We start from the raw sequence: 144,179 nt of genomic DNA on the forward strand, positions 1-144,179 counted from the left end.
GGGAGTCTCATACACACAAGGGGAGCTCATTATTTGAGCCTCTCCCCCTTAATTCATATTTATAGATGAGGGTTAGAAACCCCGGTACAAGTTAAAGAAAAGAGGGAATTATAAGTCCTATAAAATTAAAAGTAGTGTAGCATATGTACATAGTTATAAGATATGCTAATAATGCTTCTTAATGGGGAAGTACCAAAGGCTGGTAGAAAAATTGATATATCTGATTGTAACTAGATCTGGCATTTCTTTTTTAGTAAGTGTTGTTGGCCAGTACATGATTGCCTCTTTGTCGGAAAAAAATGTACAAGCTAGTGACTTAAGCCTTGAATATGTTCCTTCTCAAGGTCAAATGATAGATATATTCGCAATGCCTAATGAATTAAAGACACTGAATGCTACATGTTCCATGCTGGGTTATGATTTTTTCACCAGCTTGATGGGGAGTACTAAAAGACAAGAAGAAGGTTGGCAATATTTCATTTTATGCTTCAATCTTTATTTCCTACCCTTATGCTAAAGGGTATTTATGTAAAGATTCAACCTTAAGTGATTATATAAAGCTTGAGGGGGAGGATTAGGGTTTCACTTCGAAATCCTATCCATTCCAACTGTTTCTTCTCACTCGAGCCTCACATCACCTCTCCTCTCCTTCGAACTCTCTTTCTATCTCTTTTTTTCTTACCTCCTCACTCAAAAGCTTATTAAAGATCGTGATAATAGAATCATAAGATTTGACAATAACATGAAAGCATCAATTTTTTCTTGCCACCTTTCGTTCTTATGTTAGACCATAAAATGATTTTACTAACTTACAAACTTTATTTTCATTGCTCTAAAAAAATCCATTTGATTATTCCATATGTACTTCTTCATCAAGATCACCATTTAAAAATGCAATTTTAACATACACTTGATGAAATATATAAATTACGTATGGAGGACAAAGAAAAAAAATCAAATAGAAGTAATTGTTGTTACAGGAGCATAAGTATCAAAATAATCAATTCCTTCTTTTTACTTAAAACCTTTGGTAATATATATGCCTTAAAAGTTAGCGAGGTCCCATTAGGATTATTTTTTTCCTACATATCGACATACGACCCATGAGGTAAATCTGTCAACACCCCATTTCTTGTTTGATATCATAGAATCTTTTTCATCATTAATGGCTTCTCACGAAAAAGCCAAACCTTTAGACCTCATTGTCTCACTATAAGTCATGGGAATATCATCTATGTTCAAGACTATAAGTATTTTATTGAGTATTTTTCTCTATCTTTTATGAGGAAAACTATAGATTGAGTGTAGATATAATATCAATCCTAGTTTTTTCTCCTACTCTTTAACTTTTTTTCTAGATTCCATAAATTTATTATTATTATCTTGCATTTCTATAAAGTATCCCTAGTAGATTTACTAGATTTACCATCATTGACATATGATATAAATTTGTTTTGTAGAATCTCAATATCACTAGGTTCAACAATTCGAACTCGATTCTTATAACCTATAGCTTTTATCATATTTAGCATATCTTTGAATATATCTTTCATTGCTCTAGGACCTAACTTAGTTATTTTAGGGTTAGGTACACAACCCCATGCTCATAAGTATGATAAATTTGGTTTTCTACCTTTCCACACCTAATAATGACTAGTTTTTCTCTTTCTAAAAGGAAATATATTATAAATATGATAAGCTGAAAGTAATGTTTCTCCCCATAAGATTAAAGGGAAACTCACATTAATTATCGTAGAATTCACCATTTTAACTAAGATACAGTTTCTCCTTCCATGGAGAATATAGAGTTGTCATTTGATGTACAAAACCATGCTACTCACAAAAGTTATGAAACTCAAATGAAGAAGGTATCAATGTAGAGAATCTTGATTTTCTTTTCCTTTTGATTGTCTATTTCAGCTTTAAAAGCTTTAAATATTGTCAAAATTACATCTTTTATTTTCATATTGGACTTATAGTGATATTTCTATTGGACTAGTTGTAGAAATATCTAAAGCACTCATATGGTTTAATAGTCTCAATCTCATCATATTGATCAAATATAGGTTGATCATCTACCATCTTAAATTCTAATCACTTAGAGATTAGGTATTTGTTTGTATCTTGTTCTTCCACCTTGTATTTGTATTCCTAAGTATCTCATATTCCCTTTTTTGACTTCATTTTTTAGTAAGGATCAAAGAGTTAGATCTAAAATTGCTTATAAGATGTGGCCTCTACACAATAAGACATCTTCTTCCCTCGTCTTCCATTCTTCCTTTCATATTTTTTGAATCAATTGTTATAGTTCTAGATGTGGTTCAAGGTCGGGATCTAGTATTATGAGATCTTCAAGGCAAAGAGGAAAAACTTCATCTTGTCAACACATTATGGAACACCCCCAATCCTCAATGGAGCAATATCTTCAAGATGGTTAGAATTCTAAAGATAATTTGATATAGTTTTATGCTAAAAAAGACTGGTTTATGAGAAGCTTGGATGAGTTAAAAATATAGGCAATCACAAACACCTATTTATACTTGGTGAGGTAACTCTTGTTTCTCTTCAATGGATCCTGCGGTTTTTAAAGAGACAACAGAAATAAACTAAAAAGGAAATCATTTCAAAGGAAAACACAGCCATTTATTTAGAAGAGTTTATTAAATTATTTTAATGACTTAAACCAAGAAAAGTAAGACTACTGCTTCAAAAAGGCAGTTTCTGCCTTCTACCACAGGAGAAGAGTTAGCTTTGCCAGTGCTGGTGTTGAGGCTCTAACACATGATGAAGGGAAAAAGCAATGGAAAACCAAGAGGCTATTGCCTGACGATTCTGATGAAGGTGCTGAGATAGAAATTTCCCAGCAAGATGCTCCTGCATCTATATTTGACTAGCTGGACAGGAAAGTAGAAAAAGTAGCAAGAGGGAGAGAAGGATAAGAGTCATCTTGGTGCTTGCTTCAAAACTGTAATTCAAGTTATTAATTAGAGTCCTGTGTCGGAAGCTGACAAAAGGCTGTCTCGATTAGCATTTGGAACCAGACAAATATTACGGATATGTTTGGAACTACATGGCAAAAAAAGAAAAGAAAAGAAAATAAAATTTTGACTATTATTATTCTAAAAAATTGTTAGTGAAAATAAGAATTTGATCATTATCTCATGGTCAAATTTTCATATTCTTTTCTTAGGGTTTCAAACAGACCCTACAAGACTGTAAGCATGGACTCAACCCACCTTTTACTGCCAAGTAACTTGTCACGGATATGCATTTGTCATGGATAAGGGTCATGCTGAGAATGAGACTGATCGCAGCTTTCTTCTAGTTGTACACCTGCCATGTTCATTATGAGTCATCGGGAGCAGATCAACTCTTATAAAGATTTTGAGCTTCTCTAGCTTGGTTTTCAGATCACCGGCCAGTTTGTGGGTGATGTTGCAGTACTCAGTAGCAGATCAATGGCGGGGTTACCCAGCTCAAACATGAAAACCAAGGTGGAAGAACACTTGCCTTTCAAGCAGCCATATCGAAGAATTCACTGGTTTTATTTGTATAAGAACAGGCGGTTCGATAGTAGGAACGAATCTTCATGAGCTTCAAATATATGTTCTCAGAGTTATTATGCATTATGAAAGCTCATAAATTCATACACCAAATACAGGATAAATATGAAAGAGAGCTTCATAAGACCCTGTGGAGTTTGAACCTCAGGATGTGCAATGAAGCCTTGTCTCAAGATTCTGGGTATTGAAGACCTTGGAGGTGGTGGAAAATGATCATTTGTGCAGGCGTCTGAAATGAGGATACAATTCCAGGATGTGCTCAGACATGAAATCATGCCTCGTGAGAATTCCTGCAACTGGAGGCCTCTGCAAGATAAAAAGATCATTGGCAGTTAATGCATGTCATAAGTTCACAATATCATCACTAACAAAGTTTGAATGTGAGGTTTATTCATGCAATAATGGGATTTATCCATATATCTAATAATTGGACGCTTATGGGGAGCAGAAACTAAGGCCACATGAAAGGTATTGAATACCCAACTTCGGCTACACTTTCCTAAAAGAAAAATAGGAAGATCTCCATCCCATCCATCAAAACTTAAAGAAAATATATTTTTACTTTCTGGGTAAAGATCATCACAGCATAATGAAAACCTATGATTGCACTAAATATCAGGTCAAATATCTTGTCTGTGAAAAGTAATTCTCATTCCATTATCTTGAACAACAAATGCATGTATGTGTGTGTGTGTGTGTGTGTGTGTGAGAGAGAGAGAGAGAGAGAGAGACAGAGAGAGAGAGAGAGAGAGAGAAAGATAGAGAGAGTGTGAGAGAGAGAAAGAGAGTACCCCAGTGGTCTTCGGTACCACCAGAAGGTGTCTAAGCCCAAGTGCCCGGAAAAGCAAAGCAGCCTTAGCAAGAGACATAGTCTCCACCACTGTGTAAGGCGAAGCATTTAAGATTGGATGAAGATCCACATACATCTCCATCTCATCTTCCTTAATATCCAAATCCTCCAACTTCGGCCCCTTACCTGAACCTGCCTTTGCAAAATCAAAAGTGCCAAATTTCTTCAGGATCTCCCGCTCAGAGCATGCTCTATCTTTTGAGAACAACTTTCCTTTGAGCAAAACCAAAAGATGAGACCTCAAGACCAGTCCACAAAGCTCTGGTTCATCTGAAAAAGGTGGCTCGTCTACCACAGGAAACCCATTATGACCTGTCGTCCTTAGTGCTTGCAATATGTTAGCCACCTTTTCAACACCTGAGAAATGAACTACAGGACCTGTCACCACATCCCTCACTATCAACTGCCTCATGTAAGGTTCAGCGTGAGCCTCCATGTAAGGCAAGCCCTTCATTTTCACAATCTGATCATAAACTCCTCTGTTGAAACAGTCAGCTACTGTCTTTGATATGAGGAGAACTAGCATAACCAAGGGAAGCATCAAAAGGTCATTTGTGAGTTCAAGAAGTATCACACAAACAGAAACAGTCATCCTCATGGTTCCCCCAAGGAAAGATGCTGAACCCAGGAGAGCAAAGAGACCAACATCAAGATGAGAGATAGGACTCAGAAGCCTCCCCACAATGCGACCATACGAGGCTCCAGCAAGGATGACAGGGATGAAGAGTCCAGAGGGAACAGCAATACCATAAGTAACAATTCCGAGGCAGAACACAGCAATAAAGAATATTAGAAGTGAGGACAAATAAAATTCAGAAGCAGTTCCTGAGCTGAATAGGTTTCGAATAGCATCATCATTAGTATTGAGAAACAGAGAGGCAAGGTCATTGTAGTGGCCTTTGGGGCACTGGAAGTTTTTGAAGTTCCCTGAGCGCCCTATGGTAGGGCACTGATCTTTCAAGCCTTCAGGACAAGGGGTGCAGTTGACCAGCCAGGGTAGACCAAAGAAGCAACAAGAGGTGAGAAGGGATATGCTGACTGTGAGAAGAATCTTGAATGGTGCTCCTTTCCTGCAAAAGTTAAGCTTCAGGATCTTAAACCATGCATGCTTGGACAAAAAGTATAAAAAATCGTATCCCATGTTGGGTTTCTTCCTCAAAACAAGTATGCAGAAAAACAAGCCAAGCAGCTACAACCTAAATTTTAAGGAGTTCGGTAATGAATACCCAGGTAGCCATTACCTATGACAAATTGAGAAATAAATAAGCACAGAAAAAAATATCCACAGGATAAAGATGTGTGATTTACTCATTGATAATGCTGTAAGTGCGAAGGGTCTTCTCTATGAGGAAGTTGTAGAGCCCACCAAAAACTCCTCCAATAACCCCAATGAGTATGACAGCTACAAGATCAGGTGTGCCATATGTGGAGATAGCAGAACTCACATCAAACATAATTAGACCTCCCTCTCCAAATAGCCCACATTTTCCGCTTCGGCAATACTCTATGAAACCTCTTAATACAACAGCAACTACAGCAGTTGTAAAAAATGTTCTCCAAAGAAGAGCACTTCGCCACCTAGAAAAAAAAGTATATAAATTGGTGATTTAAACCAAGAAGTTGAGTAGTACTGAGTAATGTATGGATCAGATTGGTCTCTGGAGTACTAAGATACCAATCCACAACGTTCAGAATGGATCCTGGTCTAGATAGATTTGAATGGAAATCCCTTTAGTGAGATCATAACTGAGGATGCATCAAACATAAATCAATACACCTCCATACACAAGAGATGTTATGTTACATTAGTTATCAAAGATGCATGTATACATGCAGGAGGCAGACAAACAACCAACCCTTCATTCGAGACAGACGGTTTAGAAACCCATCTTTTTTTTTTTTTTTTTTGCATCTTTAGGTGTGTGAAAGTATACTAAATTATATATACTCCGCTTAGGTATTGTGAAATCACCTCTGAACTGGTAGCATTGGAAATAAATGCATAGGTAAAAAAAAAACACAGAAGACTCACCAAGAAGCAACTTCTTCCAGAGCCATGAGGACACCACCAACTGGTGCCCGGAAAGCAGCGGCAACACCAGCTGCAGCTCCACAAGTAATTAAATCTCGACGATCTCTATCATTTTTAAAGTATCTGAGCCATGTCCACGTAAAATGGTATTTGCGAGACCCACCTTGCCCAAGTAAAGAGGCAATGCATGCTCCTGTGTGTAGCATGGGTCCTTCCTTTCCCAAAACAAATCCAGCTGAAACTCCCAAAACAGAGCCAAAAATCTGTGCATTGTACATCATATGTAATCAACATACTTGGGTAATCCAGCCACTAGACAATTACATAGCTTTGGTAGCTCCCTGTTTATGTTTCTTTACTTTCACAGTGATCAAAGCCTAGAGCTTAACAATGCTTGAAAGCATTACCTTGAATTTAATTAACTATGTCTGAATTAGGTAAAGTGACCTACAACTCAGCAATAAAGTTTCTGAGTGTTAGTTCCTGAGTTAGAACAACATGAAGGTCAGGTAAATACTCACTATTTCAGACATGGAAATGCAGGTGCATGCTTGTACACTTAGTAATCCTTATTTTCAATTTGAGGATTCCAGGCTTGAGGATTGTTGTCTCTATTAGCAACATGAAATAGAAAATGACAGGCCAATGATGATACCATTTTTCTCATACAATCTAATTTTCAACTTGAACATATAACTAGCAACTACTGCCCAACAAATTTATTCGATAATATATTAGGAGTAAAGGACCAACTCAATATACATTTCTGTTTCTTGAAAAGTAGTAAGTAATAATTTAAACTTCTAGACATTTAGAGTCCAGTCAACTATTCTCTATCCAACAAACACAACCTAGACATTTTCCTAATCAACAAAAAGTACTCCTTTTCACCATCTCTAAAAAGAGTATAAGTACCCACCTTAACAAAGAGGGTGCTAGGAGCCAGTATGGAATGAGAATCTACACCATTTAGGTATGCTTTCACTTCAGGTATACCAGATCCAGCAGCTGCAGGAGCAATATAAGCACAAAGTGCTGCAGCACAAGCCGCCAAAAGGACATTGCAACCAGCATATGTTATGAATGCCTCATAGTACCTGCACTGGAGACAAACATCGCAAACATCACTTCTAACACGAAACTTCTCTCTGTCCAAGTGTTTATGCACATGTATATTTTGTAAGGTATTATCTGGAGCAGTTGATACCAAAGTTTTATCTCTACTGTCTCACTGCACACCAAATGGCACAAACAAGGATATAAGAGTAGAAATCCAATAGGTACAATGTCCCAGATCCTCATAAACAATACAAACATATCCAAAACACTAAAAGCAATTATTTTTTTGAGAAATGCTGTGGCCAAATACAAACAAAATCTTCAGAGAAATCTTGAATTTCAAAAAAACACTCTCATAGTGGCCAAGGGCTCCCCTGTTGCCCATGCACCAGCCAATGACATTTCTAGAATCGCCTTCAACATGAAGCCTTCAAGAAAAAACAATCTCTAAAAATTCTTAATTCATGCCTTAAAGCTTGACGCTCCACGATGGAAGAATCAGAAATGCCAAGAGGACCAGCCAAAGAGGCGTGAAAAGCACCATTAGCACTAGAACCTGAAAGCCCAAGATTCTCAGGATGATCCATCAAAATTAAGCTTGATAAGGTCACTTTGAGGCGGACTCCACTCAACCAGGACCAGGCACTTAGAATGGGAAAGACTGGCAACTTGACACCCACTGTTTTTTATTAACCTACCCTTAAGTTCCTCAAAGACATTAAGGAGCACATCCTAGAAATTAGATAGGATAAAGTCTTCTCAGTAACAATAGTCCAAGGCGAGGAGAATTATCTAAAGCATCTTTGATTTCTCTGCCCCCCAAACCCCCCACAGGACAAGGCAAGGCACACTTTGAGCATAATAAAACCCAGCAATGGAAACAGGTTCCTGGAGCAAAGAGAAAAGAATCCATTAGAAGTACATGAAGCACAAAATAGGAGGTTGAAGAGGCAGATGAAGAAGCTCTAAATGTGCCAAGAAAATTTGTAATGAAGGAGCAGGTGCTTAATAGATTCATTAACTTGGCCACACAGTAAACACAAGCTGCTAGGCAAAATTGAACCCCTCTTGATGAGATTGTCCCTAGTCAGAATTTTACCATAGAGAACAGTCCACACAAAAAACTGGAGTTTAGGTGAGCTAGAGAGGGACCAAGCAATAGTGGCAGAGCAATCAGCATGAGGTCTCATGGTTAATTTCTCAAAGCAGGATGCAACCGAAAAGGCACCATCAGCAGAGCAGTGCCATCTCAGCTTATCCTATTGATGACTTTTAAAATGAGCTTCTTCCAAGTCTTTAATTAGACTATTAGACCTCAAAGACTATTAGACCTCAATGGCTTCAGCATCATTGAATTCCCGCCTGATGTAGGAATTCCAATTAATGCTCTGGAGACTACAATTCACCATAATGTGAGAAATGACATTACTTCTCACCAAACAATACAATCGCGGATAAATATTTTTCAGATGTGCATCCTTGATTCAAAGGCCTGACCAGAAGCAGATCTTTCTCCCGTTTCCCGCAGATAAACGAATACAAGGAGAAAAGTGGGTATATGTATGATAAATGTACCTCCACACTGTAGAGAACTTACTTGATCGACCACCACCTAGCCACCAGAGCACAAGTGGTTTATAGTAACAAATGGGACCCAAGGAAAAGAAGAGTGAACATTCATCTTCCAGAACTTATCCGAGTCTCTGATTTTCAGATTCCCAATCCACCATTATTCTTAGGCCTGCAAACATCATCCCACTTAACTAGATAGTGTTTAAACTGATCAGAAGACTCCTTCCATAAGAAACTCGTCATCAATTTTTCAATAAGGTTAGCCACACTAATCGAGCAGTACAGGAAAAAGAGATAATATGTGGGTGTACCCATGAAGCTAAACTGAATATGGGTTGGCCTCCCCGCTTCAGACACAAGTGTACCTTTCCATGTGGAAAGCTGAGTATTTAGCTTCACAAGAATTGGATTCCAGAGATATTTGCCTAATCTTCCCATGAACAGTGGTAAACCCAAGTAGATTACAGGAAGAGCAACCCAGCTGAGCAGCCATAAAGTCAATGGCAGATTGATGGATATAAAAGCCATAGAGAGTGGTCTTGAGCCAGTTAATTTTTAGCCCAGAAACCAATTTGAATATAGAGCATGGCTTAATACAAAAAATAAGCACCATTGAGCCCTCACGTGTCATCAACAAACTGAACTATTAGGTTATTGAGCCTACCATTTGAAAAAAGTGTCTCAAACCAGTTTATGTTCCTCACCAATCGAAAGAGACTTGTAAGACCCTCTACACAATATTAAACAAGCGCAGTGAAATAGGGTCACCCTAATGAAAACCCCTTATGCTATCGAAATAGCCACAGATGCTCCCATTGACTACAACTGATACAGAGCTGATGAGATACAACTCTGAATCCAACTTCTTTCTTCATTTATCTGCAAACCCCATGCCAAGAAGTAGAGAATCAATGTAGCTCCAGGATATCCAATAAAAAGCCTTCTCAAATAGAGCTTCAGCATGATTTGAGGGCAGGTGCTACAATTAAAAAAGTCCACTAGCTCATCAACTTCCATTGCTGCATCCAAGATGAGCCTCCCTTCATAAAAGAACTCTGCTCCTTACTAATAATTTGGGGTAAAGCCAACTTGAGTCTAGGTGCCAATACTCTCTACAAATGATCTTTATGGACCTAAAATTAGGCTGGTAGGCTGAAAATCTGATACCTTCTCAACATTTCCCTCTTTCGACACAAGAGAAATAAAGGATGCTCCAGAATTCCAATAAGTTATGCCATTTCAGCAATAAAACATCATGCAGCTCAAAAAAATTCACCATTGAACCGATTATGTTATAGGCCTTTGTCAAGGGGCATTTGAATCACAACATACTCCATTTCTTTCATCAAGAAACGCAGCTCGAGCCCATCTCTCTGAGTTTTGGTCAATTGCTTCAAGTGAAGATGAGAGAGCATAGGATAGCTATGGCTTTCTTCCTTGTACAGACCTAGATAGAAACTCAAAATTTTGCTAGTGATAGTAGATCCATCAGAAGTTAGCTCTCCTCCAATTTGGAGAGAGTTGATTCTGTAAGACCATGACAAGCTGATGCAATGGACTAAAAGAAATAGGTATTTGAAATCCTTTGTTGGGAATGCCCTTCTTTCAGCCAACGGTATCGGACTAGCTACTTCTATTTAATTCTATCATAATTAATTAAATAATGAAGTCTAGCTGAAGCAGCAATCCTATCTGAAAATTCAAATGAAGAGAGTGATCTAGCTTTCTCGAGGAGTTCCAGAGACTCAACTTGGGGGTGCTGAGCTTCCTTTTGTGTAGAGAGGGATGCATGAGTGGTTTTAGACCATTGCTTGAGCTTACTTTTCAAAATCTTGAGCTTCGTCGCACCAATGCCGCCACTTAAACCTTCTGCTTCGATTTCATTCCACCACGACTCCATGATCCTACAACAATCCTTGTTCTCTAACTAAGCATTTTCAAACTGAAATTGTTTCCTCCCCCACATACTTGACTTGGTATCCAAAAGAACAGGACATCTGAAAAAAAAATACCCAGGACCAAGCTCAATGCTTCGATATAGATTTTGTTAATGACAAGGAAGTAATCAAGTCTGGACAGAACTTGGTTCCGTTGCATATGGCTTCAAGTGTAGGACTTGCCAGATGTGGGAATTTCTTACAGTTCCTAAGCACCAACAACACATGAAAACCTCTCATGGAAAGAGGTGATGCGAGGGGTAGGAGGAGATTTTTCACTACAAAAACGGATTAAATTGAAGTCCCCATCCAAAAGCCAGGGAAAGTGCCAAGCATCAATAGCTTGAGAAAACTCTTCCAAAAATCAGAGCATCATCTACAGCCATACAACCCATAAACTACTCTCAAATACCATATCAAGTCAGCCTCTTTATCCTGAATTTGGTAATGATTGAAAAATCACCCGCTTTATGATCCCACATATCCTGAATAGCCTTGCTGCAAATGACTAAGATGCCACCTACAAATCCACAAGCATCACGAGTCAGCCAACCTGGCTGAGGGATAGAGCACAGATTATGGACAACAAAACCAGTGATTGTTTGAAACTTAATTTCTTGAAGGAATATTAATTTAGCCTTCTTCGATTCCAAGAGAGTCCGAAGAGCTGCCCTCTTTTTGAAATTACCAACTCCTCTGACATTCCAAGAAATAACAATCATTTTTTATCCTTCCTTTTTGCGGCAACTCCTAGACCTTTCTCCTTGTCATTAATCATGGTGTGAAAACACACTGCAAAATCCAACACTCTCCCTAGTCTCCTCAACATTCTGATCTTTTTGACTTTGAATGGATTCAGGAAGTGAATGCAATGAAGCATTCTTGCTTCTCTTAAGCCACTTGCTGGGTGAACCTTTTGTCACCTTTCCTTTCCCTTGCAGCGCTCCACTGGAATTTTGAGGTTGGAGAGGATACAGGTAACTTTTCCATTGTTTTCAAAAAAAAATTATAATAGTAGAAACATAAATTCTCGGATGGAATGCCTTGGTATTACAAAAGACATGTTTCACAGACAGAATGCCATACGTGTTTTCATGTACAGAACCCAAATTCCTAATAATACTACAATAAATAGGCATACAGGAGGCTGCCAGTAGCTGTGGCAACCTTCTGAATACAACCAGCAAAACAATATTAGCAGTCTGGCACTGCATTTCAAGTACAGAACCTAAATTTTGAATAATACTAGAATAAATAGGTATAGCTGATTTTTCCACAACAAAATAAAAATTGGAAAAAAAAAGGAGAAAAATATTTACCCATGCCAACCTATTTCTGTTCAACGAGAAAACATGCGGAGGAAAGAAGAGACAAGCAAATGACTATTCCAACTGGTGGCCAAACCAGGATGGAGATGTACCACACAGAAAAGATCTCTTTGGTGTCGAAACTAGAATTTGACTACTAAAACATCCATGGAGTATCTTTAGAGCGACTATGAAATTAAATTGCCCCAAATATAATATGTGAGGAAGTGAAGCAATGGATTGAAGTTGGTCTAACCTTTCCTTGAGCATGAGACCATTAGTAAGCAGCAACTTAAATCCAGCTATGTTCTCCACCGCGAGGTTATTGAAGAAGCCAACAAGTCCTGTAGCCAATCCTATGAGGAGTGCAAGAGTCCACTTGAGGACAACATACTGATATATCTGAACCTTCTTTCTTGATCTCCAGTCCTGCTTGAATAAATCGTTTTCCACGATCCTATAATATATGATATTAAAAATTAACTAAACTTTAAATAAAGATACATTAATCTCATAACACAATTAGTCATTGACAATTTTTTACAAATACTTACAAATTAAGCTTACACATTTGTCCTGATCTAGTGCAGTAAAACATGATCTTAGAAAAGAGAGCCAAACAGGGGATTCCAGAAGAAGTCATTGTCATCCAGGTTTTTTTTTTTTGAAATGTGGTGTATAATCTATTAAAAGATAGAGTAAAGTACAAACAAACCTAGCTAGACGGGCCTTCCTCCACAACAAGGTGTTGGAGGGAAGTACCCCTCTTAGCCTGAGTGTCTGCCAAATGATTGGCAGAACATGGAATGTGCTTCCAATTGTCATTCAAGTTTTAAAAGAAAATATAGCAAAAAAAGATATGGTGCAGAAAGTAAAGACTTACTCATAATCAAGGCTCTCAATAGGGCAGACATTAGCACCAACAATTGCAATCTGAGAAGAAGTGTTCATTCTCCTCCTCAGTAAAGGCTCCCTTAGTCTTGTACTCTTATCTGAAAATTCTGATACATTGCTTTCAATGTCTTTCGACTCCAATAATACTTCACTATCAATGTCAACCCTATCTCGCTCCATCTTCTCTCTTCTTTGCAGCTTACTTGAGACAAATTAGCACTCTATGTAGTTGGTATCTATTTGGTGCTTTCAACCTGGAAAAAAACATTTCAAGCTCAAACTTGGCCACCTCATATGAGAGAGAGAGCTTTGGCCCCAGCTCAGAGAAAGAAAAGACAACACTTTCAAAAAACAAAAAAAAAAAGAAAGATAAGAACTCGTTTTTAAAATATTTCAAAAAGTAAAGCATCAAAGAACCAAGAAATTGGAACAGAAAAATATAAGTTTTTCTTAAGAAGGCGGAGGAGAGGGCAGAGTACGTGGGGGTGGAAAGAAGAACCGCCATCTGCTGCCCTCCAACGGAAGAGGGGAGAGGGGGGAGGCTCTTTTCCCATCACTGTGCAACCGGGAAGGAGACTTCATCACTCACTTTTCTCCGCCCAACAGGAAGAAATCTGAGGTGGAACCACAAAAATTACATAATGATAGAATTAATATACGAGTATTTAGTATTTTGGTCACTTTCCTTCATAAAATTTATAAAAAAAGAAGAAAAAGCTAAAATTTAAAATCAGCTCTAGGTGAAATGAAGGGTTCAAAGTTATGAGTCATAACCACCAAACATAATAGAGTTAATAAACATGACAGATTTAAGGGCTCTAAACTTAAACCTCTTTGCCCAAACACCTGAGAGAAAGAGATAGAGCTGATAGGTAAAGGATGTGATTCAAAATCTTAAAATTAGGCTCTGAAATTTTAAGTAAAAAATACATGTGTTTCCCTTTAATGTGTGTCATACATCTGAAACAATTGTAAAATAGAAGAAAAAAACATCGTTCCCAACTCCCTCAGATCAGTTGAAACAATATAAGTACACACCGCTACAACAGTAAGAAAAGATATATTAGTAGATCAAGTGAGCTGTTGAGCATGAAGAAATGGTGCACTAAGAATTAGCATCAGAATAGATTCAGCGTCACTAAAATTTAATACACATACCTCAGCTTTGAATTTGGCACAGTTGATTTTGAATTAATGTTGTTGAATTTGAATTCAGAACCACTGATTTCATAACTGAGGTATATGTGTTTTTTCGGCGATCCTGAATTTATTTTTCAACAACACTAATTTCTAGTGTAGTCATTTTTTCACAACCAACAACCCACATAAATCTAATAACATATTTTTTCTTATGTGGCAATTGCCTATTCATTGTTGCATTATTACGCATTTAGCTAATCAGGGTCCTTTGACAGCACATTAACCGTCATGTCATCTTATTACATTAGCACAGCACAGTGTGTTGCCATTGTGGTATATGTGACCCTTGTTGAGCTTGCCATCACAATATATATAGTGTTGCCACCGTGACACATAATTTTACTTTAAATGGTTATTTTCATTCTATTTTAAGTGATTTTCACATTTAAAATATGCTTGAGTGCACAAACATATGAACAGTTACGTCTCAATATTCTATATTTACAGCCCAATTTGTTTTTTTTGAAACACACTTATTCCTGAACCTGATTAACTTAAGGGTAATGTAAATTATTATAGTAATCCTGATGGCAACACTATCAGAAAGTCTGAGGTCGAAACCTTATTAACCTAAAGATAATCTAAATTATTACAAAATAGAAGTCTCCACCTCCTTGTTTATCACACAACCCATAAAATTAGCCTATATCAAGCCCAAAGGGGATGAAAACACCAAAAATGTTTATCCAAAAGCCATTATGCAGAGTAATCTCCAACTATCTACTCCGACCAAGGTCCCCTAATAAAGTCGCTGTTTACGCAGGACCTTCAACCTACCAAACCATGTAAGCAAAGAACGAAAAAAAAAAAAGGTTGACCACCAACCTTACATATGTACCACGAATGCGAATCCCCGCCAGACTGCCTTTGTTACGTGCCACATCTTCCGCGCCACCTGTGAAGAGATAACGGATCCGAATCAATCAAGGAATCAAACACGAAAGTCTACAATAAGACAAAAAAAATCCCACCGCGCACACGAGATTCATCCGGATTCTGCTCGAAGCCCATGTGACATAGAATGAAAGAGCTTCGAGCTGCCGTTCCACAAGATTATAATATCTACCGAAGATCACCATTGCGCGGCCACTATCCGAGGACATGCTTACGGCAACGCAGTTTCCAAAGATAATATTTAAACAGAGAATCATACTATTAATCACCTTTTGCGATGAACCACGAAGGCACACAATCGACCGTGATCAGCCAGCTAGACCGTTAAAATAAGTTTTCAAAAGGTGACGTGTACATATATATTCCATATATATACTGGATAGAAATAGAAAAAGTGCGCGTCACTAGAAAGTGACGGTGGCGTGAATTCCATCAAGTTGCCTCCTTTCTGTTTCAACTGATGGACGGATATTTCACGATCAACCGGAAAGCATAACGGTCCAGATCGCTTAGACAGATTTTGTAAAGCCAAAATCAAAATAAGGCAAGCAGAAGAAAACCCATTATTAGCAATCTGCACCGACAGCTAAGAAAAGATCATTTCACATCCCAACAAAATAGTGCACAAAAAAGGAAGTTTTCGATTTCAACACTTTGTTTCCAGACTGTTCTTCCTACTTTTCGATTGGTTTCCTCTTCCAATCGTCTAGAAGTTGAAGCCGACAACGAATTTGTTACAGATTCACAGAACAAAAAGACATGCGAGGACAGAGTGAATATTTAGGGAAGCTATGCCAGAAACTAGAACTAATTCTCAGAGTCGAATATCTCCATTAATAAGGCTTAGCCACAAAAAGCTTATCAGGAACCTCGAAACAAAACCTATCTCAGTCAATGGAATCAGAACGAAAAAGTATCGGCCAATAGATTAAAAAACAAAAGCACGTCTATGATAAAGAGACGGAAATCGGTTGTCCTACCTAAGCAAGACCAGAAAATGAATGAGAGACCCGGAGATTCCTTCAGATTTCCACTTGTCTACGAAAAACCTCGGCTTTCCTCAAGTATTCTCAGTTTCATCCGTCGAAGCCTTCCAAAACCCAAAACTCCCGATCATAAGAGAAGCCTGTGACGAATCCGGAAGTTTCAAGCGCTATGTAATCGATCAAAACCAAAGAAAACAGACAGTACAAACACGGAGTATTTCCCCAACGATTTCCGTTACAGGTATTGAAATCAAGAGTCCATCAGATGGCAATCCAACCTGTTAATTGCAACTGACGGATCTCCTTTTTATAGTTTCTCTTTTCTGTGTTTTTCTCCGTGATACGAGAAAGCAAGACGGGAGGATGCAAAATGACGCCGCATGGTAAGAAAGACGAATAACTTTGGCCCTATTACCTTCTATGTCCCAAATTCAGTTTGACTAGATCAAACCTTGATTAAGGGTCCTAATGTGCTACACATGTCACATGTTAAATTTAATGTATGACTAATTAATTTAAATAAAAATATTTAAATATGAGCAATTAATAATGATACTACTACTAATACTCCTAATACTATTATTATAAGGAGAGAGAGGTTCTTGGGAAGACCCTTCCACCCTCTCATTGCCAAATCCCCCTCCAATTGGAGGAAGATGAGAAGGGAGATAAGGAAGGCCATGCCCTTGCCTCCAATTGGTATCAGTGCAAGTCTTCCAACATACTAAAAGTTCGACGACTTATTTGCCATCTCAAGAAAAGGCCAACAAAATGTCTTGTTGCCCTGCTCTCTCGGATTTCCAAAACTTCATATAATGGAAAAGGAGGATGCCCCAATTCATCCAAGCTTATGACACGAATATTTGGTATGTAATTGTGAATGCTCCAACAATTCCCACCAAATACCTTAATGGGGAATCTATTCCAAAATTAGCTGATGAGTTGATTCAGAAAGATAAAATGCATCTTCAAGACAACTTTAAGGCAATGTACATGCTATTTTGTGCTCTATCCAAAGCGGTATTCCCTCTAATTCAATTGTGTGGAAGTTCCAAAGCGATATGGGATAGATTGAACTTTATCTTTTATTCATCATCACCTTCACTTATTCAAGTGAAAGTGGATATGGAAATATAATTTCCCTTCCATTCTTCTTCATCAAGTGAAGAAAGTGAAGAAAAAGACCTTTCATCTAACTTAGGAAATAAAGTTGAGAAATAACTAGTATAGGAAGAAATTCAATACCATTAGAAAAAAGGATTAATTGTATTGTTGGAAGATGAGCCCATGCCCACACTACCAAGGAAGGCAAACGTCCAAGTGTGTGGAAGATGGGTGCAAGCCCACAGTCCCACACAGTGGTGGTATGATGGTAAATAAAGTGTCATTTTATAAAGAGGACATTATTATAATTTATTTATGATTTATGTCTCTTATTCACTCTTACTAGGGTGAAAGGTATTTTTGTAATATTAGTATTTTTTATATCTATAAATATAATTTAAGAGGGATTGGACAAGTCCGTCACCCTACTTTTCCTCCTCTTTTCTCCAAATTCGTTACTCTTTCTCTTCTCTTCCTAAAACTTTCTCTCCACAACTCTTCTTCTTCTCACCTCTTAATGCTCTTATATTTGTGATTATACATCATGCAATTTCCTAAGTTTAAACATGGTATCAGAGCGAGCAATGATTTGAGATATAAAAGGAGAATAATATGGAAAAAAATATGGAGAAGGAAGGAAAGAGAAGAAGAAGAAGAAGAAGAAAAATAAAAATAAAAATAAAAATAAAAAGAGGAGTTTCTCGTTTTTCCTTAAGTCTTATTTCTCAATTTCTATAATTTATTGGATGTTTCAGTCTCTTTGCTTAGTTTTTCATCGAGAAAATGAGATACCATTAGAAATATATTTGAGTCTAGTTTCTAACTAAAAAATAACTATTAAAATCCAATTTTTCTAGAAAGAGAAATCAACATCTGAAGCAACAAAGGTAAAGCAGAAGAAAAGTTTGGTAAGCAGAAAAGTTTAGTTACATGGTGTCAAGGTCAAGTGTAGAAGCTGAGTATAGCTCTACGACATGCACAGTAAGTGAACTATTGTGGCTCAACTCCTTCATGACTAAGTTGGGTTTTTATATAACTAAACTCATGCAACTTCATTGTGATAATCAAGCGGATACTCACATTGCAACTAATCCAATATTTTTTGAAAGAATGAAGCATATTGAGATAGATTATCACTTTGTTCGTGAAAAGTTGCAAACCAGTGTGATATCCATGTAGTACATCCCATCCAAGAATCAACTTGCAGACATCTTTATGCAGGCCATCACTAAATATTTTCTATCAAAGATATGTTTCAATCTGAAAATCTTTGAAGTTTTCTTACCAACTTGAGGGGTAGTGTCAAAGAAGATATTAGCATTATATGTAATTAACTGAGTGAGTTTAATGAGATGTAACCATGTAATAACTTCAGATACTTTTATTTGCTCATGTATTAGGATTTTTACCCTTAAAAACTATCAATAAGAGGTGAGAGGGAGAGCTCCATACGTGATCTCATTATTCCCTTTGTACAACCCTAGTTTTGTCACACTCGTCCCCTCTCTTCTCTTCTTCTTGCTTTCTTCTCTCTTCTCCTCCTTAAACCTACACCTTCTAGTGTGAAACCCTAGAATTTAATAGTACCATATACATCAGCACCCGAGGCTTCTCTCTCTCCTACAATAGATCAGTCACATGTGGAGTCTCCTGATGTTCCTAAGGTACACACTCTCCTCCACCTCCTATTGTGTATGGACCTCCTTATGAGATTGGACCTATTGCCCTTCTTAAAAAAAAAAAAAAAAAAAAAACTCATTCATACCCCTCTCACCCTATTGCAAATTTTACATCCACCCACCATTTGTCTTCGAGTTGTGCTTGCTACTTAGCTAACTATCATTATCTATCATGTATTTCCACCTACGAAGAAGCCTCAAAAGATCCAAGGTGGAAAGCTTCTAGGGATGAAGAAATGCAAGCAATGTATAAGAATCATACTTAGCAATTATCCTCTCTTTCCCCACCTAAAAACGCAATTAATTGCAAAAAAGGTGTTTACACTAAAATTTAAACCTAATAGTACATTTTTTAGATACAAGTCAAGTCTGAGTGTTAAAGGATATACACAGTCCTAAAGTGTCAACTATGATTATTGAATTTATGGAAAAGAGAAATACTTTGTTGGAAGATAGGCCCAAGCCCACACGACCAAGGAAGGTCTACATATCTAAGAGTATTATAGGATGGGCCACATGACCAAGGAAGGCCCACAAGATGGGGTCCAAGCACTTAAGAAGTAGGATCCACCATGATTACCACAAGTTGACATCCTTATCACATAAGTTGGAAGATCAAAAAGGACTCAGAAATGCATCCTTATCTTATGGTCACATCCAAGAAGAGTTCTAGTTTGATTTATGTTTATTTTTTTATCTATATTGAGTTATTTAATTATGCTAGGATTTATCTTTAAGTGTTAGAGTTTCGGTGTAATTGGGACAAAGGTAGTTTTATTGTAATTGGACTCTACTACCTTCCTCCATTATAAATAGAGGTTCATGTACTCTGATTATGATAATTTAAGGAAGTCAATGTAGTATTTTTATTTTCCATAAATTCTACATGGTATTAGAGCGGGTTCTGTGAGTTAACTTGGTCAAACCACAAAGATAATGAGATTCTTTTCTCTAAACCCTAGACCCAAAGTCTAGGTTCGTAGTTTTTCTTTTCAGTCTCTATACCTGTAGTTTGCTTTGCGTTTTTTACCTCCATACTGAGATTTTAATATTGAAAATTATATATTGACGAAAAAATATTTGAGTTTAGTTTCCAAGAAAAAATGAGTTTTTCCAATCGGAGTTATCTACAGAGAGATATCGATATTTGAATGAGCGAGGGGCAAATTGAAAAAAGATTCGAGCAGCAACAAAAAGCTTCAGATTCTAAGGTATTTTATGCTATCAAGAACTAGACTTTATATGGAAAAATATATATCCAAAGAAATATCTGTAAGTCTATTCTTTTACCTATTCAACCAGTTTTTTATCTGAGTTATCTACAAAGAGAAATCAATATTGGAAGCAGCAAAGGTCAGATTGAAAAAGAGGTTCAAGCAGCAGCAGATAACTTCAACTTTCGAGGTATTTTTTTCTATCAAGAAAGAGAGTTTATATGGAGAATTATATATTAAAAGAAATATATGTATGCCTATTTTCTTACCTATTCAACAAATTCTATGTATGAGTTTTTTATAATGAGATACTGATCTTGGAATAGTCAATAGTCATTCTGCAAAAAAAGGAGAAACAATACTTAATTCGGCCAGATGACAAAGACCGAAATCTATCAGATTATTTATCTTCTAATAATTATATTTTATGAAGAGAAGTTATACTTGGATGAAAATGATTTAAGTCTAGTTTAATAAGGAGAATATTTCATGTCAATCTGATCTATATTTAAAGATATATTGGCATTGGAAGAATCAAAGGTCATGCTGGTATTTTGTTGTATTGAAAAATCAGAATTTATGCCAATTGTTTTGCGTCAGTTTTTGAGTTGATATATCAGGAAAATATCTCACTTCTCCCTGGTTTGAGGGCTTATTAATACATATATGATATTTGGGCATATTGTTACATCTATGATATTTGGTTCAAGTTGGGATCACTGCCATTACTTCCCAGCTTGAGGGGAAGAAGTAGAAGAAGCACAAGATAAAGGTATTTTATTCATTATGTTGTGGATAAGTTTATGTGGCAAACATATTCAAGAAAGGGGGAGCACAAAAAAATAAGTTTCTGCATTTAATAAAAAATATTTATATCGGATTATGATTATTTCATGGGTCCTTATACGAGGTATATTATTTTGGTTCGTGTTATATGTGTTGGAAGATGGTTGTGTTACATTACAACTCCTGTATTACATCTCTTTGGATGAAACATTATTATTGAAGAAGAGGTGGCCTCAATACCTTTTCTCATACCAAAATTTATTTGACTCTAAAAAATATCACGGTTGGGACACCATGAGAGTCGATGCCCGGATTGGGATACCATGAGAGTCAGTGTCTGGATTGGGACACCATTGTAAATAAATTCACTACCCCCTTGGAATGGCTTTTATTACTCCTACCACTTGAGATTCATTGTCCTGTGGAGGGACACGATGGTGGACTCTTCAGAGCAATGCTGATAGACACACTAGCTACAGAAGACGGAGTGTGCCCTACATCCAACATTACGACTGGAGTATGGAGCAATGTCTTACCGGGTAGGAGTGATTTTTACTTTCACTTATATTATGCCAGTAGGGCCTCATGAAATGACGCAACAACGTGAAGGGGAGTGTTAGAAGATGAAGGCATATTCGAAGATGTGTCATTTTATACAAAAAAAAAAAAAATTATACTTCATTTGCAGCAAGTTGGGAGTTTATGTTGTTCTCTCACCCCCCAACTTGAGGGAGAGTGTTGGAAGATAGGCCCAAGCCCATACGACCAATGAACGCCCACATATCTAAAAGTCTTATACGATGTGCCACATGACCAAGGAAGGCCCACAAGATGGGTCCAAGCACATAAGAAGTAGGATCCACCATGATTACGACAAGTTGGCATCCTTATCACATAAGTTGGAAAATAAAAAAGGACTCAGAAATTCATTTTTATCTTATGGTCATGTCCAAGAAGAGTTCTAGTTTGAGTTATGTTTGTCTTTTATCTATATTGAGTTATTTAATTATGCTAGGACTTTTCTTTAAGTGTTAGAGTTTGGGTGTCATTGGGACAATGATAATTTTATTGTAATTGGACTCTACTACCTTCCTCTATTATTAATAGAGGTTCATGTACTCTGATCATGGTAAGTTAATGAAGTCAATGTAGTATTTTTCTTTTCCATAAATTCAACATACTTCATTAACTTCATTAACTTATTATAATCAGAGTACATAAACCTCTATTTATAATAGAGGATTCCAATTACAATAAAATTACTTTTGTCCCAATTACACCCAAACTCTAACACTTAAAGATAAGTCCTAGCATAATTAAATAACTCAATATAGATAAAAGACAAACATAACTCAAACTAAAACTCTCCTAGGATGTGACCATAAGATAAAGATGTCTTTGTGAGTCCTTCTTGATCTTCCAACTTATGTGATAAGGATGTCAGCTCGTGGTAATCATGGTGGGTCCTACTTCTTATGTACTTGGACCCATCTTGTGGGCCTTCCTTGGTCATGTGGCCCATCTTATAATACTCTTATATATGTGGGCTTTCCTTGGTCATGCGGGCTTGGGCCTTTCTTCCAACACTCCCCCTCAAGCTGGGGGTGAGAGAACAACATGAACTCCCAGCTTGTTGCAAATGATGTATAAAATATTTTTGTATAGAATGACACATCTTCCAATAAGCTTTCATCTTCAACCACTCCCCCACATGTTGTTGTGTCCTTCCATGAGGCCCTGTTGGCATAATATAAGTGAGAGTAAAAATCACTCCTAGCCAGTAAAACATTGCTCAGTCCTAATGTTGGATGTAGGGCACACTTCGTCTTCTGTAGGTAGTGTGTCTACTGGCATTGCTTTGAAGTGTCCACCACCGTGTCCCTCCACAAGACAGCGATTCTCAAGTGGTAGGAGTAATAAAAGCTATTACGGGGGGGGGTGGTAGGAGTAATAAAAGCTATTACGGGGGGGGGGGTGGTAGGAGTAATAAAAGCTATTACGGGGGGGGGGGAGGGGGGGTAAGTGGGTTTATTTATAATGGTGTCCCAATCTGGACACTGACTCTCATGGTATCCCAACCGTGATATTTTTTAGAGTTAGATTTATTATGGTGTCCCAATCCAGGCACTGACTCTCATGGTATCCCAACCGTGATATTTTTGAGAGTCAAATAAAATATGGTATGAGAAAAGGTACTGAAGCCACTTCTTCAATAATAATGTCTCATCCAAAGAGACATAATAGCAACAGTTGTAATGTAACACGGCCATCTTCCAACACATATAACACAAACCATAATAAACCTTGTAGAAAGACCTATGAAATAATCATAACCTGATATAAATAATTTTTCTTAGATGCATAAGCTTCATCTTTTGTGGTCCCCTTTTCTTGAATATTTTGGCAACGTAAAACTTATCCACAACATATGGAATAAAATACCTCTTCCTTGTACTTCTTCTACTTCTCCCCCTCAAGCTGGGAGGTAATGGCAGTGATCCCAGCTTGAACCAAATGTCATATATGTATCAATAAGCCCAAATAAGAGATATGTATAAATAAGCCATCAAACCAAGGAGAAGTGAGATATTTTTCTGATATATCAACTCAAAAAGTGACACAAAATAATAGGCTTAAATTCGGATTTTTCAATGCAATAGAATACCAACATGACCTTTGATTCTTCCAATGCGAATTTATCTTTAAATATAAATCAAATTGACATGAATTGTTTTCGTCTGAAACTACACTTAAATACCTATCCTCCAAGTATAACTTCTCTTCATAAAATATAATTATTAGAAGATAAATAATCTGATAGATTTCGGTCTTTGTCATCTAGTAGAACTAAGCATTGTTTCTCCTTTTTTTCAGCATGACCATTGAATCTTCCAAGATCAATATCTCCTTATAAACAATTCAGATCGAGAATTGGTTGAATACGTAAGAAAATAGACTTACATATATTTCTTTTGATATATAATACCTGGGAAGTTGAAACTTTTTGTTGCTCCTCGAACCTCTTTTGCAATCTCACCTTTGCTCCTTCAAATATCGATATCTCTTTGTAGATAACTCCGATTGGAAAAAATCATTTTTCCTTGGAAAGTAGACTCAAATATACTTCTGTTAATATATAATTTAAAATATGAAAATCTCATTATAGAGGTGAAAAATGCAAATCAAACTACTGGTGAAGGGACTAAAAAAAAAAAACTTCGAACCTAGACTTAGGGTTTAAGGTTTAAAGAAAATAATTTCATTATCTCTGTGGGTTGACCAAGTCAACTCACAGAACCTGCTCTGATACCATGTTTAATTTATGGAAAAGAGAAATACTTTATTGACTTCATTAACTTATTATAATTAAAGTACATGAACCTCTATTTATAATAGAGGAAGGTAATAGAGTCCAATTACAGTAAAACTACTTTTGTCCCTATTACACCCAAACTCTAACACTTAAAGATAAGTCCTAACATAATTAAATAACTCAATATAGATAAAAGACAAACATAACTCAAACTAGAACTCTTCTAGGATGTGACCATAAGATAAAAATACCTTTGTGAATCCTTCTTGATCTTCCAACTTTTGTGATAAGGATTCCAACTCGTGGTAATCATGGTGGGTCCTACTTCTTATGTGCTTGGACCCATCTTGTGGGCCTTCCTTGGTCATGTGGCCCATCTTATAATACTCTTATATATGTGAGCCTTCATTGGTCGTGCAAGCTTGGGTCAATCTTCCAACAATGATGAAACCTTCTCTCGTGTGGCCAAGTTGAATCCTATACATGCTCTTATTTCTCTAGTGACAAATTTTAAATGGTCTATCTATTAGTTAGATGTTAGAAATACTTTTTTGAATGGTGATTTATCAAATGAGGTTTTATATGATTCAACCACCCGGTTATGTGGTTGAGGGGGAGAAATTATGTTATATAAGGGCTTGTTAGTGGACTTAGAAAGTAGATCATCCGGGGAAAGAAAAAGTGAAAGCGAATTCCAAGGTGATCTACTTTCCCTAGAGATTTTTTTTTTTTGTGTGTGTGTGTGTTAGTCAACATAATGGCAAATGCAAAAAAAAGTATTTTTTGTTTAGTGTTCTCAATAGAAAGTGCAGAAGAGATTTATTAATAAAATACTCTAAACTAAGATAGATTATACCTTTCAACTTAATAAATAATAAAAATTTTAACTAAGCTTTTACATTTAGTTACATATATAAAGTAAAATTTTATTATAAAAGTACCAAAATACCCCGATAAGCAAATGTTTACTTTATAATACCTAAATTCGCTCCCTCAAGTTATTAATTAAATAAAATATAGGAAATCATGAAATCATATAAATAAAAATATAAATCATATTCAAATTTACCCAAAAAAGCTTACTAAAATAAACATGTGCTGAAATTCTAATTCTATTATTCTAATTTACCAAAATACCCTCACAAAAATAACCCTATGTTGAAATTCTAATTGAAGTATTCTCTCTTACCAAAACTAACCCTATGTTGACTTACTAACTTTGTAATTTACAAAAATACCTTTACTATCAACATGAATATATTGACTATTTATCTTGAAAACGTAATATAAAGCATATTTCAATCATATGAGTGTGGATAAAATTTATAAAATGTTTTCTCATTATAACAAGGAAACAACACAAGTCTCATTACAAACTAAATGTTCAATTTTATTAAAATATAAGAATCAATATTTTTGCCGCATTTGAATTGCTAAATATGGATTTTTCGCACTAAAAACCCAAGTTAGGCAATGATGACTGGGGTTTCTTCTGCAAAATTTAACATGTCGAAATTCGACGGAACTGGGAATTTTGGATTATGGCAGAGGAGGGTGAAGGACCTGTAAGTGCAGCCAGGGATGTTGAAGGTGCTATACGAAAAACAACCAGTAGGAATGGATGACATGGATTGGAAAAAAATGGAAGTGAAGGTTGTGGCGGCTATTAGGCTTTGTCTGGCTGATGACGTGATGTATCACGTCATGGATGAGGAATCACCTACGGAAGTTTGGTTGAAACTAGAAAGTTGGTATATGTCCAAGTTGTTGAAGAACAAGCTCTATCTTAAGCAGAAACTATATGGTCTTAAGATATCAAAAGGCTCGGATCTGAGCCAGCATATCAACGTTTTCAATTAGCTCATTAGTGATTTGAGGCAGATTGATGTGAAGTTTAAAGACGAAGACAAGGCGTTAATGTTGTTGAATTCCCTACCAAATTCTCCTACGTACAAAAATTTGGTTACGACTTTGATGTGGGGAAAAGAAACACTCGAATTGGAGGATATCACAAGTGCTCTATTAGGCTTCCATCAGAGGAAGAAAACCAATGATGAGACTTCACAAGGTGAAAGACTTGTGGTGAAGGGTAACTAGGAACGTGGAAGAAACAAGTCTCAAAGTGGATCGAGTAACAACAAATCTCGGTCTAAATCCAGGAAGAGGAAGGACATCAAGTGTTTTAAGTGCGGAAAAAAGGGGTACATAAAACGGGATTGTCTAGAGAAAAAGAAAGGGAATTCAGAGAATAAAGAGGGTCCATCAAAATCTGCGAATGTAGTGGAAGAAGAAGACTCAGAGAGTGGTGACAGGGATATGCTTTTTGTTTCATCCAGTTCAGATCATCTCAGAGATTCTTGGATTCTGGATTCGGCATGCTCTTATCACATGACAACAAATAAATATTGGTTTCACACCTATAGGTTAGTAAACTTTGGTTCTGTTCTAATGGATAATTATGTTTCATGCAAAGTTGTTGGAATAGGGAGTATACAAATTAAAATGTTTGATGGTGTGGTTAAAACATTGTGTGATGTTAGACACATACCGGATTTAAGAAAGAATCTGATTTCATTGGGCACTTTAGATTGTAATGGATATAGTTACAAGTATGCAAATGGAATAATGAAAGTGAGTAAAGGTGTCTTAATAGAAATGAAGGGGTAGAAAATATATAAAAATATCTATACACTGCAAGGTACCACAATTGTAGGTGGAGTTGCAGCTGCAGAGTCTGAGTCAGACTGTACACTCTTGTAGCATATACGGTTAGGTCATATGGGAGTGTGTGGGATGATGGAGCTTCATAAGAGAAATCTATTAAAGGGTGTCAAAGCATGCAAGCTTGATTTCTGCAAGTTTTGTGTTCTTGGGAAACCGAATAAGGTGCAGTTCAAGGCAGTCGCACACAAGACAGAGGGAATTATTGACAATGTTCACTCAAATGTTTGGGGACCAGTAAGAGTAGCATCTCGAGGAGGACACATGTATTTTGTGACCTTTATTGATGACTGCTCACGAAAGGTTTGGGTGTACTTCATGCAACACAAGTCAGAAACGTTTGCCAAGTTCAAGTTGTGGAAAGCTAAAGTGCAATACAAGTTAGAAACGTTTGCCAAGTTCAAGTTGTGGAATGCTGAAGTAGAAAACCAGATAGGGAGGAAGATTAAATGTCTCAGGTCAGACAATGGTACTGAGTACACAAACTCAAAGTTCAAGGAGTTGTGTGAGCAGCATGGGATTAAGAGACATTTCACAATACGTAAAACACCACAACAGAACGGTGTGGCAGAAAGGATGAACAAAACTATAGCTGAAAATCTCTATGTCTTAGGTTGAATGTAGGGCTTGCAAAGAACTTCTGGGCAGAAGCAGTGAATATGACATGTTTCTTAATTAACAGATCACCTAGAGCAACACTAGATGGGAAATTATCAGAGGAGGTGTGGACAGGCAGTGAGGTAGACTACTCTGGCTTGAGAGTGTTTGGTTGTCCAGCCTATGTACATTTTTCTAGTGAGGAGAGGTTGAAGCTTGATGCGAAGTCTAGACAGTGTATCTTTCAGGGCTATCAGAAAGGGGTGAAAGGCTTCAAGCTCTGGGATCCGAAGGCAAACAAGACGGTGATTAGTAGAGATGTGATTTTTTATGAAAAAACCATGTTGCAGCGTACTCAGGAAAAAGAGAAACAGGTGCCAAAAATTGCAGCACTAATGAGCATGTGGTACAGGTGGAGCTAGAGAACCATGGTAGAGAAAAGGATGCTCAGTATGCAGAAAGTTCTAGCTCAGGTGGTCAGGAACATTTTCGTATAGCCATAGACAGACCCAAACGCACTATCAAGCCACCTACCAGATATGGTTTTGAAGATTTGGTTTCTTATGCACTTATTATTAGTAGCGGGGATCCTACTACTTTTCAGGAGGCAGTACAAAGCCAAGAGAAAAGTAGATGGATGGGTGCTATGGGGGAGGAGATGGAGTCTCTACATAAAAACCAAACATAGGAGTTGGTGGAGCTTCCCAAGGGGAAGAAAGTGATACGGTGCAAATGGATATGTAAGAAGAAAGAAGCAGTATCAGAAAAAGAGGGAGGACCAAGTGTATCATGCGAGGACCAAGTACATAGATGTGAGGTTTCACAAGATCAGGGAATTGGTTTCATCAGGTGAACTACTACTTGAAAAAGTTCACACTATTGAGAATGCAACAGACATGTTGACAAAGCTTGTTACTACAGATAAGCTCAAGTATTGCTTGGACTTGATAAATATCTCCAGTTGCTAGATCGGAGATGACCCAACCTATTGTGCCAGGTGGAGTCCTAAGTTATGTTTTTTTTATTAAGGGGTGAGTATTCACCAAGGTAGAGATTGTTGAGTATATGGCTCATACATAGGATTGGGGGGTATTTTTGTACAAAGGTATTTATATCTTTTCAACACAAATACATCTATGGTTTAATATAATTACGTATTATGTAACCCTAATTAAAATTAGTGAAAATTACAAGTTGTCACTCCGATGGACGTATGCACACTGCCGAACCACCGTAAAATATTGTCTTCTCCATTGCTCCTTGTTTTCTTCGTTAATAACGTCAAGAAGGGGTTTTCATTCTACACTAACAAATCTAAAAATAAGATGATCTAAAAAATAAGTCATACAAGGAGTTGCCTCCTCATATTGGAAACAACATTGGAAACATGGGATAGCACAACTAATATAAAGCTTCAATACAACAACCTTACCACAGCAAGTTGTGACATTAGTAACTAGATGTCACGTTGTAACTTCATGTCAAAATTAGCATCAATCATTAGGAGAACATATTGAACTAGCTAGCATGTGTTCCGAACTCGGAAGACAAATCCAATCCAATAGATTGCAACTCTAGACAAAATTATATTTGGGCCTACATTCAAATTCTTATTTTCACTAACTATTTTGTAAAATAATAATGGTTAAATTCTTATTTTCTTTTCTTTTATAGGGGTTCCAAATAGACCCCTAAGATCAACATCAATTCAACTGATCGTAAAACCTATTTGAACGTAACCCAACTGAACTATCAGCCCCAAGCACCTCACCGAATCTGAAAAAAAAAGTTAGGTTTAAAAGCATTACTCTTAAATTATGAGAGGAACAACTCTCGTTGTCAGATCCTCTTCACATAATATACATTGTTTGGGTACAAAAATTTCTTATGGCAAATAAGCTGAGTTACAGATAATCCTTGGCATAAGCAGGTCAATTCTAGAGAGCACAAGGAGAAGCATCCCTCCCCCTTCCTTCTCTTCTTTTCTATTTTTTCAATCTGAACCAGTTCCTTACAGATCTCTTTTCATCAAATGGGGATTTGTTGCAGAACAAAATGTGTACCTTAACTGAATGCAGGAGCGAGCATTCTGAAAACCCGATACATATTCGGATTCCCACAATCCGATCTGTATCGGGTGTTGTATTTTATATAATGTATGTAGCACCAGAGGCTGTATGTAGCAATCTTCATACATTATTACTGGAGTCCATATGATATTCACTATCAATGACACTTTGGAGATCATAAGTTTAGACACTAGTAGAAACAACTAACACTGACAAAAGGCCACCTTCCTTTATGCTTCATTTCTTGTTGTGTAGCTTGGAGAGAAGGTTCTCAACGGAACAATTGCAAATTGCCCCACTGATGCAGGAGCCCTACACCAGTTGTCACTTCCAAGACCACCAAAACAAGTACTGCTAGCATGGCAGCCCGACCATTCCAAGTTTCAGCACTTTCCGTCCAACCCCACTCCCAAACTGTCACTAGTGATGGGAGATCTCTGCGTTGCGAATCATATGCTGCTAGTAACTCTTCAACACTGCCCAGTGGAATAAGTGACTGCACCAAATGCCAGTGTTACAAATCATTCAGTTTCAAAATGCACCCAAGCTTAACGACAAAGGGCTAACAAATATAGATGACAGACAAATAACTAGATGTCATTCGGGCAAACCAAGAGCAGAATTTGCTACTGACTCGAAAAACGCATTCACTTTAGGAGAGATATATATGAATTCACATTGGCTAGAGCACGACTCACAAGAACAGCTTGATGTAACCATTCCTTGGATGTTGTAATATCATGTTTGTCATCATTTCTTAATTTCAACAAAAAATATGCAATATTCAGAAAAAAAAATTAGAGACAGGAAGGAGGCTGGGCTCAACCTTGGCTGCAACCATCTTTCTCTTATAAAGAAAAGATACTTTGTTCACAAGAATGTCATTTATTTCATTATATTTAAGAAAATAAATATAACAAAATCTGCTAGATAGATAGATAGATAGATAGAGGGAGAGAGAGAGAGAGAGAGAGAGAGACCTGACGAGCTTCCAGGTTGGAGACAGCCATTGCTCCTACATATGGAAGGCTCTCTATCACCGCATCTGCTAAATCGGAGATGAATGTTGGCTCAGTTCCTAGGGCTGGAACACGGCGCCACTTCTCTATGCCAGATTTTAGAGCCAAGTCTTTGTACTCTACATCAATTTCTTCAAGAGTTTCAATGTGCTCACTCACGAAGCTGCATATTAGAAGTATAAAGCAAAAGTTGTGAATATTCTGCTTTACATGATATAACTATACATGCTTCTCTTTCACACCAGGAATCAGGACAGCCTAGTTCTTTGCGGTACTTGATTTGTGGTACCTTTAATTCCTCTTTTCAGCCTGATTACTGATGAAATTTTCCAAGAACCTCCTGCTCAAATTCTATTAAACCTCTAAGATCATCCTAAAAAATCAAAAGAGTTTGAAAGAGGACTCAGTAGACCTAATCGGAACAGCAAGCATTCTTTTCACTCCCTTCCCGCCAAGCTCAATAATTGTGTCATCAGTGTACGGCTTCAACCATTCAACAGGTCCAACACGGCTCTGCAAAAGTAAGAACACCAATATGCTAAAAATTTGTGGCAAAAGAAGAACAGAGAAAACATAGAGGTGGCCAAGTTGAATTAGATCAAGTAGATATTACGTGAAAGAAGATTGAAAAGATTTTTTTTTTTTAAAAAAATGAAAATTGAAGAGATTGTCAGAAAAAAAACAATATTTCATGTGCATGGCATTAGCAATGCTTCAGTTTTTTCTGACTGCAAGTGGCATAAAGTGCCAGTGTATTGGATTTCATTTCAACACTTTCTCTTTCTTCTATAAGATCCGGGTTCTATATACCATCACTGTTTTGTGCAATCTGCAACAATGGCCAAAATTATTTTTGCTCCAAATGATTGTTGGTTTGGAGTATACTAGAAACAATTTTTTGCAACATCTATTAGGCACTAGGACACCAAAACGTTTTCTTTCTAGCTCTAGATAGATATAAGCAGATTGGAGAACAGATGCAGAATAGATAAGTAGAAATCATCCTTCCATTTATCAGATTCCTTATAAACTGAAGCCTAGACTACCTCTAGCTTATAACAATCACCACAGGCTTTCATATTTCCCCCTGTATCCCACCACAGTATTTATCCCAGATTCTAAATGAGTTCAGGCCAATGTTACTTATGATGCTCCATACTTTAAGAAAATACCACGGGGTAGATATCGGGATTTGTCAAATGCAATCTCAACCTCAAGTGACTTGGACTTATAGGCTGTGCCCACTATAAAACAATTATTTGTTAATATTTTGTGTGCACTTCTTACGAAATATTTATGCACAAGAAATTATAATTAAGAACAAAACGCACCTGATAAGCTAGTGTATATGCATTTGTTATCTTCCGCTTCTCTAATTCTTCTATAATCAAATCTACACACTCCTCCATCTCTGCTTTGTATGGGTCACCAGCTTCTTCCACATATGCAAGTGGAACTCCATGAGCACTAAAAAATATCATAACCTAACACACATTTTCAAGTCAGAAATTAAATAATCTCACTATTGTGGCCTCATAAAACAAAATTGAAAAATATGTGCAAAAGTACATTACTTCTTCAGGCAAATCAAATTTTTGTAATTCTTTCTCAATTAGATCTGCCATTGCCTTGATGTACCCTTCACGTTGGTACCATGAAGGTATTACTGTGTGTTGCATGTTCACGAGATACTCATCTTCCCTAATTATCCAAATATAAAATAATATAAAGTTCTCAAACAGAAATCAAAACAGCACAAAAGATAGTTAGATAGCAAAAAAATTTGCAATATAGTGCATAATTAGTATGAAATATGATTTTTATATCACATGAGTCAGATAGTTGTGAGACTCATTACTTGAATATATTCTCCAACAAACGAAGACTTGACCCACTGGTTGAAATTGAAAACTGAGGATACAATGGAAGCACGACAAGCTTTGTGATCCCATCCTTTTTAATCTGCATGAGCAAGCAACAATAATAAATAAATAAATAATTTAAATGGAAGGAAATTTATACCATTCAAGCTTCAATCTGCAACCTGAAGCATGCACCAAAATAATTAAGAGAATACTCAAGAACTGGTTGAAGACAGGCTGACAGTCACATTGAACTACCACGATCAAAGTATAGAGCATGTATGACAAAGTTTTGCATCCGCCCTTTCTACTTGGTTAATTTTGGGTCATGAAAACTTAAGCCACACCTGAACCTGTGCTTAGTGCAGGTATCCAATTTAAAAATTGACAATAGACCTACATTGACTAAGTAGAACTTGAGGCCATTTGGCAAAAAGTAACAAGATGCCACCTAAAAAGGTTTTTGGCTTTAGCTCAAGGTTGCAATATCATTGGAAATCCCATGGCTTTTATGATAATAATAGAGTAACTTGTTGAGCTAGTAATTGCTTAAATTAGTATAATTGACATAGCCTTCCAGCAATTCTATGACTCAGTCAAAAGAACACAAAAGAATGGAAAACAAAAAGTTGAAAAATTGAGGAGAAATAAGAGAGAAAAAGAAGAAATAAAAAGAAGATGAGGGAAGAGAGGGACTGCAATGTGCAGTCTGCTTGTTAGGAGTCAAGGATCAACCCCTAATTCTTTTTGTTACTCCCTCTTAAGTGAATAATTTCAACTGGATTAAAATGCCCCTCATAAGTGAACTTCTACGCCTTTCTCTCTCTTAACTAAATAATTACAACTGGAGTAAAAATGGCCCCTCGTAGGCAAACTTATACATCACGTACAAAAGGGCCTAAAATAAAAAGGAAAATTACACTTCTGATGACACTAAACATATACTAATTTCTGGGCAGTTTTAACTATTATATTTCTGAACTAACCACCTATGAAATTACTGAAAGAAGCAAAAAGAAAGGAAGAATGGCTGCTGAAAAGAAGACAAGCAAGAGAAACATGACTTCCAAGTGAAGAATTTTTAAATGCATTTGAGACTAGGCATGGTGGTTGTTTCGACTACCTACTAGCTTAATACCCAAGTTTGAGTGAGTCATTGTGGGGCATTTAAATTTAATTTATTGAAAATTTACCAAGTTCTGCAAAAAATAAAAAATAGAAAAATCAGATTTTTACTGAACTAAGATAAAAGCAGCCCAAGCTATGCACAACGCACATCAAACTCAAAAGTGTAAAATGAAGCTGCTCTTTGGTTGCTCTCAAGCAACTCGATGTGCATCATCGAAGTGTTAAGTTGTTCAAACTGTCTGGAAAAGAGAGATTGTGAAGGAAAATGGGCAAACCACTAAAAATTAAGCTCCTATTGCCATAAAACAGCTAGTTGGACCTTGAGCTCTATAAGTAATTTTGTGGGAAAAAACAATCATTTTAGAGCTAAAATTCCCCATTTCTGTCTGCATCTCAGATGTACTACAACTGGCAAATCAATTCTTAGTGCTCCAACAGTATACTCCTTCACATTCTCATTCAAACTCTCTTAGAGATCATAGCTTGTTCCCATTGCACAAAAAAACTATTACTTGAATTGTTTTCCATTGCATTAAGAAACTACTATTTGAATTGTTTTTAAGTAATGTGGCTGAATGATCCCTTGAAACAAGCAGGATTTCCTTTTGAAGATTCTTTAAGAGAAAGAGTTCTTGAAGGTTTAGTGCAAGCAGGATTTCCTTTTGAAGATTCTTTAAGAGAAAGAGTCCTTGGAGGTCTAGTGCTCCGGGGATAAAGCATGTTGTAAGTGTTGTTTGTGGGAACATAAAAATCCCACAGGATTTCTTTTAGCGGAATCTTCAGTTATATACTTGAGCAAGTACTTCAGTTTATCCATTTTCAGAATATTTGAAAATGGCAGGCAACCTGTTACACATGTGATGCATTTAGGATTAGCCATGAGTACCCTTTTATACTGTAGCAAAAAAGGCTGACTGTTGTTAATGGTTGCAGAAACTGTCATGAATATGATATGAATCGTCAGATTGATGGTTACAGATCTGAACTTTTTTCTTATCCCAACCCTTTGACGGTGACAGAACGTGCATTTGCAATATTAAAGGCACTAAACAAAAAAAAAAAAAAAACCACTAGGAAAGAAGAGGACAGAAGATACATAATTGAGAAGAGCTCTCTAGCTCTCTCATAGACTTTCCTCCGAGAGTTTCGTTCAAAGCTGTCATGTTTCCTCATCTCAAGTGACAGAACAATTTTTGAATCCTTCTGAGATCCACAACTGGTTGCAACATCCATTTCTCTGCAAATTTCTGAGTGTAAGGACTCGGTAATGGTCCTCTTGAATTCATGTTTTGTTCTTATCAAAGTGCACTTATAAGAACATGTACAGTTTGATGTATCTTTGGAAGTGATTGTCAAAATCTCCTGCACATAAGGAAGCTTATCTCTTCCAAAGGCAGTGAATTTCATGCACCAGATTGACCTTTAACATCATTTGAAGTACTATTTAACATTATTTAATTTTTGGGGTGAGTAAAGTTCTGACTCGTAAAGAGCTGTCAGCTAACTCTTGATTCAATTTCAATGGAGCTTGATTTTTCTGTTGCTTTGAGTTCATTGAATTTCTGAAAATTTTGAAAAAGATCGTCTTTTTGGAACATTAGAATGAAAAACTTCAAGACTTGATGGACAAAATTGTCAAACCTGACCCATTTGGCAGGAAGAACTTCACTAGGTGACAGAAGAAGATAGAATACAAACTGACTACCCTAAATTTTATTGATTCTAACTAACACACCTGTAAAAGTGTAAAATTAAGAAGAAAGAGAGCAGAGAGACTGAAGAGAATGCATGAGAGAAAGAGAGAGTATGGCAGTTCTGGCATTTGTTGAAATATCTGAAATCGATCTCTCCTGTACTAAATATCACAAAGTGTAAAATAAGGTACATGAACAGAAATACCCCTCTACACTTAACTCCTTATATCTCCCTAATTATAACACAAAAAAAATTGAAGATTGAACCAGATAACTGTCATATGAAGCTCAACACTTTCCTACTCTAAAAAGATAGTAGAGTAAGGCAAAAAGACCTCCTTTTGGTGACTCTCATGATCTTGAACGTGGTAGATCAGGTTCTATTCAAAACTTTTCAGGATGATTATCCATGTCATGGGAAGATCCTAAGTGATCCTAAGTGCTTTGAACAATAATTTATTTTACATTTACTCGGAAATTAAAAATCCTAAATTTTTATGGTAGATTTTCGAGTAAAAAATATGGAAAAAGAAAAACATAAATCAGAAGAAATATACTTCATGAGAAATTATTTTTTATTATAAATTGGCAGATGAAAAGCACGTATAGATCAAGCACATGAGGTGCAAAATATAATGGCTAATCAAATGCACAAGCACTGCCATCGCTTTGGCAAGGCGGAGGACTAACCAAATTACTTCATTATGCATCAATAATGAAGTAACGTCAAATAGAACCTCCATTACTAACGCTCTGATTAGTTTCTATGCCAATTTATATTCGGAGGAATGTCTTGACAGACTAAACTTCAGCGCCTTCGGTTTGCAAAAATCTCCCCTAATCTTGCCTCTCTCCTTGAACTGCCATTCTCCACCAAAGAGATTGAGAATGCTGTTAAGGGTTTCGCAAATGACTGTGCATCCAGCCCTGACGGCTGCAACAGGGAATTGTATAAGAGATGCTGGCCGACAATTAAAGATGATGTGATTGCTATGGATCAGAGCTTCTACCACAGCGGCATAACGTACCAATGTATGAGAGCTTCTTTTAAACGCTTGTGTCCCAAAGAGCACACATGGAACACCCTGGGGACTTCCACTCTATTAGTCTTGTATCCAAATCCCATAAGATCATTGCTAGGTTGCTAGGCCACAGACTCAAGGTCACCCTCCTTGTGGTTATATATCATGGACAAGGCGCTTTTATAAAAAGAAAAAAACATTCTATACTCTACCATGGCTTCTCTCTTTGGTTTGTTTAAGATCACATCTGGACAGAAGATCAATTGGCAAAAAACCACGTTGATGGAATATAATATCAATCAGAGGAGCTTCGGATTATGGCAAATTACTTGGGATGCTCATTAACCTCCCCCCCAACCACCACCACCACCTATCTCAGTCTACCATTGTTTGATTGCCGTCTTCAGAAGAACTTATGGGTTCTGAGGATTGAAAAGCTCGAGAGAAGACTTGGTACTTGGAGGGGAAGGTTGCTCTGTATGGCGAGCAGAATTATCCTCCTTAACTCTTGCATTGTTGGCCTTCCCAATTATTTTCTATCATTCATATCATGCCCAGTGTATTGAAAGCATCAAGAAGTGATTCCAGTGGAGGGGTACCGGATCTGATTTCAAGTACCATCTCGTGGGCTAGAGTGAGGTTTGTCTTCCTAAATCTCGAGGTGGATTGGGGATTCGCCTCATTAGAGAAATGAACTAGGCAATGCTCCTAAAATGGATATGGAAGTTTCACTCCTCCACAAATTTATGCAGAGCAATGGTAGCTACAAAGCTTCATTTGGGGATCCTTGGTGGTCCACTGGTGGAAGAAGACACTGCTTATCTTCGATCTGGAGATCTCTCTACCTTCTCCTCCCAATTTTTGGAACTGCAATCCACTACTATGTTGGAAATGGCTCGAAAATTAAGTTCTGGAATGACTGATGGATTGGAGATGGACCTTCAAAGGATTCATTTGTCAGTCTCCTACAAATTTCCAGCCATTGTAAGTTATCTATTGCTGAAGCATGGGGTACAAACTCATGGAATCTTCAATTTTGGTGGAGCTTAAATGATGTGGAAGCTCTTGATGCTTCCCATCTAATTGATTGCATTGGAGCTACTAGAATTTGAAGTAATAGGAAGGACAAGATGATTTGGATGCCTGATAGGAATGGAGTATTCTCGGCCTCTTCGGCATATAACCATATTAATGGTTGGACTGCCAACTATGTGAAGCATGAGGTTGCTATTGCCTGGCGACTTACCTCCCCTTATAAAACCAAATTCTTCCTGTGGTGAGCCTTTCCTGCAGGAACTCATGCTTTTCTAGCAGGAACACCAACACAGCCCTTGACGTTTCTTCTCCCTCTCCTTTCTCAAACTTCTCTCCCCCTTTCCCTCCCAAATCTCCTTCTGTACATAAGTCATAGCAAATTGTCCTGGTTGAAGATGATAATAAACAAGTCTAAGTAGGGTATAAGGAAGACAAAAAATTAATTGAGACGGATATTGAAGTAAGAAGAGTAAGAGAAAGTGAGAAAAGGTAATGAAGAGAGGTTGATAACAGAGAGGAACATGATCTAAGAAAACTGAAGCAGAGATGCAATTTGATACATGGGTATTTCAATTTGGGACAAAGGGTCGGTATACGAGAAATGCTGATTACTAGAAGGATTCGAAATAACACCTCCGAAGCCAGCAATCCCAGGATTACCAAGAGAAGCGGTCCGTATTTTCAAAGACAGCGGTCCCCATCACATTGAAGGGAACTCGAAGGTGGTCATTGGTTGGTGTGAGTGTGCATCTCCTCCCCCGTGGCGCCATTGGGACATCTTTTAGGAGATTCTAGAAATTGCTTCCATATTTTCTTGTATTTGGTCTCACATTCCGAGATCTGCAAATTCGGTAGCAGATGTGCTTGCTAAGCAGGGAGCAACCCTGCAATCGCTTGTTGTTAGGGATCTACTCCCTCCTCCTTTGTAATTTTTCTCTAGTTAATATAAATACATCTTTATCAAAAAAAAAAAAATATTTATGATACCAATTGAAAGTTAATAAGAACCCAATAAGTAGATAACAAAAGAGAAACATCCCACACCAAATTCGTGTTAATTAAAATAAACTTACTTTATCTGAAAAAAGTTGAAGTTGGTATTTATAAAGTATCACACTATAAAATTACCTTTAAATCAAGCAAAGATAATTTTGTGATCCCATAAGAAAAGTTCTAAAAAAAAATGTAGTAATTACCTGCTCGATTACTTCCTCGGTAAAAGGATGCCAATAACGCATCCCAACATAAACATTTGCAGGGACATCCTTCACCCAAAGTGACTTCCTTAGCTCTTCAGCCTAAAACAGTAAGCAAAAAGTAACAGGTAAAAAATAAACCAATGTATCATTTTTTTTATGAAAAAGGAGTAAAAAACTATAAATGGTAAAAGCTAAGGTGACAATGGAGATTTGTCAAGGGAGGTATAGGGTGATGGAAAGTCAACTCCCATGTTCAGGTTAAGATGTGCACAGTAAACATATAGCTTACACTTTACTTCTTAAAGGGCAAAGATACTGCACGAGTACTCCATGAGTTTTTTCTCGATTATACATATTTTAAGAGGGCATAAATTCCAACTTGCAAGATAGGAGTCATCAATTGATGATGGATGATGCATACGAGTGACAAGAGCAAACTTGCACTCTAATCATTCATCCAATCTGCGGGCAAATTCTTCTTTTTAAGGCAAAATTTCATTGAAAAACCAAATTACGAAAGGGCAATTACCCCACCAACAAATGGTTAAAATAACACCAACCTGGTATAGTTATTCTTTTTTTTTCTCTTTTGATTCTGAGCTAGCTGCTTAGGAAAGGCTTTTTCAAATTGTGGGTATTCCTCACCAATGCAAAGTCACTTAGTGCTAACTTAGGTTTATGTAAATTAATTATCTCCAGTTATGGATGAAGTATTGAGATCACAAAAATTTTCAAAACTAATATCTCCAGTTATGGTGCTAAAGGGATTGACTATGGTGCTAACTTGATCGCAAAATCACAGAGTTGATTGTCCAAAATTAATACTTACAATTATCAAAAGTTAAAATTTTCACCGTTTTGGGAAAACCATCTGATATCTTCCATCCAATTACTCAATAACTGAACATGCTTATAAGGACGATAAAGGCAATGAAATTGTAGGATGGATTTCAGCTTATCAAAGGCTAGAACTTGTAGGAGCTTGGAGAAGAGGGTGAGGCAATGGAGGAAGGATGAGATAGTAATTGAAAGATAAAACAATGACTTTTTGTTCTGCAACTGTTTAATCTTAGGGGGTTAGTCAACATGAATTAGGAGATGAAGTTCATCCCGATTACTTAGGTCAATCAAAGAAGTCGTTAGTGGTGCACCAGAGTTATCTTCATTTGAATGGCATAGGTAATCAGGATGAAGCCACCCCAGGCTTAAACTGTGGAATCAAGAATCCGCCCATTTTTTAGAGTCATCCACTTGAAGCCGTCGGGACGCATCTCTTCCTCCCGAAATTTTTTTTTTCTTCTCCTGTTCTCTTCTCCCTCTCGTCTTCGCACTCTCTTCTCCCTTCTCCCTTCTTGGCTTCTTCGTCTTCGCACTCCCTTCTCCATTCTCGTCTCTCTTCTCCCTCTCACTGCTCTCAGCCTCCCTCTCTCTCTTTCACACTCGGCCTCCCTCTCCCTACTCCTCTCTTCTCCCTCTCGGCCTCCCTCTCCCTTCTCCCTCTCGCTGCTCTCCTCCTCTCGGCCTCCCTGAAAATTTCTTGGTGGGAAGGGAAGGCGATAGCAATCGATCACAGCCGCTTGCGTCTGATTTGACGTTATTGACAAATGATTCAACCGTTGATGCAGCAAATCAGTGGTGTGGCAATGGGAAACCCTTCCTTCTACCAGACATCACTACTCAGTTAAGGGGTTTCCTTCCAAGATCAGTGGAACACACGGGATTGTATGACTGTTGTGAACATTGCACGTGCCTCAATCCCGGGAGTGCAGTTTCCATTTTCCCATTTTAACTGAACCGCCCTTGGTGATATATTCCACTAACGAATAGAGAGTCGAATTCTCTCACTTCAACTTCCAGCTGATTCTCTGCCGAAATGCAATTATTTGCCCAATAAAAACTAGAGTTCTCCCTCTCGGTTGATTTTCCTTTTTATCGTCATTTCGCCCCATGGGTACCTTAGCAGCCAGAGAATTCCGACCGTGGTTTTGGTCTTTCTCTATATCGGAACTTTGCACGGGTGCTTCGTCAATGGCAAAGAATTTACTGTCTGGCTTGACACTACCAAAGTATTTGCCCATACACTCTTCTTTTCTCGATTAGTTTAATCTTCGTTATTTCATCTTCCATCGGATTCTTACTTGGGTTTATGTTTTCATTTAATCCCAAGGAGTATCATAAAGCTAGCTTTGTTGTCGCTTCATAGGCAATGGAATTTCTCATGTTCGAGATGACTGAGTATAGCAGATTTTGATTTTTTTTTTATGCATTAGCATTTATTAAATATTTAGAAGATATTATCCAAAGACATTCAAAAGTTTCTCTCAGAGTTGCTTGTTTTTTTTTTTAAAAAAGGTGTGTATAAACTATTAAAAGAAGAGAGAAGTACAAAAGATACAAAGGGCCTTCCTAGTGAAATGCATGCCTTAGCCTGAATGTCTATCACATGGTTGGCAAAACGAGGAATGTGCTTCCAAGTACAATTCAAAAGGGAAATTAAATTACAAATTTCTGAGTACATGTCCTAGTGACACCACAGAGGTCTGATGGAGTTTGCACACCAGTTAATGACAACATTTGAGTTGTCTTCGATGCAAAGTGGGCCCGTGAACCGGCTAGAAAAAACTTGAATTTCATTCAGCAAGCTCAAAAGTTTTGCTGTTTTGGAGTCGGAGATACCAAGAGGGCCCACAAAAAAGAAGAGGAGATCACCGTTAGCATCATGGATAACTCCTCCATATCCCGCAGGGCCAAGACAACCAAGAGCGCTCCCATCGAAGTTAAGCTTGAAGTGGCCCGATGGTGGGGGGGCCCAGATAGCCATGATCAGGGGGCGAGAGGATTGAGACAACCCAGCAACCAACTGTCAATTTCCTCTAAAGTTTGAACTGCCGAAGTTTCTGATTTCTTTTCGGTTTAGAAGCCAAATAGTTACTTGGCCCATAATGTAATCAGTCAGAATCGAATTTTTATTTCCTCCTATTTTTTTCTTTCCATAGTCCCCATAGGATATGCCCAATGCAACACGAGAGAATCGTCTTTCCTAACTTTGGGAGGCTAGTGTCAATGAGTGAGAGAATAGTGGATGACAGATTTGATGCAGCACAGTACTGGAGCCCGATTTTGTTTAAAAGAGTGGTCTAGATAGAGCTAGCATAATGGCAGAATAGGAGAATGTGATTGGTTGTTTCTGGAGTATTTTGACAGAAAGGGCAAAGGGGGTCCGGGACGAGGGGTTCCCCACCGGATTAAAGAGTCAAAGGTGAGGATTTTGTTTCTACAGGTGATCCAAATGAAATTTTTTGCTTGCGGCGGGGCAAGGAGATTCCAAGCAGTGGTCGCAAGGTGATTTGATTCAGCTGAGCATGTGTTACAGAGGAAGTTGTATGTTGAAGTAGTGGAGGACCCTTTTGAACAAGTTGTCCAAATCAAAGTATCTTGGTTGTTACTAGGATTGGCGTTGAGGGTAGGCTCGGTATGAGATTGGACACCAGAATGGCTTCAAAATCCAAAAGATGTCTTCTAAGGTTTAAATTCCATCCCCCAGTTTCAGACCACATTTCTAAGATAGAGGCATCAGTATTTCTGGCAAGTATTGAGATAGATTCATGGCCAAATTTGAGGCAGGAATGGCCAGTCCACCAATCGGACCAGAATTTTTCCATTGCCAACATAGCATTTGACTGCTTTCTTGAAGTCAGGGAGTAGTAGGATGATTTTTTTCTAGGTAGGGGAAAGACAAGAGTGTTTTCACCCCTCCATCCACCAACCCAATTGCTTGTTAGCTTTTGCAACTACTAAAGCCTACAGATTAGGTCAGGGAAGAGGTTGAATTTCCAGATTCATTTAAGGAGAAGAGCAAAATTAGTAGTGGCAGTATCACGAATACCCAGTCCTCCAAGCAAAATTGAGATGTCTGCATGCACTTATCTGGGGCTCCCCATGACCCCTGGATTACCATCCAAGTTTTCTTGGCACCCGGTCATTGAGAGACTGGAAGGGCGTTTGGCTTCCTAGAGAGGAATTTTGGTTTGCAGACCTCTTCCCATTTTACCAAGTGATAATTTTTTTCACCTTTTGGCCTTCCCCATAGAAATTTTCTTTTAAGTAGCTCAATTTTGTCTTTGATAGAAGAAGGGCATCGGAACATGGACAAATAGTAGCTAGGAATTACATAGAAGCAGGATTTTATTAGAACATGTTTTCTAGCTTTGGAAAGGAATTTTCCTCTCCAGGAAACCAAATGCCCTTCCAGTCTCTCAATGACTGGGTGCCAAGAAAACTTGGATGGTAATCCAAGGGTCAAGGGGGAACCCAAGATAAGTGCATGCAGACATCTCAATTTTGCATCCAAGATAGCTTGCCATGGAGCTCAATAGGTTTGCTTCAATGTTAAATCTAGTAATAGATGATTTTGGCCAACTAACTTTTTGGCCGAATGAGATTTCAAACAGGTTAAGTAGGGTTTTAATGTTGTGAATTTGATTTAAAGAGCCTTCACAGAAGAAGTTGTTGTCATCTGCATATTGAAGAAGGGCTATGCCTTGTGCAGGATCAGGGGAGATGGGGCTGAAACATCCTGATCTTTTAGCCAGTCGAACCATGGCAAACAAATGGAGCCCAATAAGGGTGAAGATGAAAGGAGAGAACGGGTCTCCCTGCCTGATACCCTTAGTACCTTTGAAGTACCCACATGGCTTACCATTGACAAGAACAGAATATGAAGCATTAGAAATGCAGCTTCTCATCTAGAATCTCCAATGAGTGGTGAAGTCCATTTCATCGAAGAGGTGATCAATCAACTTCCAATTGACCTGGTCAAAGGCTTTCTCGAAGTTAAGTTTGATGACAACTCTTGGTTGATTGGATTTTTTGAAAGAGTGAAGTAGTTCATGGGCTGCCATTGCTGAGTCCAGGATATTGTGGCTTTGGATAAAGGCACTTTGGCATGGGCTAATAACACGGGGGAGGATGACCCTTGACGGTTGGAAAGAATTCAGCCTAAAATTTTGTATGAGCTGGTGGTTAGGCTGATAGGTCTGAAGTCTTGAAAGAGGGTTGAGTTGGTTTTTTTTGGGATTAGGGCAATGAAAGAGGCTCCGATGGATTTATGGGTAATGCCGACTTGATGGAAGTTGCTAACAAAGGCATGGACATCATTCTTGATTATTCTTCAAGATTTTTGGTAAAATTCTCCATTGAACCTGTCTGGACCAGGGGCTCGATCCTTTGGCAGACCAAGTGCAGCCGCGTCAATTTCTTCTAGAGAGAAAGGGCGCTCCAGAAGTGCAGCTTCTGAGGTAGAGATACAATTGAACTCGATCTGATCAAGAGTAGGATGGTTGAAACACTCCTCTGTATAGAGATATGAAAAAAACTTGACAAAGACATTAGCAATGGAGACGCTATCCGTAATCTCCTCGTCTTCATGATGAATAGAGGATATACGATTAGCTCTCCGACGAGCTGAGGCAACGGCATGGAAGAATTTTATATTTCCATCCCCGTTGGTCAGCCAACGGAATCTGGCCCACTTCTTCCAGTGAATGGTTTCATTTTTAAGAAAATTTGAAAGATCAAAATTTTAATGGTTTCGAAAAATGAGTTCAAAGGATGAGAGTGACCTTTGCTCTTCAAGGAGATCAAGCTCAAAGAGACGGCGCCGGATAGAATCTTTTCCAGATGCAGCAGCAGCACAGAGACATTGAGCCCATGGCCGGATCTTTAGCTTTGGAGCTTTGAGCTTCAGGGGAAAGGACTATCCAGGATTTGGGTGGTGACTGAAATCTTCCCACCAATCTTTCAGTTGGGGGACAATAAGAAGCCAGGAGTTTTCGAAACGGAATGGAGGGTGTCCCCAGGCTGGGGGATGAGTGTTGATTTGGATTGGCCAGTGGTCTGAGCCAATTTTATTAAGGACTTGACCGGAGGTGTTGGGGAAGAGTTGCAGCCAGTCGTTATTTGCCAAAAAATGATCTAATTTGGAAAGTATAGGGGGGTTTTGTCCATGTTAGTAACAGGAATTTGCCCAAACTCCTCACGTTCGTCAAAGTTTGGAATGAGGAAGAACTTTTTTGAGTCGGGATCTCTTTGAGTTCGGTTCTCTTTGCTTCTCAACTTAAAGTTATTGAAAAGTGTTTGGAAGAAGGCAACTATATCAAAATATGTGTTTTTTGGCTGTTGGAAGTTGCTGATCATGGATTCATATAAATGTTCTTAACTGATGCTTTACTTTGAAAAGCAAAAAGCTAAACTACTGCAAGATTCAAGCATAATGATTACTTGGCTAATGACAAACAGAACTCTGTTATTTTTTACTTTGCATTTATTTATTTTTATAATTAATCAGTGCACAGTTAATTGTCACACGTAATTACTGTGTTAATGTACAATAAACTACAATCATTAATTAATATAATAGATTATTTAATTAATTAGTAAATTAATATATTTAATTCTACATTAAATTACTTATTAGTGTAGTAATCATGTTTGTTTTGGTTAATTTGGTGTTTAGGTATACATGTTCTATTTAAGTATATTATTACTACTCATTCTCTTGTTTTGGTTATATTTCTCATTTTGGGGCACTAACACTGGAAATTGTTTTCCAGTGCACTTGAACTCGTCCACACTAACACCCAACTTGAAGTTAAAGTTGAATTAGATCATTCCAGTGATTTGAAGTTGAAGTTGAAGTAGTTGTAAATGTTGACTAACCCCCCCTTAGTGGAATAGTAAGACAAAAGGTGGGAATAGTCCCTACTCCTTTGCCCCATACGTAGAAAAGAAGAGTGTGGAGCGTAGTCCACCTAACTGGGATGCACCTGATTTTTAATTTAACCAGAGAATTTGAATTGATTGACTTAAAAAAAATTATTATTTTAGATTTATTTTGTATCTCATGCATTCATATTAGTGTTCATTTTAGATGTTTTTTATTATCTTTACTATTTTTATGATAAAATGGATAATGGCATTGTTTTTATTGGAGTATACTATGTGAAATAAGAGTCCTATTGAGATAGAAACTTGTTTGTGTAATTTCTGTTTTAGTTGAATTCTAAAATAAGTGTCCTACCCAAGCTAAGAAACTGTGTAGTTTACCATTATAAGTAAAGTTAAATGGTGGTCAAATAGATTGTCTTCAGCCACCCTTTCTCTTCCCTTACTCCTTTAATGTTCCATCTAACATGGTATTAGAGTGGATACTTTAATGACGGTCTCCACCCAAAATTGTCTACATGGAGAAGTTATTAAAGAATAGTCCTACATGTATCAATGAATAGAAAAATTTTGGGGGGAGTAGGGTCTTCGTGGAAGGGAGCAATAATCTGCCGCCTCCTATCCCAATTCAAGCCTTCTATTGTAGAACTCCAAGTAACTAAATGCCAAAGTCCGGACGACAATCTCGCCCGAGATCTCTAGAGCTGCCCCTCCTTACAATGGTGTTATGGGATGCCTCTCTTCGATGCAATTAGCACCCATCACGGGACCTACTCGGTGGGGGTTCATTTCCGTGATCGTTGCTCTAGCTCTCAGTGGTGCCTCGCTGGAGTTTACGGTCCTAACAGCTATCGTGAGAGAAGGAATTTTTGGGATGAGCTCTCTGACCTCCAACTCCAATGGACCCTGCCATGGATCTTTGCGGGGGATTTCAATGCAATTCATTTCTGCGACGAAAAGCAACCTCCAGCTACCCATATCTCTTCCTCTATGAGAGGCTTTGCTGACTTCATTAGTAGTGGGGAATTGGAAGAGATTACCCTCTCTGGAAAGACCTTCACTTGGTCCAATGGACAACAGCATCCAATTCTCTCTAAGTTGGATCGTTTTCTTGCCGATTCAAATTGGCTTCATCTTGATGATGATGTATCTGGAAGAGCGCTCGACCGGGTAGGATCCGAACATTGGCCCATCCTATTATCACCCCCCCCCCCCCCAACTCAGATTTGAAGACACCTGGCTCACTGATGCTGATTTTGATGTGTTATTGAAGAATTGGTGGACTAGCTCCCAAGCTTGGGGTAGAACAGAATGGTCTCTTCCGATAAAGCTCTAACTCCTTAAAAAGAATCTTAAGGAATGGTTTTTCAGGCGTCGTCAATCAGCTAGAGCTGAGAAATCGTCTCTCCTCAACTGCATCGCCGATCTGGACTCATCAAAAGAGCAAAGATTTATATATAGCTGATTATCTTAATCGGCCGATAATCCAGCAGCTTCACTTTGGCCGCCTCCCATACTCTGCTTCATCTCTTCTTGAAGTTCCCTTCTCCCAGAAGGAAATTGAAAGGGCAATTCTGGGCATGGCTTGCGACCGGGCACCGGGTCCAAATGGATTCAATGGTGAATTCTACCACCGAGTTTGGCCAATTATTAAGGGATATATTTCTCTAATGGTTGAGGGCTTCTTTAAGAATGGCATCTCCTTCCGCAACATGGGTGCCTCTTTCATTTTCTTGATCCCCAAGAAGAGAAAGGTTGAAACCCCTGATAACTTTCATCCAATCAGTCTGATCTCGAGCACTTACAAGATTATGGCCAAACTCCTTGCAAGCCGGCTCAAGACAGTGCTCCCTCTAGTTATCAATCATGGTCAGAGTGCATTGTTGAAAGGTAGAATCATTTTGGACTCCACTATGGCGGCCCATGAGTTGATTGATCGTTTTACCCGTTCGAAGGAACCAATGTTTGCACTAAAGCTGGATTTAGAAAAAGCTTTTGACCAGGTAAATTGGACCCTTTTGGACAACCTCTTGACTCGCATGGGTTTCAGAGATCAATGGAGATACTGGATCAGGAGTTGCCTGTCCTCCGCAACTTATTCTCTTGTCCTAAATGGAACAGCTTGCGGGTGTTTTAAAGGTTCGAGGGGATTGAGACAGGGAGACCCCCTCTCCCCTCTCCTTTTCAACATTGTGGCGGAATTTGTTTATGCTATGTTCTTCTCGGCCAAAGAATGTGGATGGCTAAATACAATCAGCAACTCTTCGGCTTTCAATATCCCTATCTTCCAATATGCGGATGAGACTTTGATATTCGGAGCAAGAACTATGGACAACATTAGAAGAATAAAGGTTGTTCTGGGACTCTTCGAAATTTGCTTAGGTCCAAAAGTAAATTGGGGGAAAACTTCCTTGATTGGGTTCAATATCAACCCAAACTCCCTCTCAGAAATGGCTGAACTACTTGGTTGCTCAATCTTATCCACCCCCTACACCTACCTCAGTCTTCCTCTGTTTTCGGGCCGCATTTGCAAAAGACCTTTGGACTCGAGTTATTGAAAAGATGGAAATGCGTCTTGCATCCTAGAAGGGTCGGTTACTTAGCAAGGTAGGAAAGCTAACCCTTCTAAAATCATGCATAGCTAGCATCCCAAATCATTATTTATCCTTCTTGCCTTACCTAGCTTCTGTTTGCCAACAGTTGGATAAGATGAAGAAGCGTTTTCTTTGGAGAGGAATCAGCTCAGAATACAAGTACCGTTTGGTCAATTGGGAGGAAGTCTGCCTCCCAAAGACCCTTGGAGGCCTCGGAATCCCGCTTACCAAATACATGAATTGTGCCATGCTCCTAAAATGGATTTGGAGACTCAACTCATCTACTCCAAACCTTTGGAAAGATATGGTATTATCAAAGCTCGACATTACTTCGAATTGGTGGACCAAGGAGGGAAACAGAAATCACTTATCTTCTATTTGGAGATCTCTCTATCTCCTCAACCCATTTTTCTCCTCGGCTGTCCGATTCTATGTGGGAAACAGCCAATATATTAGATTTTGGGAAGATTGGTGGTCAGGTGATATGCCTCTTCAAAACTCTTTCCCCAACCTCTTTAGAATTTCAAGATTGAGGAAAATTACCATTGCTGAAGTCGCCAATAATGGGGGATGAAACATTCAACCTCATCATGGTCAATCGGAACTTGAAGCTCTGGAAGCCAGTCGCCTTTTGGAAGCCTTACAGCCGACTAGAATTCAAGCAAACAAATTAGATAAAAGAATGGCTCTTTCTCAGTCTCCTCCGCTTATCTTATTATTCGAGGTTGGATCGCACATGGTCCCAAGCATGCAGTGGAGTTCACATGGCATCTCAGCGCTCCCCCTAAAGTAAAATACTTCATGTGGAGTGTTTGCCTCAACAAAATTCTCTTTGCAAACAATCTCAAAAATCATGGCCAGCTAGGGGTGGACCCCATTTGCCCTTTCTGCCATGTCACAGATGAAACTATTAGCCACATGCTCCTTCTCTGCCCTTTCTCTTGGGAGATATGGACTTCGATTATCAATCGAATTGGACTCCCAACTCTGCTTCCCTGCGGACCTCCCCGTAGCCTGTCGAATGCTTGCTAGGATCCCCGTCCCCGGTCTTGGAAAAATGATGATCTCGGCTTTCTCCTCTTTCATCCCTTGGGGTCTTTGGTTAGAACGCAATCAAAGGAGATTCAATGCCTAGTTCAACTCTCAAGATAAACTCATTGAAACTATCTCAAGAAATATTACTACATGGCTCCACTCTCGAAAACCTTCTCCCCCTTCTCAGGATCTTCCATCAGAAACAATTGGAGATGTCTTGCCCAGCTCCACACTTCTTTGAAGCCCCCAGTAAATTTTGGGTGGACCCCGCCGCCTGCTGGTGTCCTTAAACTGAACTTTAATGGATCCTCTTTCTGCAATCCTAGCATAGCTAGTTTTGGCGGAGTGATTCGTGACTCTCTTGGAAACCAAATCGTCTCCTTCTCCGGCCCTCTCAGTATTGCGGATTCCACAACGGCTGAGCTCCACAGCCTGCTTAATGGGCTTCGCATTTTCTGCGATCATTGCTCCGGGCCCATCCTCATTGAGGGAGACTCTAAGGTGGTGATAGGCTGGTGTGAGAATTCCTCTGCACCTCCGTGGCGCCATTGGGACGCCTTTTTTGAAATTATGGAAATTGTCAACTTATTTGACTGGTTTTTATCTCTCATCCCAACATCAGCAAATTTTGTGGTTGATGCTTTAGCCAAGCAAAGAGCTTCCTTGCAATCTCTTATTGTTAGGAGTCAGTTCCTCCTTTTTGTTCTCTTAATAAAATCACATTTCATAAAAAAAAAGGGATTATTAATTAGAAAAGAGGTTTCCTAACTTCTTGTCACTATCGGATGGGCCTTGACTGGCATCCACCTTAACTACCTACATGTAGGAGCCACAAAGAAGACCCACACGTGAAGGGGAAGGTCAAAGAATAATCCCTCATGGATCATGAGTAGAAAAATCTCGGGTTTTATTAATTGGGAAAAAGGTTTCCTAACTTCAGCTAGTCATTATGAGATGGACCTTGACCCGAGGGCCTCATAGTAAGGGAGACCGTTAAGAATAGTCCCAGATAAATCCAAAATTAGAAAGATAAAAGATCTTGTGCTTATAACTTGAAAAGAGACCTAACTTCGGCTAGACATTTCGGGATACACCTAGACCCAACTTTAACAACCTCAAACTTGAAGAAAGCACCTAAACATGGGTGGAGAGCAAAAAAAAGTAGAGAGAGAGAGAAGAGGACTACTATCAGAAGCTATGAAAGTTTAACGAGCAACAACCAAACAAAGAAAAGACTCGTTTGGGAAATTCAAATGTCCCTTGAGGACGTCTATTCCACTATTTATAGATGAATTATACTGTAGGAACTAGGAAGCACACTCTCTATAATCTCAAATTTTTTATTTGACCAAAATATCCTATATTTCTAATTTTAATAAAAAGAATAATCTACACTTTAGCTAAATATACACAAAATTAACCATTACCCACATCTTACAGAATTGCTATAAAACTATTGCAGGGAATGATTATCCAACCTAGACTCAAAAGGATTAGAGATCAAAGAATTAACACAACAGCTTTACAATCAAATTTTGTAACTGAGATGAGGGAGAGATCTAAGGGTAGTGTCTAAAACAATGAGGCCAACTATTCCCTTACAAATTCGTAGTTTTGCACCTCACTTAAGTATCCACTCTGGAGCTGTAAAGATACCCTTCTCACTTAATAGTAAATCTGTTATTTAACTAAGGATAAAAACAGAAACAAAGACAATAAATAACCTTATAAATTGAAAATCAATACTCTTCTGTTCAGGAAATTAAATTTTGCACTCATTAGCTAATTTGAAGAGTAAAGAATTTAACTTTCTTTCAGAAATACAACGCTAAATAATTCTGAGATCCAAGTTCTTCACAATGATCTGGTTGACCCTCCTTTCCTTCGAGGATTTAGGGCCCATATCTAGCTTGTTGAACCTCTAAAATTATTTAGAAACTGAAAACTTCTCTAGCAAGAAAAAGACTTAGCCGCCATTCTTTCTCAACTAAAGAATACTGATCCTAAACAAATTTAAGTTTACTGTATAGAATGAAAGCTGAGAAAGAAAGTGCATTATACTTTAGCTCAGCCACACCTGTGCATCAGTTATCTTCCGAAGAGGAGAACCACCACCGATGGAAGCATAACCTTCTTTGCTCTTGGGTGCTCTTAGAACAGAGATAAACTGTGCCAAGGGCTTCTGAAGAAAACGAAACATCCTTGGTAGACGAATAATATCCTGTCAATGTTTGCACCAGCCAACAAAAGAAGAATTACTAGAGAAGATAACAAATCGAAGAAAGAACAGCATACAAGCTGCTCATTGTCTAATGTGCTAAACAAGTTTTTGTTAAGGGCAAGAAACTTATGCATTTCTAGCAGCGGAATGTCACAGATAACTTTGAATAAGGGGTTAAAAAGAACAAATTTTATCATATGCAGAAAACCCATTTCCTAGGATAACTTAGCAGTTAAAGCCCTACAGAGTTGGTTCACATTTTGAAGCAAGAGGATCCATACTGACAGCAAGTAAAAGGTATACTCGTTTTTCATTAAAAAAAAAGGTATACTCATTTTCAACTTTAATCTACAGGAAGAGAATAGTCAATATTCAAAATATATAAATTATGAAAACATGCATAAAGAGAACTCTTTGAGAAGACCCAGTCATAACAAGGTAGCAGAAGAACATTGTGATGTTGCAGTAAATAGAAGAAATAAATAAATAAAATAAAATAAACAGCAGAGATCACTTACCGGGTCTGCAAAAAGATTAAACAGAAAAGGCTGCACATCTTCTAGAGTTTCAGGACCTCCAAGATTAAGCAGTAAAACACCCACCTTTTCCTTTCCAACAAAAAAATTATTGGGTTCCTGAGTTTCAGAGGCCACCAGAGTGCCTGCAGGCAAACGGGGTTTTCTGAATGACCACTTCCAACCTGCTGAAGGTGGTTCGAGCCATCGAGGGTGGGGTCCAGCAACTATACGACTCTTTGAGAAACATGACTCACTCTGACCTATGATGTGCGACCTGCAATATGTAAAATCAATACAGATTTTCTTGTGGAGCTATCCTATGGAAGGAAGTTATCTAAATAATGAACCTAATACGATGAACCTTTTGAAAAAGAGAAGACATCATATTTCAGTATCAAAGACTGACATTGTTTCTTGATAACAGCGAGACAAAAACTTTCATTCAGAAAAACCAAAAAAAAAAAAACTTTTATTCAATAAAGAATACCACAAAACTGACCCTCCCTATGGAGAAGAAATTTTTTAAAAATACATTGAAAACTAATCCACAGAAGCTCCCTATGGAGAAGACTATGAAAAACAAATTCAATCCAAAATAAACAACAAAACCTCCCAAAGGAAAAGAAAAGTTGGATTTAAGGTTCATCCCAAAATGACTAGCCAACTTAAGAAGCCTCTTTCCCAACTAATAAACTCAAGATCTTTGTACTCGTTGATCCATGTGGGACTATTCCTTAACAAAACGTAATCCAAGTTAAGCCACAAAACCTCCCCATGGTGAAAGAAAATAAAAAAACAAGTTAAGATTGCAAGGATAGTTTAGTCATTTCAAAGCATATATAGTAGTGTTAGTTGTTCTCTACTAGTAGAATGTTAAGTTGGAGTGTCAAAGATGTAAATTTTGTTGGAAGGTAGAATTAGAGTTTATTTAGCTCACTTTGTTTTTAAAAAAGTCACTTCCTAGGGTTGGGTTGTAGAAGGCATAGATGTAATTTTAAATTATTTAAGTTATAAAAAGGAGAAGGGGTTTTGTAAACTTTAATATCTTTCATTTCTTTTCCTCCTATAAAATTCAACATGATATCAAAGCCAGGTTACCTAGGGTATGTGAGTTGACCTAATCAACTTGCAGTGATTATGTTGTCTTTCAATCCAATTCATTTGTAGAATAACTCCTTTTTGTTATTCTTCTTTCTAGTTTCTAGTTTATTTGTCCCTTGTTCATCTGTCTATTTTTTGTTTTGTTTTCTCCTTTTGACTCCCGTGTCTTCATCATAAATCTCCGTCAATCTCTACAACTCTATTTCAGTTCTCGGAATTCAAAGAGTATGGTGTCTACCTTTTCTTTTGTTCTATTCATTATGTTATGTTTTCTCAGAAGATCAGATCGAAAACAAAGCCATAAAGAATCCTGATTCCAATCAGCTCTTACCAAAAATTCTCAAGTCTTGCCATTGGCTTCTCAAGCACTAAACTTTTTTTACTCACTATCCAAAAGCCTAACGTCTTATACTTCATGGCAAAACCCATCTCAACTTCATCGCAAAGAAACTTCCTTTGTCTGGTTGAAAAAATTGGCGTCTTTTCAGATTCTGAAATTCGGTTTCTTCCTGTTTCGGGGCAGCAACAAAAAAATGTAGATGAAAATCAGTTTTTTTTCCCTTGAGTCCATTTCATGAGGTTGCAGAGGCACCGGGGATCTCCATCAAGATGGAAAAACCAATTCTCTAGCTGAAGCCATCAGTTATACAAATAGATACAAGATAGCACAGGAATTTGTGGAGGGCTCATCTCAGAATCTTCTTGAATTAGTTGCACACCTTATTGCCCACAGCAGCTGCAACGGCCCCATCAAAAGACGATGATAATGGTACTCTAGACATCCAAACAGAGAACTTATTGGTGGTAAATCAGAGAATACATGGTGGAGCAAGTGCTTCGATATTTGCATCTTTTTGGTATTGAAGCTTTGTTGTAGTCACAATAATCAGACTTTGTGCAAATTGCAGGAGCAGGGAGTGTGTTCTCGGCTGTTATCGCTGCTCCAAATCATCGTGCTTGTGACTACCAAGGTGCTTTCCCACAGGTGGAGCAAGCCAAAGGCCTATAGAATTTTTATCTTTTTTTTCAAAAAAAAGGATGCCATTTCATTAAGCCCTAAGACAACAACAACAACAAACAACAATCAAGGAAGGAGACCCTTTACAATGAGGGATTGGAAGGTAACCCCTTCCCTAGCAACAACATTAGCAGCAAAATTTTGCTGAGCTAGAAACCAGAGACTAGCACATTACAACATCTATAGACAAATCTAGAATCTCAATAAAAACAAAGAAATGGCATCACAGGCGATCTTTCTTGCCCAAACCCCAAGAGATCACTACCTTTGAGTCCTCTTCCACATGGAGCTTCCCATGAAAGTGCTCATGAAAATTCCTCAACCCATGCCAAAGAACTTGGAGGTTGACAGTTATGGAGTCAGAGGCACCACGTAGACAAGCAAAGGACGACAATATGCTTCCCTAACAATTTCTAAAAACGCCACCAAACCCTTAAGAGTAAGAGACATGGTTACCCAAAGAAGAGCCATCAAATTCAATTTGATAGTTCCATCCTTCGACGGCTGCCATTCATCGTGAACAAGATGCTTGGACATTGATATCGTTGCAACTGCATTCCAACTACTTCTAAGTAGGCCACCATCAACAACTTCCTCGGCATCAAGGGTGCAAGGCCAAGGGATGAAAAATGCAAGAATCGTTTCAGCAACGACCTTCCAGCAGGAAGAGGAATTTTTTAAGAAACGCTGGTTTCTCTCCACCAAATGCCCAAGGCATGTGAAGCAAGCAAACCTTGAGCATAATGTTTAATTATGTGAAGAAGGGTATTTTGATAATTTTAAAATTTGGCAGATTGTCCCTCTAGGGTATCAATAGACTCAGATGTGTATTGGAGCTTTATATTCCAATTTTCATTAAATTATGAGGTGTATATAGAGAGAAATAAGAGTTTATTGTAGAGGGGTATTTTTGTCTTTGTTTTCAGTGAATTATTAATAGAGAAAGGTCAACCTCCCAGCCTCATTGAAGTGCATGCATTCTGATGCACAATTCTCTCTTCTCTCTTCCCTCTCTACACCTTGATCTCTCAATTTAACATGATATCAGAGCATTAAGATCCGATTGTTGAGGTCTCACGCAGGATTTCTCCTCCCTGAGTCTAAGATCTCTCCAGGAATGGGATTTTGATAGGACTTAAAGGTTAAATTGTTCTTTTTCTTTCCATGTCATAACCGTGCCATCACCTAAGGGTTGATAGTTTGTGCTGCCTATTGAGCAGTTTTATAAATTTTTTGTGTCCCTATAGGGTTGTATGCTAGAATTTCTCCATATTCTGTTCTGCTCCCATCCCCATACACCTGCATCATCTCCAAAATTGCTGATGTCATCATCGTTGATATTTGATTTGAGTATTTTTATGTTGATTTTGGATTTTTTATCGATCAATTGGGGAACTGCATCGACAATTGAAGTTCAAAAGCCATAATTTTTTCTGTTGTGGGTCATACATACATGCGTAGGCATAGTCCCCTATTGATTTTTGTTAAAATTTCTGCGAGAACTTGTTAACTTCTATTCTTGTACATTTGGCTTGCAATTGTGATTATCTATGCCAGTTTAAGGAGAAGTCATTGCTCTTGAAAGGGAGTCAAGTAATTTGGATGGTAAACACACTATTGAGATCATCACAAAAAGGTTGAATGGGAAGAATTATTTGAGCTAATCAAAATGTGTCCCCATGTACCTCAAGGCAAAAAGGAAGGTCAAATATCTCCAAGATTATCCACTACCTCTATAAATAATGACTGGGAAGCAAAGGATAATCAAGTTATGACTTGGCTTGTGAGTAGCTTAGAACCTAGGTTCAGAAATCAAGTGATGAACTATGAGATAACAAAGGAAATATGGACTTCTCTAGTCAATCTATGATCAAGAAAGCAATTTCACTAAAGTGTATAAGCTCTATGCAAGATTCTTCAGCTTAAAAAGAGGAGACAGAAACATTAATGATTATTTTAGTGAGTTGCAAGGTATATTGCATGAAATTAGTTTTTACCTTCCATTTAATACAAACAAGAAATAAGTTCAGAAACAAGAAGGGCAGATTCATGTGGCTAAGCTTTTGAATGGATTAGACCCCAAATATGACGCAATTCAAGCCTAGTTATTGGCCGATAGCGATGTGCCTACATGGAAGAAGGCATTTAACAATGTGGTTCGTGCTGAGATGGTAAAGGTTACATCAAGCAGTAAGAAGGGAATACAGGTTGCTGCCCTTACTATACAGTCAACACAGAGCCGGCCAAAGGCTCCCTGAGGACGTGGGAGGAGTAATAGGAGTTGAGGTAGAGAAAGCTCTGGTCATGGTAGAGGCTATGTTGATGGTAAAAGTGACAAAAGGGATGTTTATTGTAGGCAAAGTAATCATTTCTATAATAAATGTCATGTAAGGCAGTAACTGTGCCTAACAGCATCAAATTCCAGTCCCAAGCCATCCAAGAATTTAGCTACATGTAGTGTCCACGTTGTTTCCTCAATTCCTCCTCATCAGTAGTGAAGGGTGAAAAATACTTATCACGTACAGAATTCCTAGTAACTCATTATAGTAATTTGTAACTAATCTCTCACCCCGCTTGAGACAAAAAAATTTAGGATACAATTCATAAACATAGACAAATTGCTCTCCTGAGCACACAAGGCTTCTAGAGAGTTTCACATCTCCTTTGCAATCTCACAATTCATAATTTGATTCCTTAACTTGGAATCAATGTTGTTGATTAGCTAGGTCATAACCTAACTATCTTTTGTTTCTCAATCATCATTCAACAGAACTGGTGAATCTTCCTTAATGAATTTACATTTTCTTTTGGCCTTGAGGTATATCAGGATGGATTTTGACCAACAGAGGTAATTTTGCCTATGTAACCTCCTAGAAGTAATTAAAATTGAAACTTTTCCCTTAGAGCTTCCATACTCCGTTGAAGGGGTAACTATTTCCCCAAAATCAACCATAGACACAAGAAATAGTCAAAGAAAGCAATTACAGCTTCACATAAAGCAACTGCCTATGCAGACATTATTAGCCCCACTTCTCAAAAATTAGGGTTTGTGCAATTGACCGAATATGCACCAAATAATCCATAATATCCACAAGAACAATAAAATCACTTCAATACTTCCACAAAATCACAAAAAACCAGGTCGATGTCAGCCTTTCAAAGATGACATGGGCAATTAAGGCCAGTAATGGGCTGCGCATCACACAAATCAGAGGCTCTCAAGCCAGATAACCCCTTTAGGACACTAAACAATCATTAAACTGCTCTAACGAGAGTAGAAACCATCAACCTAGGGTTATAGCAAAGAAAGAACACAAAAAATCTGAATTATTGGATGCATATACATGCAATTGCACAAACCCTAATTTTTTAGCAGTGGAACCTATAGAGTCTATACAAGTGGTTTCTTTAAGTGAAGTTGTAGTTGTTATCTTTGGCGATTTGTGGTGTCTATGGCTGATTATGGTGAAATTACAACCCCCCTCAACGGAGTCTGGAAGCTCAGAGAGAAAAGATTTCATTTTGATTACATCTTTAAATGTTATATGGGCAAATTTATCTCATTTGGTTAAAATCAATTCATATATACCTCAAGCCAAGAGGGAATCTAAATTCATTAGGGAAGATCCACCAATTCCTTTGAATGATGATTGGGAAGCAAAAGATAGCCAAGTTATGACCTCTCAATAGCATTCATTCCAAGTTAACGAATCAAATTATGAACCGTGAAATTTAAAAGGAGATGTAGATGTCTCTAAAAGTCGTGTATGCTCAGGAGAACAATTTATCTCATGTTTATGAATTGTATGCGAAATTATTTAGTCTCAAGCGGGGTGAGAGATCATTTACAAATTACTACAGTGAGTTGTTAGGAGTTATGTAGGAGAAGGGAAGGAAGAGAGGGGGTGATGTGATTGTCCGAGTCAGAAAGGGTGGTGTCGTTGGACGGAGGAATATGGGTTTCCAAGGTGTCAGGTTTTGAAAAGATGATGACGGTTTGGGGGGGGGGGGGGGGATTTTGAATTTTGATGTATCAGTTTTTCCAACTGGGGGGACTGTCAGGGATTTGATATTTAAATTTGAGTTCAAATTTGGGAACGATTTGTCTGAGTCAGATGGGGCTAGGTTTGTTTTTGGTTGGGTGTTTTGACTCAATCGAGCAGGGGGGGACTCCGGCGAGTTCACCATGGAGAGTTCTCCGAACGCCACTTTGATCCAGAAGAGGGTCTTTCCGACCACGGTTTTGAAGAAATAATCCTCTGTCCAAGGGGGATGAGGGGGCTATGAAAACCTTTGCAACGTCTAACCTGGAGTGGCTGGTGGTTTCCATTGCCCATTTGATCGGTTCTCCGAAGTTGCGGGCCATTTGGTTCAGAGCCTTCTTCGACCAGAGCTCTGCCAGGATTCCAAGAAAGGAGATCCATTGACCATAGAGGTAGGCGGGGGATGTCGAGGACCTGTCTCTTATGGGTTTAGTAGAAAAGTGATAAGAGAGTTTATAATGTATAAATTCTGTAAGGTAAGTATTAGTGAGAGGGGCATTTCCGAAATTGTACTATTTTTCACTTAAGAAAGAAATAGAGGAAGTTAGGAGTCGTATTCTGACCCCTAACAAGTATTGCAGGACTGCTGCTGGAAGCAGTCTTCTTCCTCTCTCTCTCTCTCTCTCTCTCTCTCTCTCTCTTCTTTCTCTCAACACTACTCTATCTTCTTTTCTTCACTTTTCACACTATTATTACCTCATGCAACAAAAAAATTACTTATTAACCCTCATGAAGCCAAAATATTTACCGGTGTCACATTGTCTACTGACAAAACATTTATAAAAAATCAACCATCCTGCAGAAAAATATGCTCTGTTTCATCATACAAAGAAATTTTTTGTTGCAATCAATAACCATTTTAAGAAGAATTTTTTTTTACAAACTCAACTATTCATTTCATACAGAAATAAGAAAAACTAAAGGAACTACTATGGTTGGGGTGGAAACAGGCTGAAGATTACATTGAAACTGTGGGGACAGGATTAGGAAGTCCACCCTATCACAGGTCAGGGCAGGGATGGGGATGGGAATGCATATCATGACTAACGCATCCCTTATGGAACCAAAACAATGGAAAACTAGCTAAAAACAAAAATGTTAGTGACTAAATAAAAATTGAGGCCACCTTTCCTTCTAGTTAAGAACTGTTCTAGTCAATAAATGTGAAAAGCAACATTGTACGGGTGGTCCCTAAAAGTAGATGTGTCACTCTCCTAGTTTTTAGGAGACTTAGTCTTACATTTAGTTCCCTAGGCTAGTTAGTTTCTTACTTTGTTGTTAAGCTTACTAGTTAGTTTAGTTCTAGGACTTGGGTTTAAATCTCCTGATGTAAGGAGAGTTGTACATTCCAAGTTCACTTTTCAGTTTTATCATAGATAAAGGCTAGGGTCGAGGGGAGAGACACACGATTTATCTCCTTCTCTCTCATTCTTCTTCATCTCCTTCACTCCTACACTCTTCAGTTATGCAATTTTCACATGGTATCAGAATAGGTGTTTGTGCATGGACTCCAACCAAATTGTCCCTTTGTAGGAGCTATAAAAGAAGGCCCACAAGTAAGGGGGTGTCAAAGAATAGTACCACATGGATCAATAAATAAAAAGATCTTGAGTTTATTAGTCAAAAAATAGGTTTCCTGACTTGGCTAGTCATTTAGGATGGGCCTTGCAACTATCATTAACAAGAACTATACAAGATTTCTTCTTATGGCAAAAAAATAACAATTATGGCAAGAGGAAAAGAACAATTACTATGACTAAGTATAAAACATAATATGAATACATAGAATGTACTTAGGTTTCACTAATCGCATTTTTTCCTTCACAACATCCCTGTTATAACCGTGTAAATGGTTGCAGGTCAACCATTCATTGGCATAGTGCTCAAAAAGATAAGTTGATATGTAAAATATATGATGTATTAATAATAAAAAGTAAGAATTTTGTCCTTAAATTTTATGAATAGCAAATAATTTTTTTGAAAAAGACAAGAAGTAATTGACTTCCAAACTCATGAAGATCATAAACTTTGATTGTTTTTGTCTTTTATTTATTGGATTTATAATCTACACATTGTAAAACAAAATCTGGAATATCAAGCATAGGCTAAAATGTTGTGTCAGAATTTTATCTATTCCTGGCGAAACGTAAATGTTGCATATTGTGTCATCCACCAGAATTCTAGAATAAAATAGATACCTGACTGACAAAGGAGCTCGAGAAGTAACAGCAGTAGCTCTTAATTCTATGCTCCCAATCTCAATTACACCCCGAGTACTAGCTTGATGAGATGAAGATAGTCGCTCCCCTGCCATTCATGGAAAATTAGACACGATGTGCATGAAATACACTGTTGTAGAACTTCAGTTGACAATGAAGTACGCTCTAATTACAAAAGCTGGGAACTCAGAAAAATCCCTGAACTTACAGAGCTGCAGAGATAGTATTGAGATCCACATAAGCAAAAGGTATACTGATCAGAGCTTGAGGATAGAAATAACATCAAAACAGTACATCTCAAACTAGAACACAAGCCCAGAAATGACATAACCATCCTTACATATAGAAAAATGTTAATCGGCGCTATATACACAAAGGACCATTAAAAGCAAGCAAACGAGATTTTTTTTTTCAAAGCCACAAAATGGAGGAACAGAGAAAATTTTGGCAACAATAAGAAATGGGTAATCAGAAGAGAAAGAAGAACGAATAGGAAACAGCTCACATTGGGCAGCGGGGGATGGCAGAGAAAGAGCGAGCACTTCTACTCCCATTCTTTCTTCACTAATTTCAATTTGCTACCCTCGACAGAGTAGAGCATTGACGGCGACAAGGGAAATGAGAAGAACAGAAGTGACAGATGTGGCACACAAATAGCTCATGTATTTTCTTCCTCTCTCCAGTTCTTTGGTGTCGAGGAGGAAAGACCGTAGGTACCCAAAATTATAGAAAAGGATTAACCAGCAGAAAAATGATCAGCTCTGGTTGGTGAGACTTTTCTGGGGCCAGTTTCTTTTCTTCAACGGATTAGATATGAAATGAAAAGAGATATTTTAGCCTTTTTCTTTTTCCTGGTTTTTCTCATATATCAATTATGATCATTTGTCACGTAAAAAGGAATATCTAAAACCTTTGGGCGTTGGGTTACGCGGAGTTTCCTCATCCGCAAAAATTGCACCAACCATTACGCCTTCATCAATTTGCAACACAAAATCCAAACTAGCAGCAAATATCAGGCTGCATTCGCCATGCGATCAGGCCACCATTTTAACCAGGAACTAAAATGTTCAGGGATAACCCATCAAAACAAGATTGACCATGATGGGTAAGAATCAAAACGAGTAACGCTAACTTCATGCTGAACATGGAGAGGTAGGGATGATTTAATAAATACATTGGTGAATAAAACCTATAAAATATATAACATAAAATCATGATAAATTTATTTTAAAATGATAAACTAATATAATTCAGTTTTTTAATTAAACCTTCTTTAAATAAAGTCTTCCTCTATATAAAGAGTTACTACTTTCTTACCCTTACATCAGGGTTAAAAATTACAAAGTTTTCATCTATTTATCTGGATAATGAGATAACTTTACGCTACATAATATTTAGCGATATCCACTACATCGATAAATAACTCTAAACCAATTTATTAAATGGGTTTTTTTTAATAAAACCTAGACCATTTAGGTTTAGATATGTTGTATATATATATATAAAAGAAAATATATAAATTTTTTTTGAGAGAAAATATTAGTATGAGTTGCTTTAAATCATAAAATATAAGAACATATGATGGTTTGGTCTAGTTTGATCATATTGAAAGATATTGAATTGGTCTGGCTTAGTTCACTTCTATTGTTTTTAGCAATTAAATAGGACCCAGTGATCCTTGTGTCAAACTCAAACCTTGCCTGGTTGTTGATTGTGTTAAGGGAATACAGCTAAATCTTAGTTAGGTTTTGATGAAGTCCTGATCAAATAAATGGGTCATGTTCTAATTGGCTTATTAAACCCTTAGGTAAAAGATATTTACTTATTTATTGAAATAATTACTAGCAAGTAATTAGATAAAATGGGTAAATAAATAGGTAAAAATTTGAAATATTAAACATTAAGTTGGGATTAAATTATAAAAATAATCAAAAATACTATAAAATAGGAAATTATTAATTAAGCATTTATATTTATTTAATAACGCAACTTTTAAACGAAGTCATCTTCCTTTTGAGCTAAACTTTTTTCTTACAATTGTAGAGAGAGCGAGACTAAGTTATAAAATTTACCTCCATTTATTCAAGTAATTAGGTAAACAAATACAAATTAACTTTTACCATATCCATTCTATTTAATAAATAATATATAATATATTGGGAAAATATTTTAGCATAAAGTTTGTTTAGTACCTATTTATAGATAGATATATGTGTAAAACAATCAAATGGGTAATCAGGTAAAATTGTGAACCTAAGTTAAACCAATACGATGTGATCATAATTTTTGTCAAATATTATATAATATATGGTTTAAAACTTGAACTGAAAGTTCAAATTTAGTTGGTATTCCTTTATCATTTTAATGGAAAATTTGTTTTAGGGGTCCAACTAGAGGATGACATGGCCTCATAAAGATATAGATGGAAATCTTGACCAAAACACATTTGCCCCATACAAATGAATCTTACTTCCACGACTTACAATTCACAAATTATAAACAAAATGTACCTTCAAAGTAAGTAACAAGGATACTTGATCATGAATTGGACTCCTAATCCAAGAGAAATTGGAAGCAAGCTCATGATTGACATAAGAAATGATGGCGAAGAAGGCCAAGAAGAATGAAGGTCAAAGGAAGAGGTAGGTGAGTGGAGGAAAAGGTTGGGAATTGGAAGAGTGAGAATTGTTAAAGAAGTCATATCAAGGAGTCTTAGGATGAGCGTCATACAAAGTATATCTCACAAGTTTCATGGAGACTAAGTTGGACCTCATGAAAGACAAGTCTCACAAGAGAAGCAAACTCAAAGGGAAAATTTGGAATTTTAGAGGATGTTTTCTAATTATGTTTTGTCACTTTTATGTTTTAATTAGTAAGTTCATTATATTTTGAGTGTAATTGGGTAGACTGGGAAAGTAAATTTAGTTTGCAATTAAAAAACCTATTCTATTAATAAAGGTGTCTAGAGGAGGAAGAAATACACATTGATTTCTCTCCTCTCTATTCTCTCAACCTGCTCTCTTTCTTTCTCTTTTTTTTTTCCTTCTCCCATATTTTCCTCTCCTTCAAACACCCCACCTTATGAAACTTTGCATGGTATCAAAGCGGACAAGTTTCTAACACGAAAAAGAAGAAGAAAATGGAGAAGAACATGAGGAAGAAAAAGAAGAAGAAAAATAGAGGAGTTTTTTTTCATTTTTTCATTTACTTTTCTTCTTTACCGGTTTTTTTTATTGGATTTCACACTATCTTACTACAATTTTCATATAACAAATTATATATTGCCATTAAGAGCATTAAGTCTAGCTTTTAATGCAAAAAGAATTTTATATGAAGAGAATTCAACATTTGAAACAATAAAAGTGAAGAAGTAGAAATATTCAAGTAACAGCGGAAAGGTTCAAGTTTTGGGACATTTGTGTGCCAACAAGACTAAGAATTAATATAAGGAACTATATGTTGGTAATTTCTAGGGCCCTCTTCACATAATTACAAGGGTCTAAGAGAATAAAGAAGAGGGAAGGAGAGCGAAGAAAATGAGAGAGAGAGAGAGAGAGAGAGAGAGAGAGAGAGAGAGAGAGAGAGAGAGAGAGAAGGAGAAGAAACCAAATGAGAAAAAGAAGAGGAAAAGAAAGAGGTATAATGACAAATTTGAGCTGAGACGAAGAGGCTTGAATGATCCACCCGATACCTTGAGACTACAATGCTCTTAGGGTTACATCCTTCAAAAGAAAAAAAAGAAATATATAAGAGTACACACATAAGCTTGTATTATTGCAATTCTAAGCCATCTCTATGAATGTTCTTCTTGTTTAACTTTCATGCCACCTTGTGTCTTACTTACAATCCATGCGACTCCTCAACGTGTGACTTTTTTTATCACTCCCCCTCAAATTAGTGCATAAACATCATAAATCCCTAATTTTGTACATGTACCATGGAAAGTTGTTATTAGTATTGCTTTGGTAGAGATATTTGCACGTTGGTTATTTGATGGAAAGTAGTGCATGGTTATGTCTCCAGCTTGTAACTTCTCTTTGATAAACATTTGATTTTGATATGCTTGGTCCTTTCATAGAATATTGGATTGTAACTATGTAAATTGTTGTCTAATTATCACAGTGAAGTTGCATTCATTTTTTACAAGAGACCCATTATGATAATAAAAATTTATCATATCATTTCACTTATTGCATAGCCCATGGCTTGATATTCTATTTGTGCACTTGATTAGGTTGTGAGTATTTGTTTTTTACTTCGCCAAGTAACTAGATTGCCACCCACTATCATATAATAGCCGAAAGTGAATTTTTTGTCATCAAGTAATCCTCCCTAGTCTGCTTTAGCAAGTCCTTCTATGTTGATGTTTCCATAGGTTTGTGTAATAGTCCTTGTCCAATACTCTTTTTTTGATACCTCAAGATTCTTTCTAAGGCATGCTAGTGGGCTATTCAAGGGTAATGCATGAACCGACTAACAATACTTACTGGGTTGGAAATGTCAAGTTGGGATATAGTGAGATTGAAATCTTCCTATATCTACTCCATCTCCTTCTTCCGTGTGTAATTTGGTATTTGGGTCCATTGATGAATAGAGAGGTATACATCCCATCATATGTATTTCTTCCAACAAATCTAACATACATTTTATTTGTGATAAGACTATACTATGTTTTGATTGCAAAACCTCTATACCAAGGAAGTATTTGAGCAAACTCAAATCCTTGGTTTGGAATGTTTTGCTCAGTTCCTCTGTTTTTCTATTCCACTTTTATGGATACTAGTCAAGAAAATGTCCTCTACGTAGACATCCATAAGTATTATCCCCAAGCTAGTGTGTTTGACACTATGGTCAATTTCACATTTTTTGAATTTTAGCCCAAGAATGACCTTGTTGAACTTTCTATCAAAGGGTCATGTTTGCTAAAATCAACATAACTTGAGGAGAAAGATGAGTTGCTTGAAATTTTGTCATTGTAAACAAAAAACACAGGAGTCATCCTTTAGAGAGGACACAAAATAACACCTTTGACTAACCCTTGAAGCAAAGGATTAACCTTTTTTCAATTAGCCAAACAAAAACCAAACGTTTAGATGGAATTCATGAAACAACATCAAACTACAGTATATAAGGCCAATACTAGGAAGACAAGCATGACCAGCCTTATGGCCAACCAGCCTCGAAATAATGATAATTAGGCTGAATAATTTGAATCAAAGTTATTGGTTAAGAAAGTAATCTTGAACAACATAAACAAGAGACTACTTTCTAAAAACGCTTCCAAAACTTAGGGTTTGATGGAATTAAATTAGCAACAAGGGAAGTTTCAAGATAGGAATTAAGAGGATTTTTCAAATTCCTAAACATGAACTTATGACATAGAAAATTAGCCAAAACAAGGTAGCAATGGGGAGTTAAAATAAATAAATTTCAGCCATGGTTTTGAAGCAAAATAACTCGATTTTGACATTGGAGGAAAACTGAAATTAAGACTTATCTTAGATTGATATTGACATGACTTTCAATGATTTAAGACAGAAACTAAGGGATTTGAACCACTTATTCGATGTAGGTCCTTGCTGAAATTAAAAAAAAATAAAAAAAGAACCATCTCTTTACCCCCTCCAATGGCTGGAATTTTGCCTCATTTGCCTACTTCAACACTTTTGAGCAATTTTACTTTAGAGAGAATCCCATCTTTGATACCATGCTAGATTATAGGGTTTAATCATTAGAAAGCCTAGGGTTAGGAGAAGAAGAGGATAGAAGAAGTAGAAGAGAGAAGGAAAGACTAAAAAAAATAGAAACATAGTCCTTTCAGGCAGTGACTGTTTAATCCATGGTCCATTGGATGGTCAGTGCAAGGCCAAAAAATAGAAACACATTTATTCCGCTTATTCATGTCCTTCACTTCAGGGCATGTTCCTCGATGTGGTCAGCACTCCAAACTCAAGTCTTGTCTAAGACTCCACTAAGGTCATTATGGCTACACATAGAAATATGGTCTCTCAAGAGAGTGGCTTGATAGGGCTTTCCCTATTGGTCGTATCTTCTTTCTTTAATAGTCCTTTTAGCTTAGTTCCTCACAAGATTTTTGTGGACCTTTATGCTTAAAAGGATGAATCTATAGTTCGAAAGATATGAATTAGTCTAGTTCCAATAGTCCTAGTCGCCTCATAGAATGCAAAAGCTTGGTTCCGTGAGAATTAGAATTTACTTGAAACATATGTGGGGTGAGAGTAGGAAGGGGTGGGCGAGATTATTCTTTTGGAGAAAAGCTCAGTAGTTGAAGTTCACAAAAAGTTGCTCCTCTACCCAACCAAAGAACTATTGCATTGCTAATAAAAAAAACTATTGTAGCTATTTGACGATGAAATGGGTTAATTGTATTCGTAATTTCCCCCATAACGTGTTAGCAGAATTCTAGAGTTTTAGGACCTCAGATTGACATCTACAATTGGTACCCAAGCCTTCTCAATAGAATAGACCTCCCTTGCTGACATAACCAACTTTTCTTTTTAAATAGCTTGGCCTTCCCTTAGCTGCCTTTCCTTTGCTGACCCCAGCCTTGACGCTACGATAGTAGTCTCGGTGTTCAATATGTTTAGTGCGGCCTACTCGACATGTTCCTCCCTAAGGAGATGAGCCCATAGCCTAAACCTCATAGATGGGGCCACAATAACAAATTTCGCATCCATCCCAACGAGGTTGAGTGCTCATTGGGTCTCCTAACTCAACAACGAACAAGGAAAAGGGGACTGCTTAGGTAGGATGGATGCGATCCAATGGCTAAAGCTCTGCCAACTTTTTGTAGACTAGCAGTCGTTGAGTTGTTTTTGGGTAGGATGGTAGAGTTTTTCTTTGCCACCAGTGGTAATGAAGTTCTTGGTAATTAGGAAGGGGAAAGGAAGATCTCCACTCATCCATTCAGTGCTTGCGGTTAAGCGTGACCCTAAAGAATGCAATGGCAAACTTATTGTAACCCTATTTTGGTAGACTAAAAATCACCTATTGGATGAAGAATAAAAGACTTGACACAAGTTGGATGTTGTGCACACTCTTGTTCTGTGTTGGTAATGGGTCTATACGCGTTGCTCCGAAGTGATAAAAAAGATGAAAATTTGAAAAATACTAAAGGAAAACAAATATACTAACAATAATACAGTAAATGGAAGGAAGCAACTATGCAACACTCATACTTCAAAAAATGACTCAAAAAACTTGAGATAGAAGGAGGCAACTATGTAGCACTACTTCAAAATCGGGTTTGTAAATTTAAAGAAAATAATATGGAGTTGTTGATTAAATCAATAAAATAATGAGGGTGGCCATCTTATCAAAAAATTCTAGGGGGTCAGTAAAGATAGAACCATAAAACCTAAAAAACAAGTTGGGCCAACTGTGACCTCAAGGGAATTTCTAGGGGATGTGCTGAATTTTTTGGATTTGATGACACAAAAGATAGATGTAGACAAGCAAGCCAACACTAAAGAAGAGATCCCTCCCAAATCACTTTGTGCAATCTCCCCTTGAAACCAAAATAATAATTTTATTGAACTTACATAATGACCCGTGGTCCAACCAATTATGAAGCGACTAGATTGTAGTGAGACAAATACTAATTTAACAAACCCGAGCCAAACAACTAAATTTGATTGGATCGGTTTTCTTCAACCTCCAACCATCACTTTATTAAAGAATTTTTAACTAGGATTTTTGGCATCAAATAATTTTGGCAAGTGTTCAATTCTCCTTGATGATGCGCTGAATTTTGTAGCTCGTAGGACTCTAGAGAAAAACGAATCATGATGGAGCTAATAGTTGACTTCAAAGAGTATGTGTTGACATCTACTAATAGAAACTCACAATTACCCCCAAAGAACCAAGATAATAAGAGAAGTATAGAATAAGAAGAGATGAAGAAGAAAAATAGAAAGAGAAGGAGACACCAACACACAAATAGAAAGAGAAGGAGGCACTAAGACAAAATAGAAAGTGGAGGTGGCACCACTTCCAAGAAACAAGGGGCGTGGGGTATGAGGGAAAAAATATAAAAAATTCCTAGTCAAAGAGAAACCATACTTGCCTCCTCTTGATAAGATAAGATCTTATTAGATTAGAAAGGATTTATCCTTAATTAATGTGATCTTTCAATTTCTAGCATCTTACTAGATTAGATAGGAGCATTGTTTGCCATTTGCAAATGAATGCATAATTAGAGGTCCTTAAATATAAAAAATGTGTAGTACATGTGTTTTTTTATGATCCTAATAGTGGGTCAAATTTGTTCATGCTGAAGTGTTGCCATAACAATGTGTATCACTCATAAGAGGATTGACTACCTTTAAGGCTGTTTATTGTTGGGACCATTGAGGACGCAAGTTCATACCTCATCCACCTGCAAGCAAACTTATCCTTGCTCAAGACCGACCTCATGTGTGTGTTAAGTTGTAGAGCCTAATTAACGCCTTACGTAGAGTCAGTACGCGGATCGACCTTCACGATAAGGTCGTTGTGGGGGTTGGAATGGGGTCGGGGAGCCCCCGAAAGGTCCACGATGTATTGATTGCTATTTCATTAAGGGTAATTTGGGGATTTTACACTTGTATTTTGGTTGCCCTAGTTTTCTCTTTATATTTGGGGGCGCCACTATTAGGGTCATCATCGAGGATCCTGTGTTGTGGGTGAGAAAGGTTATTTTTCTTATAAACTACTTCATCTTTATAGTGCATTATTGCAGCGGTAGAAGACAGGACGTAATCTCACCTCAAGGCGAACCTGTATAAATCTTGTGTTTTCGTGTTTAACTATTTCTTCTTCTATGATTATTATTGCTCTCATTAATATTGAATTAGGGCGTCTAATTCCTAATAGTGTGGACATCAACGTAGATAAAAAAGTTGGTCGACAAAACCCTATCAACAATAAAATTTTCGTCCCTTGCCAAACCTTCAACTATATAGACAATACTCCATGGTGCTCATGTCCAGCTGAATACTAAGTAAACATTAATTCAAGTCCTATATATCCAAGGGCTCAACAAACCAACATATAAATTCTAACTATAGGAAGGCTTTCACATTTAACATGTGTTTTAGATATAAATCCTCGATAAATTCCAAGGCCCAAACACGCCAATGGACCAACCTCTAGTTAGAGCACTCATAACCGACTGACAAATCATGTTTACTAGAAATATTGAAGATATCAAAACTGATTAGGCTTCTTATTTATGTAACTTGAATTGAGTAACCTTCTTATATTTCTCTTAGTGGAAATTTCATTCAAACTCTTTGACTCTAGCCCCATTTCTATCACCAGGAAGTCATGGTGCTTAAACCTCTCTATTTTGAGAGAGCTAAGAAGGGATCCTCCACCTTTTATCAGAATGGAAAGGGTTTGGTGATCAAAATGGAAAAGGCTGTCCTCTCTCTAGTAATAGAATCTCATTAAAAAACAGAAGGGGTAGGAAAAAGATCCCCTTCTTCTCCATGTAAAATGGTGGGCTTTCAAATTTTATTAAAAAAAATAAAATAAAAATATTAACAATAGTAACATTTTAAAGAGGTCCTATTTAAAAATTATCATTTTAACTATTATCTAGCTACTAATGACCAACCAAGAAAGGGACATGCACCATATTTTTCTCTTCAATATAAAATCAACAATTTTATCTATTAAAATATTTTTTATTATCTTATCTGTTACCATCAATGTCATCAATGGCAAACTCAACTGGCTATTTGAGTTGTGTTCAAGGAACTTAACCCCTAGTTGAGGTTTATGAGTGAACAAAAAAACGAGGGGATAAGAAGGGTAGGGAGTAGAACAAAGGGGACGACAAGGGTAGTCAATGTCCCTTCCTCTCCCGCATCTAACCTCAACAAAGAGCTCGAGATTTCTTCCTTGTCTTTCCCCTTCTTTTGAACCAGCAGGAAAGGGTCCTTATCCTCCGTATTAGCTTATTGAAGGTATTCTCTTAATAGTAGAAAGAAGAAAGAGGGAAGGACTCCTTTAGATTTTTTTTAATTAAAAAAAACTACAACAATATATGATATCACTTCAGTTCTTTTTTTTAAATTAAAAAATAAATTACAACAATATATGATATCACTTCAATGCACCCTATGGTCGAACCTAGAACGAGGTTTAATTCAACCTGATCAACTGACTTGGACCACTGAAGGGTCAACTTTTGTAACATAATGGTAAGATTGTAGTGAGAGTATCACAATTCACTACCACATGATTAAAAATGTTGTACACGTGTGACCCACCGAACTTATTTTAAAATAGCGAAAACTTAAGTCCCAATTTCGAAATAACTATTAAGCCCTATTTAGAAATTACAGTGAATGTTATCCGTGTTCCTAAACCCGCCCTCACGGAAGCTCTTTGCTGTCGGCATCGTCTCAGACGCTGCTTCAGGTGATTAATGGCGGACTCCACGCGAGAGCGATTCAAACGTCCGCTGTCTGATGATGAAGAAGCTACCAAAGCTCCCACGTATCCCTTTCTCCTTTTCTAAACTCACTGTCAATATCAAGGGTTTTTAGAGCGATTTTTTTTCTTTTGGTTGTGTAATTCTGAATTTTCTTCGGTGTCAGGAACTTTCCCTTTCTTGGATTTTTTAAGTCTTATAGGGTTTTCTGTATGAGCTTCTTCCAATGATTCTTATTATGGTTGATTTTGTTTGACCTTGTTTGACTTTCATGAGGATAATCTTGTCGAGTTTTATCAGGCAAAAGAGAGCGAGATTTCCAAAGGGGAAAAAGCAAAAAAAAGAGGATGAAGTTTCAGTGGAGGCCACAGAAGAGGGAGGTGTGCCCAAGTTGGCGGATCCTCACGTCGCTGCTAAAGAGCGGGCTATACGGCGAAGCAAGATGACTGAAGAGCTATTAGTTGAGAAGAGCAAGGATAGCACTGGAGACATTTCATCTGCTGAAGTTACTTACGAGGTTTCAACATTCTGTTCCACTTTATCCGTGTCTCGCTTTTCGTATTTTTAAATACTTTTTGCAAGCTAATTTCCGCTACAGCTAGATGTCACTCTATCAAGGATGTAGGAATACGCATGTTTGATGGTGACACTTCATACGGATTTGACTGATAAACAGGATTAGAAGTTGTTGACATCTTATCCAATGTATACAGAGCTCAAAAGCCTATCTTCATCTCTGTTGGCTAATTTTCCATACCTTTAACAAGCCTTCTGAGATTCCCAGATATCACTGGATGCATTTCCTCTTGTGTCTAAAACCTTAGTTATTCATCCAATTTGCTCCCTTCTGCAGCACATCATGCGTCAGCTTTAAAGGTATCCCATTGAAAACTCATGTTTGGTAATACTATTGTCCGACTAGTAAACCAACCTATCATAAAAAAAATAGAATGGGTTATTACCTATGTGGACTTGCAATGACTGCATTCCATTTAAGAGTGATTTATACCATGGGTTTTATTTTGAACCATATGAGTTCCTCTTTTGTCTTAGTTCCAATTCCTAGTTAATCTCTAGGTTGATTTCTCAGCCAATGATCCAACTGGCTGGTGCTACCCACCCTGACACATGTTAACTAACACTTTAAGTGATTTTACTGTATGCATGATTTGTGTCTTAAACTGTTGTGTTTGATTCTATATTCATTGTATGACAGACATTTTGACATATTTTGCAACTTCCCTTTCTTCTTTAGGTTTACATATTTTTCTTTTGGCTCTTTGCATTTTACTGTTTCAGCAGAATTGTGACTTAGCAATGAGACAGTAAATGGGTGATAGCATAAGGTCATTTTAACAGGTTTGGGGTAACTTTGAAGATGATGGTATGTTAATGGAGCCTTTCAATCTGGAGCAAGAAAGAGAAGAGGGATACTTTGATGCAGCAGGAAATTTTGTTGAATATGTTGTTGAGAAGGAGGCAAAGGTTTGTATGACATTTGGGAATCCCTAAACATCCAGACTGCATAAAAGTGTCTAACATGTTTTTTTCTAGGACGCATGGCTGGATAGCCTTGATACTGATCCAAGGATTGCTGGAAGAAATGTGAACCAAATAAATGAAGTTCAAAAAGAAGTTGAAGAACTTTCGTCACAAGACATTGGAAGGATAAAGAGGCGTATTGCTGATCTGCTTCAGCCTGGAGAGACGGTAACTATCTATGCTTGTTGGAAGTATGTTTCATTGCTTAAGTATCTTGAATTGTATTCAAACCTTTATCTAAGTTGTGATATCATTTGAATCTTCTTTTCAAAAAAAAAAAAAAATCATTTGAATCTCTATTTATTGTTTGGGTTTTGTATGGTAATCTATCTTATCATATGACAAGTGGGATTTTTACTCATTGAGACCTATTTTAAATTACATCACAGATTATCAAACAATCTTTTTCATGCTGTTGGTGTTTTTGGTTGTTAAATACTTTGATAATGTTTCTTTGCCCCTAGACAAGTCATGATACACTCCTTCCTTCTATGGGCAACTTGTCTTCAGTGTATGCCTCCACTACCAAGTGCATTTATGACAATGGAAAACAATCCTAGAGTTAGAGAACATCCTTCTCAAGCTGTCATTCCATGACTAGCTACCACCCCTCTCCTCCTCTCATGGTTGATTAAAAATTAATTTTGATGGCCAGCTGGTATTGGGGGAGCCATTAAGATCTGGTTCCACCCTTCTAGCTTTCTCGGATCCAGCCAGTGTATGTGACTGTAAGGAGGCCGAATACAGCCTTTCTTACTGGCATGGAAGGTTATTCTTAGACTTTTTATGTGCTAATAATCATAGAAAGTGATTTGGCTGATGTTATTTCCTGAATGTCCATAGGTTTGGCTCCGGCTTTGGAGTCTAGGTACTTGTTTGATGAAACCAGATCTTGACAAATAAGAAACTTGGAGAGATTTAGAAGAGAGAGAAAAGAATTTGAGCAGAGAAGGAAATTGGATAGAAGCAGCAAGGTCCCGCATTTAAGATTTGTTTCGAAATTCGAGCCCACTCCCTTTTTATTTCACTTTAAGTGGCTTGAGATATAAGGACACGAATGCCCCTCTGTAAAAAATCTCTTATAACCTGTTTAATACATAACAAAATTCTACCAGACTTGAAACATAACATAAAGGTAAGTAATCTAATGTACTGGAACTATATGACCTCCACTTGAGTTGGGTAAAATACCAAATTAACATTAGATCAGTGTTTTAACACACTCCATCAAGCTGGATAATAAATATCTAATAGTCCCAGCTTGTCACAAAATGCAAGGTGTTCACGCCTTTCGATGAACTTATCTCCAAATTGTTCTAAGGACTTCACATAAGGGGCTGGCCACTTTCCCTTGCATGACAACATCTCTAATGAAATGACTGTCTACTTCTATATGCTTCGTCCATTCATGAAATATTGGTTATTTGCTATGAATATGTAAGCTTGATTATCACATTTCATAACCATAGTTCAGGAGCAGGAAACCCAAACACAACAAGGACAAACTTTACCCACAAAATTTCACTAACTTTATGAGCCATCGCTTTGTACTCTGCCTCAGCACTAGATCGAGCCACTATGGCTTGTTTCTTGCTTTTCCAATTCACTAGGTTACCTCCAAGAAAACAGTAGTAACTAGTAGTAGATCTGTTGTCGGTTTTACACCCAGCATACTCTGCATTTGAATATCCCAATATATCAACCTTCTCATTCTGCGTATTCAGTAGGCCTTTCCTTGGAGCAACTTTCAAATATTTCAAAATTCTTTGACCCGCTTTTAAATGTGCCTATTTTGGGTTTTCCATGAATTGGCTCACTACTACTGCATAGGATATATCTGGCCTAGTAACTGTTACATAAATTAATTTCCCAACTAGGCGTCCACTGGCTTAGCTCCCAAGAACCCATACTCCTGCAACTTATTTACAACAAACTTCATTCGACAGAGAACAACACCCTTTTTGCTTTGAGCTACTTCAATACCCAAAGATATTTCAACTACCCTAAATCTTTAATTTGGAAGTGTGTGGCCAGATGTGCTTTTACTTCCTCAATTCTTAGTCACTCCTAGATGATATGATATCATCAACATACACTACTAATATAACAATACTAGTCTTTCTTTTCAGCACAAACAAAGAATGGTTCCGCTAGGGGATGCCCAGGCATCGCCGACTTTGGTGGTGTTTTTGAGATGCGGATGGTTGAACTTTACTCACCTATTCGTGGCCCTTGGGGATTGTGGGCTTTACGGAAGCTGAGCTATCAGCACTCTACCATGGCCTTCTCCTTTTCATCGCCATCTCAGTGGCCCTCTCATCATTGAGGGTGACTCTATGGTTGTCAGCAACTGGTGCTCCTCACTTTCTCACCTCCTTGGTGGCATTGGAACGTTCTCCACAGCATTGTTGATATTAGTACCCAGATCCAATGTTTTTGGACCACACCTCGAGAATCAGCAAACTCATTTGTTGATTCTCTTGCTAAAAATGGAGCCCTCCTCCAATCCCTGATTGTAAGGGGAGAGCTCCCCTAGTTTTCTCTTGTTTCCTGCTCCTTTTTTCGCTAATAAAAAAATGCTTTTACTGAAAAAAAACAATCAACTAAGTGGTCATGGCAGGAAGAAAAAGAAGAAAAATCTGATCTTTAACCTTCTAGTCCAGAAATTGATGAAAAAAACCTTCAATAGGGTTGATCAATTAGGAAGGTGAAGCTAAGATCTGTAGAAAAGCTGCCCCAAGAACATCTTCTACTGCTCTAATACAAGAAAAAATGAGAAACTTGGATAGATTTAGAAGAGAGAGAGAGAGAGAGAGAGAGAGAGAGAGAGAGATATCCAAAAGAATCCTGGATCCTTATAAAAAGATAGAATATCTAGATTTAAGAATCCCCTCTAAATTTGAATTTAAATTTATAGGCTCTAGTTCTCTAAAATGTCATTTTAATAGCGAAGAACACAGTTTACACGGTACTAACCCATACCTGAACAGTATAATAGACCTAATAATCAGTTTAGGAAGTTCCCTTCAAGATAAATTAATAGATTTAGACTTTATCCTAACCAGAATACAGGACGAAGTAAAAATCCTCAAGGGAAAAACAGAAAGGTTGGCTGAAAATTTAGATTATTTAAAAAAGGAACCCAACAAAATATAGATAAAGAAATAGATCTTATCACCCAAAAGTTAAAAGTAGTTAAAATAGACCAACCAAAAACAACCCAACCTAAAAGACAATGGCAGTTTCACAGAGAAGTGAAGAATCAATCTCAGAAATAGGAAGCTCCTTTAGAAACCTGAACATATTGGAAAGACTTACGGATAGAAGAAGTGTAGATCAGAGGGATATCCAGCTAGATGATATCATAGATGTTGATCAAGATATTACTGTATTTAGTAATAACCAGCTAAACTTACTAAATCCCAGGCAGTTATATAGAACAGGACCTCTAAATTTTCAGACCGGATTATTTAGACATTATAGAGAACTTCAGATAAGCTGTGTAGGACAAGATTCTGTTAATGTTAATTTAATTGCAGAACAAGCCTTTAAAGAAATGAAAAAGATTTATTCCCTAATCCACCTAGGACTAATAGTAATAGGCATAAAAGGCCTAGGCAGAAAACATTTAGGCACTAAAACCTTACTAAGTATTTATGACAATAGATGGGCAGACCCTAAAAAAGCTATGTTAGGGATAACAGAAGTAGACATGAACCAGAATGGAGGAATATTTTACTGTTCCCCTGACTTCCTTCTTGGTTTACAAGATTTCAGAAAATACATTAAGATAGGAATTCAGACTAAAGGATATGATTCCTTTGTTGGGAACAATTTACTATTATGTATAAGATTTTTAGGCAGATGTACTAGTTCCAGTACCACTAAATTTAAAATAAAAATTGATGATGTGGTAAATTTAATAGGTAATAAAGGAATAAAGTTACTAAAACCTATAAAATATTCTCTAGAAGACTTAGCAGGATTAGATTGGAACCTTAAGTTCAGAGAAGAAAAAGTAATTAGTCCAGAAGAAAGTATAATGTATACAGACACAAAAGGAAATATCAATATCAGATTTAACAGTTATGAACAAAAGAATACAGAAGAATTAGAATCAATTTCAAGTGATAATTATGAGTTAGTAAATATTGAAGCAGAAACTGATGAGATAATATACCCTAAAGAACTAGGATTACAATTAGCCGAAAGAGAACTCCTTCATTTAGAAGAAGATTTAATTAAAAATAAACAAATAAAAGAAGAAGAATATTTAAATTATGATAATGAGCTAAATATCAGAATAGGAACTATGCCTTTGGAACCCAAAGAAGAAGAAACATCAAGTATAAAAGAATATATGGACGAAGAAAGTTCTGTAAACAATCCAGGAAGCTATTCTACCTATCCCAGGCAACCACCCAGAGAAGTTTGTTATTCCGGCAACATGCCTAGATTACCTTATACCGAACCAGTCCACTTTGATAAAAAGATACATCCAAAGGGAAAAAGAAAAGAAACTGAAAGACCTATTACTTTCCAAGAGAAGGGAAAGGGAAAAATTCTTAATCTGTCAGCCCATGATCCCCAAGAATGGACTACTGTTTTAGACTTATGGAAAAACCAAGTAGTATCAGATTACATCCAGAATTTTTCTTCCCAAGATGTAGAAGAAATGTATAGGTATTTAGAAACATTTTTAGGAGAAAGTGTTAAAGCCTTATGGGAAAGCTATAAAAGGTATAACCCAGAAGAATTTGGACAATTAATGAGCCTAGGATCAAATCCTTATAACTTTGTGAATAAGGTTTTCCAATTAGTAACAGGGGATGACCCTAATTTAGGTTCCATCACACTACAGAAAGATGCAGTAATCTATCTAGAACAACTTAGCTTACATAATTACAAATATGTTAAAAAATTCCTACAAGATTATTTTTATTATACTTGCATTTCAGGGAATGCATTTAACAAAGACTTAGGAATTAAACTCTTTAGAAAATTACCTGGAGCCTTAGGAAAAGAGATATACGAGAAATAGCAAAATATAGAAAACACTAACCCTACTTCTGTATACTCCATAGGGCAGAGAACTAAGTTTATCATGACAGTGCTACAAGAAAAATGTACAGATATTCAAATCCAGAGGCAACTAAAAGGAGATGACTTTGGATTTTGTAAACAGATATACACTATACAAGCTTATGGATTCAAAGATTCTAGACAAAAATCTAGGAAACCCAAAAGGTTCGTCAGAAAAGGATACTTTATTAGAAGATCCAAAAGTAGAAAACCATACTTAAATAAAGATAGACATGTCAGACGATTTAATCCCAAACGAACTTATAAGAATAAGCTCACCTGCTATATTTGTGGCCAAACAGAACATTTAGCAAACACCTGTCCAAAAAGACAGAATATTAATTCCATAAGATCCACCTTAGTAGAAAATGTACAACAAGATCTTATAGAAGTTGATGAATATCTGTCCAACACAGAATCTATCTATAGCATAGTCAGCATCCCAAATGTTCCCTTTGATACTTCTGACTCAGAAGATGATCTTATCTTAGATCTAGATCTAGACGAGAATATTGACTTAATGGATACCACTCTTGCCTGCTCCCATACATGGTTGTGGAATACCGGCCTAGACAGTAATCCATGTTTTAAGTGTTCCTGGTATCCAAGTAAAAAGCAACGAGCCAAATGCTCTCTTTGTTTCTTAGAAGCTTGTCTCCCATGCCTCAAACAACTAGGCATCACTCCCGCATAACACCCACCTCATACCAAGATCTATAATATTAAATTAGAAATCATGGCTAGAAAAATAGACAATTGTGAAGCTGAGATCTCCCTCCTTAAACATCGCCTAGATACTCTTGAAAAAGACTCTTACGACGGTATAACAGTCGGCCTAGATGACCCAGAACCATCTTTCCCTGAAACTTCCTTGGTATGTAATCCAGATAAATCTTTCTCTAGTATCTTAGTCAGAGCCAAGATCACTTTTCCAGATAAATATTCCCTCGTCTTAGATGCTTTAGTTGATTCTGGTTGCACCAAATGCATTATTCATCGCAGATTAGTTCCCCGCAAATATCTCAAACATACTAGTAAGCAAGTCTTTAGCCAACAGGTAGATGGGACGTACAACCCCTATACCACTTATTTTTGATGATGGAAAGATCCAGTTTTTTACCAATTGTTCCACCTTTTTAGGCTCTTATCCCTTACCTTTAACCTGGGTCCGTGATCTTAAGCTTAAAGTCGATTTTATATTAGGCCTCAACTTTATTCTTCATAATAATGGCTCTTTAACCATCTCCCGGGACTTCCTCCAATTCCATAAGAATTCTAGTACCGTTCCTGTCCAAACTGTTTATTCTCCTACCCTTTCTTCTTCAACGGAGCGTGGTGGCCCCTCAGAAGCCAGCAGTAGTTGTCAATGTCCAATTTTAGGAAGTTGCCAAAAAACACCAAACCAAGCCACAATTCACGCTTTAGAACAACAATTAGAAACCAACCTTGTAAAATTAGATAATAAACTTCTTTGTTATGAAGACCTAGAACTCATTGAAGTCCCTATTCAAAAGACTCAAACCCTAGAAGAAGAAGTACGACATACTGGATTAGTCCAAGTAACAGCCCAACCAGAACCATACATTCAACCATTACCTAGTCCTCAAGCGTATCCAGAAGAAATAATGGAAGATAATGAAGATTTTGACGATCGGATAGAAAGAATGATAGATTTAGATTATTCCTTCTTAGACACAGAAAAACTTTATTTAGAAATTATCAATATTCATCATAATGATAAACAACATTTACAACAAATTATAGATAAGTTAGACCAATTAGAATATTTTGGAGAAAATCCACTTAAACATTGGGAAAATAACCATATCCAATGTAGATTAGAATTATTAAATCCCAGTTACATTGTTAAAACAGCCAATATAGAAGCTACAAATTTAGATAAAGAAGATTTCAAACAACATATTTCTGAGTTATTAAAATTAGGAATTATAAGAAAATCTATAAGTCTCCACAGATCTGCAGCCTTCATAGTTAGAAAACATAGTGAACAAAAAAGAGGTAAATCTAGAATGGTAATTAATTATAAAAGACTAAATGACAACACTGTAACGGATAGTTATAATATCCCAGACAAAACCCAACTAATTAATAGAATTCAGGATAAAAAGATTTTCAGTAAGTTTGATTGTAAGTCTGGATTTTGGCAAGTAAAAATGCACCCAGACAGTATCGAATGGACAGCTTTCACCTGCCCAGAGGGACACTATGAATGGCTCGTAATGCCATTTGGACTTAAAAATGCACCCTCTATATTCCAAAGGAAAATGGATAATCTATTTAAAAAATATGATACCTTCGTCTTAGTCTATATAGATGATATATTAGTCTTTAGTAAAACAATAGAAGAACATATAGGACATTTGCAATTAGTTCTTGCTACATTTATGCAAGAAGGTATTATTATTAGCAAAACAAAGATAGAACTTTTTAAAGAATATATAAAATTCTTAGGTGTCAACATAGGACAAGGCCAGATTGAATTACAAGATCACATTTCAAAGAAAATTTTAGAAATGCCAGATGACCTTTCAGACACAAAACAACTACAAAGATTCCTTGGCTTAGTTAATTATGCAAGACCATTTTTGAAAGATATAGGAAAAATGATAGGACCACTATATGGTAAAACGTCTCCTAATGGGCAAAAGTTTTTTAACCAAGAAGATAAAAATTTAGTTAAAAAAGTTAAAGAAAAAGTAAAAACCTTATCTAAACTACAGATGCCTTTAGATTCTGATTATATTATTATAGAAACAGATGGAAGCAATCTAGGATGGGGAGAGTCCTTATTGCTAAACCCCACCAATATAGTGACAAAGAGGAAGAAAGAATTTGTAGTTATGCTAGCGGAAAATTCAAAGAAAAAGGAAATATGAGTAGTATAGATTCAGAAATCCTAGCGGTCATTTATTCATTAGAAGCTTTCAGATTATTTATTATTAATAAATCAGAATTTACTCTAAGAACAGATTGCGAAGCCATAGTAAAATATTTTCAAAGGAGTAAGGAAAATAAAATAAGTAGAAGAAGGTGGTTAAATTTAGTTGATATTATTACCGGTAATGGATACCGAATAGTTTTTGAACATATAAAAGGTAAAAATAACAGTCTTGCTGATACTTTAAGTAGAAGATTTTTTGATACAAAACTTATTTCTTGACAGATGGATTTTCCTGATCGCCCTTCCAGACCTTCGTCCTCAAGATTTAACAATTATGGACAAGAAATTTTATGTTTTGGTAATCAAAAGTTAGTAGTCTTTCCTAAGTCCAATATTACTTTTAAGACCTTGCCCACAGTATCAGTTACTAAAGAAGAACAATGTCTTTTAGACAATTTATGGTTAGCCTACCAAAGAATTCCTAAAGATCAAAAGTATTTTTTAGCCAGTCTTAATGGTCTCTCAGAATACTTCACTCAGAAAAAGAAAAGTTTCAATTTCTATGTCGTTTTCCGAGGTCGTACTCCAGGAGTTTTTCATTCCTGGATAGAAGTAGTCGAAAGTATCCAGAATTTCCAAAGACCTATCTATAAAGGTTTTAATAATTTGCAAGAAGCCTTAGAAGTAGCAAAACTGACCATAGGTACTAATTACTATATTGCTCCTTCCTTAAGACATATGAGAGAAGACCAAGTGTCTTATGGTGTCGCCAAAGACAACAAAAGAATTATATTTTGTGATCATTGCGAAACTTTAGCCAAGACAATCCAGAGACTTAATGAAAAAAGAAGACTTCTGGAAGAGAAAAATGACTTTCAAAAAGAATATATCAAGACTCTAGAAGAAGAGAATAGACAATGGAAAGCCAAGGCAACAGGTACTTTCTGTACCCAGACCCCTACTAGTGAAGAGTTTTCACTAGCTAGTCCGGCTCAAACGACAGCCGGTAAAGACACATCAAGTCCGTTGATGGCTGGGCATTTGCCAAAAATGCCACAAGAAAAGAATAAAGAAAAGAAGATCGAGACTACTCCAGAAAAAGATGAAATTAAAAAGATGATGGATGATTATTTTAGAGAATATCTTAAAGATCAAGGATACGAGAAAAAAGACTCAGACACGTCAAGCAAGACTGGGTCCACAGGAACCCAAACTTTACAATGTTACTCTCAAGATGAAGATGAAGACTATGACTACGACTCTGAAGCCATCCAGAATCTTATCACCTTGGATGGCAAATAAGATAAGATTTTCATTAGAAAAGAGACTGGCTAGAAAAGACTAAAGTAAAGATAAGATAGAAAAGAGATTGGTTAGAAAAGACAAAAAAAAAAAAAAAAAAAAGAACATCTTCTACTGCTCTAATATGAGAAAAAATTAGAAACTTGGATAGATTTAGAAGAGAGAGAGAGAGAGAGATCTTATCACCTTGGATGGCAAATAAGATAAGATTTTCATTAGAAAAGAGACTGGCTAGAAAAGACTAAAGTAAAGATAACATAGAAAAGAGGTAAGATAGAAAAGAGACTGGTTAGAAAAGACTTGCATGCTCATGATGATTCCGAAGTGAGAGGAAACCGTTACAGAGCCAAACAAAAAAGAATTTAGGAGGTCCCTTAAGGAAGACCCCGAACTACTGGAATAAAGAAAACGAAAGTGAGAACTTACAGAGAAAGATGGAAACGATCAGTATCAGTAAGGAGTCGGAACAAAGCAGACTAAAGTCATGGAAGCAAGTGATGGGCAAAAGGATTCTCTCATTCATATCTTCTGAACATTACATAAGGCTTATTTATAGCCAAAACTTAACCGACACAAGGAGGCAAAAGGAATCACCCGGGTGCTCATTGGGCCCCATTGTCAGTGATATGTCCTAGTTTTGCTTTCCAGGTGTTAGGTTGATATTAAATCTTTACAAAAGTAAAAAGGAAAAAATACAATAATGAACACTTTTACAAAGGTAAACAGGGAAAAGTACAATAGAGGCACACTTTGTCAACTTTGGTCTGTCTTTGTCTGCCTGTCTTTGTCTTGAAACCACGAATCTTGCAAACTATGGGCAAGTCTGTTTGTCCTTGTCTTGAAACCACGGATCTTGCAAACTATGGGTAGAGAAACCTGGAAGAGGTTTTTTTTTTTTTTTTGTCTTTTCTAACCTGTCTCTTTTCTATCTTATCTCTTTTCTATGTTATCTTTACTTTAGTCTTTTCTAGCCAGTCTCTTTTCTAATGAAAATCTTATCTTATTTGCCATCCAAGGTGATAAGATTCTGGATGGCTTCAGAGTCGTAGTCATAGTCTTCATCTTCATCTTGAGAGTAACATTGTAAAGTTTGGGTTCCTGTGGACCCAGTCTTGCTTGATGTGTCTGAGTCTTTTTTCTCGTATCCTTGATCTTTAAGATATTCTCTAAAATAATCATCCATCATCTTTTTAATTTCATATTTTTCTGGAGCAGTCTCGATCTTCTTTTCTTTATTCTTTTCTTGTGGCATTTTTGGCAAATGCCCAGCCATCAACGAACTTGATGTGTCTTTACCGGCTGCCGTTTGAGCCGGACTAGCTAGTGAAAACCCTTCACTAGTAGGGGTCTGGGTACATAAAGTACCTGTTGCCTTGGCTTTCCATTGTCTATTCTCTTCTTCTAGAGTCTTGATATATTCTTTTTGAAAATCATTTTTCTCTTCCAGAAGTCTTCTTTTTTCATTAGTCTCTGGATTGTCTTGGCTAAAGTATCGCAATGTTCACAAAATATAATTCTTTTGTTGTCTTTGGCGACGCCATAAGACACTTGGTCTTCTCTCATATGTCTTAAGGAAGGAGCAATATAGTAATTAGTACCTATGGTCAGTTTTGCTGCTTCTAAGACTTCTTGCAAATTATTAAAACCTTTATAGATAGGTCTTGGGAAATTCTGGATACTTTCGACTACTTCTGTCCAGGAATGAAAAACTCCTGGAGTACGACCTTGGAAAACGACATAGAAATTGAAACTTTTCTTTTTCTGAGTGAAGTATTCTGAGAGACCATTAAGACTGGCTAAAAAATACTTTTGATCTTTAGGAATTCTTTGGTAGGCTAACCATAAATTGTCTAAAAGACATTGTTCTTCTCTAGTAACTGATACTGTGGGCAAGGTCTTAAAAGTAATATTGGACTTAGGAAAGACTACTAACTTTTGATTACCAAAACATAAAATTTCTTGTCCATAATTGTTAAATCTTGAGGACGAAGGTCTGGAAGGGCGATCAGGAAAATCCATCTGTCAAGAAATAAGTTTTGTATCAAAAAATCTTCTACTTAAAGTATCAGCAAGACTGTTATTTTTACCTTTTATATGTTCAAAAACTATTCGGTATCCATTACCGGTAATAATATCAACTAAATTTAACCACCTTCTTCTACTTATTTTATTTTCCTTACTCCTTTGAAAATATTTTACTATGGCTTCGCAATCTGTTCTTAGAGTAAATTCTGATTTATTAATAATAAATAATCTGAAAGCTTCTAATGAATAAATGACCGCTAGGATTTCTGAATCTATACTACTCATATTTCCTTTTTCTTTGAATTTTCCGCTAGCATAACTACAAATTCTTTCTTCCTCTTTGTCACTATATTGGTGGGGTTTGGCAATAAGGACTCCTTCCCATCCTAGATTGCTTCCATCTGTTTCTATAATAATATAATCAGAATCTAAAGGCATCTGTAGTTTAGATAAGGTTTTTACTTTTTCTTTAACTTTTTTAACTAAATTTTTATCTTCTTGGTTAAAAAAATTTTGCCCATTAGGAGACGTTTTACCATATAGTGGTCCTATCATTTTTCCTATATCTTTCAAAAAAGGTCTTGCATAATTAACTAAGCCAAGGAATCTTTGTAGTTGTTTTGTGTCTGAAAGGTCATCTGGCATTTCTAAAATTTTCTTTGAAATGTGATCTTGTAATTCAATCTGGCCTTGTCCTATGTTGACACCTAAGAATTTTATATATTCTTTAAAAAGTTCTATCTTTGTTTTGCTAATAATAATACCTTCTATGATAAATGTAGTAAGAACTAATTGCAAATGTCCTATATGTTCTTTTATACTTAATGTTTCTTCTTCTTTGGGTTCCAAAGGCATAGTTCCTATTCTGATATTTAGCTCATTATCATAATTTAAATATTCTTCTTCTTTTATTTGTTTATTTTTAATTAAATCTTCTTCTAAATGAAGGAGTTCTCTTTCAGCTAATTGTAATCCTAGTTCTTTAGGGTATATTATCTCATCAGTTTCTGCTTCAATATTTACTAACTCGTAATTATCACTTGAAATTGATTCTAATTCTTCTGTATTCTTTTGTTCATAACTGTTAAATCTGATATTGATATTTCCTTTTGTGTCTGTATACATTATACTTTCTTCTGGACTAATTACTTTTTCTTCTCTGAACTTAAGGTTCCAATCTAATCCTGCTGCTAAGTCTTCTAGAGAATATTTTATAGGTTTTAGTAACTTTATTCCTTTATTACCTATTAAATTTACCACATCATCAATTTTTATTTTAAATTTAGTGGTACTGGAACTAGTACATCTGCCTAAAAATCTTACACATAATAGTAAATTGTTCCCAACAAAGGAATCATATCCTTTAGTCTGAATTCCTATCTTAATGTATTTTCTGAAATCTTGTAAACCAAGAAGGAAGTCAGGGGAACAGTAAAATATTCCTCCATTCTGGTTCATGTCTACTTCTGTTATCCCTAACATAGCTTTTTTAGGGTCTGCCCATCTATCGTCATAAATACTTAGTAAGGTTTTAGTGCCTAAATGTTTTCTGCCTAGGCCTTTTATGCCTATTACTATTAGTCCTAGGTGGATTAGGGAATAAATCTTTTTTATTTCTTTAAAGGCTTGTTCTGCAATGAAATTAACATTAACAAAATCTTGTCCTACACAGCTTATCGGAAGTTCTCTATAATGTCTAAATAATCCGGTCTGAAAATTTAGAGGTCCTGTTCTATATAACTGCCTGGGATTTAGTAAGTTTAGCTGGTTATTACTAAATACAGTAATATCTTGATCAACATCTATGATATCATCTAGCTGGATATCCCTCTGATCTACACTTCTTCTATCCGTAAGTCTTTCCAATATGTTCAGGTTTCTAAAGGAGCTTCCTATTTCTGAGATTGATTCTTCACTTCTCCGTGAAACTGCCATTGTCTTTTAGGTTGGGTTGTTTTTGGTTGGTCTATTTTAACTGCTTTTAACTTTTGGGTGATAAGATCTATTTCTTTATCTATATTTTGTTGGGTTCCTTTTTTAAATAATCTAAATTTTCAGCCAACCTTTCTGTTTTTCCCTTGAGGATTTTTACTTCGTCCTGTATTCTGGTTAGGATAAAGTCTAAATCTATTAATTTATCTTGAAGGGAACTTCCTAAACTGATTATTAGGTCTATTATACTGTTCAGGTATGGGTTAGTACCGTGTAAACTGTGTTCTTCGCTATTAAAATAACATTTTAGAGAACTAGAGCCTATAAATTTAAATTCAAATTTAGAGGGGATTCTTAAATCTAGATATTCTATCTTTTTATAAGGATCCAAGATTCTTTTGGCTCTGATACCAATTCCTGGGGGGTACTCCTTGTTTCCTAATCTGGAGTATTCAGATCTGAACTATTAAGATTTTGTCTAGGTTGTCTTCTTCTTAGTATTTGACTTCTAGGAGTTTTGGGTATAATTATAGGTCTAGGGGTTTCAAAAACCCTTATATAATTATTTAAAGAAAGTGTAAAACAGACAAAACTAAAGATTATTATATTGCAGAAAACTATAGCAAGGGCTATATTAACAAAGATCATATAATTTTTCTATAATTTTAATTATTATACAAAGAAAAATCTATATATCTGATTCTAAGAGTTCAACTATTTGTTCAGGAAAGAAAACAAAATATTCAAACAGTCTTAATGCTAATACTCCTAAAAATAATATATAGCTCAACGAACCTATTTTAGTAAAACAAAGAGTTCTTTCTTAGACACCTATATAATAAACCAAGATATAAGTAATAACAAGGTAGATATCTGAGGAAAAGCCTAGCTATCTGATGTAATATATAAAAGACAAACCAAATATACATGTAAGGGTACGGCGGCGTTGTAGCAACCGGGAGCGACGCTTGGTCCTTTGGAACAGAGGTTCCTCATAAGCAAAGGCAGCTGTCAGGGCGTAGCCCTCACCCAGTGGTATTCCAGCCTAATATACCCAAACTTAAAAGATTTCAAACAAGAAGAAGCCTAACAGACAATAAGCGCAGTGATAACAAGAGCAAGCAGAATGATTCCAAGGGTAACAAAAAGAACAACCATAAGTCAGAAAACAGAACACAACGAAAAATAGACAAAGAAGTGATGCAAACTTCCGTAAGGTAACTCCTAAATTTCTTATTGTTTAGCTCTTTCTCAGATCACCAACAGGTCTCAGACACCAAAGAGATGCAGAGGTGTGTGCTTCCCTAGCTTATAGCTTTGGTCACGGGCTCCTTCAACATTCCGAAACAACAAGCCCTTTAGTCACTTATGGACAACAGCGGGCAACAATCGGAACTCTGGACCGTGAAACCTCAGAGGGTTACACAATGCTTTTACTGCATGCTCAGGATGATTCCGAAGTGAGAGGAAACCGTTACAGAGCCAAACAAAAAAGAATTTAGGAGGTCCCTTAAGGAAGACCCCGAACTACTGGAATAAAGAAAACGAAAGTGAGAACTTACAGAGAAAGATGGAAACGATCAGTATCAGTAAGGAGTCGGAACAAAGCAGACTACAGTCATGGAAGCAAGTGATGGGCAAAAGGATTCTCTCATTCATATCTTCTGAACATTACATAAGGCTTATTTATAGCCAAAACTTAACCGACACAAGGAGGCAAAAGGAATCACCCGGGTGCTCATTGGGCCCCATCGTCAGTGATATGTCCTAGTTTTGCTTTCCAGGTGTTAGGTTGATATTAAATCTTTACAAAAGTAAAAAGGAAAAAATACAATAATGAACACTTTTACAAAGGTAAACAGGGAAAAGTACAATAGAGGCACACTTTGTCAACTTTGGTCTGTCTTTGTCTGCCTGTCTTTGTCTTGAAACCACGAATCTTGCAAACTATGGGCAAGTCTGTTTGTCCTTGTCTTGAAACCACGGATCTTGCAAACTATGGGTAGAGAAACCTGGAAGAGGTTTTTTTTTTTTTTCTTTTTTTGGTCTTTTCTAACCAATCTCTTTTCTATGTTATCTTTACTTTAGTCTTTTCTAGCCAGTCTCTTTTCTAATGAAAATCTTATCTTATTTGCCATCCAAGGTGATAAGATTCTAGATGGCTTCAGAGTCGTAGTCATAGTCTTCATCTTCATCTTGAGAGTAACATTGTAAAGTTTGGGTTCCTGTGGACCCAGTCTTGCTTGACGTGTCTGAGTCTTTTTTCTCGTATCCTTGATCTTTAAGATATTCTCTAAAATAATCATCCATCATCTTTTTAATTTCATCTTTTTCTGGAGCAGTCTCGATCTTCTTTTCTTTATTCTTTTCTTGAAGAGAGAGAGAGAGAGAGAGAGAGAGAGAGGAGTTGAGATTGCGCTCAATATTTTGAGGTAGCCCCCTTTTTATTTCATCAGTTAAGAGAGAGAGAGAGAGAGAGAGAGAGAGGAGTTGAGATTGCGCTCAATATTTTGAGGTAGCCCCCTTTTTATTTCATCAGTTAAGTGGCTTGAGGTATATTGACAAGAATGCCCCTATGTACAAAATCTCTTATAACTTGTGTAGTACATAACAGAATTCTACCAGACTTGAAACATAACTTAAAGATAAGTAACCTAACATATTGGAACCATATGACCTCCACATGAGTTGGTAAAATGACTACTAAACTTTCCTTGCATCAGTATTTTAACAAGATCAATTTTCAGAATAAGGTAGGTGGGAGTGGAGCCATGTGCTCAGAGCAGCTAACAGCCTTTCAACTGACTTGGCTAAGAGGGTGTCTCTAGGTTTTTGCTTGTTCTGGGGCTTTCCCTCCCTCTGTAATTAGGACTGTTTTCACTCCTATAACACTACGTGCTATGAAATTGTACCATGAGTGCATGCTCTAAAGTGTTTATTAATAACAAGCACTAACTATTGTGAAGTAATATGGAATTTAATCTGCCTGTAACTTGTAGGTTTTGCAAGCTCTAAGAAGGTTAAAAGGGTCTTCAAATGGGAAGAAGGAGAAGATGTCTGAAGAAACAAAGCGTATGTTTGATCAGCTAACGGAGGACTCTGTGAAACTAATGGAGAATGGTGAATACAGTTAAGTATCACTCTCTGCAGAACTAAGTGCAAATAAAGTTCTTGTATTCTTTTCCCTTTTTGTTTAGCTTAAGATTTAATATATTGTGGAACAGCTAAATTACTACTGTTTGTGCTATATCTGTTTTTGAAGTTTGTAATACATCACTGGTCAATGGAGGTTATCTAACATGTTTTGTTGTACAGTGACTCAAAACTTGTAAACTCATATTTTGTCCTTCAACAGTTGATCCTTGAATATTGAATTATTTCTCTTTTGTTGTACAGATGTGTATTCTGATGAACAGGAGGTATTTGAGCGTGAGGCAGGTACTTCACGAAATCTCTTCACCCCCCTTCTTCTCTCTCTACCTTTTGTGCTCTCTTTTTACTCTGTTCATTGCATTTTCAGAGGGATATGAACATTTAGCTCGTGCAAAAGAGGGTCCATCCTCACCTGTCTCTGACCTTCCGCCAGGTCCTGCTCCATTGAATTTACAAGCGGCACATGATTCATCTCATGCCATTGGAGATTCGTATGATATGTTTGGAGATGATGATGAAAATCTTCCTTCAGATCATTCTAAGAATGGTGGGTACAACTCCAATTACCCACAAATTGGAAAGTAACTTGTTCTTATGGTCAAACCAGTTACCTGGCATTTACTTATGCATGTAACTTAATTGTTCTCCTGGTCAAACCAATTACCAATTACCTGACAATTACCTATGCATGAAACACAGAATCTGCTGCAACTGGTGAAGATCAGGAAACTGATTATGTCTATGATGAGTCATCTGGGTAATTACTATCCATGTTGTTAGACTGTTTCTTTACTGTGTTCTAATTTTAAAGATTTCCAAAAAGGTCGTAACTTAGGGGATTTCTTAAAAGAACAGTAGGACTAGTAGTTTTCTTAAAAGAGCTGTGTTCAGGTCACCCTTAATGGATTTTAAAGGACACATGTTGGAGAACACCAGAACTGATCATTTTATCTCTACTTAAGAATCTTATTTTGAAAATAATTTTATTCCAATATGTTACCTACAGAAATAAAAGCGTTTTTTTAAATTGAAGTTATAGTTTTAAAATTAAATTATATTTATACTATAGATTGGCTCTATTGGTACATGAGATCTAGTTTGCCTCTTTGAAAACACTATGTGATTATGTCCCTCATCTTCATTTTGCTGCTTTCCAAGTTTTCCAACAAACATCATGTCCTGTCTTTTGATCTCAGCTACTACTACAGCAGCAGTATGGGCTATTATTTCGATCCAACATCAGGATTGTATGGCAGTGCAGCATCTGGAAAATGGTAATCTACTGGGCTATTTGCATATCTTTCTCTTTCATGCTGCTAGCTAGTATTTGCCGATGTGCAGGTTGAACTGAACTATACCTGATTCTGTTCATCTTGTATTGGTAATTTTATTTTTGCAGGTACTCGTTTAACGAGGAAACGGGTGGATACGATGAGATACAGGGAGGAGCAGCAGCAGATGCTAGCTCAATGTGAGACAAAACGTATATTTCTTTTCAATATTATGCTCAATTAGAGTGTTGTTGTGGTGCTGTGAATTTTCCTTCTCGTGTACAAAGCCAAATGTCAGAGTTTGTGCTTCATGGAGAAAGTCATACTTTCCTATCTGAATTTTTTACCAACTGTAGTCTACGGAATAAGATCATAAACTTCAATGATAAGAGCTGTCTTGTACATTTGTAAGAATTCCTCCATGTTCCGAGTTCAGTCTGATGAGAGGCTTGCATCCAGATGATCATGGTGTTTCCTTTTAGATTTTGTCGATTACCTATTGTTGGCTCTGAGAGAGCAGAGAATGTTAATTCAGCTTACTGATCAGCCGAACTTGCACTGAAGAGAATGCGATAGAGAAATCATAATGTCACCATTCAGGAAGCCTAGTTTCTAAGGATTTCAGCTCCTACAGAGTTTATTTCTCGTTATGGGCGATCCATCCATGAATGCAGTTATGGAGTGGGAGAAAGAACTGGAAAGTTTGTCATTTTCCCTTGCTAAAGGGCATGAATTATATCATTATTAATAACAGTACATTGTAATCTCCAAAGTTGAAGATGATATTTCTGTTAATTCTGAAATAAAATATGTAACATTTTTGTTATAGTTTTTATATGGTTATATTAATTTCATGTCACATTTTAATTTTGGATAGATATAATTAAATTTTAGTGGAATCATAAATTGTTAAGTTTCTTCTCTTCTATGGAGATAAGAGGATAACACTGTATCTTCTTTATTCTTCTATTCTTCCCTTCTTGACTAGGGTTGGGCATCGGTCGGGTTGGGATAAGTATACTAAAACCTGAACCCGAACCTGATCCCTGACCCAAAACCTGACTGTGACTTGATCATTGTCCTTGTAATCCCATCCTTACCCTGTTCTCGTAAACCCGATTTGAACGCGACTCATCCCCACTCTGTTCTGGTAAATCCTGACTTGTTTCAATCCCATTTTATATTTTTGTCTCATTTGTCAGTCGGGTTTGGAAAAATCCATCCCTGACCTAAAACCTAACGGGTTTTTTTCTTGCTCCCTCCTTGACCCATAGGGTGAAATAAGAAACCCGAACACAAGTTATTTGGTTTGAGTAAGATGGGGTTCCTCATAAAACTTGACCCGATTCCCACCCCTATTTTTGATCCCCTTGAGTATATCATGCTTTTCCTAGGGCTCTCTTTCTCCCGCTTCGTGTTCTACTCAGTGAAGGATATAGGTGCACTTTACCTCTTCGCACCTTGCATAGAGAAAAACAATGAAATCCCCTCTTCCAATTTCATAGAGAAGTTATTCCCTATGTTTTTTATATAGGAGTGGGGACCGTTATTTATTAAGAATTTCTTTGAAACATTTCTTTATGCATTGTCCATCATTTCAAGGTCATTCTCTATTTTTTTATGGCTAGAGAGAGAATAATTACATGTCTATGGTAAGTGTGTGTCATCTTTATTTTGATTATCATAATTTAAATTTATTGAATGTAGAGGTTGGTTGAGAGATAAAAGTAAGTAGTTTTTCTAAAATATCTGAAAATATTATAAAATAATAAAATAAAATTTAAATATATCATAAGTAGTTTATATAGAATATTTTAATGTCAGTGGGCCAAACTTTATGTTGTTAAACAAAAATCAATAAAAAAATGAGAAAAATAGATGGGAGAAGGATGATTATTATAGACATATATGTGATCCTGTCCGATTACACAATCATTGAGACGTTGTTGATGGGGAATCATCAATAACAACTTCTGACACATTGTGGACTATCTATTGAGATTTAGTTACAAATTGTGCATTGAGTTAACAAAACTATTGAACACCACATCTAAATCGTAAGTTATTGTAGCTTAAAAACATGCAAATGTTTAGGGTCTAATGCCTGTAACATCTTTATTGTTAAGTTGTAGAATCAAATTAACGCCTTACACAGAGTTAATACATGGATCGACCTTCGCGGTAAGGTCGCCATAGGGGTTGAAGGGGGACAGAGCCCCCGAAAGGTCTACAAAATATTGGATGTTGTTTCATTAAGGGTAGTTCGGGGATTTCACTCTTATATTTTGGTTGCCCTAGTTTTCACCTGGTATTTGGGGGCTCCATCATTAAATGTGATTGACGATTATGAGTTGTGGGAGAGAGAGGTAAGAGAAAAACAGTTGAGTGTGTGCGATTTCTCTTTTAAAGTACTTCATCATCATAGTTAATTATTACAATGGCGGAAGACATGATGTAGTTTTACCTTGAGGTGAACCTTTATAAATATTGTGTTTTCGTGCTTGATTATTTTCTTCTTCTACAATTATTATTGCTCTCGTTAGTATTGAACTAGGGTGTCTAATTCCTAACATTTATTTGGTATCTAATTCTATGTATTTTTCCGTAAAAAATTGTTGAGGTATATCTTAGTTTATTTTAAGAAACAAAGTCTAAATTGTCATTTTCAAAACGTTTCATTATATATTCTAGAAATCCTATAGCAAAGTAATAGTAACCTATGCAGTAATGGAGGTGGAGAGTAATACTTTGCGCAAAATGGTATGGTTTACGAAAAGTCAAATGCTTACACAACAAAAAAAGTGTGAACCACTGAAACTACTCTATTAATAACGTTTACTCTAGAAGTCCTAAGTATAACAAGAAAGAAACTTTCAAATGGCAATCCATATTATTAACGGTCTTCCCTCACCTAACTTGCAACATCAATCACAATTTGAGTGTATTTTTGGTTATTTTCCAACTATAGTTCACTTGGTTGCTTTTAAATGTGTCACCTTATTGCATATTTATGCTAGCCTTTGAGATAAGTTACTTCACATATCTATCAAGTGTATCTTTGTTGAGAATGATACTCACATCAAAAGCTCTATGTTTTTTGTCCTAAAATTCAATACTTATAAGTCTTTCACCATATCGCCTTTGATGAAATATCAACTTTTAATCAATCTTTTTCTGTTGCCTTCATCTCCTTTATCTCACTTCCAATTTTCCGCCACACCCATCCACCATTTATCCATAATGTCTTGAATCATCATGAGGAAGCACATCATCACCATTGCCCTTACATTCCTCTAACTTGCTTGAATTATTGGCTCCATCAACACTAAATAACTCACCACTTCCATCCATATTTGATTTATGCACTCATGAGGTTGGTATATATTAATTGGAAAAGACAATCATAATGGTATTGATACAAAATCAGTAACAATAGAGTTGAGATATTCAACTCGGATTTGTGAAGCAAATCAGTAGTACCCTAATGAGCAATGAATAGTTGATAAATGGGGTACCATAACAATTAGAACAATTAAGTGACGTTTGTCAAATTCAAGAAAGTTTACATTATAATGAAGCATTTAAGAACAAAAGATAGATTATTGAAGTGCCTCGGGAAAGTGAAGCAATGTAGCAAAATAAAACATTGGATATTGTGTAGAAACCTTAGTTAGAAAATGTAGTAGGATATAAATGGGTGTATATTGTGAAGTGTAAATCAACTGGGTCAATGAAACACTTTTTATTGAGATATTGTTAATCTTAAGATTCTTATTTAACTAATTTTGATGATAAAAATTACTTGGGAACTAATCAAGTCATTTAATAATATTTGGACAAAGTTTCAAAGTGTTCGAACAATGCTGACAAAAACACTGGGGGGGGGGGCAAGAAATTCAACATCCCAATCTCAGAAATAGAGGGTTGGAAGAATTACCAACATGCAAATGCTCACTCAACATCCTATTACTGGGGCAAAATAGAAAGCTACTATGAAAGTAAAAAATATTTGAACAATATTCAGCTAGTATTCAAACAATGTGCATTTTTTTAAAGAAAACATTGTTCAAATAGTCCCTGGCAATGTTTAAATAATAGCAACACAAAATGTTGCAGAAGGAATTTTTGAAGTTTGATCCAACCAAGTTAGGTTGCTGAATTACGTAAGAGACTTACCATTGTAATCAACAGTTGAACCAACAAAAACTTAAAGGTATTTATTTGAAAATATTCACCAAGGATTTTGTAGAGTTTAAAAAGGACAATAGGTCTCTTTCAAAACTTAATGGTTCTATTTTAGAATGTTGGTGATTTATTTTTAAATAGGCTTTTCATCTCATTATAGTTAGAAAATATGCCACATTGACCATGAAGTACCAAAGTGTTATCGACTTTGAAATCATCTTTGGAAGTCAATTTATAAAAGAACCAATCTATTAGTTTTTTCAAATGGATAAGTACACTGAGCTCTTGGTTTTACATCCTTGATTGTACTTAGTACTTCGCTATTGAGCTTGTGCCATTTTACTCCAAGTCAATTGCATCTGTTTAACTATTAATATTCTCCCTTAATCGTTGACTTTACTTTCTCATTGCATTGGTTTTTAACATACAATAGGTTAGTTACCTTAATATGTTGAACTTGTGCATATTTATTTTCAAATCACATTATTGTTCAGTCGTCATTTGTGAACTCAAAATTTCCCATTGCTCCCCTAATTAAGTTGATTTACAAGGGGTTTTATTTTCATATCATCATCTGAGTTTTCAAAAGACCAAATTCAAATTTGATCATTCTATATTCATTGATCTTCTCCACAATGTTGGAAGAGACATAGGACTAAAGTGTAATTTATTTTTGTGTTTCATTGTTGTATTAGCATATTAAGAGGCATTAAGTGTGCTGAAAATTGTAAGAAAGTAACTTTTGCATTATCATTGGACAAACCTATTGATCTTTGGGGTTGAGATTGAGTTATTCGGTGTGTCGTAAGTTGTGTGCTCACTATGTTAAAGACATTTGTGGCCTATTATGAGTAATGTCTTGATTATCCAAGGTTTGTGTATCATAGTTTAAATCCTACTAGTCTAGACATGTGTAGTTTGATTATAAAACACTTTTGGGTGTCTAGGCTTGTGTAGCCTAGTTGTGTCATTGTAAGTCTTTTTGTGTTTATTCTAAATTGTCTTACGTAGTCATTTATCTGGAAGTATTGTTGGACTATTCATAGTGGATTAAACTCCAAACAATGGAGACACTTTAGGAGTGGATTAACAACTTGAGTTTAGGTTGTGAACATCTATAAAAATTAGTATAGATTGAGTGGTTTGCCTTATTTTCATTTGTTATATTCTAGGGTTTCATGTCAAAAGGAGGTTAGAGTAAGAGGGAAGAAGAAGAGAAGAAGAGAAGAAGAGTAGAAGCGAAGAGAATACTAGGCTTGAGAGAGCTCAAGTGTTGGAGATAGGATTTGCACACAAGGAGAGCTCATTGGTAATGAGTCTCTCCTCTTCACTTCTTATTTACATATGAGGGTTAGAAATCCTAGTATAAGTGAAGAAAAGAGGGGCTTAATGTCCTATGAAATTACAAGTTGTGTCATTCATCTGCTTAATTACAAGATATGCCACTAATGCCTTTTCAACTACTCCCCCTTAAGTGGGTGCAAACACATCAAATATTCTCAACTTAGAGCAAGTGGTAAAAAGAGGTCCTATTGCAATAGCCTTTGTGAAAATATTCTCTAGTTAATTTTTTGAAGAAATGTACTATAGGAATATGTCACTAGCTAGTGTGCACAATTTAAAATAAATACAAGTACAAGCATACATACACCACAATTAACACAAGATGTTTTTTTATCGATATTCTCCTATTGGTATTCGTTCAAGAACCCGTGTTTGGGAAATTTCACTAATGTAAGATCTATTAGCTTGGAATTACACACAAGAGATTACGACTCTCTTTTAAGCCGTGTTATGCTCAAATAATTGATTATAAGCAATCTCCCTGGAGATTGAGCTAGATTCCAGCTCTAGAAAGCTCTTCAATCTAGATTCAATGTTTTAGATGAGCCTCTTGAATATAATAAAAAATTACTAGAAAAAAGAAAAGCTTACATCCTTTGAAATTTGGAGAGACAACCTTCTCCATTGGTTTGTCGAAGCCTACATCTTTGATGCACAATGAAGATGATTTGGAGTTTTACTAAATAAGCACATGGAAAACTTGAGAGAAATTTGATGGATTTGTAAAACAAGGATTTCTATCTCTAAAAACTGAGCTTAGAAAGAATTTTCAAGATAATAGCTTTGAGATGAGTAGGTATGTATATAAATATCCATTATCTTCTTAAAATCATGTTTAACAGGGTATTTATAAGTTCCCCAAGCCAAACTAGCCGTTATTTACCAATTTGAAAAAAAGTGACATGACATTGATTAATTAGTGTAAAGTATCAATTGATCAATCATGTATAATGACTATATTTTTCTCAAGAGATGACCTATTGACCTATAGTGTGATCGATCAATATCCTCCCATTGGGTCTGACAAGTTAAGTTGATCGATCAGTGTCCAAGGACTGATCAATCAATTGGTTTTCCTACTGGTGGTGAATAACATGTATGATTGATCAAAGAATTTTTAATGATCGATCATGCTTTATGTCCCTAGTTGGTAAAGTTCTGTGTGATCAATCTTTGTGAGGAGGTTAATCTATCAATCTTCATATTTTTACGTTGCCTGGACATCATTAATTTATCAATCCACAAGGCGATGATTGATCATGCTTTACAACATAGTTTATCCAAGTTCTGATTGATTGATTATGCTTTATATTTTTGGCCTATGCACTTATGGTTGATCGATCATTGGCAAATACTGATTAATCAATCTAGTGCCGGATCTCTAAGTGTGTTCTCAAAGTATGATGTAGGATCTCTAAGTGTGTTTTCAAAGCATAATTCAAATTGATCATGAGTGATATATATGCATCGGTAAAATATGTTGATGATACAATTTTGACCTAAAAACTCTAAAAACTTCCATTGTACCTCAAGTTTGAAGACTTGGGGCTACTCTCTTAGATAGACTAAGTTTTATGATTTTTTTTGACTTCATAAACTCTAGTCTTCAATTCTTTGTTTCTTCTTTCCAAGGGTGATTCTTCAAGATGACTTTGTCACGGTAGTGGAGCTCGAGGTCTTTGAGAGGCTTTTACCGGTTCTTTTTGATAAAATCACTTCAGAGCAATGCCAATAGATCCACTACCTCAAAGTATAAGAGTGTCTCCTTCACCCAAGAGGTGATTTGTGTTTGAGATACCATTAAAAAATGAGTAATCTCTTTGTTGTACGCTAAAGTTAGGCAATTTTTTAGCCATTGAAATTGAGCGGAGTGTTTTGGACTTTGACTTTTTTGACTGGTGTATGCAGCTTTGGCATACGGCTTGGAGTAATTTTTCTTCTCTCACCATTATGATGTGCAAGCTAGGTCTCTTGGTAAAGAACAAAGAGATCCCTAGTTTGAGGGGGAGAAGTAGAAGAAGAAGTAAAAGAAAGAGGTAACGGATAATGAAAAATTCCATGTGTTGTGGTAATAAAATTTTATATGACTAAAATATCCAAGGGGGAGACACGATGAGAACAAGATGAAGACTACAGGCAAGATGTGAACAAGAAGAAGATGAATCAAGGCAATCAAAATTTATTTTCAAGCACACAAGTTTCTTAACCAAGATTATTTTCAAAGTGGAGTTACAAACATCAGTTTGAGGGGGAGTGTTAAAAGACACTCACATGTGTAGGGGTGGCATGACTAGTAATTAAGAATAATTTCCATAGAGATAGCATATAATTATAATTATACAATATAGTGTATGTCCTCTCTATTCTTTTTCCTTTTCAAACATGTAGTCCTAAGGGCATTGTAGTTATTGTAAAAACCCTCCCTTGGTTTCTTCTCTCCGATCTCCCAAAAGCTAGAGTTCCATTCTTCTCTTGTTCCCTTGAGATCTCTTGTGTTTATGTTTTGGCCTTAAAAATCAACGGTGAGGTCGACTCCAACGTGTTGGAGGATGGTGGTGATTTCATAATCAAATGAAAGACTACTTGCTTGTGTGCTTAAAATGATATCCTTCATCCTATTGGCCATGAAATGACCGAAGTTCAAATTGATCCTCTGGGTGATACCCTACATAAAAAATATTTCAGTGGTGGTCAACAAAGAGAAAGTACCCTTTCTTGGGTTGAGGATGTGGGTTACTATCTCCATGTATACCCGCAATTCCACTCTCAAGTATTTTATCTCAATTTCATCAAGCTACCAATGGATTGTTCGAACACATGTTGGATGACATCTTGAAGGTTTTGGAGGTTGTTCTTGTGGTGGTTTTATGGCCGATTTTCCTTCACATACTATTGAATTTAGTACTCCATCACCTTGATCTCGAGCAAAGGAGGGAGAGAAGAAGAAGAGGAAGAAGAAGAAGGAAAAAAGAGAGAAATAAGAGAGGGTTTAGAGCTTGGCTACCAAGAGAAGGGAGAGGAGAATTTGGACGAATTTGAAAAGAGAGAAGAGGACTTAATGCTTTACCTCTTAGCCAATGGCCTATATTTATAGTTTTAGAGAGTATATTACAATGACTACAATTTCCTTAGGGCTACAATCTTCACAAGAGAAGAGACATAAATAGACATGTAATTACTTCTTCATGCTATCCTTATGAGAAGTCTTCTTATTTACCAAGATACCATCTCTTGGACGTGTGAGCTTGAGCCCATCTTCTAATGCATACTTCATTATGCCCAAGGTGGTTTTGCCTAGTATTTCATTTTGGTCACTTGAGTGGAGTAATATGAAGGTTTTCTTCACTTATGAGGTACGCCTTCAAGTACTCGATGATAGCTCCTCCACCTCAAGGTTTACGTAGAAAACCTTCACTAAGAGAGGATATACTGCCTCTTCACTTGTCAGAGGCCCAATATAGCGTCTGAATGTCCTATCAAATCCATTGATTTTTTTTATTTCCCTCTTACATAAATAAATATCCACTTTACTGGGCTCAACAATACTTTTCCTAACAAAGTTCTTGGAATACTTATTTCTTTGTACTTGGGGTACGGAAGTGCTCTCTCCAATTTAGTATTTCCTTGCATACATCTGATTCTTTGGCGGGAGTAGACTTTTTTCCCATGAAATTTGTCCTTACCATGGTGAAACATCGGATTTTGGCTCAAGGGTGAAGAGGGAGTTAGGAGGTAAAAGACAAGCCTTTTTTATTTCCAGATTTTGAGGGCTAGAAAGCAAGAAAATCAATGTAATCTGAAAGGGCAAAGAGTTTTGGAGGTAGAGATAACTAGGGCAAAGATGAGAGAAGAGTTTGAAATGCAGAAATGTGATAAAAGGTCCCTTAAAACTATTCACCTTCTCAATTTGCGCCGTGAACAATTGATCAATCTACTTCGATTGATTGATCAATCACTTAAGTTGATCGATCAATACTTTTTGAAGAGTGATTCAAAAGTGATTCTTTGGCTTTCATATCACTCTTATGGCATGAATTCTATGGGATGTTGTCCTTAAGCTCAAACTTATTAGCTTAAGTGCATGAAGGTAGGTTACACATGTATAGTTCTCCTCAAAGCTTGGAGAATCAATCAAATCCTAATGGCTTTGTGAAAATATCCGCTAATTAATTTCTGGTGTAAAAAAATTCAATATGATTCACTGGTTTGAACTAACTCTCGAATGAAGTGATGTCTAATCTCAATATTTTTGGATTGAGAATAGAAAAGCAGATTCTTACTTAGAATTATGACACTCATGTTGTCACAATGGACTAGAATTTTATTTTGTTCTAAGACATAATCCTCTAGTTGTTGTTTCATCCATAGGAGTTGTGTGCAACAACTTCCACATCCTATATGCTCAGTCTTTTGGTAGATAGGGCAACCCAGTGTTGTTTCTTGGAAAACCAAGAGACAAACATATTTCCATGTAATTGACAACTACCACTTGTATTTTTTATGTCAATTTTACATCTAATAAATTTGGCATTGGAGTAACCTACTATATCTATGATAGAGAAATTTGATTACCAAAGTCCTAAGTTTGGTGTTCCAAATAGATACCAGAAATTATTTTTCACAACCATTAAGTGAGATTCTCTAAGGTAGGATTGAAATCTAGCACATAGGTATGCTGAAAACATTATGTCTGATCTAAAAACTGATAAATAAAGTATGGAGTCAATCATACTTCTATATAGCTTTTGATCAATGGCCCTACTTGAGCTGTCCGAGTTAAGTTTCAAGGATGTACCATGAGTGTGCTAATTGGCTTAAGATATTTAATGTCGAATCTCTTAAGCAATCCTTCAGTGTATGTAGCAAATTCTTGACACAGAGGTTTTTAGAACTAAAGATGATATTGTCCACATACATTTGGACAATGATCAGGTTTTAATCATGGTTCTTGGTAAATATTGTCTTATCCACACTACCTCTCTTATATCCATTTTTTGCAATAATCATCTATCTTTCATACTACACTCTATGAGCTTGCTTAATTTATATAATGCTTTGTGAAATTTGTATTGATGGTCAAACTTACTCATGTCTTCAAAACCTTCGGGTTGTTCAACTTAGACTTCTTCTTGAATGTACCCATTTAGGAGTGCACTCTTGACATCTATTTGGTGCAATTTGAATTTCATGTGACAAACATACTCTAATAGGATTCTAATTGTCTCTAATCTTGATTGGTGCATAGGTTTCTTCATAACTGATTCCTTCCTCTTGGTTATATCCTTTGGAAACTAACCTAGCTTTGTTTCTCACAATATGATTTTCCTTATTAGCCTTGTTCCCAAAGACCCATTTTGTCCCTATTACTTACTAATTTTGGGGTCTAGGTACTAGAATCCTAACTTTGTTTCCTTCAAATTAATTTAGCTCTTCTTGCCTTACCATGATCCAAAAATCATATTTTTCCCTTTGGCAAAGCATTTGAGCTCTATTTGAGAAACAAATGCGCTATTCATCATAGCTTCATGAGTTGTTCTTCTTGTTACAATTTTGCCTTGAGGGTCACCAATTATTTGTTCTAGGGGATGATCACCCTTGAACCTGAAGTTCTTTGACACCACAGGTGGTTCTTCTTGGTTATTGGGGTCATTTGGGTTCTCTTCAAGATTTTGGTTTTGAGGTTGCGATCTTAGGGATGAGTCGAAGGGGTTTCCCTCTTTGCCATAAAAAAATTGGAGTTGGGGTTGGATTTGGCAAATCAGGTTCGGCAAATTGAACATGCACAGAGTCCACAACTCTCATAGATGTTCTATTATAAATTTTATATGCCTTGATAAGATTTGAATAACCTAAGAAAATTCCTTTATCTGCACTAGAGTCAAACTTTCCTAATTTCTCCTTTGGTTCTATTATTACAAACACTTTAAATCCAAATGTTTAAAAATAAGTTATGTTGGGAAGGGTAGCCGTAAACAACTCATAAGGAGTTATGTTGAGAAGGGGCTTACTCGGTTTATGACGAAGCGAGCATTATTTATGGCTTCGGCCCAAAATCTATGTGGCAAATTGTATATATATAGCATAGCTCTTGCTATCTCAATTAAAATTCTACTTCTTTTCTCAACGACACCATTTTGTTGAGGAGTTCGAAGAGCTAAAAATATATGTTCTATACCATGCTTTGAGCAATATTCCTTGAATTGTGAATTTTCAAAATCTCTACCAATGTCACTTCTAATATCTATAATGCTACTACCTTGCTCTTTTTGAACTTTTTCACATAGCTTTGCAAAGGTTGGAAAAACATCACCCTTGTGTGCTAGGAAATCTACCTATGTGAACATACAATAGTCATCTACTTTTTCACATAGCTTTGCAAAGGTTGGAAAAACATCACCCTTGTGTGCTAGGAAATCTACCTATGTGAACATACAATAGTCATCTACCACCACTAAGGTGAGATGCTTTCCGTTTAGGCTTATTGTTCGAGTAGGTGCAACTAAGTACATGTGGATTAGTTGAAGAGGTCGCGAGGTTGAAACTACGTTCTTGGATTTGGAAGAGTTTTTGTGTTGCTTTTCAAGTTGGCAAGCATTACAAAGTTCATTTCTTAAAAAATTTTGGTTTAGTAGTCCTCTTACTAGGTTATTGTTAACTAATTTGTTCAATGAATCTATTCCTATATGTCCTAGTCTCTTATGCCTTAACCGAGATTCATCGATAATCTCACCCAAACAAATGGCATCAGTTGACAACAAATCAACTATGGTCACAACCTAGAGATTCCTATTTCTAAGTCTCTTTAGAACTAGTTCATCATTCTCATTCCTTACTATGCATTTGTCCTTTCCAAATGAAACTTTATTACCTTCGCAAAAAATTGACTAATGCTAAGTCATACATCAACTCTTCTACGTACTAGACATAGGATATGAAAGAGATTGAGGTACTGATTTTAAAAATTCCTTTGATGATACCTTTGCTATTATCTCCACCGTCTTTCAGTTTGAGTTCTATGAACTTCTTATCACCAGTCATGTGCCTCGAAATCCCGATATCCAAAATCTATTCGTTCTTTGGTGCCTTGGCTTGGAGACAAACCCACAAGAAATTTAACCATTAGAGATCTATTTTAAGTTGGGTCCCTTTGGAATTACATTTGAAGTGCTAGGTGATTTGGGTATCCAAATTTGTTTGATCGAGATTTGGTGGGTTACCACAACCCTATTGGTTGTTTTGGGTACCCATCGTTATTTGATGCCATTTCTATTATTGATTTGAAAATGTGGGCATAGTCTCACACTCAGTCTCCCACTCCATTGAAACAATGGCATCGAATGTGAAGAATGAGAGTGGACTTCTTATTTTGACTTTTCTAGTTCTTCCCAAATTTTCTCCTTTGGTGTAGTTTCTTGTGATATGTTTGAGTTGTTGGTCTAGTTCAATGATCTTCTTCTCAAAGGCAAGTCTATCACATGATAGTTTGTCTATTACACCACATTACCTCGAAGGATTAGCCTCATGACTTTCATTTGTTTCTTTCAAGGCAATGAGCTTATTCTTGAGCTTTGCAATCTCATATTTTTGAGCATTGTGTTTTTTGTATTTTTTAGATTATGAATGGATTTTTCTAAAAGCAATTCTAATTCACTTTCATATTCTGAGTTGCTTACCTCTTCCAAAGTGGTGGACTCGTCATCGTCTTCAATTTCCATGGGTCCTACATCCCTTTCTTTTTGCTCGATAACATCCCAAGTAGAGATCAAAACTTTCTTCTTTTTGTTTTTTGGATCCTTACTTGTGGATGACATTCTTACTTCTAGGTTAGGGCACTTGTTTCTTCTACTCCCTAGTTTACCATACTCAAAATAAACAACTTTTTTCTTAATTGAATTTTCTTTTTGAGTTCTAAATTAGCCTCTTTAAATTTTTTCTTCTTTCAGTACATCATTTCAAGATTTCTAGTGATGAAGCCCATTTCATTGAAGCTCTCTACACTAGAGTCATTTTAAGCATTAGTCTAGGCCTTTAGAGCAAGACTCTTGTTTTTGGGTTTCTCTTTCTCTCTTTATTTTGGTTCCATCTAATATGCTAGGAGAATCCCTAAAAGTTTTTTTGAGCTCATACTCCTAAAGTTAGCATTCCTCCAGATGACAGTCTTCTTAATGTTCCGTGACTTTGGAAGTGGCTTGAGCAGCTTATCATTTTGCCTATAGAAGGACATCTCCGATCTTAGAATGTTAAATCCATTGATTATATGAGTAAACCTAGACTTTATCTCAGCTATTGATCCACCTAATTTTATTTTGAATCCATATAATTGGGCTACCAATAAACTAATGTTAGAGTCCTTGATTCTAGTGGTCCCTTCATGTGTGACCTCTAGTTTGTCCCATATGTTTCATATTTCCTTGAATCTACTAGTCCCTTCATGTTGGCCCAGGTGGCTTCTCAAGAGGGGTGAATTGAGTTTTTACAATTTAAGACTACGAACAAATTTATGTAAATGTAAATGCAAGTAAAAAAATAGAAATTCACACACCACAATAACACAAGATTTTTTATTATTAATGTTCCCCTATTGGTATTCACCACCCAAGAACCCGTGGTTGGGAAATTCCACTAATATAAGCTTGATGAGTTTGGAATTTACACGAAAAAGATTTCGGCTCTCTCACAAGGCATGTGTATGCTCAAATACATGAATACAAAATTAGTCTCTCTTGTGATTAGCTAGATTCTTGCGCTAGCAACCCTTTCTATCTAAATTTGAAATGGTTCTTGATGAACCAATCAAGAAATTGAAAAATTACAAAACAAAGATACACTTACACCCTTTACAATTGAGGAGAGACAACCTTCTCCTTGAAATGTTGAAGCTTCCAGCCTTTGATGCACAATAATGATGATTTAGTAGCTTGACTATATGAATGCAAGGAGTAGGATTGAGAAAGGATGAATTGGTTTTGCAAAGAAGACTCTTTCTTTCTCATAAATGGACTTAAGAAGGAATTTCAAGTTTTTGAGAATTCAAAGCAGTGGGTAGACCAATAAAAACTCATTAATTTCTCAGAAGGATGTTTGGTGGGGTATTTATAATCCCCCAAGCCAAAATAATCTTTTTTTGCTTATTTTCAGAAAGGTGACTTTACATTGATCGATAAGTGTAAAGTGTTGATCGATCAATCGTGTGTAATGACTATATTTTTATTAGAAAATGACTTGTTGATCAATGGTATGATCGTTCAATATCCTCTTGTTGGGTCTACAATTTAATTTGAAAATAGAATTTTATGTACAAAGGAAGCTAGGATCATACAAGATTTATTGAAAAGAGTTTAAAATTGCCACTAGAATACATAAACCACACACACACACACACACACACACACACACACACACACACACCTTCTTTAGGTTTTGTGTCTTATGGGATGAAACATCATTTTCATTTTAAAATGACTAGCCACTTAGGAAACATATTGGTTAATTTCATAAAACAACAATTTTTCTTAAAGTTTATCTATTTGGGACTATTTTGGCTGACATATTACTCAGATACCATGTTAAAATTGAGTCCGATTTCATCCAAAAGTGACTAGCCATTAAGAGGTCTATTATTCAAACTTAGAAACAAATGATTGTTCTTAAAATTTATCGATCTTGGACTATTACAACTAACACCTAATGCCTTAGCATCTGTTGACAAAACAGTAGATAACGTATCTAGATGATTCACCAACCATCTAACTATGAAATTTCGACAAGTGTGAATCGACAAAACTAGGGGAAACTGATGAATTTTCAATGGTAATGAATTCTCTGACGATTCTCATGACAATAACAACAAAAAAATTGAATTAAAAAAACATCATTGATTGTTTTTTTGATGATTCCAGAAGAACATCATTGGTTTGTAGAAGATGAAACTAACATCACTCGGATTCAATCTCCAAATTTGAACTCAATGATAAGATGCACCAATTCCTCAAAAAACTTGAGCAATCCGTTGATTGTCACTGTTGTCTTTCCATTTTGCAAGTGCACTCGATCAGTACATGTGCATCAGACTATGATAATACTATTCTATCTTATCTTATCTCTGTTTTATACAGATTAAGCTACGCACTCTCCAATCATCGCGCACTAGCAATAGCTTAAAACACTCTAGAAGTTCTGAATTACGGAAGTAGAGACTGGAAGGAGAAGTGCGAGGGAGCAGTGAAGCAAACCTCCCGTTTCCTTTGTCTGTTCACGAACACAGGACTCGACAGCTTGCAGGTTGTTTTCTAATAAATTATCAGTTCTGATTAAGAGTGAGATCAAAAGGATGACACCATGGTTGTAACGTCAAGCACCTTCAGATTAAACTGCGTTCCTCTAAGAACAGGAGTTCTCAGATGACTTTACCATGTCAAAGGCAAACATATTTATTCTGGGTCGACTTTGCTTGACAGTGGCAAACAGCAGTGAGGCATTGTGCAGAGAAGGGCCTACCTGAGCAAGAAACATGTATTGGACATGTTTTTTCCTCTTCTGAAAAGGAGAGTTGGCAGTAAAAGAAGAGTTTAGATCATGGGGAGGTGAAGAAAGTCACTACTTTATCCATACTTTTGGAAGCTCCATCTCCATCCATGGATAAGAGACAGAGAAGGAAAGAGGCTTCAACCCACCAAATCCGTCTTTATTTCCAATTAAATTATTGAAAAGGAGGTCTTCAATCCATGACATGGTATGAAAAAAAGGTAAGAAAATTAATGGAGGAAATCCAGGGGAATGCATTGAACCTTGTAAATGGGACTGAACCTAACAAGCATAGAAGATCCCTGAAATTATGACAAACACCTTGGGACCCCTCTAAAGGCACCTCTTGAGACAGTCAATTATTAAAGCAAGGAAGGGAAAGGAAACAATGGCTATCCACCTAGCAATTGTGCAAAAGAGGAGGGCCCCATACTAATATACTAATATTTCATATTTTTCCTCTTTCTATCCTTTCCATTCACAAAGGTAACAAAAAAAAAAAAAAAAAAACAAGAAAAACATTAAGGAGATAATGTATTTAAGGTATATTTTCAGCTGCAATATGTTTTGAAGAGCTGATGCTTTGGTGTTCATCCTCATCTGTTGGAGTTGGTGAAGGAGATGAACTGTGAGAGTACCATCTAGACCAAAAAAGATAGTTGAAGAAATTGATGAGGCTGAGACCTGCCAGAATCCAATAGAAGAGATCCAGTCTATCCTTGTTGAGATCATTATCACTCAGCCATCCACCACCTCCTTTGCTTGAGGTGATTTTGTTCACTAATGACACAAGCAGAGAGCTCAAGTAGAAGCCAAAGGAGTAGGAGCAGTAGGTCATGGCTGTCAAGAAAGACTGCATCCCTTCCAGTGACTGTTTGTAGAAGAACTCTATCAGTCCCACTGCTGTAAACATCTCCGATAACCCAAATATGACGAACTGCGGTGCAATCCAGAAGATTGATAGAGTCCTGTTAGAGTCATTGGCAAAGTTTCGTCTCTTGTTCTCGATCAAGGCAGCTGCAACCATTGAGAATGTTGCGACAAAGAGGCCAACGCCTATTCGCTGTAACGGGGTAATGCCGGACTCTTTGCCTGTGAATTTTCGCATTAAGGGGACAATGACAGTTTCATAGAGTGGAACGAAGAAGATTAGCATCATGTAAGGGATCGACTGAAGAGAAGCTGGTGGTATCTGGAAGCTTTGGGTGAGCCTGGTGTTCATGGCACTCCCCTGCTGCACTGAGAAAGTCTGGAGCTGAGCCAGAAGAGTGTTGAAGATTATAGTGCAGGAAAATATTGGGATGACTGAGAGGATTATCTTCGCTTGCTCGACTTGACCGACGGTGCAGAGTCTCCATGAGCTTTCTTTTGTGTGGCTCCCATCTTCAATTTTAATACATGCCTTGTCCAAGAACCTGAAGACGTATAGGGAAAATTTGGCTTAAGTTATTCTCACAAACACCTGATAATGTCGACATATCGGGAGTTTTTCTTCGTTGCTTTATTCTTTTCCTTTTCGATCTAAAAACATGGAAAATGAACTTTCTCTTCATCATTTAGGAACCCATTTTACTTGAACAAAGTAGTTATTCATGATCTTCGTAGTATTCTCTCAATTGATAAAATCCGTTTCAAGTAGTTCCATTTCAATTTTTCCTCGAAGTCTGTACTTTGAAGCAGGATTCCATGTAATTTGTAGCCTGATTTTATGAACTGAAGGGCGTCTACTAACCGGAATTTATCGGCGTGTCGAAGTTTCCTTGTGTCGTCTCCGTCGAGACTGGATCCTAACATACGGCTTCCATGGAGCATTTCCGAGTGAGAAGGACGAACTTGCTTTCTCTTTACGATCGCAGCAACGAAGACCTGCAGTGAGGAGAAGCAGTAATCTAGTCTAGTTAGACAATAATGTTGCTTAGTGTAAGATGATGTCACGTTTCAAAACTTCTTTACATCCTTAAAAAACGCACCAGAGTTGCAGAAACTAATTCTTGAGAAGATAAACCATGGGCTAAAAGCAATTACTCAACCCAGAATATTACTTAATTACTTCGCTTAAAATATCCCAGAGACTTTCGGAAACCGATATGAATACTTGCAGAGAAAACAATGAATAAATAAATAAATGTTGGGTTCTCGTCTGCGAAATGAGGACCCCGTAACAGGGACGCATATAACCCAGAAGGCCAGAAGCTACTTTTGCTGTCCGCTTCTGGTACGTTTTTTTTACGAAAGCGAAATGGTAAAAAAAAAAAAAAAAAAAGTGATCAAGGACGAAGAGAAAAACGATGGGGTAGACGCACTTGAGCGATTGGGGTGAGGATGCTGCCTCGCGGAGGTTTATTTCTGTAAAAATGAGTGCCGGAAATCAAGCTGATGAGCGCCATGGCCATGGCAACTGCAGAAACACCAAACCCGACGTCCATTCCAGATTTTGTCTGGACCCAAACGAGAACCGTGAGGGCTATGAGCTCTCCGACGCAGAAGCTGAAATAGGCGAGGTTGAAGTAAGTAGAAAGCTTCTTTGATTGTTTAGGATCTTCCTTACTGAACTGGTCGGCTCCATGAGCAATCATATTTGGCTTTACACATCCACTTCCTAAGGCCACCAAGTAAAGGGCCATAAAGAATATCAGAGCTTTAAATCCCTTAGCTTCAAAGCAGGCCCCTCCATCTGTCAACATGTTGCACTGAGGGGGTTTCAGTTGAGGAACATGAGCTTGGACTGATAGCAGTATTAAGCCCTGAAAGAGATAACAGAGACAAGTCGAATTTATAAGAATCTCCTCTCTTTTCAACATATCTTTACAGTTGATAGGATTTGGGAAAGCTAATGAACTTACTGAGAGTTCCACAAATCCGAAGATCATCATAGTCCAGATGCAGCCCAGATAGGAATCTGAGAGGAATCCACCAAGCAGAGACAAGAGGAAGACAGTTCCGATAAAATTTGTCACCACATTTGCAGACTTTGACAGGGAGAAGTGCATCTCATTGAAGACATATGTTATGAGGTTGTTGCCAACTGCAGCTATTGCCATTATTTCAAACGATTGAAAACCTGAACCAAAAGGCAGAAGAGGTTAAAAAACTATCAGAACCCTGTAACCATTCTTTCGGATACGATTTCTTATCCATTTCTTTCCTCAATCAACTGATAATCAAAGACCAAACAGGAAGAACAGCAGATTGGTAGACGGGAAAGTATTGTTCCTATAGAAATGGGTTATCTTTGCTGGAAAACATCTGTAACTCATCAATCAAAGTTGGCAAACTACTTCGAATATTTTGTCATGCTTTTTATTTTTATTTTTATATAGAAACAAGAAAAACGAAAGTGGGAAAGGATTTTTCTTCGTTCCAGAACAAAAATCTGTTGAAGATAGGAAAAGATGAATATTGTAAAGCAAAAGTATTTTTTCGAAAGAAAACGGACAGTACGAAAAGCATTGGAACTTGAAATCAAGTTCATCGAGACCATGATCTGAAAAAAACGTGTCAGAGGGGAGAGAAAGAAGAGAGACCCAATGCAAAGACAGCAGCTCTCATGCCTCCGTGCTTGTTCGACTTGCAGGGTCTGCCTCTCCAATCAATTGAAACCTCATTGGAAATGGGTTCTCCTTTGAAATTCTGCCTTGTCTGAACATCCATTTCTTCTCCCTCCTCTGCAGGAAAAGAATCTCTCTGGGACTTCTCGAGAACAACTACAGAACAGACTCAGACCTTATCGTCTTAACACTTGGGTGACTACCATACATGTTGAAGCGCATATTTGTAGGCCGATCAGCCTCCACAAGGAACTAAGAACAGTAACTGAAGACAGCGAGGAGCGAGAAGCAGAATGAAGAAGAAAGAGAGAGAAAGACAGAAAAGAAAGGTGGGTTTGGTGCGGTTCTCGGCTTTGGTGGAGAGCAATGATGCGTTTTGAACAGTTATGGATAGTGCAGTCCACTATTAAATGGTCAGACTATGTTGTGTGTTTTTTAGTAAAGAGAGAGAAGGAACAGCCAAAGCCGGTCTCTTACACTGAAACCCATGGACATGGTAATGCCAACTTATATTTTTGTCTGAATTCCTCTACCAACTTTTTTCATTTAATACCTTCCTTATGACTCCACAAAGATCTATAAAAGGGGAAAAAAGACCTCCAAAGTTACAGAGAAACTGACAAAAATACAGAAAACATGGTGCTGTAGGATATCCAGAAGCAGATAAGTTGCAGTCCTCAAAGCATCAACAATTGTAACCGACCAAAATTGGCTGTCTTTAATTCATTTCTTTCGATTTGTTTTCTCTCTAAACTCATTTAGACTGTTTGCCAGTTTTGTTTCACAAAGCTCTCATCCTTTACAAGGATGGGTTGTTCGTCATCTTGGCAATCTAATGTTTCATTACATTCAACGATGAACTCCCGTCAGGTTGAGAAAATGCAGAACTTGGGATGATTCAGAGAGAGGAGAGGTTCAGAAAAAAACTAGAACGGGTTATTTCATCCGATCAGACGCCGCACCGTCAAATCTGATTCGCGAAATCGTAGCACGATAAAGAAGAATAAATCTGTATTTTTTTACATCCAATGGTAGATTCTCACTTCTTCACTGAAGGATTTCCTAATATCCGTATCTGGGTGAGACAGAATTAAGGTCAAATGGTCCTACATACAGATTCCTTGGCCGCAAAAACAAAATGTCAGAGGCATCTTTTATCGTCCTTCTTCCATCTCGCATTTGATTTCATGGGCGGGAAATAAAATGCGATGCATGGTCTAACCATCCATACATACACATGGCCAAATGCACACATGCACGCATGCATGCAAAAGGATGCACCCTTTTCCTATTCTTTTAATATGTGTTTCAGCTTATTTTGCACGTGCGCCACGGTGGGCACCAGTGTCGCATCAATATTAGGTGACTTATCCTCTTATCTTTGTTTTAATATTTTTTTTTTTGTTATTGGTTTTAAAATGTTTATTCATCATGGTTAGCTTTCTACAAAGTAGTATCCTGATTTTCATGACTCCCAAACTATTCAAATTTCAAACAGGTTTTATATGGTTTTTTTTTCTTACACCTTATCTTTGAGTGGAAATACACCCAAGAGTGAGATCTCCCTGTGTTGTTTAGTGGGTTTGCTTGAACCAGTTTTGGCAGGTCTTGGAGTGGCATAAGTTGGAGTAGGGCTTGGGTTTTTTACAACTTGAAGACAACCCTGAAACAAACCCGAATAGTCTTCATCCCCCCAACCTCGACCTTAACTGGATCTCCATCCGTACAATCCTCCACCTGCCCCATCCCTGTTTTGGTTCTTGACCCAATCTACTGCTTAATTAATATTATGAATTTTAAAAAATTAATCAATAAAAAATATTATTATACAATATAACAAATAAAATAAAAATATCCCAAAAATTAAAAATCTCTTTTTATTATCAAATATATATTTATAATTTTTAAAAAAGTATATAAGTTAATTAAGTGGTATTATGGTTGGGTTCAAGTATAGTTTAGGGTCGGGTCGGGTTTAGTAATACCTGTCCCGCCCCACGGGGTGAGGAAGAAAACTTGAACCTAAGAATTTTCGGTCGAGTCAAGTTGAGTCGAATAAGATCAAGTTCCTTGCCTAGCCAAACCCAATGTCCTCCCTTAGGCCTGTATCTTAATGCATTCTTGTTCCATTTCTCCACCTATAGATTGTTTTGTTTGGAAAAAGGGCCAATATAGCATATTGAGCTCTCTTTTGTCATATTCTTCTCTTTTTTTTTCTGTTTTCTTTTCATTTTTTACTCTTGGAACCAAGTAAAAGTTTGTATGAGGATAGATTGAATTTTAAATACAGTTCTAAATAATAACACATTTTTAGTTTATCTTAGTGTGAGCTAACTTTTAATATGATGTAGTCAAATTTAATACAACCCATTATTTTGTAATATGCATACTAATTGTAATATTTTAGTATTTTGATAAAGGTTAAAATTACTATTATAAAACCTGAACCAAACCAACTAGTTGAAACCTAAAGAACGATTGAGACTCAACTAATTAAGTGGAGTTCTTGGTTTAATCAGGAAAATTGAGCAACCCAATTAGTCAAGCAGGTATCAATTGTGAAGGCAAAATCCCCAATTAACACATGAGGGCAGGAAGCAACCACCCCTTTTTCCTGTCTTTCAAAAAACTGAGCACACGAAATGAAAGGGGAGAGGTTCCTTGCCCTAGCACTATCATACGACGGTTGGGAGGGTAAGGACCTTTCCTCAGTTGTAGTAGGTACTAAAGGGAGGAGACCCTATCCCCATTCCCCACCTCCATCCTACCAACCTCATAGGCGAGGCAGATTGGGGGGGGGAAACCATTATTAGTAGAGTTTTTGTAGTTTTTAGATAGTAAACATAAAATCTAGCTAAGCAGGTTGGCTTTCCTATGGTTTAAACCAATAAACTAGTTGACTTAGCCATATATTTGGGTAGTAATAGTGATAGAAAAATTCCCTTGTGTAGCATGACGGTGGGGAGTGGCTCCCCCCATCCCCTATCTTTTAGCTAATCCATCACACAAAATTGGAGGCCACATCACATGTTATGTTGAGAAGCATATATAAAATTAAGGAATCATTATAGGATTAAGGGTGCATAGTAGGAGTTAATGTTTATTAGTAGGGATTAAAGGGTATTATTGGGGTATGTGCATGTCAACTATAGGACGTGTTTCTCTCCTTATCCTGTCAAAATCTATTTTTAGGAATGTCTTTGTTGTTTCAGTCTTTTAGTTTTATTTGAATTACTTGCATTGTATGCAAATCATCTATACGAAGGAAGACCTTACAAGGGTTCAAGTTTTGGAAACTATGCTCTCTCTCTCTCTCTCTCTCTCTTAGACACACTCAATCACACGTGTCTCTCCTCTCCTCTTTCTTTCTCTTGTCCTACCCTATCTACTATATTCTCCTTGACCCCTCAAGTCCACGAGTTCACTTCTCTCATTCTTCCTTCATTCACTCACAAACTTATGAAATGCTCCTACCTAGAGGTCCAACATATTTTGTATCAGAGCAATTCGATCTACTCATGCTCATGATCACCCACAATATGGAGGAGGAAGTGATTGCATCACATTTTGAGAAGACCATTTCCACATTCTATGCACGATTTACTATTCCACATGAAAAAGCATCTGAGATCAAGACTACCATGGAAGACATGCATAAGACTTTGAAGGAATTCATATTGAAATGAGAAGACCATTTCCACATTCTATGCTCTTTCTCTCTCTTGTTAGCCCAAGTGGTGTCACATTCAATTGATAAAAAAAATTAAAATTTTAAGTGATTAGGCAAATCTACAAGAAAAATAAACAATAAAACAAGCACAACCACAAGGAATTTTTTTTATTCTCAATGTGCCCCTTGTTATAATCACCTCCCAAGAACTCTTCCATGGGAAAATTTCACTAACTTAGCCACTTCTAAAAAATATAAAGAGATTCATAGCTCTTGTTAAAAGATACCCAAGTGTGTACGGGTGACATGGCTATTAAATAAGGAGAACTTTCATAGAGATAACATAGAATTATAATTATGCAAGTTGGTCTATGTCCTCTTATATCTTTTTTCCTTTTAAAGCATGTACCCCTAATGGCATTGTAGTCATTGTAAACACCTTCACACAATTATAAATACAACCTCAAGGCATTGGGTAGAGCATTCAAACCTCTTCCTCTTAGCTCTAATTCGTCCTTACACCTCTCTCTCTATTCCTCTTCTCCACTCCCTTGGTTTCTTCTTTTCTCTCTCCCAAGAACTTAAATTCCTCTCTTCTCTCCTTCCCTTAAGATCTCTTGTGTTTATGTGTGGACCCTAGAAATCAACATGGTATTAGAGTGGGCAAATATCTGAGATGAAAAAAGAGAAGAAGATGGAGAAGAAAGGGATGAAGAAGAAGAAGAAGAAGAAGAAGAATAAAAAGATAAAGAAAAAAGAGAAGTATCTTGTTACCTTTAGTTTCTTGCCCAATACCTTCTTTTATTGGTTTTCTTACCTATCTTACCATTTGTAGTATATATAAAAATATATACCCTTGGAAAGATATTTGCGTCTAGTTTTCAAATAAAGAAGAATATTTGGAATCAAATTTTTCTAGAAAGAGAAATCTATATCTGAAACATTAAAGATCAACAAAAAAATGTTCCATGTAGCTGTAGAAGACCTCAATTTTTTGAACGATTTGTACCAACATGACTGAAAATTCATATTGAGAATTATATCTTAAAATAAATTAATGTGAGTCTACTTTCTATCCTAATAAACTGTTTCTCAATTTAATCTTTCTAGAGAGTGATATCTATATTGCAAGAATCAAAGGTCATGCTGGTATCTTGTTGCATGCAAAAAATTGAATTTAAGCCCATTTTTTTGCTTCACTTTTTGAGTTGCTAATGTTCGTTAAGTTTCCTTTTTGTTTTTAAAATCTAATCAAGATTTTAAGAACTTGAGTATATTTCCTTTATTAAAACGTTTCCTTCTTTGATCTCACATCACATTAGTTTCCTTAAGAGAAGTCTTTCCCTATATGAGTTTAGTTTCCTTTTTAACAAAGTATGAAAATTTTGAATTAGAAACTCTTGTTCTCTTATTCTATATTCCAAATATTTTAGTGTCCTAAATCTCCTTTATTCCATAGTTTATCTCTTGAATATTTTCTTTCCAAATTGGTTAAGGTGTGTTAAAAAGTAATTACCATATATGAGAAGTCTTTGTTTTAAAAGTTTCCATTATTTTATTCCATCTCAAAACATCTTATTAGAGATTTAATTTTTAATTTTTTTTTTCAACCATCATGTTCATGGATGAATTGTTTATTTATCTCCCTTTTGAGTCATACTTGGTCAACTTGTTAAGTTATTTCAATACTAATGTTACAATCTCCTTCTTGTTAAGGTGGTGGTTATTTTCTCTTCCTTGAATCCCCAATTACCCTTTTACTTGGTTGCCTTTCTCCTACCATCTTTTTTTTCACTCTCGTTTACCCTCTTTAGCCAACCCTTTGGTGTGTTGATTTGGTTTGTCATTTTTTTTATACGGGTGTGTTAAGTTTATTGAAACTTTTTTATCAGTACCCTTTGGGTTTTTATCAATGTGTTTTAAGTGACAAGCATTACCCTCTTTAGTGATTATTATCACTATTTTGTTTGAAATCTTTTGAGGTTGGTTTCTAGTCATGTTTTATCACCCATTATTTTACTTTCTTAGAGTCTGTGTTCGATTGAGTTCTTATCCTTGGGACACTCTAATGGAGGAGATAATTACTAAAACTATTTTTTTTTATTTTAAGCCGGGATCATTGCCATTACCTCCTAACTTGAGAGGGAGAATAGAAGGAGAGGGATAAGTGATGAGGTATGTGAAAGAATCTATGATGAATGATTCCACAAGCTGAATCAGGTCAGTCACATTCATTACTCTATTAATTTGATGTACATCATCTTCTTATTTTTCATGTATAAATTCAATTTGGAAGTTTCTTGACCAAATTATTTGCAAGTAAATTTATAAAGACCAGCTTGAGGGGGAGTGTTAAAAGACACCCACATGTATAGGGGTGACATGGCTAGTCAATAAGGAGAATATTCATAGAGATGTCATAGAATTGTAACTAAGCAAACTAGTGTATGTTCTCTTATGTCCTTTTCCTTTTGAAGCATGTAGCCCTATGAGCATTATAGTCATTATAAACATCTTTACACAACTATAATTACAACTTCCAGGCATGGGGTAGAGCCTTCAAGCCTCTTCTTCTTGGCTCAAATTCATCCTTACACCACTCTCTCTTTTCCTTTTCTCCTCTCCCTTGGTTTCTTCTCTTCTCTCTCTAAGAGCTAGAGTTCATATCTTCTCTCTTTCCCTTGAGATATCTTGTGTTTAGGTGTTGGCCCTAGAAATCAACAACTTTCTTAAGCCCAAACAAAGTGCAATCCCAACTGCACTTCAACAATCTCTCCCAAAGAGATTTCTTTACAAGCAACTAGATTCTGGCTCTAGTGGGCACTTCCTCTCTAGATTCAAGGCTCTAGATGGTCAATTCTTCAAGATTCAAGATTATAGAAAAAACCTTTAAAAGAAAATCAAAAGTAAAAGATAGAAAAAATAAACTTATAGTTTTTTCTTTGGAGAGATAGCCTCAATCCTAGTGAAAACCTAGCTTCCAAAGGTTTAAGCACAAGTAAAATTGAATGCAGATCGCATAAATGCGAGTGAAGAGAACCTATCGGGGAGGACCTGTCGTCGGGGATGACAGTTGCGACGGAGGCGACGAAAACAGAGGTGACGGCGAGGAGAGGAAGAAATCGAACAGACAGCCGACGAGCAGCTGTCGACGACGGTAGAGACGGCAACAACAACCGAAGGGAGGGGCTTGGCGATGAGGGGGGCACAAACTTCCCCCCCCCGCTCTCACTCCCGCTCCCGATCCCGCTCCACCGCTCTTGATCCCACTCCCGTTCCCCCGCTCCCAATCCCGATCCCGATACCGACTCACGTCGAGCCGGCTCGCGAGTCGATGAACCAAACCTAGCTTCGATCGAGCTCAGCTCGTTAATTTAAACGAGCCGATTTCAGAGCTCAAGCTCGGCTCGAGCTCGAGAGATAACACATCGAACCGAGCCGAACTCGAGCCGGTTCGGTTTGAAGCCACCCCTACCTACAACCCTTCACCTGCCCCATCCCTGCTTTGGTTCTTGGCCCAATCTATTGCTTAATTATTATTATGAATTTTTAAAAAATTAATCAATAAAAAAATTATTATACAATATAACAAATAAAAAAAATCCCAAAAATTAAAGCTCTCTTTTTATTTTCAAATATATATTTATAATTTTAAAAAAAAGGTATATAAGTTAATTAAGTGGTATTATGGTTGGGTTCAGGTATAGTTTAGGGTCGGGTTTAGTAAAACCCGTCCCCACCCCACAGGGTGAGGAAGAAAACATGAACATAAGATTTTTGGGTCGAGTCAAGTTGAGTTGAATAAGATCGAGTTCCTTGCCTAACCGAACCCGATGTCCTCCCTTAGGCCTGTATCTTAATGCATTCTTGTTCTATTTCTCCACCAATAGATTGTTCTGTTTAGAAAAGGGCCAATATAGCATATTGAGCTCTCTTTTTGTCATATTCTTTTTTTTTTATGTTTTCTTTTCATTTTTTACTGTTGGCACCAAGTAAAAGTTTGTATGAGGATAGATTGAATTTTAAATATAGTTCTAAATATGAACACATTTTTATTTTATCTTATTATGACCTAACTTTTAATATGATGTAGTCAAATTTAATACAACCCATTATTTAGTGATACACATATTAATTGTAATATTTTTGTATTTTGAAAAATGTTAAAATTACTATTATAAAACCTGAACCAAACCAACTAGTTGAAACGTAAAGAACGATTGGGACTCAACTAATTAAGTGGAGTTTCTTGGTTTAATCAGGAAAACTGAGGGACCCAATTAGTCAAGCAGGTATCAATTGTGAAGGAAAAATCCCCAATTAACACACGAGGGTAGGGAGCAACCACCCCTTTTTCCTGTCTTTCAACAAACCGAGCACATGAAATGAAAGGGGAGAGGTTCCTTGCCCTAACACCATCATACGACGGTTGGGAGGGTAATGACCTTTCCTCAGTTGTAGCAAGTACAAAAGGGAGGAGATCCTATCCCCATTCCCCACCTCCATCCTACCGACCTCATAGGCGAGGCAGATTGGGGGGAAAAGCCATTATTAGTAGCATTTTTGTAGTTTTTAGATAATAAACATAAAACCCAGCTAAGTAGGCCGACTTTCCTATGGTTTAAACAAATAAGCTAGTTGACTCATCCAGATAGTTGGGTAGTAATAGTGATAGAAAAATTCGCTTGTGTAGCGTGACGGTGGGGAGTAACTCCCCCCATCCCCTATCTTTTAGCTAATCCAGCACACAAAATTGGAGGCCACATCACATGTTATGTTGAGAAGCATATATAAAATTAAGGGATCATTATTGGATTAAGAGTGCATAGTAGGAGTTAATGTTTATTAGTAGGGACTAAAGGGTATTATTGGGTATGTGCATGTCACCTATCGGAAGTGTTTCTCTCCTTATCTTGTCAAAGTTTATTTTTAAAAATGTCTTCGTTGTTGCAGTCTTTTAGTTTTATTTGAATTACTTACAATGTATGCAAACCATCTATATGAAGGAAGGCATTACGAGGGTTCAGGTTTAGGAAAGTATGCTCTCTCTCTCTCTCTCTCTCTCTTAGACACACTCACTCACACGTGTCTCTCCTCTCCTCTTTCTTTTTCTTGTCCTACCCTATCTACTATATTCTCCTTGACCCCTCAAGTCCAAGAGTTCACTTCGCTCATTCTTCCTTCACTCACTCACAAAGTCCATCATATTTGGTATCAGAGCAATTCAATCTACTCATACTCATGATCACCCACATTATGGAGGAGGAAGTGATTGTATCACATTTTGAGATGACCATTTCCACATTTTATGCACGATTTACTATTCCACATTGAAAAACACTTGAGATCAAGACTACCATGGAAGACATGCATAAGACTTTGAAGGACTTCATATTGAATGAGAAGACCATTTCCACATTCTATGCTCTTTCTCTACCTTGTTAGCCCAAGTGGTGTCACATTCAATTGATAAAAAAAATTAAAATTTTAAGTGGTTAGGAAAATGTACAATAAATATAAAAAATAAAACAAGCACAACCACAAGGACAAAATTTTTATTCGCAATGTGCCCCTAGTTATAATCACCTCCCAAGAACTCTTCGATGGGAAAATTTCACAAATTTCGCTACTTCTAAAAAATATAAAGAGATTTATAGCTCTTGTTAAAAGATACCCAAGTGTGTACGGGTGACATGGCTATTAAATAAGGAGAACTTTCATAAAGATGATATAGAATTATAATTATGCAAGCTGGTGTATGTCCTTTTCATTTTAAAGCATGTACCCCTAATGGCATTGTAGTCATTGTAAACACCTTCACACAACCATAAATACAACCTCAAGGCATGGGGTAGAGCATTCAAACCTCTTCCTCTTGGCTCTAATTCGTCCTTACACCTCTCTCTCTATTCCTCTTCTCCTCTCCCTTGGTTTCTTCTTTTCTCTCTCCCTTGAGCTTGAATTCCTCTCTTCTCTCCTTCCCTTGAGATCTCTTGTGTTTATGTGTGGACCCTAGAAATCAACATGGTATTAGAGCAGGCAAATATCTGAGATGGAAAAAGAGAAGAAGATGGAGAAGAAATGGATGATGAAGAAGAAGAAGAAGAAGAAAAAGAATAAAAAGATACAGAAAAAAAGAGAAGTATCTTGTTCCCTTTAGTTTCTTGCCCAATACCTTCTTTTATTGGCTTTCTTACCTATATTACCATTTGTAGTATATATAAAAATATATACCATTGGAAAGATATTTGCGTCTAGCTTTCAATTAAAGAAGAGTATTTGGAATCAGATTTTTCTAGAAAGAGAAATCTATATCTGAAGCATTAAAGGTCAACAAAAAAATGTTTCATGTAGCAACAAAAAACCTCAATTTTTTGAATGATTTGTACCAACATAAATGAGAATTCATATTGAGAATTATATCTTAAAATAAATCTATGTGAGTCTACTTTCTATCCTAATAAATCATTTCTCAATTTAATCTTTCTAGAGAGTAATATCTATATTGGAAGAATCAAAGGTTATGCTGGTATCTTGTTACATGCAAAAACCCAAATTTAAACCGATTTTTTTTTTTTTTGCTTCACTTTTTGAGTTGCTAATGTTGGTTAAGTTTCCTTTTTGCTTTTAAAAGCTAGTCAAGATTTTACCAACTTGAGTATATGTTATGGTCATGGTCCTGGGGTTAAGTACCTATGTCTTTCGCTCCTAATAGGCCGATCTTTTGGATAGTATTGGCTAGGTGCTTAACATTTGGTATCAGAGCAGGCGCTACGTCACGAGTTCGAATCCCGGCGTGACCAAATTTAGCGGAGAGGGCGACCTAGAGGCTAGATTAAAATTACTGGTAGGGTCACAAAAGGTGGGTCGGGCCAGTGTCGCTAGAGTGGGCCATCACAAGTGGGATGCCGTGGATGTCGGCTCGTGAAGGTGGGTGTGATGTTATGATCTTGGGTTAAGTACTTGGCTTTCCGCTACCTACCAGGCCGGTCTTTTGGGTAGTATTGGCTAGGTGCTTAACATTTGGTATCAGAGCAGGCGCTACGTTGCGAATTTGAATCCTTGTGGCATGAGTCCTGAGTGGCGAGAGTCTTGAGCGAAGGGGGTGACCTAGCAGAAACTAGAGTGGGCCGTCGCTAGAGTGGGTAGTCGCTAGAGTGTGGCCGCTGTGGTCATGGGCTCGTGAAGGTGGGTGTGATGTTATGGTCCTGGGCTCGTGAAGGTGGGTGTGATGTTATGGTCCTGGGGTTAAGTACCTATGTTTTCCTCTCCTAACAGGCCGGTCTTTTGGGTAGTATTGGCTAGGTGCATAACAGTATATTCCCTTTATTAAAACTTTTCTTTCTTTGATCTCACATCACATTAGTTTCCTTAAGAGATGTCTTTCTCTTTATGATTTTAGTTTCTTTTTTAACAAAGTATGAAAATTTTGAATTAGACACTCTTGTTTCCTTATTCTATATTCCAAATATTTTAGTGTCCTAAATCTTCCTTATTCCAGAGTTTATCTCTTGAATATTTTCTTTCCAAATTGATTAAGATGTGTTAAAAAGTAATTACCATATATGAGAAGTGTATGTTTAAAAAGTTCCAATTATTTTTTTCCATCTCAAAACTTCTTATTAGAGATTTAATTTGAAATTTTTTTCTCAACCATCATGTTCATAGATGGATTGTTTATTTATCTCCCTCTTGAGTCATACCTGGTCAACTAGTTAAGTTATTTAAATACTAATGTTACAATCTCCTTCTTGTTAAGGTGGCGGTTATTTTCTCTTCCTTGAATCCCCAATTACCCTTTTAGTTGGTTGCCTTTCTCCTGCCATTGTTTTTTCACTCTCGTTTACCATCTTTAGCCAACCCTTCGGTGCATTGATTTGGTTTGTTCTTTTTTATATATGGGTGTGTTAAGCTTATTGAAACTTTTTTATCGGTACCCTTTGGGTTTTTATCAATGTGTTTTACTTGACAGGCATTACCCTCTTTAGTGATTATTATCACTATTTTTTTCGAAATCTTTTGAGGTTGGTTTTGAGTCATGTTTTATCACCCATTATTTTACTTTTTTAGAGTTTGTGTTCGATTGAGTTCTTATCCTTGGGACACTCTAATGGAGGAGAAAATTACTACAACTATTTTTTTTATTTTAAGTTGGGATCATTGCCATTACCTCCTAACTTGAGAGGGAGAATAGAAGGAGAGGGATGAGTGATGGGGTATGTGAAATAATCTATGATGAATGATTCCACGAGCTGAATCAGGTCAGTCAAATCCATTAGTCTATTGTTTTGATGTATGTCATCTTCTTATTTTCGTGTATAAATTCAATTTGGAAGTTTTATGCTGGAGTGGTTGCACCTCCTTTCGAATTTCACCTTTAAGAAGAAGAAGAATTATAATCTACAACGAAGAATTTTGCGTATTGTGGTAATACAATTTTATGTGACTAGAATATCCAAGTAAGGGGGAGAACAAGATGAAGACTACAAGCAAGATGTGAACAAGAACAAAATGAGACAAAGCAAGACAATCAAAATTTCTTTTTAAAACACACAAGTTTCTTGACCAAATTATTTGCAAGTTAAGTTATAAAGACCAGCTTGAGGGGGAGTGTTAACAGATACCCACGTGTGTAGGGGTGGCATGACTAGTAAATAAGGAGAATATTCATAGAGATGTCATAGAATTGTAACTATGCAAGCTAGTGTATGTCCTCTTATGTCTTTTTCCTTTTGAAGCATGTAGCCCTATGAGCATTATAGTCATTATAAACATCTTCACACAACTATAATTACAACTTCAAGGCACGGGGTAGAGCCTTTAAGCATCTTCTTCTTGGCTCAAATTCATCCTTACACCACTCTCTCTTTTCCTTTTCTCCTTTCCCTTGATTTCTTCTCTTCTCTCTCCTAAGAGCTAGAGTTCATATCTTCTCTCTTTCCCTTGAGATATCTTGTGGTTAGGTGTTGGCCCTAGAAATCAACAACTCTCTTAAGCCCAAACAAAGTGCAATCCCCAACTGCTTTTAAACAAACTCTCCCAAAGAGATTTCCTTACAAGCAACTAGATTCTGGCTCTAGTGGGCATTTCCTCTCTAGATTCAAGCCTCTAGATGGTCAATTCTTCAAGATTCAAGATTCTAAAAAAACCTTTACAAGAAAATCAAAAGTAAAAGATAGAAAAAAATAAACTTATAGTTTTTACTTTGGAGAGATAGCCTCAGTTCTAGTGAAAACCTAGCTTCCCAAGGTTTAAGCACAAGTATAATTGAATGTGGATTGGATAAATGCGAGTGAAGAGAAGTTGAAAGGATAAGCAAAGTAGTAGCAAAAACACTTTCATTTTGAAAGTTTGAAAGCGAGAATATGACTAGAGGCTATAGTTGGCTTTGAGTATGCAATGTAAGCTCTTTTATGCTTGAGTACATGCTTAACTCCTCTATATTATAGCATAGAAATAAAAAAACTAACCATTTGTAACAATGGAAAAAGTAAAAAAAGAGAGCTCCACCTCATTGAGCGATCAATGAAAGAGTATTGATCGATCAATGCTTCTAACAACATTATTTTTTAAAAATTTCTAGCTAAATGATTGATCAACAAATGATGGAACACTTTAAAATATCATTGAAACATTTTGGATGATCGATTATTCTTTATAAAGGATGATTAATCGGTTTTTAATGCAAACATTATGTTTCTATCTAGATAATTAATCATAGTTGTTGTTGATGGATCAATATTTTCTCTAATAATCGATCATTGGTTTTTGAAAATTTTAAAATTCATGATGAAATACTTTGGAGTGGTTTACAACCTTTTTTTTTTTTGAAGTTTTTTATGAAATAATGTTCAAACCCCTTTAATTTTGCATGCTCTAATACCATGTTGATTTTCAGGATTCCATAGGTAAATTATGTTCGAAACTCACGGCTTGATGAAGTCGTGCATAGAAAAATAGCTAAGATCTCGGGATAAAGACTTCCATTAATTGAAAAGAGTTATCGTCAAGCTATTACTGTATTGATAGGTGATTTCTTTTCTGTTTGAAAAGTTTCCATTTCAGTCATGTAAGATCAAGCAGAGTTGGCAATATTTCACGTTCCTGTAAATCTGGAAAACACACTGCTATTATTCTAGAAAGTCGTGTTGATTGAGTTAGTGAACGTTTCAGTTTTATGCTAGGATAAGAAACAAGACTCTCGATTTTTTATCTTGCTTTCCTCTCAGTTTTGAGATATTTGCAACAGTTGAACTATGGTATCTTCCTTATTATTTTGTCCAACATGTCGAACTCTATGATAGACTCTATCATGCTTAGCTCTATGACACTTATCTAAGTCAAATGTTACTAGCTGGAATTCCTTCTCTAGTGGCAAGCTGAAACTATCTCGGCTAGTTGTTGAATTGATGGGATTTTGTTTCGTCACTATGTTGTTGATTTAAAGCCTAGTTTGTCGTGAAATTTTTACTTTGTTGCTATTGCCAATTGATTTTCGGAAACTCCTATGGTCTCCTCTGGTCATTTTCTTACTGATAACTCTACTAGATCTAATGGATAAGATCTTATTTCTATCATTGTTCCTATTTTTTTGCAGAAGTCATCGATTTGTCTCTGTTGTGGTTTCCATTTCTGGAATATGTTGTCCCACTCTGTTCGGCGTCGGGGAAGAAGATGATTTTTCAGAATTAAATTGCCAACTTAGGTGCTGCCTTGCTGTTATACCGAGGTTCCGATCTATAGAGGAAACTCAGCCAGAAAATCCCTCTATGATAGATATTCTCCCGAGCCATCAGTTCTATGCTTCAATTGGGAAGTTTCTATTTTTCGTTGTTGTCTTTCCTGCTGCTGCGTAATTCTGTTATCTTCGGAAACTCCCGTAACCTTCTGTTAATTCGGAATTGATCTTGGTTGCTACTTTGGGAGGACGAAGGTGCTGGCTGATTGATCCTGCCGTGTTGCCATTTCCTGACGGCGAACCAACATCTTTGCTGTGCAGGGAAGATGACACTGTTGCTAAATATCAAGTTTCTTAAGTTAGGAAACTTGATTTAATGAAATGCTTGGTCGAGAGCCTACTGAGCAACCTGGACCGGGCCGAGTTAACCCAACAACCAGAGGCTACTTACTCGTTCTATTCATGATCGTGTCATGTCGGACCAATTCAGACGGAGTCAACTCGATCTAGTCAACCTGACTCGGCCCACTTATTTTCTGTCTTGGTTATACGTGTTTTGGTTCTGAGTTCTATACATATTTCTTCTATGAATTGGTTATATTAGTCTACTATTTGGCTTGGTTATGTATCTCTGACTGAATTATTATCATGGATTATTACTCGGTTCCAACATACTATTTTGTGCAACTTCCTTATTTACTGATGGACTTGTTGCGGACTATTTCATGTGTCCTTATTACTCTTAAGGACTTCTATTGTTTACCGGTTATCCACTACTATACAACTGCACATATGGTGCATAATATTTGGGTCTTAGCCCATTTCCGCTGCTGCTATTGTGTCTCTTTGATTGAGACATTATTTATGAAGAAGAAATCCTCGGTTGCTTGCCTTGGGTTGGTTTATTATTTGCTGACTGTTGTCAGCATTGATGTGTCTGATGCGGAAATTTGAATTTCTTAGAAAAATAAAGCATATGGTGGCCTCAACATCTTATCTTCCTCTTTACCCATTACCCTTTGGCAGTCTATCTCCTACCATCCTTAATTTGACTCTCACCTACCCTTATTGGCCAACCCTGTTGAAGCATTGTTTTGGTTGATCCCTTTTACATATATGGGTGTTTTAAGTCCATTGAAGCTTTTTATATGTATCCGTTGGTCTTTTATCGCCGTCTTGTGAATGACAAACATTACCCACTTATCACCCATTTCTACCTTTGAGAGTCGGTGCCCAGGTGGGGATACCATGATGGAGGAACTTATTACTACATCTTTGTTATTTGGTTCAAGCTAGAATTCCACTATCTACTATTTTCCTTCTTCACACTCCTTCCATCGTTTCTTATTTTTGGAGGGTTCCTAAACCATGGATGGGCATAGAAGGGACCAAGACGACAACCTACACTGCTCAAGAACATCCAGCTGGTCGTCCTTCGATAGATACCACAATAATTGTCGGAGTGGATTCTCCTATGGGCCCAACAACAACTGTTCCTTTAGCAGCTCTTATCATCATAATCAGCCTTTTGGTGGGGGTCTGGCTTCTGTCCCATGGGAGGTGGCGGTGACTGTGGTGGTGGAGGATACGGCGATGCCGGTGATGGATACAATGGTGCCCATTCCGGTCCGATGTCATGTCAAAAACATTCAAGTAGTGGAGGTTGTCTCTTTTGGCAGAGGATACTCTCCTGGTAGCAAAAAAACCTACTGATTCTATTTATTGAACAACATCCTCAAAGATAATTTTGAATGTAGGCATTGGTATTGTGTTGTTGTTTACTTGCTCCAGCCTATATGTTAGCAGTTCAATAGCTCCAAAGTAGCTGCCTCCATGCTCACAATTTCAATATTTTGTATCATTCAAAAATATGATTTTTTTTTTTAAATTTGATTCTTCTTCTCTTGTACTTAGTGGAACATTAGGTTATATGAATCAAATTCAGCGGTCTCAACTTAGGTATTTTGGTTTGTTTTGGAGAATCCAATTCTATTAGTTGTTTGTGGCCCTGTTGATATTCAGTTCTACCTCCTTTTTTTCCTTCCCTTATTATTGTTTTAAATTTAGTGTAAATATATTATTAATTAATAATATGTAAAATATATCTTGTGTTATTTATAAAATTATATATTTATTTATTTATTATTTTTATTTTTATTACTGTATTAAATTAGTGATTTATGAGTGGTAATTAAAATAATTTTAAAGTTAGCATTTGATTAATAATTTTTGTTTAATTATTCCTTTTTTATGTTATAATATATCTTATGTTATTAATTAATAAATAAATTCATTAATTTATTATATCCGTTTCTGTTACTTTTTACTTTTTACTTTTTTTTATAATTAATCAGTGCTCAGTTAATTATCACACACAATTATTGTTTTAACGTACAATAAGCTGCAATCATTAAATAATATAATATATGATTTAATTAATTAGTATTTGAATATATTTTAATTCTATTTTAAATTACTTATTAGTGTAGTAATCATTTTTTTGGGTTAATTATCTGTTAAGATATATATGTTCAATTTAAGTATATTATAACAAGTTACTCATTCTTTTGTTTTGGTTATATTTTTCATTTTGTGGCACTAACATTGGAAACTATTTACCAGAACCTTGATACACTAACACTCAACTTTCACTTGAAGTTGAATTAGATCATTCACTTGAATTTGAGTTTGAACTTGAAGTTGAACCAAAGGAGCACAACCCCCGCCCCCCTTCCCCCCTCTCTTACTAAGCATTTATCCTTTCGAAATGAAACTTTATTACCTTTGTCACAAAATTGACTAATGCTAAGTAAGTCATGCATCAAACCCTTCTATATAATTGACATTGGATTTGAAAGAGGTTGAAGTACTGATTTTACCAATTCCTTTGATGGTACCTTTGCTATTTTCTCTAGATGTTACATGGCCACTATCTTTCGATTTGAGTTCTACAAACTTGTTATTATCATCAGTCATGTGCCTCAAACACCGGATATCCAAAATCCATACATTCTTTGGTGTATTGGCATAAAGACAAACATACATCATAAGAAATTTAATCATTAGATATCCATTTTAAGTCGGGTCCTCTTTGGTATGAAATTTAAGGTGCTAGGTGAATTTGGGCATTTAAACTTGTTTCCTCGAGGTTTAGTGGGTTACTACAACCCTTTCGGTTATTTTGGGTACCCAACATTTTTTGATGCCGTTAGCATTTTTATTTGGAAAATGTGGGCATAATGTCCCACTTAATTGCAATAGTGGCATCATATATGAGGAATGAGAGTGAACTTTTTGTTTTTGCTTTTCTTGTTCATCCCAACTTTCCCCACTAGTGTGGGTGTTTTTTTATAGACCTTTGACTTATTGTTCTAATTAATGCCCGCCTTTTCAAAAGCATTAGTCACATGACTTTCATTTACTTCTATCAAGGCATTGAACTTTTCTTTGAGCTTTGCAATCTCATGTATTTGAGCATTGCATTTATCTTTTTATTTGTTTAGACTATGAATAGATTTTTTCATCAGTAATTTTAATTCACTTTCATAGTTTGAGTCACTTACCTCTTTCGAAGTGGTAGACTCTTCATCATCTTCAATTGCGACGAGTCCAACATCACTTTATTTTTCCTCGAAATAGCTAGACTCTTCTTCCATAGCATCCCAAGTAGGGATCAAAACTTGCTTCTTTTTGTTCTTTTAATCCTTGCTTGTGGATAAGGTTCTTCCTTCTAGGTTAGGACACTTGTTTATTCTATGCCTTGGTTTACCATACTCAAAATAAATTTTAGTTTTCTTAATGTTTTTTTTTTCATTGTGAGTCATATATTGGTTTTTTCTAAAGTTCTTCTTTTGGTACATCTTTTGAAGACGTCTAGTGGTTAAGCCCGTCTCACCGTAGCTCTCTTCACTAGATTCCATTGCAACAATTATTTTGGCATGTAGAGCAAGAGTCTTCTTTTTGGGTTGCTCTTCCTTTTTTTTCTTTTTCTTTTGTAGTTCCATCTCATATGCTAGGAGAATCTTTAAAAACTCTTCCAAGCTCATAGTTTGAAAGTTAGTATTATGACGGATGAGATCTTCCTCATGTCCCATGACTTTAGAAGTGCATTGAGAAGCTGATCATTTGTTTGTAGAGGAAGATCTCCTCTTCTAGAATATTCAATTCATTGATTATGTGAATGAACCTACATTTTATCTCAGCTATTGATTCGCCCCATTTTATTTTGAATTCATCATATTGGGCTATCAAAAAACTAACTCTAGAATCCTCAACTCTAGTGGTTCCTTCATTTCTAACCTCAAGTTTATCCCATATTTCTTCGACGGTCTTACATGCAGAGACCCAATTGAACTCATTTGATCTTAAGGCACACAACAATAAGTTGATGACCATAAAGTTTGTTCAAACTGTCAGATTTTTCTTAGACCATATCTCAATATCACTGAAATCATGGACATCTATTCATGTGGATCCATGCCAATAAAGAACCTATCATTTTCTCATAAACAAGAGATTGTGACTCACCCTAAGCAGGCAAACCCTCCATCCAAGTCCATTTGATCAATGGCTGTAGCTTTTTATAAAGTACCCATTGTTTAAGTAGTTGAAATTGCTTGCAGATATCGATATTTGCTGTAGCCATGCAAGAAACGAACAATAAGAAAAGGTTACGCCGAAAAAGGATGGAATAAGCATTAGAACTGCCCTTGCAAAGGTGGAGTAAACTGATAGGATTGACGGTTTCTGTTGGATCTAGCTAGACAAGCAATGGAGGATGTTGGAAAGCCAGTCTAAGCTTAGGTAAGTGATGGAAGGGGACAAGGTTGGGACAGGCTTTTGAACGGAAGAAAAACCCAGGCAAGCTGCTCGGTCCCCCACTTCTTCTGCTGCTGGCTACAGCTTCCTTGGGTGAATTTCAGAAAAAAAAGTTTTCTTGATTTGTCTCCTCTCTCAGTGCTCTCTGAGTAAGGTCAAACCTTCACTGTCAATCCCTACGTCCATGGAAGATGCCTTCCCGGACCCAGCTGTCGGATAAGGGAAAATCTTTCACTTTTTGGACATTATTTGCAACATAAGCTCCCTGAGTGGGCTCGTATCAAACTATAATGTGTCATTTATGCATAATGCATACCCTCCCATTCCCATCCCATTTCATTCAAACATATCATACATCATTAAATAAAAATAACTTATTCAAAATGATAGAATGGTTAATTAGATAGATAAACAGATTAAGAGAAAAAATTAATAAAAATTCTATAAAATCTTAGAAGCTATACCATAGAATCCAAAGAAAATGGCACTTGAATCGTGTTTTATCTTAGATAAAAATTATTGAATTCTCACTATATGTTGGGTACAAAATCCTCACCTTTTTTTTATTCCGTTTAACGTATGTAAATGAGTAATCCGATAAAAATACACGAATACCTAATCGATAAAAAATTTATTCTATTTTTATTTTATTTAATAAATAATAAATAAAACAAAATAGAAGGATAAAGTTGACACATCTAACCTCTTGTCATCTCTTGTTTGGATGGTTGTTTTATACTAAGGAATGATCAAAAGAATATAAATTTGATATAGCTCAACTATAACTCGACTTGGTCGAACAGTGAGAAAGACTGAAGAGGATGAATCGAGTTATCAGGGAGAGTAATGGATTCAACTAATTGAACTTTTCCTAGACTTTTGCATATTGGCTCTAGGGCACATTCCACTCATAGACAAACTTGAAAATGTAGATGGGTTTAGGGGATAAGTATTTAACATGACCAAAGTGACCTCAAAATAACCTAAAAATTTACCACTATAATGCAAAACATCAACAATGTTATCTAAATCCTAAAAATAAACCTAGATTAAACACAAGTTAGTTTCGATGTCGATGTCGATTAAATTAGATATATGACATCATAATGAAGTCATTAATTTTTTAAAAAAGAGGAAAAAGAAATTGGGAAGCAACAATCTCCCTCCCATACCCCCTTCTTTATGTAAAAACAAGGAGAGGGGAGAGGGGCTTATAAGTATTTAAGCTAAATATATATTTTTTAATTTTTTAATGAATTATATTCTGAATATATCAAATAAACCTTATTCTACATGAATTTATTAAATTTTTTAATTTTTTAACTTATGGGTAGGCAATATCGGCTTAAAATCTAAGTATGTAACGTTTATCGGGCTGTATCGGTTTGTCACAAATAAATAATATTAACTTATATATATGCCACCATTGACTTTTGGGGTTTTGATGAACCCGGTTTGCATTTAGGTTTTGGTAAACCCGAGCCAACCGGCCCATCCATGCAGAACCTAATCGTTTCTCCCATTTAAAATAGCTTTTCTTGTCGTGGAAACGCTGTAGGGGTTTAGGTGGCCGACACGGTGCCCGAAAAGATGGCTTTGTACCGCCGCGAAGATCGGCCTTTTGAGTCGTGGTTTTGCCACCCAGCGTAAGACGCTCACCAAGCTTTATGTTGACGCACAGGTGGGACCCACTTGATTAATCTATACAATTCAATGGTTAAGATGATAAGCGAGAAAATAACAATTTTCTTCATTTAATTCACTTGAGTAATACTAATTATAATGCTAATATTAGTAGTAATTAAAACCATGATTGAAGGGTGGTCAAATTACATTTTCTTTCTCCAAAACGGAGTTTAACTTCGCGAGTCCTTTGAATAACATTAGGGTTAGTCCTTTTCCGATCATATGGAGAGGGGTGTATAAAACCTAGCTCACTAACCGACTTGAGAGAAATTCGCATTTGGTTAAAATGAGGTCGATTAGGTTTAATTGTTGGTTTTGAAAAAAAAAAAGGATCATGGAATTTAATTTTTTTAATTCTTTATAACTATTATAAAGAATTTATCTTATATTATAAAATTAATATTATATAAAAAATAAAATTTTAATTTATGTTATTTTTATTATTTATAGGGCACCTTATTAAATATATGGTGGATATTATTTTAAATATTATAATAGATTTTGACAAAAAATACAAAAATGAAAATAAAATTTATATTTATGTATTTTATTATAGCAACAAAATAAAATATTTAGACTTCTTGGGAAAAATGAAACTTTTGGAGCTTATGCAACATACAAGGGAATAAGATGTGGATGAGTTGAAGGAGGTGGTATTAGGTTTAAGGAAAAATTGGTGGAGTCAAGTTAGATTTTTCATAAATGCCTTGAAAATCATACTAATATATATTGGAAATTTTTATTAATTTTTTAGACATTTATTTGAAGGACATTATTTATTTTAAATTAAATATTGCTTAAAAGAATGCTACTAAGGATTAAAAATATTTCTAACTTTTCTTGAAATTAATGCTATTAAACCCAATTCGATGAGATGATCGGGTCTGGTTCAACTGGTGATGACATTGTAATAGCTTAAAGTAATTAAAAATAAAAAAATAAAAAATTTAAATAAAGAGACCACAGGGAGAGAAATCTCCCCTGATTGGCAATGGGAGGGGGTTGGAGCCTTGCCCTCGTCTTTTGTTGGTGGGGAGAGGGTTGTTGCCCTCCCTTTCACCATGCAAGAACTTTGTATGGTGGATGGGAGGGTGGTGGCCTCTCCCTGTCGACAAAAGGATCCTCTCTCTTTGTAGTGATAGAGACAAATGAAGAGAAGGGGATGGAAGGGGCTTGTTGTTGATAGAGAGTGTGAGGATTCATGCCTAGTTGATTCCAATTGTGACCCAGCTAATTGGTTGGGTCAACTGGTTCACCAATTAAATTGGTTTCATAAGTTGGTTTTAAATTCAAATTCTTAAGCACAATTATGTTATGGAGCTTTATGGCACAAAATATTTTAAAACCATGTTTTATTGATGCATATGAATATTTTAAATTTAAATCCCTAGCCTACATTAGGTGATTAAAAGTCAAAATTGCTTGACCTATCAACCTACATGGGCTTGATCGATCATCCAAACTGTAGACTGACAGAAATTATAATGTATGATTGATTATCATATATAAAATAATTGAGAGACAAAGAGCTGTTCTATCTTGGAAAATCACATCAATATCTCAAATCACTCAACATCCTAGCGTTCTCAAGCTCCACTACATCTACTCTTGTCCTCAAAAGATTGGAGACTTAGATCTCTCTAGAGAAGGTTCTCTCCTATAAAAAGGTGTAAGTTTTCCTCTTTACTTGTGTATTTTAGATTTGTTTTGTAATAGGTGGTCTAGAACCTCAATCTAGAAGGGATGAGCTTACTAGAGCCATAATCTAGTTGTACAATCTTTTAGGAGAGAGTTTTCTTGTGTAATTGGGCATTATTAGTCAGAATTTGTTTTCATTGTAAATTGCAACTAATAGAGCTTATTAGTTGTTTGATTATAGGGTTTCATGCTTGGGAGGCTTAATAAAGAGGAGAAGAAAAAGAGGGAAGAAGTAGAAGAAGAGAAGAGGAGAAGAAGGTTTAAGGAGAGAAACCTGAGTGAGAGAGAGAATGGACTTCAAGTAATGAGGGAGAGGTGTCTAATCATATCCCTCCCCTCTTTTATGTCTTATTTATATAAAAGGGTAGAAACCCAAATACGTGATAAAGATAAAAATAAACTTTAAACACTTATTAATTACAAGGTTTGCCACTCAATCCCTTAATTACAATATATGCTATTAGTACTTCTTCAACACTCCCCTTCAAGTTGGTGCAAAAATATCTAACATACTATGTTTTGTGCAAGCAGTACCAAGCAGTCCTGTTGTAATGGCTTTTGTTAAAATATCCTCTTGCTGATTTTTGGAGAGAATATATTTCATAGATATGTCACCAGCTTGTAGTTTCTCCCAAACAAAATGGCAACCAATTTTGTTGTGCGTTGTTCTTTCATGAAAAATCGGATTGACCACAATACAAATATTGGTTTGGTTGTCACAATGAAGTTGCACGAATTTGGTTATTGGAAAACCAAGTTTTGCCATTATGACCCTATATTCCACTTCCGCACTAAATCTATCTACCACACTCTATTTTTTACTTATGCAAGTGACCAAGTTACCTCCAGTGGTGGTGCGATAGCCTGAAGTAGGTTTTTTGTCATAAGAGGAACTAACCCAATCTACTTATGCAAATCATTCAATATTGGTGTGCCCATGGCATTTACATAATAAAGTTTGATCTGGATTTTCTTTAGATACTGAAGGATTCTTTCTAAAGCCAACTAATAAGACTATCACTATTGGTGCATAAATTGACTCTAATACTAGTGCACTCGAAGTGGATGAGTATAGTATGTATAGTGTACTCGAAGTATGAAGAGTCCATTGGAACTCATCTTCTAATGAACTAAGAATGATTTTCATAACCTTAGCACTCCCATCAAATTTTGTAATATCTAAGTCATCCCAATCACATAGTTATTTAGAAATAATCATTCCTTTGACATTTTGGGATGGGATGAAGGTGATTGCTTCTTATGATTCAAATTCAATTGAATGTAGGAAGAATTTCATTAATTCTCCACCATTGGTAATGGGAAGTAAAACCCATGAGAGAGGAATATGGATCTTGACCCTCTTGAAAGGTCTAGGTGGCTTATCAAGAGGGGGTGAAGTGAGATTTTAAACTAAGACTTTAATGTGCATGATGTGCTAAAATAAATTTTGGCAAATAAAATAAGACAAGCACACAACTATAAGGAGGCAAATATTTTTTCTCCTGATTTTCCCCTATTGGTGGTCTCCACCCAAAAACCATTGCTTTGGAAAATTTCACTACCACCTCTATTAACTGGAAAATACAAAGATACTTCAAGCTCTCTTCAAGCCACGTGTAATCTTAAATTACACAATTGATCTCTTCCCTAGATATTCAATACAACTAGATTCAAGCTCTAGTGGTCACTCCCTTTCTAGATAACATGCTCTAGAATGACAATTGATCTAGCTTCAAGGTACTAGAAAACCTCTACAAAGAAACTATAAAATACAAAAGTATAATGCATAAAACAACTTCCTTTTTGAGATATAGCCCTTTCCCAAGTGACATCCAAGTCTCTAGATCTTTAAGTATGAGAGAAAAGTTGTTTAGAGTTTGATGGAACTACTGAATGCAAAAGCGAGTGAAGAGAAAAGGAAGATTTGGGCAATTTTTGAGGTTTTTCTCTTTTATAGGGTAAAATTAGAATATGAGGCTTAAAAATAATCTTCCAAAGTTTAGGTATGCCAATGTAAACTCAATGAATATTTCAAAAGACGTTTGGTAGGCTATGTATAAGCTTCTCATCCAAATTTGTCAATTTTTTGCCTATTACCAAAAAGTTGACAGACACAATGGTCAATCAATGAAAAGGTATGATCGATCAATTGCATCTAATGGCTATGTTTTTATGAAACCTAGGATCATTGATTGATCACATGATCGATCAATGTAATTTTCAAGCCTTCAAAAAAATAAGTTGATTGATCAATCATACAGTGAATATCTGACTATGCAAAACCAATCAATGAATATAAGAGGTCTAGTCGATCATGCTTTATGTCCCTTAAAGGCATGGTTTTGTCTGATTGATCAATACTGTAGATATGATCAATTATATCTTATATATTTCAATGCATGGGCTAGGTATGATCGATCAATCAGTTGGGGATGATCGATCATGCTTTATAGCTCATTCTGGCACAATTGTGGGTGATCAATCATGCTTGGTTAATCGATCATGCTTTATACTACTTACCTATTTTCACTCTAGATGATCAATCATACCAGTGGTGTGAACAATCATTCCAGTTGCTAGGAATTAGATGTCCTAATTCCAAACTAACAAGATCAATAATAACAAACACGAAAGAAGGGAAAAGCAAGCACGAAAACAAATAACAAGATTTATACAGGTTTGCCTCAAGTTGAGACTATGTACTGTCTTCCGTTGTTACAATAATCCACTATGAAGATGAAATAGTTTACAAGAGAAATCACACACTTACATGTGTTTTTCTCTACCCTCTCGGGCTGTAACATGAGATGCTCCTCAGATTAAGATGATAAAACCCTAATAGCAGCGCCCTTCAATTATAAAGAGAAAATTAGGGCAACTGTGATACAAGAGTAAAATTTCCAAACTAGCCTTAATGAAACAATAGTTAATATATTGTTGATCCGCGACCAACTCAGTGTAGGGTGTTAATTGGGCTCCACAACTTAACACCAGTTGCCCTAAAGCTGAAAATATTAATATGCATTGGCTACACACAATATTGAAAAAAAAAAATTATGCCCTAAAGCTGAACATAAATGTTCTTAAAAATTGAAGTTTAGTTGAGTATCTACGTACATGCTAGAGTTCTTGAGATGTTCTGTTTGACTTTTGAGTATAGACTTCAAATCTTCTTTTTCTTTTTGGAAGTTCTTCTTATCATCCACAATTTCCAATGTGTTTTTGCTTCGAGTCTTGATTTAGCAATTTGATCAATCGTCCATTTATCTTGAGCTTTTGTCATAGACCTCTTAATATATGTACTAAAAGGCATGTGTCTAGAATACACTATTAACACCATTAGTAGTACTCTTTCAAGCTACCCATTTTGTTATCATAAAAAAAATGAAGATCAACATGATCATACCATTTGTTTTAACACATGAGATTTAATAAAAACTAAGGACAAATAGACCATTTGAAAGAGATGAAAAGGGAGATACAATGCATGTACCAACACCTTGGTTTGAGATCAATCAATAATAGAAACAAACGGACTCATAGTACAAGGGAAGAGATAGAAGAATTTTTTTAAACTTTACAAGTTTTATGTTCAAAGGCTCCAGGATTAATGATCCAAGATGAAGGGTTGACTCATGAATAAAGGAAGATATACCTATGGTGGCAACTGAGGCAGTAGGAGCACTACTAGATGAGATCATCATAGTTTTTCAATTTTTGCAAGATATCAAAGTCTTCATCTATGGGAGTCACCTTACCCATCAAGGAGTCTAGAGGGCTATGCTTTTTTATTCAGCTATAATGGTGGTGGCATGATTTAAGAAACTTGATTTTCCATGGAGCTTTTCACACCTTTATACCATATGGCTAGATAAACCACAATACATGCAAGACTAGATCTTTTCCTCTCCCATGACCAATTCTACCACCTCGTCCTAGACCTCATCTAGTATTTCCATTTCCTTTGGGAAAGGAAGAACAAGATTATGAAGATTTTATTGGTCATAGCATGATTAATCAACTCACCAGTGCTAAGCTTTAGGGTGAAATATATGGATATTCATCTAGCCAACTCAGCTGCCAACATGACCACTTCTTGCACATCAGCTATCAGCCATTGAGGCACCAGCTAAGAAGCCTTAGGGATTCAAGTCTTCTCAAATCAACTCAGTTCATGTTCTTTCCTTATTATTGAGGGTTCCTTGTAAATCCTTAACTCTTATTATAAGATTGCAAAAGAAATATCAAGAGAAATATGTATATATAGTCAATGTAACCGATAATAAAAACATCATTAAGAAAATTAATCAAATTCAAATTCAATTGTCTCTATGACTTCATAGGTAGCATAGGTTTGTCTTTCCTTTAGACTCTTATCTTTCTTTTAATAAGAAAGCAGGAGGAAAGACAGACTATTTATTTCTTTCCCTTTATTAAAACAGCAGGAGAAAAGTACACTCAAACTGCATATAATTGATTCCAATTTGAATCTCCCATTGTCGGTTCCCACAAGGAAGCCACCTAGAAATCGAACCATTTGAGCCAGGGAAAAAGCTTACCATAGTCAAGGGTATATCTTGGTGATTGCATTAGCTAGTTATCTGGTTTCTTTATCCAGAGTATTCCAACTACCGTTCTCAAATGCACCTAAGAAAATCAAGCAGCAAGGACTCAACCTCTACCACACCAGGCTACTGAAGAAACTGTTTGAAAAAGGTTGGGTTTGAAAGAAGATTAAATTCCAACCAATCCTTGTACTGTATTGAGCCATTTGAGAAGACGTGTTCCTGGTTCATGACAAAATGTCAACCAAAGTAGCAAATTCTGGTCGTAAAGCCAGGCATATCTAAGGATTTTGGTGATGGGATACACGTCAAGTTGCACCATAGCAGACAAGGAAAAGCTTAAAAAAAACACTGAAGCTTCCCTTTGTCCAATCGTCAAAAGCTTTTTGTTATGCTTTCTTCTTTGACTTCACGGCCCTTCTTTGCCTCTACCACCAACTTCTTTCATGTTTCTCCGACATTATGATGCACCATGAAAGAAAATGGAGTTAATGGTAACATGTGCGACAGTTGCAAATTTTTCAATGCCTCCTTCAGTTATTATTTCAATGGAAGCAGGGAAGACAACTTATTCAGCTTTTTCTATTTTTGAATGAACATGAGAAAGAAGATTGAAACAGAATAGGCAATCAAAATTCCTTAACTGTGATAAAAAAATGTGTCTTCTCTCCCGTTTCTTCTTAGGGATCAAAATCCCTCATGTCACTTTATTAAACCCTTATTTAGTTTACATTTAATATGTTGAAGAGATAAAAAGAGTCTTACATGACTCTTATAGTAAATAATCTCATAGAGGAAGATTAATATGACATAATCTTATCAGAGTCTCACAAGAAGGAATCTCACTAAAGAGGCCTTTTAGTATTGTTATTTTTCTATTTATTTTATAGTACGACTGATCCAATATGAAAAACCATTTGGTACAAAATATCGGAAACGGCTATCTCGGCTGAGATAGCCATTGATCAGATAACTGAGATAGCCATTTATTGGATGGCTGAGATAGCCATTGATCGGACGACTGAGATAATCGTTGATTGGACGACTGAGATAGCCATTGATCGGACAACTGAGACAGATGTTTCCTATGTTTTGCACCAAATGGTTTTTCGTATTGGATCAGCCCTCTATGTTACAGTCTAAGTAATTATTTTGCCATTCTTCTTCTTTATCTTTTGACTATATTTGGTTCAAGGGATTGCTATACTTTTGATTCACTGATTGGCTGAGTTTGTTGAGTACTCCTTTGTTACACTGCTGCCTTTGAGTCGGTGACTTGCTATGGATGAGAACAATTGTGCGTGAACAGTCATTGTGTTCAAAGTTGCACAATCAACCTCCATCAGTTGGTTGAGTTGACCCAAATCCTCCTCAAAACTTGCCATTAACCTGTTAAGAGCTGCTCTGTTGGTGGCCATTCTGATTGATAACCAATTGACTGGTGTTAGGTGCTACTCTGGAAGCTATGGGAGGAAACCTCAACTACTTGGAGGTCACATCTAGGGCTGACGTGGGTGGTGGTGAAAGGTAGAACGAAGAGGGTAGGTGTTGAAGTAGTTTGAGTGACATTCTATGTAATTATGAGAGTGTTTAGGGCGTCCAGGCCCACCTACATAAATAAAAAAAGAAATGGGGAGGAGCACAAACTTGTGCTCTCTCTTAACCCCTAAAGTTTCTATCCCCAACTTTGGTTTCTTGCCTTCTCCTTCTCATATTCTCTTCTTTTCTTCCTTCTTTCTCCTCCATTCTTCTTCTTCTTATTCTTCTCAAACCAAATTATCCATGGATTAAATCCTAGAATTCATTATGGTATCAGAGCCGGGATTCTAGGGTTTAAAGTAAAATGATGAAGTGAAAAAATTTGGAAACTTAATTTAGCCTTCAATCAACAAGGGTTTGGCTAATGTTGATTTTCAAGACTCCATGGATTTAGCTCATGGAGAAAAAGAGAGAGGGACTCATTGGGAGAACATAGGAGAAGAAAGAGGTTATGGATTTATGTCCTAACCCTTTCCCTAAGGCTTAATTTATAGATGAATAATATTATAATATTATAATACTACCCCTAAAACTTACACTAATTACATCAATGCCATCTTTAGGAGATGACTCTTTATTTACTATCATGCCACCACATGTGGGCTTTCTCCTTGGTATGTAGGCTTGAGTCCATCTTCCACCTCTATTGAATGTGTCCTTCCTTGGTCTTGTGGGTTTGAGCCCATCTTCCACATACTTGGACTTGTGGGTCTTCCTTGGTCGTGGGATCTTGGGCCCATTTTCCAATACTCCCTCTCAAGCTGGGGGTGAGAGAACATCATAAAAGCCCAACTTGCTGCAAATGGTGTATAAGATCTTCCTATATAAAATAACAGTCTACCATATCTTCCAACACTCCCCTCAAGCTGGTGGTCTCATTGTTCTTTTCCAAGAGACCCATATGACATGATATAAGAGAGAGTAAAATCACTCATAACCGTAAGAGATCGCTCCATACTCCAGTCAAATGGTCATAGTCAAAAATATTTTTCGAGCCCTACTGTGGGGCACAAAGTCTACCCACTTTCTCAGAGTAGCTTAAAAAAATACCTCTTGGGTGAATAATCGACTTGACTCACATTGGATGTTCAACACACTCCTATCTCTGTAGGTAGTGGGTCTATAGGTATTGCTTAAAAGTTTAATAATAAACTCCTCTATCACAATGTCTGAACACCAGGCACCAACTATTAAATGGTAGGAGTAAAATGTCAAATAAGGGGGTTAAAGGGTAATCAATGGAAGCTAATAGTTTCCCGCTGCCATGTGCATTCTTCTTCATCAGAATAACCAATGTTGATAACAGTCAACGATTGAGAAGTCCTTCTTCAGTAATAATGTCTCAATCACAGAGACACAATATTAGTAGCTGAAATGAGCTTGGGCCCAAATAAGACGTACCAAATAAGGAAAATCCTTACCATAAAATAATCCACTATGAGTCCATCAGAAGGAGAGACGACATATAAGGAGAAAACAAGAGGAAGGAAATGGTTATGGACTTGTGTCCTAACCCTCCACCCTAAAGCTCAATTTATAGTTGAATAAGATTAAAATTATAATAATACCCCTAAAACTTAAACTAATTATATTAATGTCATCTTTATAAAATGACTCTTTATTTATCATCATGCCACCACTGTGTGGGCCTGTGGGCTTGAGCCCATCTTTTACCTCTCTTGGATGTGTGGGCTTTCCTTGGTTATGTGGGCTTGAGCCCATCTTCCAATAGAAAAGAAAACTACTCTATGTACTCATCATGGTATAGCTATAATTTTTGCATAACTTCAGCACTAAGTATTACATGATTGAAACTTTTTCTCACTATAATTATAGATGAAGAGAGGGCTTAGCCTAATTCAAGCCAGAAAACTCTCAACTTGATTCCACATCTCCTTCCATATACACCCACCCTCTTAAAACCCTAATCTCCTTCTCTTTCATATGTTCTTCTTCTCTTCTTCTCTTCTCACCTTTTTCACTTCAACTAGCCTTCTTTAAAATATCAAACCCTAGAATTCAAAAAAATTCTTTATAAGTACATAATTTTCTCGATAAAAAAAATAGTGTGGGGTCTCTTTGTAATTGTCTTTCAAAAGCTTTGATTGTTTTACCATGCTGCCCCTCCCCTTCCGCCAAATCATAATAATAGTAATAATAATTTCTACAATAGATTCTAGTCTCTAATGTTTGTCAGTAAAATGCCATTCTCTTCAATTTATCTTTTCTTAATATTTTTTCTAAAGTTTGTATTCTCAATGAAGATTAATCATGTTATAGACTCTTTTGGGCTCTAATTAATTGTGTTCTCAACTTTCGTTACTATAATATACATTGATTTATCTCTATTGAAATTAAGAGTTTATCAACAAGTAGGAAGTTGGCTATGAGAAACTTTTTAGCAAGCTTTCTCCCTCAAGTTTAATGCTTCCTAATATGATGGTGGAACTCTAAACTCTTAAGTATCTTTGTAGCTTCAATTGTCGTGTTCAGATATGCAAGTCTTCATGTACTAGCATTAGATCGATCCATTCCAATCATATAAAGAGGGTGAATAAGTCATATTTGCATATAAAGGAGTCTCATTCACCTTCTTGATGAGACTGAAAGGAACAATTCCACAATTGGCTCATGGACTAAGGTCTGAACCCCCAAAAACCGTGGGAATTTGTGGAACCATCTTGTATGGTAGAAGGTTTCATTCCTTGAGGAAGTGTATTAAGTGAAACTTGTGTTTGGTGAGGTTGTGCTTGTCTAGAGTATACTTGATAGGTATGTAGGAAGGGCTTATGACTTGAACCCAATTATAACAATAGCTACCATGCATAAATTATAGAAATATGCCTCAGCTAATAAATGAAGATAATAAAGTCAATTATTTAATACCACTTGAGGAAAGAGGCACAAAGACTTGCTATAGGTGTAACACAGAACTAAGTTCAAGTATTTGCTTATACATTATAGGAGCATGTTTTCTTTTGCAAAAGATCCAGCTAAACAATAATTGGAGAACATAAGTTACAACAATAGAAAAACCATCTAGGTTCTTGTTCTCCCACAACTCCAAATTACTTTTGTTCATTAATTTTCCAATATTACATAGTTGGATGCTCTAATGAGTTAAATTAAACAAGTCCAAAGCAATAAATGGAAGACAATCACCAGTTCACTAGACTATTACCAATAAAAATATATGATAACACGAATAATCAAATTAGAGATTTTGTTATTTTTGAATGAGCATCTCTTTGATTTTCAACGTATATATAGTATAATACAACGAGAGAATTTCGCAAAATTATAGAATGTTTTTCCTGATATCATGGACAATCCATGACAAAAGAAAACAAATCATAAATGATCCATAAAAGCTTCTCATTGACAACTCATGCTTCCATAAATGAATCATTTCCTTCTTCAGTTTGATAACTCATGCTAACACTCTCCCTCAAGTTGGTGCATAGATAACTGTCATGCCCAACTTGTTAAGTGAGTTGTAGAAGGTCTTGCCAAACTGTTTTTTGTAAGTATATCTACCAGTTGATCTTCAAACTTAACAAATGAAAATAAAATTATCGTGGCTTCAAGATTTTGTTTGATGAAATGTCTATCCACCTCAATGTGTTTGATTCGATCATGTTGGACTAGGTTATGAGAAAAAAAAAAGGTTGCCTTATTATCACAAAAAAGTTCATTTTGGCACTAGGAGCAAATTCTATTCACCTCAATGTGTTTGGTTCGATCATGTTGGATTAGGTTATGAGAAATAATAAAGGTTGTCTTATTATCACAAAACAAGTTCGTTTTGGCACTAGGAGCAAATCCAATCTTTGTTATTAGTCTTTTAAGCCATAGTAGTTAAAAAAGACTCTTGGTCATTCCTCAAAACTCGGCTTCGGCACTGAACAATGATACTACATTTTGCTTCTTGCTATTCCATGTGATTAGATTGCCTCCTACGAACGTAAATAACGTGAGGTGGACATACTGCCAACAATATTCCCAGCCCAATTTGCATATGTGTAACCATCAATGTTTAGATGATGATTCTTGGAGAACATAAGTCCTTTACCTGGGGAGAACTTGAGATAGTGAAGAATCCGAACCACATCTCTCATATGTTCTTCACTAGGACAGTGCATAAATTGACTTACTATGCTTACAATATAAGCAATATCTAGTCTAGTATAGGTCAAATAGATCAACTTATGGACCAATTTTTTATATCTTTCTTTATTAGCTAGCACCTGATCTGCACACTCGTCAAGTTTATGATTTTGGACAATTGGAGTGTTGGTCGGCTTACAATCTAGTAATCCTACTTCTACTATGAAACTTAGTACATATCTCTTTCGAGACGGAAATATGCCTTTTCTTGGTCTTGTTGTTTCGATTCCAAAAAAATATTTGAGTCTTCCAAAAAATTTCGTTTCAAATTCAGATATCAATTGTTCTTGTATTCTAGAGATCTCTTCCATATCATCCCTTGTAATAATCATATCATAGATTATTAAAGTTGCTACCTTTCCCAGTTAATGTTTCAGAAATAGAGTACAATCTGAGTTCCCTTTTTTTGAAGTCATATTTTCTCATAGCCAAGCTAAATCGTCCAAACCATGCACAAGGTGATTGATTTAGCCCAATTTAATTCCTCGATAGCTTGACCAACTGATATTAATTTATTTGAGAGGGATGGAACTAGCAAGGAATTATATAAGGAAAGAGAGGGTGATAAAGCAACAGTTCTAGCTCCTGTAATAGAATATATAACACCATTAGCATTTGCAATGCTAGTTCGCCTTGGTTGAGTAACTTTGATGAGAACATTTGGATAAAATGTCATGTGGTATGTTGCCCCAGAGTCAATTATCCATCCATTGTAATCTTGCATACCCACAGTTACCTCGGTCTTTGTGAGTATCTGTTGTTGATTTCATTTGAGAGACAAAAGATAACTACAGTTTTGCACTTACTAAAGTATCCCGTTCTGAGCCTTCATTGGAGGTAGCTTCACGTTATTTCTGAACCTTGAATTCATTCCACCATCTTAGATACACATGTAACCTAAAACAAGTTTCATGAGTATGCTTCATTTTTCCACAATGGGTACATTCCCCTTCCAATTTTTTATTTTTTTTGGAAGCGGTATTCAATTTTCCATTCCTTGTATAAGGGGATATCTGGATTGAAGATGGTTGTTGTTGTCCCATTGTAATTCCTTTAGAAACCATAACAGCACTAGCTGTTTTTCGGTTCTTGTTATCATTACCATCTGTCTCATATATTCTCTTCTTACATAAGTATAGTATTGTTCTATCGTAGGGAACGGTTGTAGTTGTTTCACATCACTTCAAATCTTATCTAGTCGATTATCCAAACCATCAAGAAAAGCATGGACTCTATCTTCTTGTAAGATGGAATTATATTTTGATATATCAACCTCACACTCCATCGAGTTCAATCTACGAGAATCAATTTCCCTCCATAAGCTGTGAAGATCATTGTAATATTTTTCAATAGACTCTCTAGCTTGCTTTATTCTAGTCACCCACCTTTTTAAATCATATACTTGGGAAGCATCAGTGCCATCATAAAAAGATTGTAGCAATAGAATCTCAAACCATTTTTGCAGTTGGGAATCAAATAAAATTACTAATTAGGGATGGGTCCATCAAGTTAATTAGTCATCTTTTTGCAACTGCATGTTTGGTTCTCCATTTCTGAAAGTTTGGGTTTGTCAATTGAGGTTGTGGAAAATCTCTATTAATATATCCCAATTTTTTCTTTGCCAGATATGTACATCTCAACAATTTGGGACCATAAGGCATAATTAGTTCCATCCAGCTTGATACCAATTTGAGGAGTAGAAGAGTCAAAACCTACTGGAAGAATGTGTGTTTGAGTCAAGACTTGTGCCATTCTTGTCGTCAAGCCTTCCAAAATAGAGTAGGAGCTCATTTTTTATTTTTCAGCTTAGGATATGAAACGAATAAATTATCCCTCTTGTTCAATCTCACCTTCGTCCTCTGTCTTAGCTACTCGCAATACACTATTTCCTTACCTTCT

General features: G+C 36.5%; 4 protein-coding genes across 8 annotated transcripts; 1 reads left to right on the forward strand and 3 right to left on the reverse strand.

The window, feature by feature from the left end:
• Positions 1–3,164: 3,164 nt before the first annotated feature.
• On the reverse strand, positions 3,165–16,634 carry LOC137950231 (chloride channel protein CLC-c-like). Of its 5 annotated transcripts, XM_068796617.1 has the most exons (11): positions 16,573–16,634; positions 16,289–16,434; positions 15,240–15,309; positions 13,694–13,828; positions 13,204–13,468; positions 12,577–12,777; positions 7,365–7,542; positions 6,446–6,708; positions 5,722–5,991; positions 4,355–5,483; positions 3,165–3,869 (listed from the first exon to the last, which is right to left on the reverse strand). In XM_068796617.1, exons 5-11 carry the CDS (start codon positions 13,392–13,394, stop codon positions 3,777–3,779), a joined length of 2,325 nt encoding a protein of 774 aa, XP_068652718.1. In that variant the 5' UTR covers positions 13,395–13,468; positions 13,694–13,828; positions 15,240–15,309; positions 16,289–16,434; positions 16,573–16,634; the 3' UTR covers positions 3,165–3,776. The 5 variants fall into 5 exon arrangements, with proteins under 5 accessions (XP_068652718.1, XP_068652717.1, XP_068652720.1 ...); XM_068796616.1 differs by having other exon boundaries at positions 16,289–16,611; XM_068796619.1 differs by lacking the exons at positions 16,289–16,434; positions 16,573–16,634 and adding an exon at positions 15,578–15,596.
• Positions 16,635–29,502: 12,868 nt separating this feature from the next.
• Positions 29,503–60,957, reverse strand: LOC137950556 (ferrochelatase-2, chloroplastic-like). Its single transcript, XM_068797098.1, has 11 exons — positions 60,714–60,957; positions 60,188–60,296; positions 51,828–52,101; positions 51,166–51,309; positions 38,734–38,835; positions 32,655–32,758; positions 32,371–32,497; positions 32,128–32,280; positions 31,209–31,309; positions 30,758–30,959; positions 29,503–30,273 (listed from the first exon to the last, which is right to left on the reverse strand). Exons 1-11 carry the CDS (start codon positions 60,760–60,762, stop codon positions 30,049–30,051), a joined length of 1,590 nt encoding a protein of 529 aa, XP_068653199.1. The 5' UTR covers positions 60,763–60,957; the 3' UTR covers positions 29,503–30,048.
• A 9,637-nt stretch (positions 60,958–70,594) lies between these two features.
• Positions 70,595–90,630, forward strand: LOC137950403 (uncharacterized). Its single transcript, XM_068796849.1, has 10 exons — positions 70,595–70,714; positions 70,950–71,166; positions 72,009–72,134; positions 72,204–72,359; positions 88,434–88,563; positions 88,831–88,872; positions 88,955–89,134; positions 89,287–89,344; positions 89,784–89,861; positions 89,987–90,630. Exons 1-10 carry the CDS (start codon positions 70,644–70,646, stop codon positions 90,060–90,062), a joined length of 1,134 nt encoding a protein of 377 aa, XP_068652950.1. The 5' UTR covers positions 70,595–70,643; the 3' UTR covers positions 90,063–90,630.
• A 15,688-nt stretch (positions 90,631–106,318) lies between these two features.
• On the reverse strand, positions 106,319–109,711 carry LOC137950358 (protein NRT1/ PTR FAMILY 4.3-like). The gene is made up of 5 exons (XM_068796775.1): positions 109,436–109,711; positions 108,755–108,972; positions 108,215–108,655; positions 107,644–107,777; positions 106,319–107,326 (listed from the first exon to the last, which is right to left on the reverse strand). The coding sequence occupies exons 1-5, from the start codon at positions 109,560–109,562 to the stop codon at positions 106,450–106,452; spliced, it is 1,797 nt and encodes a 598-aa protein (XP_068652876.1). The 5' UTR covers positions 109,563–109,711; the 3' UTR covers positions 106,319–106,449.
• Between the last annotated feature and the right edge of the window lie 34,468 nt (positions 109,712–144,179).

The sequence above is a fragment of the Aristolochia californica genome, unplaced genomic scaffold (genome assembly GCF_029961685.1).
Source record: "Aristolochia californica isolate CCGP_79_NKW_82.1479 unplaced genomic scaffold, dmAriCali1.0.hap1 SCAF_14, whole genome shotgun sequence".
Lineage (NCBI taxonomy): Eukaryota > Viridiplantae > Streptophyta > Magnoliopsida > Piperales > Aristolochiaceae > Aristolochia > Aristolochia californica.

Excerpts from the sequence above, each read along its gene's own strand:
- LOC137950358 (XM_068796775.1), bottom strand. The coding sequence starts at position 109,562 with ATGGATGTTCAGACAAGGCAGAATTTCAAAGGAGAACCCATTTCCAAT. Across the intron at positions 107,778-108,214 it reads TCCTCACCCCAATCGCTCAA|GTCTTCGTTGCTGCGATCGT; the intron begins GTGCGTCTACCC and ends TCCTCACTGCAG. Across the intron at positions 107,327-107,643 it reads CGACACGCCGATAAATTCCG|GTTCTTGGACAAGGCATGTA; the intron begins GTTAGTAGACGC and ends ATACGTCTTCAG.
- LOC137950231 (XM_068796617.1), bottom strand. The coding sequence starts at position 13,394 with ATGGAGCGAGATAGGGTTGACATTGATAGTGAAGTATTATTGGAGTCG. Across the intron at positions 7,543-12,576 it reads GGTCTCATGCTCAAGGAAAG|GTACTATGAGGCATTCATAA; the intron begins GTTAGACCAACT and ends TCTCCAGTGCAG. Across the intron at positions 5,992-6,445 it reads CTGGAAGAAGTTGCTTCTTG|GTGGCGAAGTGCTCTTCTTT; the intron begins GTGAGTCTTCTG and ends TTTTTTTTCTAG.
- LOC137950403 (XM_068796849.1), top strand. The coding sequence starts at position 70,644 with ATGGCGGACTCCACGCGAGAGCGATTCAAACGTCCGCTGTCTGATGAT. Across the intron at positions 71,167-72,008 it reads CTGCTGAAGTTACTTACGAG|GTTTGGGGTAACTTTGAAGA; the intron begins GTTTCAACATTC and ends TCATTTTAACAG. Across the intron at positions 88,564-88,830 it reads AATGGAGAATGGTGAATACA|ATGTGTATTCTGATGAACAG; the intron begins GTTAAGTATCAC and ends TTTGTTGTACAG.
- LOC137950556 (XM_068797098.1), bottom strand. The coding sequence starts at position 60,762 with ATGGGAGTAGAAGTGCTCGCTCTTTCTCTGCCATCCCCCGCTGCCCAA. Across the intron at positions 38,836-51,165 it reads GGAAGATAACTGATGCACAG|GCTGAAGAGCTAAGGAAGTC; the intron begins GTGTGGCTGAGC and ends TTACTGTTTTAG. Across the intron at positions 31,310-32,127 it reads CATATACACTAGCTTATCAG|AGCCGTGTTGGACCTGTTGA; the intron begins GTGCGTTTTGTT and ends TTACTTTTGCAG.